General features: G+C 39.8%; 2 protein-coding genes and 1 pseudogene across 4 annotated transcripts; 2 read left to right on the top strand and 1 right to left on the bottom strand.

Moving 5' to 3' along the window:
* Positions 1 to 25,210: 25,210 nt before the first annotated feature.
* On the top strand, positions 25,211 to 41,779 carry sfrp1a (secreted frizzled-related protein 1a). The gene is made up of 3 exons (XM_015006548.2): positions 25,211 to 25,894; positions 30,223 to 30,303; positions 40,609 to 41,779. Exons 1-3 carry the CDS (start codon positions 25,384 to 25,386, stop codon positions 40,932 to 40,934), a joined length of 918 nt encoding a protein of 305 aa, XP_014862034.1. The 5' UTR covers positions 25,211 to 25,383; the 3' UTR covers positions 40,935 to 41,779.
* A 17,601-nt stretch (positions 41,780 to 59,380) lies between these two features.
* zmat4a (zinc finger, matrin-type 4a) lies at positions 59,381 to 141,269 on the top strand. 3 transcript variants are annotated; one of them, XM_015006545.2, is made up of 7 exons: positions 59,381 to 59,591; positions 77,243 to 77,344; positions 90,044 to 90,133; positions 105,417 to 105,573; positions 116,597 to 116,818; positions 127,629 to 127,725; positions 140,658 to 141,269. In XM_015006545.2, exons 1-7 carry the CDS (start codon positions 59,505 to 59,507, stop codon positions 140,683 to 140,685), a joined length of 783 nt encoding a protein of 260 aa, XP_014862031.1. In that variant the 5' UTR covers positions 59,381 to 59,504; the 3' UTR covers positions 140,686 to 141,269. The 3 variants fall into 3 exon arrangements, with proteins under 3 accessions (XP_014862031.1, XP_014862032.1, XP_014862033.1); XM_015006546.2 differs by lacking the exon at positions 59,381 to 59,591 and adding an exon at positions 69,268 to 69,500; XM_015006547.2 differs by lacking the exon at positions 59,381 to 59,591 and adding an exon at positions 69,557 to 69,861.
* LOC148157752 (uncharacterized) lies at positions 129,769 to 130,695 on the bottom strand (annotated as a pseudogene).
* Positions 141,270 to 144,179: the final 2,910 nt, after the last annotated feature.

Below are 144,179 nucleotides of genomic sequence, written 5' to 3'. Positions count from 1 at the left end.
GATGGTTGTTTGATGGTTGATCCACCGTCATTTGTCGTCTTCAACCAAAAATCAACCATTAATCAGACTTTGGCATTTCAGTGATCAGATTTCAACCACAAAACAACGTTGATTCAATGTCACAGTTTCAACGGTTTGATTGGATGATTGTTTGATGGTTGATCCACCGTCATTTGTCGACTTCAACCAAAAATCAACGATTCTAACTATTTTTCAACGTTGATTTAACATCATGTGCTATCTGGGTGTCTTAGTATGGCTTAGGTCGTATTTGACAGATAGGTCTTTCTGTGTTGACATAGATGATTTTAGATCATCGCCTGCTCCTTTATTGTGTGGAGTACCGCAGGGCTCGATACTTGGACCTCTTTTGTTTTCTTTATATTTGCTTCCCCTTGGGTCAATATTTAGGAAACACAACATTGCTTTTCATTGCTATGCGGATGACACACAAATTTATGTGCCTCTTAATCGTAAGGGAGTCAATACAGTACCGATTTTAATGGAGTGCCTTGATGACATAAAAACTTGGATGGCTCTGAACTTCTTGAATTTTAATGAAAGAAAGATGGAAGTTATTATTTTTGACCCTGGTACTACCTGCAAGTCTACTCCTGTGGACTTGGGTCCGCTATCACATTACGTAAAGCCATTTGTTACAAATTTGGGTTTTGTAATGGACGCAAATTTTAAGTTGGACAAGCAAATCAGTGCCGTTGTGAAAACGAGCTTTTTCCATTTGAGGCGGCTTGCAAAGATTAGGAATATTGTATCAGTGGAGCACTTTGAAATATTAATCCATGCGTTTATTACAACACGACTGGATTACTGTAATTCCTTATATGTGGGTGTTAGCCAGTCTTCCTTGTCCCGTCTTCAGCTGGTCCAGAATGCGGCTGCTCGGCTCTTAACTGGATCGCGGAAGAGAGAACATGTTACCCCGATTTTATACTCTCTGCACTGGCTGCCGGTACATTTTAGAGTGCATTTTAAGATTCTTTTATTTCTATTTAAATCTTTAAATGGCCTTGCTCCCTCCTATCTCTCTGAGCTGCTACATATACACTGTCCTCCTCGAGCTCTTAGATCAGTGAGCCAAATGAACCTGGAGGTGCCGAGGACTTCGAGGAGGCAGAGAGGAGACAGGGCGTTTGCTGTTGCAGCTCCCAAACTTTGGAATTCTTTACCTATGTCGGTAAAACAGGCCTCTTCTTTAGCAATTTTTAAATCTGCTCTTAAGACTTACCTTTTTCGGTTGGCCTTTGATTCAGTTTGAGCTGCTGCTTTCCTGTATTTATCTGGGTATGTTTATGTATTGTATAGGGTGTTTTAAGTCACTGTATTGTTGGTTATAGTGTGTTTTAATTTTGATTTTTATTTGATTAATCTTGTGATTGTACAGCACTTTGGTCAGTGGTACTGTTTTAAAGTGCTATATAAATAAACTTGCCTTGCCTTGCCTTGCCTTGCCTTGCCTTCTTTTCCATAAGAGTCAGAAGTTAAAATAAGCTATAGATAAACATAACAACATTTGTTTTTTTAGCACCTCTCAAGACACCCAAGGACACTTTGCAAAACAAAACAATACAACAATGCACTAAAACTGAAAACAGATGCAGAAGAGGAAAAAACGAATAAACAAAGATGACAATGGAAAGGCCAGCTTGAACAGATGTGTTCTGAGATGAGATTTCCAGAGAGTTCCAGAGCTGGGGATCAGAGAGAGAGAAAAGGTCAATGAGGAGAAACGGTTTCGTCACTGTTCAGTTTGAGTTTATTTCCACTAAACAGGAAGTGAGGAGGAAGGGTGAACATGTGGGGTATGGTAAAGCAGGATAAGGAGAGATGGGTGAAACTGGCAAAGCAACGGAAAATGATATGGAATTTACAGAAAATATTGCCAACAAGAAGAAGGTAAGCAATAAAAAGAAGAGGACCCAGGAAGGAACCTTGGGGTATACCTGAACTGACTTGGGAAAGAGTGACATGAAAGATTTGAGTTGGAGTATCATCAAACATTTAAAATGGGCAGTATTCTATAAAAATAACTCTTTGGAGCTTTATATCATGTAATGATGAAATTCCCTAATCAAAAACATCCCTGGCGTGTTGCCTTGATTCTTTCATGCATGTTCGAGAAGTCCTTTAATCTCCCATGGCAACCATTCAGCTGTGCAAACGCCTTGGTGGATCTAGCTCCGCCCTTCAAGGCACAGCTCCTCCTCTGAGCTGCAGTTTCCAAATTTCCAAGCTTCTCCCCCACAGAGCAGCCCTCCCCTCAAAAACCTTACTCAGCTCCTTCAGACTGGCCAGTAGCAATTAGCAAACAGCTGGTGGAACTGCACAACTGCTCAGTGATGTATTGACCAATCAAACACTTTCAGGAAACATCTAAATCTTGAAATGTGTTGTAAAGAGGATGGGGAACCAATGGAAGTGTATTCCATGACCGTGATCGGAGTGAGAAAACTTTGATGATTTGTTCAGAAGTCTGACAGCAGGGTTTCTACAACCTCCAGACGGTCCAATGATGTTTTGTTAAGACAGGTGAAGAATGAGCTACAAAATGCATAACACTCATTTACTTGTTTAGCTTTAAGCTATGGATTATTATAACTAGATCACAAAAACGTATACGTCAAACAATTCATCTGCATTCAAATAGATTCAAAGTCAAATGTGATTCAAAAATGTTACATAGATGTAGACTGAAGTTCTTCAGCTTATAAGTGCCTCACGTCTTCATTACCAACAGACTATTTACACTCTTTATTGTTTCAGCATAGCAAATGTCAAGAGAACACAAAGAATCACCAATTAAGTCCCATCAAAGAAACATAAAAAGTTTAACTAAGACAATTAAATCACCATCGTTAAGGTCTCAATCAACAGAGATACACATTTTTTAATATAGTTTTTACACTTGCTTATTTGTAGGTTGTATATCTTCTGCCTTTCCTTAAACAATTTCAGAATGTTTATTAGGGAGTATGTTATTTTTATGGTAATGGTAAAACCACGTACAATGACCCAGGGATCAGCCGGCCTCCAGCCCCCAGAACAAACTGACGGCTCTGAGCAGGACCGGATGGCAGGGAGCAGCAAGAAAAGAGGGTGAAGGGGTTGGGGGTGGTTGTAAGAGGCTCGTTTATATCCATGTGAAACGAGCCCAAACAAAGGCTCCCTGTTTTTAGGCCCGGACAACCCCCCACATCTCCAACCAAGATAAATAAATAAATACAAATGGAAAGGAAACCAAATACGCCCACTGAAAAGGCTCATAAGAGAGTGACTGACAGACAGCTGGAGACAAATTGTTACATTATCTTTGGAGGGGGACGGAGGGGAGCGCGATGCCCAAAAGTAATGACGAGCAGAAGTGAAGCGGAAGGGGTCAGGGGCCACAGTATGTGTCTGACCCTAAGCTTTAAGCCACCATTGGAGCAGAAAAAGTGACATGAAGTGGGACAGATTTTCCTGGTTTGGCCACCTAAAGAAAGACACAAAATGTCTTAGGGTTCTTTTAAAGAAGTTCCCCCCCCCCATTTCTATGAACATGTTTCATCACAAAATAAATCTTCGTTGCTCAGCTGCGAAATGCTGACTGGACATTTCTCCTGCAGCTACTCTCTCATGTTTGACTTAATTGCTTTTCAGCCCTCGGCGGCCTGGCCTTGCTCTGACTGACAGAGCTGGAAGCCACAGGGAAGGTAAAGTTATTTTGACAGTCAGCCGAGGAGACAAGGTTGATCTGACCCATGCTCACCCAGCTGGGTTTCCCATGGTGTGGAAGGGGCTGGGAACTCAACTGTTAGCTCCATTTGTCCCCACATCTCTGTCTCTGCGGCTCCGGCGCCACGAGTGAATGACTCTTTGAACCTTCCACCAACACTCTTAAACTTTAGCTACAAACGATAAAGAACTAACTAATTATATATATATATATATATATATATATATATATATATATATATATATATATATATATATATATATATATTAAATACATGTTTTATGAGTTTTTTATTTATTTTTTTTCATGGAAGAATTGCAAGGCAAAGCAACTTTATTAGGATAGCACCTTTCAGCCAGAAACAAGTCAAAGTGTTTATATAAAGACGTTAAAGACAACATGCAAAGAGAAAAAAAATGCATCAAACAGATTAAAATTAGACAGATTAAGTTTGAACAGGTTTATTATTATTATTAGTGATAATAATAATAATAATAATAATAATAATAATAATAATAATAATAATAAGTAAATAAATAAATAAAAATGACAATTTTTAAGAGTAGGCAACAGCAAATAAAAAGGTTTTCAACCTTGTTTTAAATATACTCAGGGTGGGAGCAGTCTTACAGTGAACAGGAAGCTTATTCCAGAATGTTGGTACATAAAATCTGAAAGCTGCTTCATCGTGTTTGGTTCTAACTCTTGGAATGATGATTTGATTCTGATAATCTTAAAGGTCTCAGTGGTACATAGAATATAGGGTTGAAGATGATCAGAAATCTAGTAAATGCTTTATAAACCTTTAATAAAATTTTGAATTCTATTCTTTGAGCAACAGGAAGTCAGTGCAAGGATCTCAGAACTGGACTGATATGCTGATCTATTTTTGTTTTTTTAAGGACTCTCGCAGAGGCATTCTGGAGAAGATAAAACTGTGTGTGACACACACACACACACACACACACAAGGCAAAATCATGAAGGCATTATTATTGCCTTGATGCTAGCCAGAGTGTGTGGTAATCACTGGCAACAAATTCACTAAAGACCTGTAATCATTGCATCAACTTTCAAAACCAGTCAGGTCTTCTGGTTCTGGTTTGCTCTGCATCCCCAGAACCAGAACCAAACATAGAGAAGCAGCATTCAGCTTCTATTCACAACAAATCTGGAACAAACTTCCAGAAAACTGCAAAACAGCCGAAATACTGACATCCTTTAAATTAAAGTTAAAAACTCAGCTGTTTGGAGTTGCCTTAGTAAGCAAGTGGAACATTAATCAACATATTTGATGTGTATTTGCTTGATGATTTTGATTACGGCATTTGACAAAATGTAATGCTTATTGCTCGTTTTGTAATTGGTGACTGCATGATGTTTTTATGATGCAAAAGACTTTGAATTGCCTTGTTGCTGAAATGTGCTGCACAAATAACCTTGACTTGACTTGAAAGGCAAAGGTGACCTTTCACTCTCTGCCCTATTAAGGATCCTGAAGTCCCACTAAACAAGCTCTCATCACGGGTTCACAGCAGTAAGGACACTCCACGAAACTTGAACTGTGAACCTTCATCAGAAGATTTACTTCACATCCCAAGAGGCTGAGTCAGGTTTAAAATATGATCTACTTGGTTCAGAGTTTGATCATGCACACCATCAGTTTTTGCACCAGGTTTGCACATTGACAATGTAAAGACTGACATGCAGTCCTACCTTCTCCAGCACACTACATCTAATGTGATTTTGCTGGAGAAAGTGAGTATAGCATGCTTAAATGAAAAGTAATGACAAGAAAAGAAAAAATAGTCTACCCTAACCCCTAACACTAACCCTCCACCCCAGTGACTCTTCAGTACCCGCTAACAAAAACCTGACCAAACCTGACCAAAGCATACATTCAAAGGTCTGGTAAAATCACAATTGTTAAGATTTAGAAAAATTTGTACCAAAAATGAAGATTTCATAATGGCAGTAAAAATACTTTTTAAATCCCTTAAAAGTAGGGGTTATTCTAGAACCTTTCTGAGGAATTGTTTTAAAACATTTCATGAAAAAGTGAGAAAAACAAAAAAAGAAATCATTCCAATCATTATAAAATACTCTAGAATAAATAAAAATGTCTCCTATTTTTTAAAAAACAATTACAAGGAATTAATTGAAAAACAAGAACTATTAAAAAAGTTTCAGACCATTACAGCGTATAGAAGGGGTAAAAATCTTAAAGACATCCTGGTTAGAGCTAAACTCCAAAATATTCAAGAACCAAAACAAAAAGTACTAAAAGGTTTTTTTAAAAACATTAATTTTGTTAAAAATCAGAAAAATCATAAAATATTTAAAATTAACCAGAAGTTTGATCCTCTATCTAAAAATTGCATTTACATCATTATTTGTTCAAAATGCGGAAAACAATACATTGGTGAAACTAAAAATGCCCTAGCAACAAGAATTTAGCAACATAAATATAACATTATACACAAAAAAGAAACAGAGACTGAATTGGTTAAACATTTTACTGACCACAATTGGAGTTCATTGACGATATCAGGAATTCAAAGCAATATTTCATGGACGGATGTTGAAAGAAAGAAATGGGAGAGACATTGGATTTACTGGTTAGAAACAAAAAGCCCAAATGGGTTAAATAAAAAATAAAAACCTTTAAATGAAATGTACTGATTTTCATATCTTAATCTTAATCTTTCCATTTCTAACAACATTCTTTTTCTCTTTTAACCTTTACCTTGGTATTTTTTCTAATCCTAAGAACCTTAACCTTTGACCTTTCCTAAATCTGACCACCTCTTTCCTTTTAACCTTAAACCTTTGACCTTTCCTAAACCTAACCACCTCTTTCCTCTTAACCTTAACCTTTGACCTTTCCTAAACCTAACCACCTCTTTCCTTTTAACCTTAACCTTTGACCTTTCCTAAACCTAACCACCTCTTTCCTCTTAACCTTAACCTTTGACCTTTCCTAAACATAACCACCTCTTACCCTCTTAACCTTAACCTTTGACCTTTCCTAAACCTAACCACCTCTTACCCTCTTAACCTTAACCTTTGACCTTTCCTAAACCTAACCACCTCTTTCCTCTATTAACCTTTTTCCTCTCTTTTCTTTTCTTTCTACTTAAATTGAAATCCCTCCTAATACCTATATTCATTTCTACATTTCTTTTATAAGGAAATATATATTACAAATTCATCTTATGTTATTTAATTAAGTTAAAAATATTTCTAAAATTAAAACCTATTAAAGTAAGAACAATTAATACTTACAGAGAACTGGGATTACAAACTGACAGAAACACGAAGTACAACGTGGAGGGTGGAGTCCAGAAGGGGAGGAGTCTATAAATACAACTGAGCACCACTCATTTTGATTAAGCATTCTGAAGCCTGAACAGTGGACAGTAGAACTTTAACTTTAACTTAAATTATTGTGCCTACGCCTGAGGAAGACTTAAATAAGTTGAAACGTCGCGATTTATAGGCACTTACTTCATTCTTTATTGGATATAAAAAAAAAAATTTCCCTCCCTTTCACTCTTACTTAAAAATCTATCCCCTTTTCTTCTTTCCTTTCTCCTTTTTTCCTTTCAATTCTTACACTTTTTTAAAAAATTCATATAAAAACAACAAAAAAACAATAAAAATCAAAAAATACAAAAGATAAAAAAACAAAAATATTAAAAAAAAAAGAAGAACATAAATACATAAATTAACTTATCATTCATATAACTAACTATAAAAACATTTATGGACTAAGTAATAAAGCTGACTGGACAGAACAAAAAAGAGATGTGGCAACAAGAGGAATGGCAAACACAAGGACGCAGGGGAAGACAGAGAATACGTCACTAAGCACAAAACACATGGGGGAGTGGAACGAGAGGTAGGATGGACCGTGCAGCTCCTGTCTTTAGGCAGGCTCAACCCTCTTTCCCTAACCCTAACCCTCCACCCCAGTGACTCTTCAGTACCCGCTAACAAAAACCTGACCAGGCCTTTACTAGCACATTGCTGGCCACCTGATCTACTGTCCGACATTAGAGAGATGAGGTCTGAGATGGGGCTTTTAAAAGACCTGTGAGCTGAGGTGTTGCAAATCAAGAGACCATGCAAAAGTCTACTGCCATGACAGGAGCATACCAGCAGAGGACCTGAGGACCATTATCCAGTGCAGACTGGGTAGTGGTCCATGCCTCAATCATCGTACCAGCTTGACCCATCTGCCCAACCACTACTACCCTCAATGCCCCCACGCAGTTCTTCAGGGTTACTATCCAATGCCTAGACTGGCACCAAAGAGAGGTACTGCACATTTCCAGCATCGCCTTGCACCTCGGTGGTACTATATGCCCCGCCTGCAACCAAAGTGTTATTCTTGTATTCAGACAAGTGATGATTTCTGCCAGCACTGTTTCAGATGTGGGAGCAGTGACAATTTTAGGGCAGGCTGTAAAGCACAGAGGCCAATGAAACCAATGATTAGCCAGTTAAATTAGAAGGGGTCACTCCAACAGGATATGGTGTGAACAGTGATACTGACAGGTTCCAGTGTTGTTATGGTTGTACTATGCAAAGTAAAAATCACAGTTTAAAATGTTGTTCAGTGTGTAAAGGTGCCTTTTACTGCTCTTAAAACTACCAGGGGGCACATTGGTCCATGCGTAAAACCAAAAGTAAGCCCTGGACCTCTGGTAGTACTCATAGGGGTATGATAGGGTAAGAAGTTCTCTGAGAGACCAGTCAACACTGTAATGGAAAATTTTAGAATGCGCCCCTCACCCCATTTGTGCTTTATATTGTGCCTGCATGATCTCATCATGAGATTGATCTCCTGCTCTCCTATAGACTTCCACAGTGTCATGTAACAGCAGGGAATGTCTGTGATCCAGGAGACAATCTGGGTGATACTTCCCCGGTCAGAATTGAGACTGCATTTCATGCATTAAGTAACAATCCCCATTCCTTTCAATAGACAACCATCTGGGTTGGGCTCCACAGAATCCCTGGTACATAACAATTAGGGATTCACACCTATTGTCCAATCAAGTCTCTCTTCTCTGACCAGAACCTATAAAAGGAAGCCAGTTCTACTGTTGGTCAGAGCAGACCTGAGAGACCCATTTGACTCTGTATTTCTGTTCTCACCTTGCAAGTTTTTAATACATTTCTTATTTTCTTCTCATCCAGACTCTTGTTAAAGCAATTTTTTCCATGACAACAGAAAAATCTGTGAAAAAGACAAAACACTTTGTGTCAGGCAATTAGTCTGTCTAATTAGACTAATTTCCTCTTTATGCATCACAGGCTTGAAGCACTTTGGGACTCTGGTTCACAGGTTTGCACCACATATGAGTCATGGAATGACACAAACTTCCCTGAGGTGCCACTGAACAATGTGGGAGCTTACTGGCCCGAACGAAGCCCTCCATCGTGCTACAGCAATGCCGTATGTGGGGCGGGTTGAGGTATCATTTAAGTTTACAACCAATGATTCAGAGTTACTCATAACTGTTTTAGTGCTTAAAGGTAACCAGCAGCAGTGTCTAATTATTGGGTTTAACATTATTGAGCACTTGGTTTTGGAACGTATGAACGATGCGACTAACTCAGGTGGAAAAGAGAAATTTCTGAGAGAAGTGAAATTAGCTTTTTCAGCTCTTAGCAGAAACGGCAAGGCCCTGGCCTTTATACAAGCGGTTTGTGAGGGACTAACACAGGAGTACAATGTGAAAACAACAAATAGGAATGACTGTGACTGTGCCTCGATGGAGTTCAGGGTTTACTGAATGTAGGGTGTAATTGCTACACTAAATACACTGATGTTTGAGTTATGTTAAAATCTACAGTGGCCAGATGGCCTAGAGCACAGGTGTCAAACTCCAGTCCTCGAGGGCCGGTGTCCTGCAACTTTTAGATGTGCCTCTGCTGCACCACACCTGAATAGAATAATTAGGTCATTAGCAGGACTCTGGTGAACTTACCTACACAAGGAGGAGGTAATTAAGCCATTTCATTCCAGTGTTTTGTACCTGTGGTACATCTAAAAACTGCAGGACACCGGCCCTCGAGGACTGGAGTTTGACACCCCTGGCCTAGAGTTTTGTGGCACATTGATTTCAGTGAAAGTTCAATTTCCAAAATTAATGTTGGTGTACAAAATCCTACCAACCAAGACATTTTACCATCTGGGAGATTACTGGTACTGTGCAGTCGGCTGAGTCTGTTCACTGCTGTCAATAAGAGCCACACACAGGATGGACCCCCATCAGTGAGACCCTCCTGTTAACCTTCCTCTTCTGGATGAAAACAAGACATGGATTGTTCAGTGGATACAAAGAGAAAAATCAGTGTCCTTTTCAAAAACAAATGTGGGTGTTAATGTTAGCAATATGAGCAAAATACAGCAAATTTAGGATTAGGGTTAGTAACCCTAACCCCATTACAGCAAAACAACATGGATTTGAGCGATTTCACTCTTTAGGAGTGTGTGAAGGACTTACAAATGAATATTTTGTTAAAAGGCGCAGAATCAGTTTTGAAGACATACCTCTCCTGTACCAAAGCCAGTGTACAGGATTCAGAAGAAGAATCTGGAGGTTTTTCATTGCTAGTTTCACTGCAAACATCAGAGGAGACTTGACCACAACTGTCGCCAACAGTAATGAGGAACAGACAGTATAATGGAAAAGCTCACTACCTGGGGTAGAACTGAACTACACATTAACTGGTTAGCGAGCAACTTGCCAGTGGAAAAGCACCTTTACAGGAATTTATAGTAGAAGGATGGATGGAAAAGTTCACTTCCTCCTGCTCGTCTCCTGATGTCTGTGTAAGAAAGAAAGACGGTTTGCAGCGTTTATGTATTGATAACAGGGAACTGAACTGCAAAACACCCAGATAGACACCCCATACCCCAGCTGCAGGATATGATGGAGATCCTGGGAGGGAAACACTATCTTCTTGCTACTGGACCAGGGTAAGGCACACCACCAGAGGTTTGTGTCCGAAGAGAAAAGACATCTGACCACCTTTGTGACCTCCTGGGGCCTTTACAAATGGATTGGTATACCATTCTGCCTTATGAATGCACCTGCTGCATTCAAGCAATGCATGCAGCAATGCCTGGAAGGATTACGGGATGATATATGTTCAACAAGACTTTTGAGGGCCATGTTGAGTATGTCAGGAAGCTGTTGCAATCCCTAAGAGACCATGGAATTAAGCTCAAACCAAGAAAATGTGACTTTTTCAAACCAAAAAAGTCACAGATATCTACTGTTGGTAGATATCTTGAGATATCTTTGCAGAATTATTTCTGCTGGGGCAAGTGAAAATCAACACGGCAGACAGAGCAGAAGTCCCATATCTGAGGAACAAGCAGCTATGTACTGTTAGTGAGCTTAGAGCAACTCTTTGACTGTTAAGCCACTATAAGGCAATTGATCAAAGACCTTCTCATGGGAAAATCAGACAGAACAACAATTTGTCCTCAGTTACCCCCATTCAGTGGAGTGATGTGCATCAATCAGTTCAAATTGTATGAAATTGATTAAGGCATCATTAAAGGCTTTAATCAGTTCAGGACCAATTTGAAATATAAACTTTTATATTGAATTTTGGATTTGTACATGCAATTCTGGAGAAGTCAGTTCCTCACCAAATGTCACTGGCGTATTTTGTGCAAGTGCATTCATACTCTATATTTTCAAAGGAGGGTTTATTATATTATAAGGTTCTGTTTAAACTACACAACACCACTGCTGGGCTGGCAAAAACAAAAATGAGCCAAGCATCATTGACAGTTGCAACAGATGTCAACAATCTCCAGGCAACTACACCCACATGTTTTGGTCGTGTCCAAACCTCTCTAATTCTTGGAGCCAAGTATGGAGCGCTCCTACGTGGGTGCAAACCCTTGCTAAGCTCTGCTTGGTGCCACATCTTCTGAATTTTCTAAGCTCCCATCAATAAAAGGCAGAGTACTTGTCTTTACAACCCTTTTAGCCAGGCGTCTCATTCTGTTTTAAATGGAAACACGCTCCCTCACATAAAAATTGGCTGAGGGAAGTTTTGACTCATATCGAACTTGAAGAGATCAGATGCTCTCTTGCGGGTTCTTTCAAAACATCCAGCAAGCTCTGATAACCTTTCTTAGTGTGGTCAGACAGAACAGCTGTCCATTCAGAAAGCAAGCAGATGATGCCCAGGCCACACACTCTTTTGGCTTTCCTCCACTCCGCCCTATTTTTTTCTTTCTTTCCCTAAAAGAAGGGATATAGTACAACACAAGCTCTGTATAGATTGCCAACAACTGTTCTGCCAACTGTTTAGACTGGTATTAGTAGAATTATTAGTTATTAAAGGGGCAGTACTATGTACAATAAACTTTTTGGAGATTTACATCATGTTATAATGCTATTCCCTCTTCAAATACGTACCTGACGTGTTGTTTTGATGCATGTTTGAGAAATCTTTTAATCTCCCATGGCAACCATTCAGCAGTACAAAATGCTGACTGGGACTGAGCTCCACCTTCAAGGATGAAGCTCCTCCTCAGAGCTGCAGCAACCAAGCTTCCGCCTCTCAGAGCAGCGATCCCCCGGTGACTCCTCCATTCAGTTCCTGCAGACTAGCAAGCAGCAATTAGCAAACGCCTGGTGGAACTGTGTATCAGCTGAGCCCATTATAGGAGCTACTTCTTCATGCTACGCTGGTAAAAACTTTCATAAAGGGTTAATAGAGGAGCCATGTTGCAATGACTTCCTGAAGGTGGAGTTTCAGGAAGAGCAGCGGTTTTTAAAGAGACACAGGCCCAATTGCAAGGTGTTAAATTACAAAGTAAACTTTCTTTGGTAACACTTTATTTGAAGGGGGGTGAATAAGACTGTCGTGACTCTTTCATAAACATGACATAAAACCTGTCATGAACATGAATAAGTCTTCATGAATATTTATGACTGTTGTCATAAAGCGTCATTCGGTAAATTATGACACTTTTAATACAAAGTTGACATTATTCAAAATGTCTTTGTTATGACAACTTGACATTAACCAAGAAATCATTATTGTTTAAACTTTACCTTTAATAACATAAAGTTACCTCATTTTTAAAGTGTAATCAGTAATACTTTTATAACAAATTTATAACAGTAATGATTTAGAGTTTAGAGTTGCTTATGGCTAAATTGCGGGGTTTGATGTCTTTGATGTTTTTAATGTTTTTATCTTTACTTTTCATCTAGCTATTAATTTCTTTTTATTTGTCTGTCACACTGTCTAATATTGTTTATCTTTTTTAATCTTTTTCAAAATGTCTCTCTTTCTCACTGTTTAATCAATGTCACATGCCGTTTTTATTTTAATTATGTAAAGCACTTTGAAATGCCTTGCTGCTGAAATGTGCTATAAAGATTGATTGATTGATTGATTGATTGATGTGAAGTAAGTATCATAAAGACAAATGTTAAAGTGGTGGAGAAAACGTCCAGTTGTGAACAACTGATGAACTCTGGTCAGCATGCTTTCCTGATTAACTGCAGTGAGTTCCTGGTAAAGCTACTCTGGGGTCAGTTGCGAAAACAAAGCAGAAATGAAGCTGGAAGGTTTCCTATTTGGTTGTCCTTAGACAATAGTGCATTTGGTTCATTTCCCTTGAGCTATGGGCAGCAGCTAATAATGAAATGCAACACCGTAAGCACTCACTAAACACACGGCAAATACCCTGAGGTCGGCATGAGCCCTTGCTCAAATGCTGCGTGGAGTGGACGTATGCTTTGTCCAGTTTGATCCAAATTGACATATTTGGATCATGTTACTTACATTCTGATAGTTTTCCTTGAATTGTTTGCCTGTTGTGAGCTGGAGCATTGCAGTAATGACGCAGGATTGTTTTTGTATTTGAAAAGCTGTTGGCTGTTCTGTGGTTGCAGTATGGGCAGTTTTACATTTCTTAGGTGGGAGCGAGAATGAGGAAGGAAAAAAAAGGCCCCACACGTTCAAGTGTTTGGGTAGGAAACAGAGTGCTGGTAGCTGCAGAGTTTGTGCGAGTTGAAGGGAGGCCGTGCAGCTGGGTTTGTTTATTGGCCACATTACATTTAAAGCCTTTCCTTCGAGGTGAAGGAGGGAATGCAATCGATCGTGTGATAAATGGCTCCGTTATTGGGAGAGTGGAGGACATTTGCCTTTTGCTGTCACTAGGGCTCATTAATTGTAATGTTTATGCATGTTAATGTTAACCAAAAAGAAAAAAGAAAAGCCTGCTTTGTGTCAGGTCGACGTCATGTATTTGTCACGTTGGGAAGTTAGCCTATCTCGCAGGCAGCGGTTACAGACACGCAGAGTTTGTTGAACAGAAAAAGTGAATCTGGAGATTGTCGGCTGTGGGGGAGGAGACCTGAACAGGATCTGCATTGGAAGAAATGCGAGTCATTAATAATTGCAGATAAGGGGAGAGCAGAATGTTTGAGGAGCAATAAGGCGAGGGAGATCTTTCTGTAAGTGAAGAGGAGGAGATCCGGGAAGGAAGGAAGTGTATCTGCAGGTGTTGAGGTTGGCTGGTTGATGGTGATGTACGTTCGCTGATTTTCTACTGGAGCAGATGAAGGTCACCGCTGAACAGAAACCACAGGCAGACATTATCTGGTGAAGTAGCAGTAGAGAAGAGTGACAAGGAATCTAACGCTCGATTCCAAAATATATGCGACTTGTATGAGATCTCATGTGTGAACGAAAGATCACCTAAAAGTGTCCCTCCAGCTTCCGCATCTCAGGATGCAGGATAGTGACGTTTGTCGAGGATCAATGATTTTCATGTTGGGTAGATGTGATCTGGCCACACAAACTGTGGTCACATTTAAAAGATCAGATTGAATTTAGGATCACATATCCAAATGGCCTGGGTCGCATTTGTAAAAATCCAATCTGTGTTGTTTAGACTGTCATGAAAAGATCAGATACAGGCAAAAAAAAAAAAAAAAATCAGACAAACATAGCTTTAGCCAATGAACAAAGTCCAGGAAACCAGGAGTAATCCTTTGGGGATGAACGGACACTCTGGTGCCTTAGGAAAGAGCCACCCTTCTAAATAATGCTCCTTGATGGGGCTTGATGGGCATTAGCTAGGAGCAGCACCTGCCAGCCTCACCCTGGAAAAGAAGAAAAATGAGGAAACAAAGCAGTACAGCAGCACACAACTCTGAATAGAACAGAATTGGGCAGAGCCCGAGCATCTGGTGTGAGCTTGAATGAGTCGGATGTTACAGGTTCCTTCTTGCTCAGTGGAAAGCTGTTAAATAGGCCCTTAAAGGAAGATTGCTACTCATCTGCTGGAAATAACAGGATGGAAAAGTTTCATTGAGCATGTAAAAATAAACTTCAGTGAAATCCGTTTGGAACTATGCCACCGCACTAAGAGTGAATTATACTTCATCCTCTCTGAGATGTCGTTTCACACATCAGTCTGCACAAAAAGACGACTAGCTTGTTAAGTTGTTAGTAATTTACTACGCCAAAAATATATATGCTTATCATAGCACTGGATCTCTTTTCCTTGCCATATAGGAGATAACATACACTAAAAGCCCTTTCTGGTAATGGAGGTAGTGGCTGCAGGTGGATCAGACCGGGAACCAGTCTGTAGCAATGCTAACAGGCCGGCATCTGTTGCTAATCATTATTTATAGAAACATCAACCAGGGACAATTTTCCAGCTAAATCCAGCTGTAAACTCTTAAAACAGGTTTATTAATTAAACCTCCACTCCACCAATTCTCTGTACAACATAACCTGCTGAGGGTAGTCCACTCAATGGAGTACAGGCTTTCAATACGGCTGAAAAACCACAACATCGTCGTGCAAAAACTGTTTAGCAAAAAACGTGAGCTTTTTCTAAATTGCCATGTTTCCATTAGGCAAATTTATATTCAGAATTTCAATTTGCGTAATCTTATGGCTAATGGAAATGCAGACATAGCTCTATGTTTTCGCAGGATTTTTTATTGTGTTAAAAATCTCTTTTTACTTTTGAAATTTTCTTTCTAAAACAGCCAAAACTCAGGTTTTAGGGTGATTTAATCTGAGCCCAGAAAACGTGGAACATCAACAGAATTGTGCAGTCGTTCTCCGCAAAACTGATGTATTGTTTTCTTCCTGCCTTGTCCAGTTTCAGGTTACTCTTGTGGTTGCTGTGGGGAGCTGAGCTGAATGACAATGGTTTTCCAAGGCTCTGTGGAGCCGGAGTGGCTATTTTGATTATTGTGGCCTGATAGCTTTCCATGCAATGAAGTTTGAGATCTCCTGAGTCACACACATACGCACTCACACGCACACATAACACACACATTCAATGGAAAATTTTTAATCCCTGATGATTACTCATTCAGCTTTCCACAAAAAACATTTTTAAAAACAAAGGTTACGCATCTGAAAACATCTTCATTTTAATTTCCCTCTACATTTACAGCTTCAGTAAGGCAGACTATATAAAAACAAATAGATTTATTGCAAGAATTTTTCCACAGCATTATAAATATGTGTGTGTCTATTTTAAAATGACAAGATAATATTAATCCAATGGGGTTGGGAACTGGTCCGGGTTGTAACCCGACTCTCACCCAATGACTGTTGGAGATGGACACCAGCCCTCTAAAGTTAGGACGATATGGATAAAAAATTAATCTAATGAGTAGGACTGAAATCTTGCATAATTGTCACAAAAATCACTTGGAGCCAAATCTGACTTTAAAGGAGTGCCGTTATGTACTTTCCAGATAGGAGTGGGCCTGTCACCGGAGCTACTAAAGACTAAAATATCACCTCAACACAACACATGTTGCAGCAGCACCAACATCTACAACGCAAATGTCAGCTTCTACAGTCCACATTTCTAACGAAAGCATTTTTTAAAGGGCTGCTATTTTGTAAGTCAAGGAACATCATTTTTTAGATCAAGTTACCTTTAGTTGTTGTAAAAGTACTGCACATATCAAATTTGACTTTTCAACGTTACGCCTTGAAATTGGACATCTGTCTTTTTAAGAAGCTCCTATTCTTTCCGACACTCTGCCTTCAGCACGTGTCATCACAACAATGCTTCTCCATTCTGCTGCTTACAACCGTTTTTAAGAGCACTGGACTGAGAAGTCTCCTACAATGAGCTCAGAAGAACAGTTCCACCATCTGTTTGCTAATTGCTGCTGGCTAGTCTGAAGGAGCTGAGAGAGGGAGCTGTATGGAAAAGGCAGCTCTTGGTAAGATCAAGCGCTTGGTAACCCTGAATGGTTGCCACGGGAGATTGAAGAATTCCTCAAACATGCATGGAGGAATTAAAGCAACAATCCAGGTATGTTTTTTTTTATAAAGGAATATTAAAACCTGACATAAAACTAAAAAAATCTCTAAAAAAGTTGCTCCAGAAAAGGCGGAAAGGCTTTCTTTTCCTCTCTCTCTTTTCAAATCCTGTAGTGATAAATTAACTTTTTCATAACTCTTTCATGACGACGATGCAACTGTGTCCCTAAACAAAATGGAATGCTTTACATCACATGTTCTGTTACCAAAACTCTACATCAAACAAAGGATTACCGAATTCAGTCTGACACATGAAGATTTAGAAGCCAATGAAGCAAGAAATCAACCTTTAAAATTTGGTATGTAGTTTTAGTGCTTTTGCTTGTTTAAATGTTCTCAATGCTTCATTGTTTTCTCAATTAACACAGAGATGGTAAAGGATCTGGAGATGCAATTTGTCATGAGCAACACTGAAACAACAACTGAAAACAATAAACAAGATTGATGAGACAATTTCGGGGCTGAGAATCACACACTTGTATCCTGGAATGTAGCCCATCAGCCATGATGCAGCAATTATAATTTTTCCATGACAACCTCGGTCAGAGTCTGATCACGGAAAGTTGAGTCAAGTCCAGAAAGAAGCAGATTAGGACAGTCTGTTCCTCAATAAACTGATCTCAGACGGCCTTATATAGGTTGCCAGTGTTCTCTTAGCTGTAGCATCAGAGAAAAATACAGATGCTAAATGATGTTGATTTTTTTACGTTAACATGAACTTAAGATTTTTTCTTCCATCATGTCGTTTTTCCTGATATATTTTAAGAGCTCTTTTGAGAAGTCAGGCTCTGATGAATGTTGATTGCTTAGACAGTGCTTTTTCACAGCAGGTGCTTCATCTCTAACATATGGAAGAGAATGAGGGCCACTGAAAAAAATACAATTTTTCTCAGAATTGATTTTTTTCCCCTCTGAATTCTGACCTTGTTTTTCAAAATTCTGATTTCCCCCCCTTCAAAATTCTGACTTCTGAGAAAGAAGTCAGAATTCTTCTTCTTTTTTTTTGTCAGTGGTCCTGATCCTCTGAACATCCTGAAGTGAAGTTACCCCCCCTACCTTCTTCAAATCAGACAAAATTGGTGTCAAACGTTTCTGCTACGTTTGACAAGAAAATTTGCTGCACAAACCAGCACAAACGGAGTCGAGTTGATTGACACCCATTTTGTCTGATTTTAAGGAGGTGGAGAGGCTGGTTGACCTTTGATGACCTCTAGAAACATTCCCTTATATCTTTAAAATGATAGTGGCACAAATGAAAATTTTTGCTGCACAAACCAGCACAAACATAGCACAAACGTTTGACACCAATTTTGTCTGATTTGAAGATGGTGGGTGGGCCAACTTCACTAGAAACACATATCTAACTTCTAGTGAAAAGTCAAACTCCTGCTGAAGAACAGACTGGGGGCAGTGAAATTCAGCCCAGGGTCTTAGTTTAAAAAGGTCTTTTATCCGAGCCATAAATTTAAAAAATACAGCTTCATGGTATAAAAACACATTTTTTAAACAATTAAGACTAATGTGTTTGTGTATTTGATGACAAAATTAAAAGTAAAAATCAGTCAGCAACGGTTTATTAATCAAGCAGCTTATAAAAAAAAATCAAATATTAGGGAAAAAAAAGGAACTCCCATCAGCAGAGGATGCAGAACATTCAATCAGGTTAAAATTCAACTACAGATCTATCAGGAGACACGAGTAAATGTGTTAGAATGAAAATTAATAATTTTTTAGACTTTCTTCAAATGTTCAAAAAAACCGATGTTTTGACCACAATTCTTTGCTCCTAAGAGGTTAACGTAATCTGAAAGAGACAATAATACACACTTTACCTCCACCTGGCTCTTTCTTGCACCCACTCCTCCTTCATCCTCCTCTTCCTCACTCCTGCTGACATTCTCCTGTCCCTCTTTCACAACTCTGCCAGCTATTGAACAGCAACAATGATCAACTTTATTGCTCTTTTGGTCAGAATTTATCGTGTTGCACCCCAAAAACAATGTAACAATCAACTTAAGAAAAGCAGATTATATATATATATATATATATATATATATATATATATATATATATATTTATTTTTTACTGTTTTTTTTTTTAAAAAGCAATGTTGTCTATTAATGAAAAAAAAAAACACTTGTCTAGTCTGTGTATTCAGATTGTCATAAGGTGTGGTTTGGTGGTGGTGAGGATTGACGCTGAGACCCAGGTATGGTGAAGATGATATGTTTAATAATAATGATGCTCGTAACAGTCCAATACAGGCAGCACAGCAGAGAATAAAGCTAGCGCTCAACACCGGTAGCAACTGTACAAAACAAAGACTGACATGATGAGCTAATGCCAGCACAGGACTTCACAGTTCAACTGTGCTGACAGACATCAGACATTAGACAAGGACCCGACCAGAGACAGAGACAACAGGTGGGACTAAATACACACAGGGGTAATCAAGGGAACGAGGCACACCTGGGAAACAATCAACGGGGAAGACTCAGACTCACAGGAAGGAAACTGAACACAAAAAACTCCAAAAATAAACACACAGAAACACGATCATGACACATATATTGTCTTTTCTGCGTTGAAAACAGACTGTCTCCTAAAATGTTTCTGTTTGTGATAAGGGACATGCAGGCCTTCTTTCTCACAAGCCACATGGATTCACTTTAATTGATCAGGCAGATTAATTATTTATGCATCTATGGTCTAACACTGCTGCTCAGCTACCTTTAACGTTCTGTGTGCCCTGAACACACAAACACAGTACATACCAAGCCTGAGACAGGATGACAGAGTCATGTCAAACTGACAGCCTGCTGTAGTCCTGCTGATTGGTCATCATTACCAACCATCACGGAAAGTATCTGCTAATTCTGCACATTTGCTGCGCCCTGCACTAACTTTTTCTTTGTTTTCTCCCAACGTTTTTCAGTCCCACCCATCTCTTTCTTTTCTTATGGTATGTTGGCTAATTTAACACACTCCTCTTTATTCCTTCCTTTTACACATTGGGTGGCCGCTCATATCTCCCTTTAGTACAGGAGGTATTGGACTGACCACGTCTGGAGGGTCGAATCAGAAATGCCCATGGATTTTGCCAGTGTTGAATTAACACCCAAAAGTGTCTATATGTGTCCAAGTCAGCTGGTGTTAAATTCAGCAATACAGAGTGTCACATTAACATTTACAATGGTGCTGGTGTTAAAACATATTAAAAGTAACACCAGCAGAGTGTTGATCACAAAACATAATGTGGTGTTAAAAAAGTAAATAATTGACCCCACAAGGTGTCAACATCAATCAAATCCAGTGGAAAATATTCAAAACAATACACAGAAATGGAAAGTTTAACTTTTCTTAAACACATTTCAGTATTATTGACCAATGTTAATTTAACAAAAAATGGGTGTCAATCTTTCAAAAGTGCTACTTTAACACCTGCTGACGTGGACTCGTATAGACACTTTTGGGTGTTAATTCAACACTGGCATTTTTACTGTGATAAAGAAACATTAGCAAAGTAAATGTTACCAGTACTATCCAATTTTGAACATAGATAACAACAAAATTAGTAGACCGTTTGTTAACAAGCTCTACGTGATATATTGATAGCGAGTCATCTTCTGGCTAACTTTACCTGCACCAACAGCTTTACTCAACTCATTCGGTTAGCTTGGGGGGGGGAACTGTGTGAAGTTCTTTGCGGTTTGCTGGTTTCCTGCCGTGTTTCTAACACACACCTGAGTAGCAGCAGCACAGCAGCAGCAGGCCTCCTTCACTGCAGCACAGGTGGAAAACGGCGCGAGGGCCTTAGCGCTCATGTTCCCTTTAAGTGCGGCTCAGAAAAACACGTTACAACATGTTAACAAATTAAGCAGTTGTAGCGGCTGAAAGGAGGCAGAGGGCATCGGAAAATATGGTAGCCTGTGCTGCATCAAATCGAGATAGGACTAGGAGAAAGTGGGCCACTCTGAGGTAAAAATGAAAGAAACGCAAGTCCGGCGCCTGGGGGGCAGGCTGACTCTGTGGGCGGGCAATGTCCGCCCATGCCAACGGGCCTGGATTTTATGTTTGAGGTTAAAAATGAAAAAAAAAAAAAGAAAAAAAAAAAAAAAAAAAAGAAAAAATATATATATATATAATTCGAACATCCCGATGGCTGACCCGACCCCTTGGTGGGCCATGCAGGAATCTGTCCTCCCAGGGGCCCAACAGTGTTAATATTTAGTCTCCCTATTGTTCGCCATAAGCTTTTAAGGCACCGGGGTTTAGAGGCTGAATGTTGTAGTGACATGCACGCTCCGATACTCATCTGCTTTTGCTTGCAAAATCCATTTTTCTCCCACTTCGCGTTCCTCCTCCTATTTATTTGGCTCCGTGGGTCTTTTGGCTGAACGCTCTCCCGGTGGGAGAGCCTCTCAACCAGATAGGACGCTTCCTCTTACAGCTGAGCGAAGCCAGGTTCTTGTCTGAAGGGAGAAAAAGAAAAAAAAAACTCTGATCTACACGTTTTTTTCTTCGTCTTCTTTGCTTTAGCAACCAGATGCACAAACAGTTGTTGAGTGCCATCAGCCCATTAGGCAGTGTGTGTAGCGTTTCCAAAAACACAAGCATCCTTGTTAAAACATCACTCTTATTTTGATATGTTAATTGATGACTTGGTCTTCTCTTTTTTGTTGTTGTTGTTTGTTTTTTTCTTTTTATCATATCATCACTTTGGTATGCAGATTTTTGCTCAGAGCTCTAAGTAATTTTCTCATTTAGCTGATGAGCGTCGCCAGGTTATATTTTTGGATCTGATGTGATTATAGCTTATCGGTGATTTACGGCGTTCCTCTGACATTTACGAACTTCGCTCCAACTTTTGCACTCAGCAGCACATTACAGTCACTAACTGATTACAGCGCCATCTGTCACCTTCCCTCCACGCACCGCGATGCGTTAAGCATTCCACGTCTCGCTCCAGAGTATTTTCTGCTGGCTGCAGTTAACGATGTAGGAAAAGAAAAATAAGAAAAAGATTGTCTAGGTGAGTGGTGTCTCTGCAGAGGAGTCAGCTAGAAAACACATTTATCTGATAAACAAGATGGGCTAAAGCTGTTACTCAGCGTTGCCTTCCAGCTGCTTCAGAGCGTGGAGTTAAGTGGAGAAATTTGCATCATTATCAAGGGATAGTTAGGAACACCTCGAATTATAAAGTTTGCTCTTTTCTAATTGGAGGAATTTCACATTAATGGTTTGTCGCACAGCGAAGAAAGACTGACATGATCTCTCTGGGGGCCTCAGCAAATTGTCTTTCGGCAGCAGGGTTTCATTTGGGTAATTACAAAAACACTTAGATGTGAGTTGCTCGCAAACAGTTTTACTGCCTCTTGTTTAGAACTGTGTAAGATATGACTAAGAACTTAGAAACCAGAAGAACAGCACATATTGTTCATGGTGTGAGTGAGGCCTCAATTAGTGCTTTCAAGACTTTGTTTGAAAGTTATTTAAAGTGGCAGTATTAGGTTAAATCCACGTTTTGGTTTGTTTTTTAGCTATAACTACATCATGTTAAAGTGATATTCCCTCATTAAAAAAAAAAAAAAAACATCGGAGTGTTTGTTTTGTTTCTTTTATGTTTGAGAAATTCTTTTATCTCCCGTGGCAACCATTCAGATGTGCAACGCTCCCCCAAACCGAGCTTCTGCGTTACAGAACAGCCCTGCCCTGTGACTGCCACGCTTAGCTCCTGCAAACTAGCAGCAGCAGCTAGCAATTTCCACAGCAAGTCTTCTGTGAAATGGTGAACTCTCTTCAGAATCAGGTGTCTGATGTAAATGAGATCTTGGATCTTGTACAATGAGGCAACCTGCATGAAAAAAGGTCAACTAAAGAAGATTGCCGACTCACTCTACGTCATTCCCATCTGAAATGCAGCAGCAACACGTAGATGAAAAGATCGATTTATCAAACTGCAGGTTAAGTTATCTACAGTTGCTTTCAGAAGTATTCACACTACTGTGAATACCACAGTTTTCAGATTTTTATTTGCATAAAATGTAGAAAATCGTGTATCTGTCAGGGTTGCAGATATAAGTTGGACCCAGTAGCAAATAATAGCTCAGAGAAAGATGTGCATTGACATATATATATATATATATATATATATATATATATATATATATATATATAGAGAGAGAGAGAGAGAGAGAGAGAGAGAGAGAGAGAGAGAGAGAGAGAGAGAGAGAGCGAGCTGCAGCAGCAGACCAGGCTGATTAACGAACAGGCTGCAGTTATGAGGAAAGAGAGCAGGAGAGAAAGAGCCTGGCACACACGGGCGAGTGAGGTAGAGTAAACACAAACAGAAATCAAATCCAACGAGGACAAAAAGCTAAACAGAGTCGAACTAAAATGACTAAAGCAGACTGAACTAAAGTGGAACAGACATAAGGCTGATCTGATCAAAATAAACAACAAAGGCAAACACAGACAAGAAATAATCCCAACCATGAACACAGAACAGACCAAGGTTCTGACAGCGATATCGTCACAGTCACTTTGCGGTGGTCTGTTACACAAAACCCCAATGAAATACTTTGATATTTCTGATTGTAATGTGAGGAAATGTCAGAGTTCTTCACTATCTAGACGGGTTTAGAATAATATGGAAAAAACACTGTAATATGGAAAATAATATAATATGAAAAATAATAATATGGAAAAACAACATCCATCCATCCATTTCTTCACAGTTTGCTTTTTCTGCAGGTCCTAGTGTATATACAACTTGTTAAATAGGTGCTGGGACTTTAATTTGTTCATTTCTAGTTACACCGACTTTAACGCGATAAATATTTCAACCCAATTAATAACTTTTTTTTTTCAATTTTTAAATACAAACAAAAGTCCTGAGCCATGCAGAACCTTTATGTCACAGTCTGGAAGTATGATTGGAACCCCTAGTTGGAAAAACCTTTGGTCGTGTCCTTAGACTTTATGTAAGAGCTGAAAAAATAAAACTGGTAAGAAGTGATGAGAAGTTTAAGGAACAGCTAAAGTGTTCCAAGGTGACCAGGTCACCTGTGGTTGGAAGCAAACACTAGACTGACCCCTGAACACATCATCCCCACCATGAGACAAGAAGGCAGCAGCATCATGGAGTGCTGGTGTTCCTCAGAGCTGATGATGGTCAGATAAACGGAACAAAACACACACAAAAAAAAAAAAAAAAATCACTGTAGACCCACAAAGAACTCTAATAAACTTAAGTGTTCAGAATAAAACCTGCCTAAACAAAATTGTAACAGAGGCAAACAAAATAAGTGGGACAGCCCAGCCTCCCTGTAATGAGATTTTTATTTGTCATATTAGACTCTCTTCAGACAACCCTTTAAATAAAGAGCTCCAGCTCTGTAAGAGTTAAATTATCACCAATTCTGATAAGAACCAAATAGACTCTGCATAGTGTTTATTTAACTCTACATAATTTGCTGTGTGGGATTAAAAGCAACAGATGAAAGAACTCCTTTATACCCACAGGAATCAGGTCCCTGCATTTGTGAGTTATGATTTCTTTCTCTTTTTTTTATTTCTAACATTTCTTACATTGTCTATGTATTTTTATGTCATTTAATATGTTTTGAAATTTCCCTGAATTGTCTGGTCAGACAGGGCTGAATTCATGTATTGGAGTGGTATAGTCAAAGTCCAATCCAGAGTCAAATCTAATTGCGAGTCTACAGTAGAACCTAAAACCTGCTGTTTGAGATGCTCTCCTTCCAGTCTGACTGAGGTCGAACAATCTTCGAGAACTGGGAATGGTTTCTAAACGTGCGAAGCCGGTGCATCCTGCAAAAGACTCGCAGCTGTAATTGCGACAAGAAGAGGGCTTTGAAATAAATGAGTAGTATGATTTGTAAAACCTTTAAAACCACGTATTAATTTTCTCCCTTTAAGCATCAACAGCACCGAAAATGGAAGCGCACGGCAGGACCTCAGTGGAGGGGGGTAAACAAGCTCCTGTGTTTTACTCTGGGGGTAATTAAAACCTTTGACTGACAGCAGAGAAGCAAAAGGCGCAGACGCGCTGTGATTGGTCGGGGGCAGCGCTTTACAATCCTCTCTTGTTTCCACCCTCAGCGCACGCTGGGGCTTCAGCTCGTCCAACTTTCTCTGAAGCCGGACCCAGACGCACAGAGTGGCAGAGCAAAGTTGAAGAGCCTTCCTCCGCACTCGCCTTCCGAGTCTCCTGATAAAGTGAACGCCGCGGGTAGGACTTGAAAACAAAACAACAACAAAAACATGAAGTCCGTTTCTGCTCTCTGGAGAACGATCGGGATGGTCGTGACGGTGGCGTTCATGTCGGCGTGCAGAGCATCGGAGTTTGAGTACGTGAGTTGGAAGATGGAGAGCGCGGGGCCCATCTACGGCAAGACCCCCCAGTGCGTGGGGATCCCGGAGGACCTGCGGCTCTGCCACGGCGTGGGCTACACCACGATGCTGCTGCCCAACCTGCTGGAGCACGAAACGATGGCGGAGGTGAAGCAGCAGGCCAGCAGCTGGGTGCCGCTGGTGCACAAGAGGTGCCACACGAGCACGCAGATCTTCCTCTGCTCGCTCTTCGCACCCGTGTGCCTGGATCGCCCCATCTACCCGTGTCGGAAGCTGTGCGAGGCGGTGCGGGACGGCTGCACCCCGATCATGGAGGCGTTCGGCTACCCGTGGCCGGAGATGCTCACCTGCGACAAGTTTCCCGAACATGACGTGTGCATTGCCATGACGCCCAACGTCACTGAGACCGTCGAGACTACAGGTAACGACACGTCCCGACACTCCCGATAGTAATAATAATTATAATAATTCATTAATTAAAAAGCAGATTATTACTAGTAGTTTTGATGTGGATGTAATATCATATTCTTCTTAAAAGTAATGGCGCATGATTCTTTTTTTTTTTTTTTTGCCTAAGTCGTTTTTTGACAAAAAGGTGACGACATGGAAGGTTAGTTCTTCACGTCGGTGATGGCTGGAGATGATAACTAAGTTGTACATATTCATAAATTAATCAATAAATTATTTATACGAGTTCCAAAAAATGGAAAAAAACATAACCAGTTAACAACTATTTCCGTCATTTCTTTTATTACAAGATAATAATAATAATAATAATAATAATAATAATAATAATAATAATAATTAAAAAAAACTATATATAGAGCTAACATAGACGTTTAATTTTAAGTTGAATTCTTCGCATATATTTTTAGTTAAAGGAGGTTCAGTATTATATGATATTTGCAAATTAATCAATACTTTTGATAAAAATAGATTTCTGCTGTCATGACGACAGATACAAACTATTTCAACTCCTACGAATTAAGAGAAGTTAGAGTTTTTCATCATTCACCTGCACATTCATCAACATCATCCCTCAGTAGGTCTGAAAGGAAGTACAACAGAGCATTACTTTAATATCTGCTGCTGTGGAAACATAAATAATGAGAAAACAATAAAAAAGAGGCAATTTTTCTTTTGGATCTTCAGTCCGAAATGTTAATACTGTTTGGATGAGGTATTGGGTTTTACAAACTTCCGCTCTAAATCAGTCAATAAAACTGTTGTCTAGAAAGTTGATTTAAAGTTGTACAAGTAAATACCTCTCTGTTAATTCTGTTATTAATGCTGCATGAATCTTTGATCATTTGTCAAGGAATCAGTGAGTTTTCCATTGTAAATTCTACAATTTTACTGCAGTCTGGATGAAGACTGAATTTCACTCACAGAAACAAAGGCTGCAAGTTAGTTCATACTTCAGACATCAACTAGAAACCTCCAGCTAACGTCACTTCTACAGAAACACATTGAAAAACAACAATAATGAGGAGAAACAGCTAAAATGTGCTATCACAATACTATGATGCTTAGATCCATCCTCTATAATGCTTTTTAGATGTTTAAATTTAATAAGCAGTTTTTATGTTTGTAAAATAATCAGGAATTTTTTTAATGTCCCAAATTCTTTATGTTGTAGCAGAAATACAGCAGAACCGTGTATATTCACTCAGAGGCGCCTTAAAAATGGGAATATACTGACATATGTCTGGCTTTATTTTCATGTTCTGTATAATAAAACAATGTAGGATTTTGCTCTCCAAAAAAAAAAAAAATAAATAAATAAATTAGGTACCAAACTTAAGCTTCTTACCTGATATAGAAAACAAATCCCAGGGACTTTTGCTGTTGTGCAAAAGTCAACACCCTTCTAACCCTCGTAACACTCTTAAATGGGCTTGGGAATGTTGTTTTAGGGGTAACGGTGTATTTGCACATGCAAATCCCACACAAAGAAACCAAATAGAACCTTTTGGAAGAGAAAACTGAGCTGTGAAAAGCCAAATCTGCTCCCATTTAACCTCCTCCATCCCCCCCTTCGCCCAAAGAACTGCTAAAACTAAAGGTGAATAGTTTATTTTCCTTATAATCGGCTACCTAAGCACTCCCTTTAGTGTGAATGCAAGCTGCCTGCTGTTGACTTTGAATGATCACGAAATATTGGAGGGGGTGGGGGAGGTGGGGGAGGAACTCCAGATGGTAGCGATTATTTTAAGGTGTTTGCCGAGTTTTGGAGGACAATGCTGGGAGGTAGTCCAGCTGCAACGAAAAAGCCAGTACCTGCATACATTAATGCTCGTTGTCTGACAAACACATTAAATCTGATGAGGGATGAAAAGCTGAAAGACAGTCGGGTGGGAATAATGCGAGCCGCAATCTAGGCTGCAGGCGGATTCCAGCGGCGCTGCCGAGGACGCATTCCACCGTCACTTCATGCACCCTGTCAGAATCAGATGGGTTAGCTCAGGTTGTCCAGGACAAAACTATATGTTGTAAAACAAAACAAACAAACAAACAAAAAACCCACAAACAAACAAAACACAGTTTCTTAAAGGATCAAGCTTGGACCGGTTCTAAATACTTGAGGTTTGGGAGGTGGGTTGCTGTGCCAGCAGCGTCGGCGCTGGGCATTTTAACGAAGTGCACAGAGGAGGGAGTGGAGAAAGCACAACCAACTCATTCACTTTAAGCACTACACTGTGTGACCTTCCATCATCACATCATCAACTTACTTTTACTGCCACCTGGAGGTGTAAATGAAGTTTTCAGAGACGTTTTTTATTATTTTATTTTACTGAACACATTAGGCTTAAATACATAACTTAGACAGAGCTCAGGGCAGTATAATATTTCTGTGTGCGTGTGTGTGTGTGTGTGTGTGTGTGCATGTGCATGTGTGTGTGTGTTAACATTTAACAGTTTTTTGGGGTGGGTGGAGTACCTACTCCTAGAGTGGCATAGAGGGACTTAGAGGGATTTTTGGTAAAAGTTTGCATTTGCAGGTTGAGGTTGGGGACCACACAAGCTCTTCCCTCCCCAGACACCACCTGCTGTCACTTGTCAACTTGAAGAATAAAGTAAGGCAGTGATTTCACTCAAGCTTCTTAAAGGGGCAGTATTATTATTATTATTATTATTATTATTATTATTATTATTATTATTATTAGCTTTACATCATGTTGTATTGTTATTCCCCCATTAAAAGCATACCTGGAGTGTTGCCTTGATTCTTTCGTCCTTGTTTGAGAAATCCTTGAGTCTCCCATGGCAACCGTTGAGCTGTGACAAACACTTGGTGAGGCCGAGCGCCACCGTTTCAGAGCAGCCCTCCCCTGCGACTTCCCCAGTCAATTCCTTCAGACTAGCCAGCAGCAATTAGCAAACACCTGGTTGAACTGAATATCTGCTGAGCTCATTATATGAGCTGCTTCTCAGTGCATTGCTGGTAGAAACACTGGTGACGGGTTAAGAGAGGAGCCATATTGTGACAACTTTCTGAAGGCAGGATTTCAGAAAGATGAAGAGTTTCTTCAAGCTCAGAGGTCCAATTTCAAGGTGTTAAATTATGAAGTCACGCTTCTTTTAAGTCATATTTCATATAACATTTTTATAACAACTGAAGGTAACAGTTATTTGATTGACCTATATAAATGCATAATACTGCCCCTTTAAAGCTAATCAACTAAATTTTTTTGTGTGTTTTCTGTTATCAGTAATGGTTCAGAAAGGGCCAGTATCTAATGCTGAGGCGGATAAAGACAACAGATGCAGACTGATCTTCTTGGCTGTACTGAATGTTAGCAGAGGTTTCCATGCAGTAGTCTGGTGTTAATGGATTTAAAGAGTACAGACAAACAAAACATCCAGTGACTCTGAAAACAGAGTTTACTTTGCACCAAACACTTTGCGCCTTGGGTGTCACTTTCACAAGCCTACGTTAAACATGTGTAACTGACATCTGGCAGCTAAAAGAGGCTATTAGTTTCCACCTTACCTGCCCCTATCTTTTGATTGATCTGAGTCAACACTGAGACACTAGTATCTGTTAAAGGTCAGTGCTGCAGGATTCCACAAACAGGGGGGAAAAAAAAAAGAAAAAGGTCCAACTTCGGAAAAGTAGGCTCAGCTGTTTGGCATAAAGCTTTCGTTTGCAGTATTATAAAAATTAAACTGTGGTAGTAAAGTATTTGCAGATATGCCTCCAGACAGAACTTTTTGGCTAAACCTATGTTGGCTTTCCTTGTTGTTCTCCATGAGCTAGCATTTCTTGGAACGTCCGACCATTCCAGTAAGCTGTAACTGAATATCAATACTATTTCTTCTTTTTTTATGCATTTCTCAGATCTTTGTAGTTGTTTTCCACATAGAACAATGTTACCGTTGAGCAGGCTCATTGTGAAAGCTGCGTACAAAGTGAAGAGGAGAGTGTTTACTGCCGCACTTAGTTACAGCTGGCTATAAAAACGGAGTACATTCTTCTCTGAGGTCAGGTCGCCAGGACATGTGAAGCTAAAGAAAAAAGTTGAGTGACATCAAGAACAAGACGAGATGTTTGCAGAGAGAGAGAGAGAGAGAGAGAGAGAGAGAGAGAGAGAGAGAGAGACGTGGAAGTCAGGAATCCAAAAAGCACAGAAGTTTTAGTTCTTTCAGATGGGTTATGCTAATTTGTGACTAATCAATTTCTGACATGTCACCAGCTTTATTCATTATATTTCCATTTATTTTTATTTTTTTTGTTTTTCTTCCCAGGCTCTTCTGCCATCTGTCCTCCATGTGACAATGAAATGAAAACAGACACCATGTTGGAGCACATGTGTGCCAGCGAGTTTGGTAAGCGTCCCGCAGACATTCACTAAAGACGTCCTTCTCCACCTTGGCAAGGATTAACTGGTTCAGTTGGTTTTATTTAGATTATTTCTCTGATCAGGGGAAATTGCGCAAATATTCCAAGTGAAGCTTTCAACGCATATGGATGCAGACGTGTGTTCAGGCCTTGGTGGAGGACGAGGTCATTTGACTAATGAATTGGGGTCGTTGGAGTCTTTATGTGGCAGTAGTAAAGCTGGATGTTTGCTCTGCCGTCTGGGCCGGTTCGTGTTACAGGTGAACTTTTCCATATGGTGGACAGTCAGCTGTGACAAACTGTACAGAATGTTAAAAATGACGAGAAGTAATCTCCTGAAAACACTGAATTCAGTAGTTATTTCCAAATGTTTTGACATTTTTCTTACTGTGGTGTGTTTTACGAGTCCTAATTACAAAAGGACTTTGTTAGCCAATAAAAAGCTAATGAGTAAGATGGAAAAACATGTACCAGGGCGACACTTTTTTACTAGAAATTTACGCAAAAGTTCATAAAATTCCTGAACAGGATCCTTATCGACCTGGTGATTTTGCCCTTTCTGTTGGGTTCTTTTTTTTCTCTCTCTTCTTAAAATTTTCTGTCTTAAAACATTTTAAGAATTTTTTTCTTAAGATGTTTGTCTTGTAAAAGTTTGTTGAAACATTGGTTGCTAATTCTTAGACTGTGCTTGGAAAGAATTACTTTTATTCATCCACGATATTTAAGCGGCATATTTAATCCGGTGATGCTATTTTCCAACTTAGCCAAAATGTTTGGGTAACTTGATTGGTCAAGTAAAACAAAGAAAGGAACACAAATGCAAAATTTCAAAAGTAACATCTTAACATTGTTACTTGCAGTATATTTCTGTATTAAACCTGCATTATGTAAATTTTATAAAAAAATATACATATATATATTTTACATATTTGTTGAAACAGTCACTATGTTGCGACATCATAATATGAGACATATAATCTGAGAAAAAAAATCAAGCTCCTCTGCCGTCTGCCAGTGCTAACTGAGCAGAACCATGCTCACTAGCCCCCCTTTGTCCTCTGCTACGCTGCAGCTAGCTTAGCCTGTTGTGAACTATTTAGCAGTTAGCAATGCCACCAACAACAAATGAAAACTATGACGACTGCTACTTTAAAGGGATAATCCAGATATTTTTGAAGAGAAGTTCAGTGAATTCATCATCAGTAATAGCTCTTTTACACAAAGTAAACAAGTGTCATACTGCAGTAAGATTTTACAAAAGTGAAGAAATCCTAAGCAGAGGAAAGTTTACAGGAAGTCAAACCGATCCCCTCTTAGCTGATCAAAGTGATTCAGCCACTCGGACTGAAAATATACATATCGTTCCAATACTCTGCAGCGAAGCCCGGAATTATTTGTTCCCATGACAGATGGCGATTTGAAGCGCCCTTTTGATTGGAAGTAATATTAATGTTTTGAAGTTGAGCAACCAGACAAGATGTTCCAACCTCCAAGACAAAAGATTTATAACAAAAGACAAATGGCCAAAAATACCAGATGAATCAACCAAAGAACTGTCTAGAAATTTCTAAGAATGGTTTAGTTTCTGTAATGTCATCGAAGGCCTTCCCATTAATCTTTAAAAACAGCATAAAGAGTTTTTGACCTGCAATTTGTTTTGATAAAGCGTAATGGAATGTTTTTTTTTCTTCTATTATACATCCTCTATATTTTCTTCTGGAAAATATGTACACTATCAGAAAAAATTGTATTCATCAAAAATTATAGAATATCTCAATCTATCAGCAGAATAAATAATATGTATTTAAGCAGACATTTAATCCATGTATTTTCAAAAAAGAAAAAGGTCTCTCGAGGTCTCGAGCAGCTTTGTTTTGCTATCTAACCTCTGTTTGTTGAGTCTGCCTCCTGTCAGTCTGTCCTAACGCTTGCACAGGATTTTTGCATCTTTTGCATCTTGTCAGTTTCGTAGTTGTCCGGGTTCTGTTGTTTGGTAATTCTCCCTACACGCACATCCATCTGATGAGGTCGTCTGATCCAGGCTGGGCCAGTGTTTGTTTGCATAGTAATGGGGAGATTGTTCTGCTGAGGAACGTGCATCCTAACGTTGGTCTTTTGTGAAAGCGTAGATGACTGATACCAGACAGTGAAGTGTCATGTCCCATGGATCCAGTTTGAATTGTGTTTAAATGGCTAACTTCAGATAAAATAAGGACTCCACCTGAGCAGCTGTGAGTCTGTCACCTCTCAACTGACTTCTTCCGTTTTCTACAAAAACTGAACTTTTCACCAAACCTTATCTGAAAAACATCAAACCTTTTGCTGTTAAACTTCTATTCATACTTAATTGTAGTTTCAACATTTCGAGGGTTTATTCAAAACCACCTACATACGCTATTGGTCACTTTGTAGTTAGTAAAAAAGGGACAGAAAAATCTGCCCATTGTTACTGAGGGAGGTTTGTGAGATGTCTAGCAGAGTGTTTTCGGTCCGACTCGAATGGAAAATGTCCAATAAACAACAAACCCAAAAAGCAAGCGAGGAAAGAACATAGTTGGCTGCAGTGGGTATTTATAGCCCACTGCAGCCACTCAGCTGCAGTGGGTTTCAGCGACTGGTAACCCAGTCGCTGAAACCCACTGGTAATCCAATGGGTTTCAGGAAGTTCAGCAGAAATATTTAAAATGTTACACCTTGCATGTACCTGCACATTGAAATGCTTATGTCAAACCAAACAAATCCAAAGAAAAAGTCAAAGTACAAACAAACTACAGCTGCAGAGTTCACCGTTGCTGCCTGTGGTGAACCGAAAACACCCACTGGGACTGCATCTCGAGGGGACGCCAACGATACATGCGAGCGGCGTACATGAGACACACAAGCGTCTGGTGTTTTACTTGCTAGTGGAGCCTGGAGCCGTGGCATCCTGAGACCCTGGTGCCATGCCGAGCGAGCGGCCCGCCCGGACGCACATTGGAACCAGACTTTCCAGCGGTTCTCCAGAGGAGTTTAAGGTTACGTTTGTTTTAACGAACTGCCTCGGTGTTTATGTTGCGGTGATGGGACTCGCCTTTTTTTTCTTTCTTTTTTCTGTGTGTCCTCATTTGCCAGGAGAGCGGGGTGAGTGGTGGAGAGGTTGGTGGGGGAGGGAGAGGGGCATTTTTGGCTCGTTTCATGTCGGTTGAAGACAAATGTTGTTTTGCTTGCTTGCAATAAGTCCCCTAACCAGCTGACAAGTGAGGATACACAGGCAAATTCACTGTCAGACTGAAGATGATACACCGCTTTAAGTGAACGTGTGGGCAACAGGGGGAGGAGGGGTCATCATTTCTGCAAAGCATCAGATTTTTGCCTTAAGCTCAATTTAACTTCATTAAGACCAAAAAAAGAGAGAGACACGAGAAGAATATACATAAAAAATGTTTTTGTATATTTCTTTTTCTTCCAAAAGAGTTAAGTTTCAGTCCAAAGAGAAAACTGCAGCTATAAATACACCGCGGGATACCTGAGGCCAAACATGGGTTAGTGTCTTGTCTTTGAATAGAAAAGAAAACACAGTGGTGGAAAAAGCCTGGCTCTAATCATGAAACACTTTATCCCCCCCAACAAAAGATAAGGCCATCATCCGGATTCCATTCTGCTGGTTTCAACTTGACTCTACAGTGTTCAGTGGGTAAAAAGTGTGTTTTTAGGATCCAGGGGGTTTTCTGCATCCCGGTTACGGATGTGTTTGCCTGATCTTTGTAGTCGAGGGGGAAAACGCAAAAGCAGATATGATAGATGGACAGGATGTTGCTCCTCGTCCCCGTTGGACGGCCGGGAAAACGGCAGGGAGGGTCGAGAAACGAATCAGCAACTCGCACCAGAGTCTCTAGTAAGCGGCACGGACCAATCGTGTGTAAAATATTCACGACCTGGCAGCGAGGGAGTATGTTTTTTTTCTTTTTTTTTGGCTCTCTTTAAACCTTATTTACTGGAAGTCGGGAAAGATGTGTTCTTCTTAGCTGAGGTAAATGTCAAGTAGGATGCTGCTGTTCTCTTCACACTTCCAAGAAATTGCGCAATTGTCTTTTCCCAGCAGAGTGACACAGATCTAAAGCAAAGAGTCAATTAGTCTGGTGAATTTTATTTTTTTTTTTACTTACTTTAGGGCTGCAGTTCTTGTTGAGTTGATGAAGAGGTTACAGGTTTTGGAAGTTATTGTTTTGCAGATAGGCAATCACTGAGTTTTCTGACATCTCTTTATAATTTCTCTCTGAACAGACGCATGTGTTTTGTTGAACGGCCAATAAAACAAACAAAAAGAAGTTCATATCGTAACAGACAGGTGATCAATATTAATAGAATATATGTCAGATAGAATTTCTTTAATTCCAGTAATTTCCTGAAGCAAACAACTTCAGAATGGCTAGTGCCTTAAATTGCTCGGCTGAGCATGTCAAGACAAAATGAAGCTGGAAACTCTACAAGCTTCAACTTCTAAATTGAACCTTTGCTAAAATGTAGCTCTTGTTTTTACATCTGTAGACATTGGGAATGCAGCAGAGAGAAAGGGCTTGTTGAAATCTAGTGAGAGCCTAACCTACTTTACAAGCTGAACTTGTAGCCTTGCAACATGTGAACTCGTCTTTCACTGCAAACAGTGATTTGGGCAAACATGTCTGGAGGCTAGCAGGTCTTGATTTAGAGTTATCAGGGTCAACAATCCATCAGTTTTTACTCCTGCTGCTCTGTCTACAGTTTCCTTTTGAATATATGGTGCCATGAAAAAGTAGCCTACTTGACCTCTTGATTTTTTTTTTTTTTTTTTTTTAGCAATTTGGATGTGAACATGCCTGTGTAAAATGGATCTTTGTCCTGCTACAAAACCCAAGCACAGCTGAGCTTAAGGTTCTACCAATTACACTCAGTCATCCAAGTCCTGAAGCAGTAAAACCTAATGCATTATGGTCCACTCTACTCTCTGTGACTGGACAGCATGAATGAAATAAATCTGGTAGTTGCTCCGGCCTCCAGAGGTTAGAGGTCTCTCCAGAGGTCTGGATGCAGCCCAGATTTTTGTGACAGCTTGGACAGTGTATGTCAGTTGGACATCACGGTTTTACACAGAGATCCAGCCTTTTGTTTACATAAAACCAGTGACTGGGGTTTATCAGACCAGCAGCTTTGGAAACCAGGTCTCAGAGTGAAACTTTTCTGGAACATCCCACTGTGGAGGCGTGAAGCACTCCGCAGGTTTGGAATCGGACATGCACAGGACGCACAGATATAGGGTTTACTTTACGCATCGGCAGGTAACAACAAACACAGCGACGCTTAGCGATGTGCTGCGTTGTGCTACTTAACCTGTTCACGTTAGAACAATTTCTGATAAGAAAAAATATATGTGTTATCTGAGCAAAGAGACATGTTATTGTTTACGATGCGATGAAAACTGGCGGGGTGGAGGCTAAGGGTCAAAGGTGCATGTGCGTTCATACACATGCTAAAATCACAGTGCCATGTAGCGGCTTGGCATGACAACTACGGCTGACTCCAGGTGTGTTAGTGTTGCTGTCTAGACGTGGATCATTTAGTAAGTGGGTCTATTATGTTATTTGAGAAGCTGAACTAAACATATGTCATTAGTCAATTCATGATTTAATAAGGCCATATTCCCATCATGGCTTTGTTAGGGTCGGTCTTTTCCAGTAGCTCCTCTGCTGACGTGATTCTTTTTCAGATTCCTCCAGTTGTGTTACTTCAGTGGTTACATTTTGATTTGGTTTTGAATCCACTGAGCTTGGAATAATGTGACCGAAGTTCAGCTAGCATAGTGCCAATGTAGATTATGCTAGCTGGCGACCCCCCACATTGTCTTCATCGAAATGTCAGCTTTGGCTGGATTTTTGGGAACCAGCCCCTTGTCCTACGCTTTGCTTCGTCCAGAAGGTCTGGACTCTTGGCTGTTGAAAAATGTTTGCCGAGGCATGGACTCTATTGAAGTTAGCAATTGTTACCCAGTTCCTATTATTTGACTGGAAATAGCTTGAGCAGAAAACAACCATCCTCTACTGCGAAGAGAGATTGCTGTTAATGTTCATTCAATATTTGGAAGCAACCCCTTCTTCTGTTCGCTGATTGGCCAATGGATTCCTTTCTATTGGAGGAATCTAAGTCAATGAGAGGAAGCTCAGACTGTGAAACGAGATTTTAGCAAGGCAATGGCCAGGCTAGGGAACAGATGAACTATCACTGTTCTTGACAGCACTTGTTTTTGACAGTTTTCAGGTCGAGTTGCATTTCTGATCCTGGGTCTTTCGTAGTTTCTGATGCAGACGACACAGAGCAGCCACTTCATGCTGCCTGCTTCGTGGTTCCATCGGATTTTGTAGTTTTGTTCTTTGGCATCTGGTTTGGATCTTGTCTATTTATTCATTTGCTACTGAGTAGCTAGTTAAAGATACTGAGTAGCTTTAACTACTGAGTAATTAAGGCTACCCATAGATGGCCGTATTTAACTACCCGATGGTTAAAGCTGAGTGGCTTTAACTACAGAGTAGTTAAAGCCACTCAGCTTTAACTCAGCAATTTTCCTCCAAAATGGACCCGTGGTGGATTTTGTGCCACTGACACTGGGCTTTTGGAGGAATAGCAGAGTCCGTTTCAAAGAAATGACCAGATGTCACTGTTCCTATGTGATCCTGCTGAAAAGATCAGGTCCCTCTGACAACACCAAGGGCAAAGAAAGTTCAAACTTCAGGAGATTATAGGTGCTGGAAGACTTATCTAGATGAACGTCTTGCAGGTATTGGCCAGGATGTCTCCATCGTGGCTCACTAATTATGAATGCTGTCCAGTTTGATTCCATAGAACACTAAGCCCTTTCACGGCGAGGGGGATAAATCTTTTAATCCCTTACATGCGCACCGTTAATACAGTGGACGGAAAGAGAAGCACTTTATTACTTTAATTAGCGATGGAAGACACAAGTGGAAAAGGAGATTTCAGGAAGTCAAAAGGGATGTAGTGTTTTAAAACTGGGGAAAAATAAAAAGACCTGTTTAATTTTTAACTGCTTCAGTTCTTTGCTGGAGGCAGACAATTATTCTTACTTATCTGTTTTATTTGCACTGTACGTCAAAGTCAGATGTTTTTGTTTTTTTCCAGCCGTAGCACTGTGACTTGGTCTTGTGTCCTCAGGGTGTGTGTGGGGTTTACTGTGCACCTGGAAAGTATTCACAGCTCTTCACTTTTTCCACATTTTGTTATGCTGCAGCATGATTCCATATTGTATGAAATGAATCTCTTTCCACAAAACCTTTTTTTTCTACACAGCAATACCTTGTTATGAAAATATGGAAAAAAAATGTTGAGTGTTTAGCAAATTTATTAAAAACATAAAACCAAGATATCACAGTTATGTGAGCCTTCCCAGCTGTTGTTTAATACCTTGTCGGTCCACCTGTGGCAGCAGTTCCAGCATCAGGTCTTTTTGAACATGAAGCCTCCAGCTCAGCTCACCGACCTTTAGGCAGTTTGCTCCGTTCTTCTCTGCAGTTTTTTTCCACCTCCATCAGGTTGGATGGGATTGATCAGATCTCTCCAGAGATGTTCAGTCAGATCCCAGTGCAGAGTCTCGGTCTCTCCAGGACTCACACGGTGGTTCTGGAGCCTTTGAGATCTGGGCCATGTGCTTTGGGTCGTTGTCCTGCTGGAAAATGAACCAACACCCAGACTGAGGTGAAGATGCTCTGCAGCATGTTTTCATCAGGATCTTTGTACATTTCTACATTCACATCTTCCTCTATCCTGACTGATCTGTCAGTTCCTCCTGCTGCAAAGATTCCTCTTAACGTGACGCCTGGTGTTTTTTTTTAATTTATTTTCTCTGCAAAGACGTCAGCCAATTAATTGCAGGCCCTGGTCAAGTGCCGTTCAGATGCCACAGACACAGCAGGCTTTGGAAACCTGTCATCACCAAGGCACAAGCATTGCTGATGTTTGAGTAAAGGATTTACTCAAAGAATGTTTCTCTCTCACGTTTCAGTGTCAAAAAGCTTCAGAGTCCGTCTTTGTAGATTTCACAGTGAACTTGGATTCAGGTTTTTCTACCATTCATTTTCTGTCCTTTTTCATTTGTTCCCCTGATATTTCTTCCCACTAGCCGCCATTTTGATTGCAGTAATGAAGTGTGAGATTTTCAGATGGGTTGTTATCTAGCAACTCATTTACTGAGGCTACAGGATAAAGGGGAGATGGAAGAGTAAAGTTGATTTAAACGTTTTATAGTCGTATCTCTTTGGTTGAGGAGATCAGCAGAAAATGTGTTTTTAATGATAACAGTCAAATTGTCATAGAGTGTGTGCAGAGTGTGTCCTCGGTTGTGTGTTTCCTCTTTAGCGCGTTGAGTCAAACCAAAGTTTTGAAGTGTATCACAGTGTTTTTGCACCTCTGTTTTGGGGGTTAACTTGGATGTTGAACATCTAAACAGTCATGATCAATACAACTCACAGACAGAATCACTGAACTCATTTATTACACATCTGTTTTTTCTGCACTGCCCTGATATACTGTGTTAAAAATAGTGTGTCATTTTGTGTTCAGGTCAGTACACACGCTCATTATGTAAAAATTTTTTTTAAAGTTGTCCTCCTCAGCTGCATGTCCCTTGGATCCATACTATTTCTATTTCTGATAACTACACAGTGTTTTTTGTTGTAATTTTGTATAGTTTATCATTACAGTTATTTTTTAAACTTGTTTTTTATGTATTTTCAACACATTTGGAAGTTTTGTGTCTCACTGCTCCCATATAGCCATGCTTTTGTTAACAGCATAAGATGGATATTATGCTCAGTAATAAAATCATAATTAAGACAGATTTTTCTGATAAGGATCTGATTTTCAGTAAACGTAGTTAATTCACCTGGTGGTAGAAATCATTTTTCGGTTTGCTTTAGATGGAATAAATGTGAGGTTTGATTTCAGACCCACTTGATTTTTCTCAGCTGTGGTTTTTCTCTCACAGGGATTCTGCTGTATTTTCTACTGTATCTGGGTTACAACAGATGCAGAACTGATGCCTGGTTCCTTTCCACATCAATATATCAGACATCCAGTTAGGATGTGAGGATATAGTATTTGTTGTTTAATACTTGGTCAGGATGTTCGTGTCTTTCTTCGTCACTCATTCATTTTCTTCCAGTGAAGTTTAGAAAGGGTGAGCCAGGAGATGGAGCACCAGTGGCTCAGTTACCAGGTGGTTTCCTAGGAGACAGCGTCTTATCTGGTTGTTGTGGAACAGCATGCTCCTGGTGTAAAGTTGGTATCAGCCGTGGTGTTGATGTGGGAATCTTTGTTTGGCTCATCTGTCTACGTCGGTGTTTAATGTGTTCTGCTGGTTCATGGATTCCCGTTTCTGATTCACAGAGAAAAAGGTGGTTGATGTGATTCATTCTGGTCCAGATTTATTGAGACAGAAGCCGTCTGGTTTGAAGATGGAAGATTCTGTGACTGTCGCCAGAGTTTACTGATGCACTAAGTGTGTCTCTCATCTTCACGTTGAATTGTTGGGAACGGTCCACTGATAAAGACTTTGGTTTTAAGATTTCTGATTATGTTCACCAGACGACTGAGATTGTACGAATTTTGAAATTTTGTTTAGCACCATCATTCCCTTCAGAATGGATTATAAGATTCAAAATTTTTGCATAATTATTACAAATTTTTAGTACTTTATATGCTATATTAAACACCATGTAATTCAGTGTGTAAACTAAATATTTAGCTTGCTAACAAAATTTAGTTTGGAGTAAAAACATTTTTAGCAATCTTAACATTTAGTTTGGAGCTAAATATTTAGTTGGCAAACTAGATATTTAGTTAGAAAGTGTGACATTGTGAAAATCTGACCTTGAGAAATGAACCTCAGATTTTTCTGTGACAGGCTAAATAACCCAAATTGTTGTTTAGTTTTGACTGTTTAAGTTTTAACTTTACAGACATCACCCTATATGAACGACCATGCAAAAAAAATCTATCTATCTATAGATATATATATATATATATTTAGATATCTATATATATATATATATATATATATATATATAGAGAGAGAGAGAGAGAGAGAGAGAGAGAGATAGATATATATGATTTCAGCAGGAAATTTCAGAATTTTCTCTATTTTCCTGCGTATTAAACACTAACATGATGCCTTATGCGGTAGGGATATGCTTAGACAATATATTTTTCCCCCTCACATTTGAATTTAAAGTAATCTATGTTTTTGTCTCGATGTGTCTCCACCACAGCTATTAAGGCCAAGATAAAGGAGGTGAAACGAGAAAACACGGACCGCAAGGTGATCCTGCAAAAAAAAAAGAAGTTGATAAAACAAGGGAACCTGAAGAAGAAAGACCTAAAAAAGCTGGTGTTGTTCTTGAAGAACGGCGCGGACTGCCCCTGCCAACAGCTGGACAACATAGCGAACCAGTATCTAATCATGTTCCGGAAGGTGGATAAGCAGTACCTCCTCACAGGCATCCACAAGTGGGACAAGTCCAACATGGAGTTCAAAAAGGCCATGAAGACACTGAAAACCCACCGATGTCCTGAATTCACCAACGTCTTTAAATAGTACATCCGCAGCCCCCGAATCCGGTTGAATTGCATTCTACATTCGAACTGGCAAAAGCAACACCAAACTTTGCTTTCTGTTGTCCTGTTTATATTCCTACATATCTCTGTATTTTTCACACTTATTCTTCAGAATGTCCACAGTTCGGTTTAGGATAAACTTGGTGAATGACAACAAAAGATGAGTTTCCTGTGTGCCCTTCAGGTCAAGGGGAAAGACTGTCGAGTCGGAGGTTGGGTTGGTTTTTCTGACCAAACGCTTGTATTTCTAAGAGTTAGATTAATTCTGCTTACAAGTTTTCTTTGGTAAATATAAAGTTATGTCAATTGTATTTTGATGCATTTACCTGAAAGTAGCAATCATTATATAATTGTTGCTATGGATAGGCCTTGCTAGCATGTTCCTGCTTCAATATGCTAACGCCGGCTAGCGAATGAAAATAGGCAAGAAAAACTATTCTTGAGTCTAGAGAACTTAATGACTTAACCTTTATGTGTGCTTGAGCTTCGACAGTGACAAAAAGTATGAAATATTACTTCTGTATGATAAATACGTGTCAAGCTGAGTGATACACAGTTAGCATTAAGGAAATGCTTTTTGTTGGATTTTATGATGCACATTGCAAAGTCTTTAGTATTGGTTCATTTGTTTTTCTGTGTGTTTAAAATGCTAAATCTGGCACAGTGTATCTAAACTTGGTGTTTACGTCTGTTCTGCTTTGACATTTCTAGTCCATTTTAGCACAATTTCTTTTTTCATATTTGAATGTCAGTATTGCTTATTACATATACTGTACATATAAATTTGACATAAAATATGAAAAAATAAAACAGTGTCACAAAGTATTAATTTACTGTATAATGCTGACTTGTTCTGTGGTCATGTGAAAATGTTTGCACTGTTTCAATTTTTCACATGTGGTCGTAGAAAACATAAGCTAACATGTGTTCAGTGGAAAACTGGAGGTTTCTTCTTTTTTAAAGATGTTGTTTTAGGCTCTAGTGGATTTTATTGAGCAGGGAACAGACAGGAAATCAGGAGAGAGAGAAGGGCTAGATATCCAGCAGATGACCAGAGGCAAGGAATCAAATCCAGGAGAACTGCATGAAGGACTACAGCCTCTGCACATGGTGCGAACGCTCTACCAGCAGAGCCACCCAACGCTCCAGAGCCGGCGCTTTCTAAGCAAACTCTCAAAACCCTCAAAATGGTTTTGGCCACAGTACCAAAACGATGAATTTAGAAACAAAGTGTTAGTTTACATTTTGTCCATCGCTGATGTCAGTTGCACACACATATCTTGTTAGTGAACATTTTGCTTTGAACATTTTCAAGATGTAAAAAGCATTAGCTTTTCTAGCTTGACTAATAAGTACAATGTGAGCAGAACTCATTGTTTTCCCAATTTGTCACTTGGAACAGCACCAACTGAAAACTGATACTTTCAGTGTAAATACAACAAAACACAAATCCAAGGTGTTCAGTTTGGATGAAGGATGTGGAACGGCCCTAACACATTTCAAAGTGATGGTTCAAACACATTTTCCATGAGTACAGTGAATTCTTTTCCCCCTAATCAAATGCAGAGGATTAATAGTACTTGCTAACATCTGAGGTGTCATCCAGGATGTATTACTGTTCAATATTATCTCTGCTGCTTGGACTTTGAGCTGTTAGCATGTTATGACAGAAATGAGTCGGTCACACAACAGCAGTCTTTAACTTTTTATCTGACATGTACCTGCACAGATGTTAGGCATACCCAAAGTTCTGACTGCATCGGATTTACCATCGCAGTTTTACGGTTTTATTTCTTTTCTTAAATCCCCACAGATAAAGGCAATATTGACTTCTAAATGATTAGCAATATAATAAATATGAGGTTCTCTTTTTGAAGCAGCAACTTAAAAACCTCATAAGATAAAATAATCAATGTGTTGAACCTCTAGCCCAGTGACAACTGACTACAGGAGGCTACTGTGAAAACTACTAATCCCACGGTGCACTGCTTTAACTTACTTTCAGTTTCAACAGGAAGAGAAGGAGTTTTGCTGCATCAAAACCAAAAATCTGGTTACAAAACTGAGCAGCAGAAGGAAGTACGGTAGTCGTGTATTTCCCTTGTTGCTCAGGAGGGAAACATCAGAGAGGCCAGCATGCAGCCTTTCCTCCTGCTGGCAGAGAGAAGGTCCTCTTCATGTCCCAGGAGCTCTGGATCCAAAATATACAGGTGACTGTACCGCATTTGCCCCAACTGAAGAAATACACCTTCATTCTGGTTTTATTGTGAATTCTGCAGAAGGAACCTTGTAATTACAGGTTTCCCAAGACTGCCATCAACAAACTGACTCCAGCCGCTTGCCAAATGGCTAAGCTCACCTCATCCATCAGAACAGAGTTCACAGTAGATTGTGTTCTGGGCAGAGATAACAGCACAGTCTGGACAACAAATCCCAATTGTTAATATTTAAAGTGCTGTGTAAATAGTATTCAACAGCTATAACAATAAAACCTGTTTAAGTTAGAAAAATAAAACAATGTTTACCTGGCTTAAGCTGCTATAAGCAGTATCATCATGTCTGGTGGAGAGACCAGACTCAGAACTACAGGAAGGTCCAAACGGGTCAGACGCTTTTACATTACTGCCCTTCCTCTGAAGGTTTTCTCAACTTTTCAGCGCCACCTTTATGTTTTGTAGTTTCCTATCACTGCTCCATCTTCCCGGGTAACCTGAACTTATTTTGAGCAAACTTTTAATAAGTCAGGGAGTGTTCCATGGAGGAATGAGATGATGACGGCTGGCTAAAAGCAAAGCAAACAGCTGCTTAGGCCCCCAAAACCTTCAGGGGACCCAATGAATGATTGAACTTTAACACAGACCACAGCTCTAATAGTCTCATAAAGAGGATGCTCAGGGTTGTCCATAATTTTGTTGATTTTATGAAGAATCCTCCCTTGTATCATCATCTCCAGAGATTCCACAATCGTTCCCCAGAACAGAACCAACCAAAAGTCTGAGGCTATGAAATTGCTACCCAACATATGACAATAGAAGAGATGGCACTCTTGCATCTTGTTGCAAATACTGGAGGAACTAAGCTTCTTCTTGTAGACGTTTCATTGTCAAGGCTCGATTCCAGTCAGTCATTTAGGTGAACATTGAGGTATTTACATTCCTCAACCAACTCCACTCCTTCTCCCATGATGGAAGTAGGGTTCCTTTTAAATTCCACACTCATCACCTCCTACAATCATAAACTAGATCCAAGTAGCGACAGACACTTTTTTTTTATTTACATTTTTAAAAGGCAAGTCATGTGTGAGAAGCAGTTATCTTCAGGCTTATGCCTGAATATGTTTGACATCTTGAAATCATCTCCTCAACCGTGCGATCTCTTATCTGTCGCAGCCCACATTTGGGCCTTTACATGTGACGTGTGACCCTGTTAGAACGCAGCAGAGAAAGGCCGGCGCAGACAGCTGCTGCTGCTTTGATGGATTTATCAAACGGAGTTGTTTGTAACGAACAATTTCACGCTGTTTTGAAAGAACAAGCCATGAGGTTGCCAGATCTCTGCACCAGAAAATCTCTCGAGCGTGATGCATCTTACCTCCATTTCTTGGACGATATATCACCATCTTTCTGTTTGGATTTGCTGCTTCACACACTGTTGGCGTCTTGGTATGTTGCCTGTAAATTCTAATCCAGAGATGAGCATCATTAACCGTTCCTAGCAATATTTCCCTAAGGGGGACTGAATTGAGAGTCTTATTTAAAGGAAATGTTTTCATAAAGTCAATTTTGATGGGCAGACTCAACAAGTTTCTCTTTTTTAAGACTGTTTCATTTGAATCATGTAATGTGTGCAACCATCTAAAGCAAAGCAAAAACACACGTTTAAAAAAAAAAAAAAACATAAAACCAGCTTGACAATAAAAAAGCCTGTTAAAAACCAGGAGGTATCAAACAGACCCACATTTTGCCCATCTGGTTCCAGTAATGGCTTCACCATTGGAAAATATATCTCAGATGTGGATTTTACTTTTTAATCGTTACTTTAACTTCCTTTAAAGGAGCCCCAGAAAATTCAGGGCATCTGTGCAATTAAGAGGTGATGTGAGAGATAGCATCCTGTTGCCCTCTTTGTTTCACGGAAAACCTCAGACTGCTGGTGAACCTACTGATTTTACTGGTTCCAAATCACTTACTAACATAAGATTTAGTTATCTTTGAAATTATTTAGTTTTTTTCAATAAACACATTTTGAGATTGGGCAACAGAAGCTAGAAGGTTAGACACTTTCAGTGTCTGACTAATTCAATTTATGCTTTATGTACCAATTTTCTGCTGCACTTGCAGAGCTGGGCTATTATTATAAGGATTCCCTGTCCTTATTCCTGACATCAACCTGGGGACCCAAGCAAAGTGTTTGCTGTTCTTTTTTTAGATCACCAGAAGTGAAGTCCCTTGGATACTTGCTCCAAGAGTCTATTGTATTCTCTTGGCCTATTGCATTCAATAGACCAAGAGTAATTCAAAAATGCTTCATTTATTCCAAAGGGAAATTAAATGGCGTCATAATTCATGTCATCCTAGTATCTTCTAAGAATGGTTGTGTGCAAGAAGGATCTCTGGCAGCGGAGAGTCTCGGACTGAAGCTGACTGACTGAAGCCTGCTGTTGTATGACTGTGATGATATGCTAATTGCTCAGTTTTCAGGTAGCAAAGACAATATTCCACATATTCTGGTAGACACTATCAATCGGTGGCAGCTCTGCTAATCCACTTCTTTAAATCTCTGTCGTAAGGGTAGAAAGCCGGGTAGAGAGATGTTGGAATCTGGGATGTGACCATCGTCCAGTATGATTGATGGAAGAGAAGAGATTGACATGCAAGGAATCTGGGCCATGATCAGGCCGTTCTCACTACCAAGAGGTAGGATGGTAAGAGAGGACACCTGGTCACCATGACAACACTGAAGGAATTACAAGCAGCAGTTGACTGCAGACAACAACTGTTGCTAAGGTTCCTCTCCAGGCAGACCTTTATGGAAGAAATGAGAAAACCACTGTAGAGGAAAAGTCGTATCAAGGTTTGTGTTGGAGACTCAGGGGTCAAATGGAAGAAAGCTCTTTGGCCCGAAGAGACCAAAATGGAGCTTTTTGACCATCAGCAAGGCATTATGTTTGGACATCACCGAACACAAATCATCACCATAACCACTGGAGATGGCTCTTGGAACCAGACCTTGGAAGGAACGTAAAAGGAATTTGGCAAAATTAAGAAAAATTGTGGACAATATTTCCATCTGCGAGAAAACTACGGCTTCCGGCACTGACATGGCTTAGAAACAACAAGGTGGATGTTCTGGAGTGGCCCAGTCAAAGCCTAAACCTTAGTCCCATAGCAATCCCCGTGAAACATGACAGAACTGAAACAGTTTAGCAGGAAGAATGGAGGAAAACCTCAGAGTCCGGATGAGAAGCCTGATCCACTGGACTCCCTGCTGGGACGACTTCTTCTGAATACTGACCTGGATTTATGCAACCACTTATTTTAAAAATGTTAAATGTTTTAATTGAATTATCATTATGTTGTACGAATCTGTTTTCACTTTGACATTAAAGGGGAGGTATCGTATTTTCCAGGCACACAGTGCCATTTTATGGCACAATTAACTATAATTCATTTGTTACTATAAAAAGGCTGCATATATCAAATACAACTTAAAAGAAATGTAACTTCACAATTTAACACCTTGAAATTGGGCCTCAGTCTGTCCAACACTCCACCTTCAGCAATTCATCACAACAATTCTCTGCCATTAATGGTGCGTTCACATGTTTAGATTGTCAGGTGTGTCTGGTTTACATTCAGAGTTTTATGTGGAGGTGAGTTGAAGGCTCTAGCGCAGAGCGATTCGAAGCGTTTGGAGCATTTTGACGCATCCAATGCTTCCAATGCTTCCGACAAATAGGCTGGCAACGGGAAAAAAAAAAAAACTGCTGGAGAGATTTTGACGCATCTGATGCTCCCTCAACACACTTTCAATGTAAACCAGACAAACCTGACATGTCAAATGCTAGGTGTAGAACAAAATGTCAAGTGTCTGCATTCAAAGTGCACATGCATCGAACTTGAAGCGTCAGACATGTTTCTGACACACATAATGCGTTTGTTGTGAACGCACAATAAGCCCTTTACAACATTCAAGGGTGTTGGACTGAGGAGTAGTTTATATGATAAGGTGTTTGCTAATTGCTGCTGCCGCTAGTCTGAAGGAGCTGAGGGGAGGAGCAGTGTGGAAAAGGCAACTCTTGGTGACATCAGGCATTCTGCCCAACTGAATGGTTGCCACGGGAGATTACAGGATTCCTCAAACATGCGTGAAATTATCAAGGCAACACTTTTCATCAAAAATGAGGGAGTAACACTATAACATGATGTAAAGCTAAAAAAAAAAGTCCATTTTACATAATACTCCCCCATCCTACTTTTAAAAGCTTCAAAATGAAGTTCAAATTATTTTAATAAAGAATCATTATGATTATTAGTTCCCCCTTTTCTGGCTTTAAAGGCCTAGAAGTTAGTTTTTTAAGTGTAGTTATCTCTTTCACCAGATCCAAACTGTTATTTTTATAAGTTTTGAGGTTTTTAAAAGTGAGGCCCCTCTGATGATCTCAGACCAGGCTGTAAAATCATCTTTGGAGTGTAATAATATATTTATGTAGAGTTTTATGGTGCTCTGTCACAAACCAGTGCTTTAAATGATAACTTCAGTCACGTCGTGCATGGAGGCTCAGTCAACCGTTTGCCATCACAGATCAGTACCGTATTCACAAGTCACATTTACATGTCAGAATGAAATAATTTCCTGAAGCAGCATGATGTTTAATGTGCCTCTTTAACACAAACTGGGCTGACCTTTGACATTTCAAAAGAACACCACTGGCTTTACCTAAGCTTCCTCTGTGTGTGTGTGTCGCCGCATAAATTTTGTCTTTGAAATCCAGAAGTGTGTTTTTCCCTCTGTGGTTGACTCTCTGCCACAGAGCTCTTAGTTAATGTTTCTGGCTTGTCTGCAGGATTGAGGAGGAATGAGTCGGCAAAAGGGATTACAGACCATATCGCTGTGGAATTCTAAGTTCGTAGTAAAATATGGCACATTGTTCCCATTAATCTCGTTTTTTTCTTTTTTTGTCTTTTTTTAGCCGAACTTCAGGCAGTTTGATCTTGGTAGTAGCACTTAAAGCATACAATTATGACATGAACAGTCATCAAAATCCAGACAGCAGTTAAAGCAAAACAGAGGAGCAATTGCACTTGTGTTCACAGATGTACACAAGGGGCCAAGAGGAGGTGTGAGAGAAGGAGGAGGACCATTTTCCTGACACATACTACATTGTGGGGACCCACTGCTCCTTGTGGGGACCGAAGCCTGGTCCCCACAAGGTACCACAATTCACACCTTAGATTCAGGACTAAGGTGTGAATTGAGTTTTGGGTAGGGTTAGGGTTAGATCTGTAAGGGGTAGGGTTAGGATAAGGGGTTTAGAGTGTAGAAATGAATGGAAGTCAATGGAAAATCCCCACAAAGATAGCCACGCAAACGTGTGTGTGTTTAGCGTGGGCCACATGTGGGCAGCAGCCACATGTTTCTGAATAATAGCCATTAGTTTTAAGAGGGTGATATCATCGTAGGTGCGTTGCTGTTCCAGTAACCATATTCGCCAGATTCTGGATCAGATCCCCCCGGCTTTAGTAATTCCTGCATAGCTTGATCCTTACTCCTCACTAAAGGAGGTTAGCAGTTACCAGGCAGTGATCAGAGAGCATTTGGTTTTAGCATAATCAGAGAAGTCCAAACATCATATCAGGAATTCTGCAGCATTAAAAAGGCATAACTTTCTGCATGTAGTCCTGAGCTACTTGCGCCAACATGGCGGTTCACTTGTGGGTGACCATCAGCTGTGTGTGACCAGCCAAACAACATAGAACTGCGGTGTGAAAAATGAGGATTTATTATTGTTTTAAAACCAATAAAGACCTGTCAAAAAAGAAAAAAAAACCACAGAGGGGTAATCAAATCACGCTCCGAATCAGAAACAGCTGCTTCTACTTTGGAGACTTAAAATGTTTTGATTGGCTGATTCTTTAAGACAATTGTCTGTTGTTGCGGTGGCTTGCGAAACTGTTCACTCACAGTGAACAGTGAACTATGTTTGATGGCGTGGAAGAAATGTTCTTTTCTCTGTCTCTTTAAAAGTCCAAAAAGTGCTCATGCATATTCAGTGTGGCCTTTTTTTTCTTTTTTTTAAATCTGAGACCGCTCAGTCAGATCCATCAAAACCAATTTACCATCAGAAGTCACCTTGTCAGTAAATACAGTAGACCTGTGTTTAATTGTAATCCAGCTGCTCTGTGAAGGCCTCACAGGTTTGTTCTCTAATAAACCTGTGAGGCCTTTAACTGATGGTAAGGACTTTAAAATACTTTGGTCAGTTTATAAATTACTGAACGTCTTAGCATCACGATAAATTTGAGATCTGCTGTTGTTGTATCAGCCTTCCAGACCTCTCAGGTCTTCTGGTTCTGGTTCTGCTCTGCATCCCCAGAACCAGAACCAAACACAGAGAAGCAGGATTAAGCTTTTATGCGCCGTTAATTTGGAATAAAGTTCTAGGAAACTCCTCCCCCTGCCTCAGCAGCTGACGAAAATCTCTTCAGCATTGCAGGATTTGTCTTCAGACCAAGAAGAGCGAGACTGGATTTACGCAGCTTTGAAAAACAACTCCTTCTGAAGATGAACAAACACATTTACAGCTCCAGTTGACTACTCTGCTCCATACCAGTTAAAAGACAAGTTCAGTTTGTCTATACAGTATAATTCTCTAACGTTTATCGTAGTTCTGCATTGGAGAGAGATGGGAAGACTTTCATTGTCTGATTCCAATTTTAAAAGAGTTTATTTTGTCATTGAATATTCCTCCCAATAAATGTTTTGGAAATTCTAACCACTTTCTGTTACTCTATACTTTTACTTCTAGTATGTTTTACATGGTAAATTTACTCTTGATATTTAAGTGCGGTAAATGTCAAATGCGTTCAAACTTAAATGTCAAATAATCAGAACAGAAATGTTTAGCTGTTGCTCAACGCCGCGTTCTCAGGTTTCTGAAGCCAAAATTCTCAGGTGAATTTCATCAGTTCTGCTCACAGAAACAAACAGTTCTTACTCAGAAAATTATTTGGAAAAAAAGGAGGGGTAAACCCAGTCTGAATTGCTGTTTTCTTTTCTCTCTCTTTTTTGTTTTTATTTTTTATTTTGTTTTACCATCACTTAAAATGAGTTTACTCAGTCCTCAGCTTGAACATTTCATTCTCGGTGAAAGATGTTCCAAGCCTTATGGATCCATAAAAAAGGTGGAGTGGAATGATTTGCGACGTGTGTAAAGGTACGTACAGAGAGAGATGTCAAAAGTTTGAGTATTGAATATTTCAGTCAACAGAAAACAAAAAAACACTGCAAATTAAAACTTTGTCAGCATTATCCTCTTTAATAAAGACTATCAGCAAGCACCTTTACTAAAATTCAATTCAGTTTATACATAGTACTATTTCACAACAGTCTCAAAGCACTTTATAAAAAATATATATTTTAATTCACTCACACTTATATTCCAACTGATCCAAGTTATCAATTATTAATTTTTCACCTAAAAGAGCAACTCTTTGCTTTATATCAAAGGGATCTTGGTGCCTTAATGCAGAGTTTGACAAAAAAAAAAAAAACTATAAGAAAATAATAGATTATATTACAATTCAAATAGTCCTCCAAAAGTTACAGGCTCTCACAGATTGAGAGCTGGCACACACAGCCTTAAGGTCAAGATCCTGTTCCCATCCAACACAGCAGGATGTGTTTAGGCTGAGGCCCAATCAGCTACGATATGAGCAGTGTGTGCAGCAAAGCAATTACAGCTGAAACCAGAGCCAGCTAATAAAGATTTGGATGGAAGCACAAAAGAAAAATTTCAACCATGTGCTCCGTAATGGAAGTCCAAAGCTCCATCTGGGCCTTTCAGTTCCTTTCTGTAGAAGAGCTCTTGATGCAGTGTAGCTCACCGCAAATTTGGGCTTGTAGCAAACAGATGGCAAACTAAAAATATCAATGATGATGATGGACATATTTCGTCGGTCTATTGCGTAATAGTAGTTTGAGTCTAGCTACGTAGATATTTTCCTCATAACTGGGTCAGAAAAGTTTTTATGCACAAGAAGTGGAACAGCTTGGAAGCAAAGGCCCAGTGTTCATAGATGGACTGAGAACTCAGATCTGATGAAGCTCAGCATTTAAGGAAACTTCCCTAGAATTATATTTTCTTGCATCAAAAGGAAAGATCCACGCAACGTACGGCACAATAAACCCAGGTCCCTATAAAGATCAAGGGCACACAGAGGCAAACTGAGCTCTGCCTCAAAAAGAAAATATGTGTTTTAGAAGTGGTGTAGCTTTGATTACAAGGCATCATAGAAAGAATTAGGAAATATGTCTTTCTACATCAAAGATGTGGCTCTTGGCCCACCACATCTTAAAATCAAAGGCTGTTTTAGACTCCTGCACAAAGTCAGAGTGGAAGGTTTGCTTTTTTTTAATTATACAAAAGTTACTACAATTAGAAAAAATAGAGGCAAGAATCAATGGAGTTTGCACAAATACCTGGCTGACAAAGGTATCACTCAACAGACACTACAGGGCCCCAGCGCTAATCCCAGTGGCCGTACACTTTGGCTACACCAGTAACACTGTCATGGTGGGAATTACACAGGACACCTCCTGGCCTGCTATGGAGCAGTGCTGCCAGCAGGCACTGCTGTCACGGTTGCCTGGAGACGGACGCCATGCACCTTGGTGCTCTCAACATCTGCACCCGTGGATGCTTGTTCAACAACTGAGGATGGATGTGAGGCAAATTTTTAAAAGACACAAAGAATCAGGAGAGAGAAACAGAGCAGGGGATCCAAGAATCAATGTCACTGTTCTTCATAGCAACTTTTTTTTTACCTTCTATGACCTCCATTGTTGAGTATCTGATCACAGTCTGGTCTACCTCCAGTGTGTGGAGGCTGTGTGGGTCCATCCACACATTCAGAAGGAGGTGGACATGTGAGACCACTAAAGCCCTGGTGGACTGCTTCGGTTGCACAGACTGAAATACACAGTTAGGGGCTCCTGGTGATGATGGTGGAGAAGATGCAGTTTAGTTTACTTCATTACTTGAAGTAAACTAAATGATTTGAGTAAAACTGATTCAAATTTGTCAAGTTAAACCAACTTCATAAATTAAGTTGGTCAAACTTAATTGAATTACTTGTTACCAATTGAACCAACTTAACCAATTGAAGTTAAGTTGGTTCAACAGTGACACGGTGCAGACTTCTCCCCACCAACACCAGCAGTTTCCAAACAGCGGTCTCATGTAATCAAAGCGTAAAACTAAGCTACATAATAAACAGTCATTTTTGTGCACAGTTACACACCAGCTGCATATCTACAGATAAATGAAGATGCTCAGTGTTATTTACCACCTTTACAGGTTTCATTTACTCTCCAAGTTTACTCTCATTTGAAATGCCACAGTTCTCAATTGTTCTGTGTTATAACACAGAACAATTGGTTAAATTAGGTTTATCCAAGCCTAATTTAACCTCCTATGTCTATCTACATACAGTTTCCACCTGTGAACTTGTGAATTTGAAGTTCATGTCTGGAATTAAAATCAAGGAACTTTGCATCCACAAGAAGGGTAAAGAAATCTCAATGTTTTGAGATGTGTTCAGGGTGAGTTATTTTGGCCTGGTTTGTGTGTGCAGACAAGGAAGTTGTTTCTGGTGTAACCTGTTATGCACCAAAAGAACATCCCTGACAGAAACTGTTTTTGCCTGGGATGATTTTTGCAAAGAGCTCTGTGTGGATCTGACCCAAATGTAAAAGTCATATACTGTTTTTGTCCAGGATGTGTGGGGTCTGTAAAATTCTTAGTTGCCTCCCTCCTGACCATAGAGCTGTAAAGGTCCTGGATGGAGGGAAAGTCGGCCCTGACGATTGTCTCTGAGGCTCGCAGTGTTTTGTGGCAGACTACTGTCAGGCTTCCTGAGATGCAGTCATTTCTGTGTTCTGATAAAACTTTCTGTAAGTCTTCACTTTTTCACTTTTGAGATTTACTGTCTACTGAAAACTCCCTAGTCATTATGTTGTTTTAAAATAATAATGATGGATGGAAAAATTACAGCTTCATAGGGATTTTCCATCAATGACAATACGGTGCCGCTTTAGTTTTCCTGGCTCTGTTCCCGTTGGAAAAATCAGATTTACAAAAGCTTCATATGTTATCTGAAAAGGCTTGATGTCTCCACACTACTCTTTACGTACGTACTCTTTAGACAAAGATTGGTTCTGAAAGTTTCAGTGCAGTTAAGTTTGCACTTGTCACTTTTTTAAGCATCCCAGATTCTTAATGCCGTTCCAAAGGTTAGGGGGTTGAATAGGGTAACTGAACTCATCATTTGAAAACTTCTTTTTGTGTGTTCTCACATTATTATTGACTGATATAAAAGACAAGAAACCACTGATATGAACAGAGTCTCTTTTTAAAGTCAAATTGGAAGAATTTCTAGAGCACTGCAAATCAAATATGATTATTGTAATGATATTAACGTTGCCTGTAAATTTTATTGATGCTTGTTTTCCTTCTTTTACTTCAACATCAAGACATAGTGACAGTTTCAATAAATATGAAGCATATAAGTGGCAATAGAAGCATATGAGATATCTCCAAATCCCTGAACTGTTCAGATAAATCAAATTATATTAAATTATTATTATTATTATTATTATTATTATTATTATTATTATTATTATTATTATTATTATTATTATTATTAAAATTATTATTATCTACCAGGTTTGCTATATGGCAGGACTCTGGTATCTTACTAAATATATCCTCTCCTACTACTTTAACTTGTAGGAATGGTATGATAACTTTTTAAACCTTGAGATCAGTAACCAGCCCACACTGCCATTGAGCACAGCACAACAGTTTTCTGGTGCACAGGAGGAAAAATTGCTTGAGAAATCTATCAGAGCGCAGAATCGTCGACATGTTTTTGTCGGGCCAATGGTTAGGCATCAACAAAAGAAATTCTAAACGTCAAAGGCATTCATGATTACATTTCTGTTTTGGTCCAGAAAACCTAACAAGTGTGAGCTCACCCAACTCTAATTTCAAAATACCATGGTAGAGATTAAGCTATATCAACACGCTTTTCTGAATAACCCCCGTGAAAACACCCTATGAGACAGAATACATATCGCCTGCGCACCTAGCATTACAGAAAATATGGATCTCTTCCGTTTTAATCCGTTCTGTTTGCTCATCACCGCCGCTGACTCTCCCAGCCCATGGAAGAGAACCTGGGGCTGTTGGCACCTCGTGATAAACCTATCAAGCCCGGGCACAGCTGTTGACATTGGTTTGTTCACAACATGTCTGATGACTCGAGCCTTTGAGATTGCTTTGATTAAGTAAACTTTGAAATCACAAGCTCCTGGGGAAACACATAAATTTAGATGTAAGAACAATATTTCACTTGAAGGATTTTTCCAGCTCTGTTTATACAGCTCTCTTAAGTGAGGAAGATCCCCTGAGGGCGTCGTTTTCATGTGTGCACATGCTTACACACTTATTAAGTGGAAATCGTGCCTCGGCTACTCTTCTTTGCACTTACCTCTAAGTGCACTGTGTGGTCTAACAGTCATGGTATTGTACTGCGTTTCTCAAACTGTTGTCTTCATGGCAGTAATCAAAAGCAGGGACAGCACTTCGTGTTCTTTGGAAAACTCCTGATATTAGTACTTTGTCATCAGCAAATTTCTGTTACATGAGGCCCACCTGAAAGTCAGTAATTGTTCTCTGCTCGACTCTGGATGCTGGCTTTCTTCAGTTCCTGTATTTGACCAGTTTGTTTATCACCACTGATTGGATGCTGGTAATTATGGCAGCGGCCACACATTGCTGACAAACTCTGAAAATGAGAATGACAAAAGGTTCCCAAAAATAAAAACGACATCTTCAGGAAGGTTCACGACAAGGGTGGCGATTTATGTTTCTGCTGGAGGGAGCTCACCGGCTAATCAACCACCGCTGGAGTCCAGGCGACCGCTTCCCAATAATCGGAAAATAAACACCAGGTGATACACTTGAACTGCTCTGTTTGGTAGATGAGCTTTTGTCAACTGGTTGCCATGGCAAAAGGTGTGTGTGTGGTGACCCCGACAGGAGAGCAAGGGAAAAAAACTGGAAGATTCTGAGCAGCTTTGAGTTGTACTTCACCCGTTTTTCGGCATTATTTTCACTTTGGTGCGGCACACTACAGCCGCTGTCATTTCTGAAAGTAACAATAAACAATATAAACTTGAATAATTGCCTTGTTTGTTCATTCATCTCAAAAGCATTGGCAATTCTCTCAGCTTTAATTTAAGCCACATTTAAAAGAAATCGGATAACAAATAAGGATCCCAGGAACATTTTTGAGACAAATTCACCCACAATCCACATTCCGCTTCGGTACACTACAGGTTTGCTCCATTACTGGATGTCAGTGGCCTGTTGCACATAGTTGATTGTAACATACTGAATGATGAACAGGAAAAATGACTGTAATTGTCTGGTGTTGTGATAAACTGATTTACTTATCCCATCTTGGCAGATTTTAACTACTACATCAAACATAGATCATACTGGGGGGTTCCTCAAAGTTCTGTTGTTGAACCACATATGGAGGAAAGCAAAGGCTCTTCACATTGCTTACATTTTGGCAGGTAAGGCAGTCAGCTTGGGACTAACACTATATAAGATCTCTTATATAGGTTAGCACTCATCGACAGCTTACTGACGGAACTGAGAGCGTTGCGCAACACAAATAATTATCCAGGCAGAACACAATGCGCTAAATAATGAAACATAATTTCATAAACCCTGGAGGTAGATGATTTGCAAAAAGACATTTTGATAACAGGCCACTCTAATCATTGGATTAATGGTTATGGCCCTACTGTGAACATCTGTGTTGCAGTAGAAAGTTGCAGATCCTGGAGAAAGTTTAAAATTAAATGGTGGAACATGAAAACTCAACAGGCAAACTCCCTGCCAGGATTCAGACATAAGGCCCTCTTACTGCAAAGATATATTGATAACTTCAGCACTGCTGGTATTTACTCAAATCAAATACAATCTGAAAAATAACAAATTTACTCTGGACAATTTTTGAATTGCAATAAGTTTTTAAGTTTCTATAATAGAAAGGAGGGTTCTGTAGTTGAGAGGATGGTTCTTACCTTCATGTTTTATAGCCAAGTGATGGTCCCGACAGTTTAAAACAGCATAATCGACAAGAACTTAAATCCCTTCTGACTCTTTTGTTTGGCTTCTCTCTAAACATCACAAGGAAGAGTTTGTTTTAAACTCAAAAAGAAAAAAAAAATTCTGGCTGTGCTCCATATTGCAACAAATGACTATATTAAGAAGATGTTAGGAAATGTGAAACTTGGCAACGAAATAAAAGCAAAGATCTGAGATGGATGGGTGTTTTTAAACGCTGGTGATGTGATTTTAATTCCAACGTTATGCTCAGATGCTTTCTTTGTGGATTTTGGCGAATGTTTATCTTAATTAAAACATCTCCAGAAGCACACAGCCAACTTTAAATAAACTCTAGTTGTCAAAACATTCACCACATTCCTAGACTTAATCCCATTTCTAATTTCAACATGAGCTGCTTCAATAAAGAAACATTAGGATCCAAACCATTGTTTTTAAACACAGTTTTTATGCACCATAGGATGGGGTGTAATACAGAGATGATCTACTTTTGCACAATCAGCGCTATCATTTCTTCTTATTATTATCATTTTTTTAGAAGTTAACATGTGGCTCACTTTCACATGGCTCTCACATGGTGGCTTCAGTTCACTATTCAACTCAAAAAGCCTTGAAAAAGTTTCACTGGCAGAACATGAGAAAATGTCTTCTTTGTCTTGTTTTTTAACTAAGCAAAAATTTTAGCTTTGTCTAATTTCAAATGAACTAAGATATTTGCACTAAAAACTAGATAAAAATACTTGGTAAGATTTTGCATTTTTGCAGTGTAAATATGTGTTATTTTGTTAAGTTAGTCAAAAGAAAAGTCAGGTATATATAATATTCATGTTTTATAGCTAATGGTTGTAAATACTTTCTGCTGGGTTTTCAAGAGGAATTTCATGTGGTTTGCTCCATTTTTGCTGGTTCTTTTCAGATTTGCAAAAGTTCATTCAAGTTAATTTACAACAACTTCAAGAAAAATAAAAGTTAATGATAAAACAAAGGTATCTGCTTATGAGACACATTTTTTAAGAAGAGTTATTGTTCTTACAAGTTTTTTAATTTTTCAATAGAAGCAACATATTTGTTAAGTTTCTTCATAATGATTTCATGAGGGGATTTTTTTTCACTCCTTTTTATAATATATTAAATTTTTTCTAGGATTATAGCAAACAAACAGCACCTGTAGCCCTATATGTGGGCCCACTGACTGATTACAAGAACCTAGACACCAGTGATGCTAATTAGTGTGCTTTATTTTATTTTATGTGCTTTAGTTTTTCCATACAAACTTGAAGAGAATCTCGTCCAGATCAGAACATAGCGCTTTGCTGACCTCTAGTGATGAAAGAACATATGACGCTCTTAACAGTCGTCCTGCTTTGCCTAACTCTACCATAAATACTTAAGTTCCTAGCTAACCATCTGTTAAATGTATTTTTAATAGATTCACAAACAGGTGTACAATTATAAACTACACCTGTAAACTTATGTTCTTTAAAGATTTTAATACCTAGCTAAGTTCGCAAATTTTACGGGTAAATTTCAGTAACAGCTGTCACTTAAAAGAGAAGGAGTTCAGGGTTTGTTTAGATTAAGTTTCAATCCTGTAGTGCTCTGCAAACCTTAACTTGAATAATTAACCTTAGACAGATGAATATGCTTTGCAAAATACTTTTCCTTAACATTTATTTCTTTGCAATTAATTATCACACTGAATAAAACACATAACATACACATAGCAACGGTTAAAGCCTCTCGCCCATTAACCGCTGAGATCCACCCATCCATTGTCCAACATGCTGAGATCCCTTGTGAGGTCGTCAGGGGATAAGTGTGTTGGATAATGGATGGGTGGATGGATGATTGATATATTTAAGGCCAATTTAGAGTATTTTGTTAAATTAAAGACCTTTTGAATACTTAATTTTAGATTTGAAGCCTTTTCAAGACTTTTTAAGGATTTGCTGACATTTCTGTCTTCTGGAATGAAATGCTCACAAGGTATCTCTGCAATAATTTATGTCCTTTGATCATAAATTGTAAATGGATTCACATTCTTCGTAAAATGATCCTGCACTACAAGTATCTGTTCCCTTTTGAGGTGAGGGCAGTTCAGTGATGTCTGTACATACAAAGTGGGAAGGTCTGTGTGCCTCTATGGACTGGAAGGAGGTTCTGCTCTGAGGAACAAGTTTTCAAGCTTTACATGTATGGCACAAGGTACAAAACCATTTAATATCAGATGTCACAGTTGGTCAAAAGCACATAGATAACGTGTTTCTAAGCATGCAGTCGGCACTATAATGACCTGAAGATGGGTCACAAAGTAAACTATTAGAATTAAGAGTTGGAAACTGTCGCCATGGCTTTTTTCCCTCTATTATGTACAGATCTAGGTCTCCCTAAATTCCCCGTAGGTGTGAGTGTGTGTGTGTGCATGTTTTTTATCCTGTGTGTCTCTGTGTTGCCCTGCGACAGACTGGCGACCTGTACAGAGTGTACCCTACCTCTCGCCCGAAACTTTTGCTGGAGATAGGCACCAGCACCCCTCCTGACCCCGCTAGGGACAAGAGTGTATAGAAAATGGATGGATGTTCAGATCCAAATCAATACAAACATGACTTGGTCATTTCAATGTAACTTTAGCAACTTCTTGGTTCCCTTGCACTCATTTGTTCTTTGAGTCTATTTTATAAATGTATTTATTAGTTTTGTCAATAAATACATATAATTAGTCTAAAGACAAATTTGAAACTAATTCAAAATGAAAAGTTGCGAAAATACTGATAATTGCTCACTAATTTTGAAAGTTTTTTAGCAGCTCGAAGTATGTGTGTTTTTTTAGCCCACATATTCTGCCATTCATGTTAAATGATATTTGTGTATCTCAGCAGATAATCTGCGATGTTTGACCTGCAACAAATTAGCATTCTGTGTGAAAGGTGTGTGCAGGTGATATTTCAGTAATGTGGGGAGCAGCAGGAACTTCCTGCCGCCTGGCCCGAGCTGAACTATCACGGCCAATGGCGGCGCAGCGGGGGCGGAGACAGCCGGCACATTATAGATACTCCAGCGTAGTATCGCGGCCAGCAACAGACGAGTCTCCAACTCAGTCTGCCGCACCTCAGCATCCTCTGGTTCATGGAGTGTACACTTTCCATCCAAGTGCAACAACTGCTGGGGGTCTTCCCGACGCACTACTACGAGGGCTACAGCGTGGAGTTACAGGTACCTTCATTCTGCACCCGCTCGCGCCTGCCTTCTTTTCCCTGACACGGGGGGAAAAAGTAAATGAGTGTGAGTTTGAAGATGCTGTCTTGCAGAGGATGAAAGGCACAGCTGTTGGTGCTGCATGCTGATTTTGTGAGCATCCCTGATTGTTGCTGCGCGCGCTTCTTCTAGGAGCCGAAACGAAGCGGCGCGCGAAGCCCCGCGGCTCTAATGGTGAGGGGCAGTTAAAAAGTAAGCTAACCCTCCCAGAAGGGTCCGGGGGATGCCCCCCTTTAACGGGTTCTCTGCTGCGGACAGGACAGAGGCAGTCTGTGTTCACCGGTCTGAAGCGCTACCCGCTCTCTTTTAAACCTTCAAGTCAGAATTCCCGCGACAGTCTATCAGAGTAACGTTAATTTCTCTCCCCGTGGCAGCCCCCATTGCCTTGTCAGAAAATAATAAGAAAGCAAGAACGTGAGGATCAACTCCCCATCCTGCGCGTGCTTCCCCAGGTTGCTCTGCATGCTGCAGAATGGCCCCACTCTTCTCTGAAGGTGACATTTAAGGCAGAGGGAGAAGGGGAGTGGGCGAACCTTCTGTGTCACGATTTCATTTAAAACCACAGAATAGACTGAATGGATTATTGAGATATGATGAATGTTTTTTTTTTCGGTTTTTCTGCTCCACCTGCAGGAGGTCAGAAGGTACTTTTTTTGCCTCCAGTGTTCTTTAAACTGATTTAGTTTGAGATAATGTTAAGTTCTCTACAGACAACAGCAGTGTAAATTAAGCCAAACTGGCACATTTCTAACTAATGTATCAGAAATGCAGTGATGAAAAGATTTTATGGTCAATTTCTGATGACCAATTTTGTAAAGCTTTGATCTGCCAATTTGGTAGATGAAATTATAATGGGATGATAACATTAGGTAAAAATTTCATGGTTTTGCAGTATCACGGTATTATGATTACAGTATGAATATGTTTCTGGTGCAAAAGTAGTTGTGCCTTGAAGTTCGAATAGGAGTGGGTGATATAGGTAAGTTTTATCAATATTTTGTGGTACTATTGTGATAGTGGTGATAAGAACTATTTATTGCTTCTTTTAATAGCTGGCAGATCATAGTCTCTCAAACACAAATGCTACTTTTGAAGAACATTCCCATTTATAATTGCTTCTTTGGGACCCCAGTCTCATAAAGAAGGTTGATTTATACTATTAAGCTGCACTTATTAACGACATCTAATCATATTTTCTATTGTGTAGATATACATTACTGCTTTCATTGAACAAACAGTGGAGAAAATAGTAAAAATAACAAAACTAACAATAAGGGAAGTTTTTTTAAGCATCCTTAATTGGAATTTGTCATGATAAGGGTAAGTCAAAATTATTATCATTATAAGAACTTTAGCCTGATAGATGATAATACAATAAATCCCTACCATTAAGTCAGAAAGGAAAAAACCTATATAGGAGTTTTGTAATTGTAGGTTATTGAAAATCTTTTAGAAATGCAAAACAATAGTTGCACCACTTCAAAGTCTTGAGTACAAGTACAGAGACTGTATTCTTTGAGGGATTTTGATACTGCAGCTGCATGTGACTGATGGAATTTAACTTGTACTTTATATCTGACCAGACAAAAAAAAAAAAAGAAGAAAGAAAACAAAACACTTATACCATTGCAGAAACAGCATGATGGAGAAATTTAGTGGTTTTAAAACCGTGACCTTTGTATACCTTGAAACCGATAACTTACTCACGGTACAAATGGCAAAAGAACAATAAAATAGCCCAAGTGCTTCTGTCATCACCAAAAATGTCTCTCTCTGGCTGTACAAGACTGGGCTCGGTAGGTCAATACTAGATTTGCACAAATCTGGTTTTGGAAAAGAAAATTCTCGATAGGTTATCTGTGACAATGTGCCTGATTCATAGGGACATATCTATTCAGTCTAATTTTATGTGTTCTGCACAATATGCTTTATTATTTAATTCACATTATATTTAGAGTTACTAATTGCACTGGCTGAACAAATTAACATGTTGTTTTTCCATGTTTGACCAAGCTTGTGAAGTATTGGTGTATTTAAATGTGCTGTACTAGTGCAGTTATCAAATCCATTTGTAATTCAGTTCAAGTACGTCTTCAGTAACTGTTAGATATATTTTGTCTGTGCTAATGGCAATCAATTCAGTTGCACAGTGTGATTGCTGTTCAACTGAATTAAATTGTTTGTCTTTGTAACAGCCCTCCCCCTCCCCCAGACCAAATCCCTAGGGGCAACACTGTTCAAAGGGAAAGGTCTGCTCAGTCAGGTCACCTGTCGGTTCCTCTGTGCAGGTCTGTCCGTTGATTCCTCGGCTGATTTTCTTTTCAGTTTAAAAACCAACAATAGCAGAATAGATAAAGGTCATTAGTTTGCATTTCAGACATATAACATCTGCTAATTTCCATTTGCAGTTGCCGTTTGGATAATTTCTCTCTCTCACAGCAACATTAAAACGTAGAACATGTTTAGTGCGGAGCTCACTCCTCTTTGAAGCTAAATTCAGGCTGTTGTGTTTTCTTTTTAAATGCACAGAGTTTTCTACTGCCAGTGTGTGGAAGCAACCCAGTTAAGATGTTGTCTTGACTAAACAGCCACTTTTGGGGTGGAATTCAAAAATATATTTTTCCATCTAAATCTGCTGCAGTGTCATTATATATTATTGCCATAATATATAATTTTAGTATTCTTTAATTGTTTTAAACTATTATAATGTATTGAGTTCTGCTCCAGGACAAGGGATTTTAAAGAAACCAGCCACCTACTACAATGTTTAAAATAAAAAATATTCAGCAAACACCAGGAAAATATACATTGTTGTGCTCACATGACCCAGGTTAGTTTAGTAAGATATTTGAAAAATATCTGACTAGTTTAGTCAGAAAAATATCTGACTAAACTATTTTGGGTATATTTTATTCAAATGTTGTGCTTTATCCATAGGACCTGTTTTGTCCCTATTCTCAAGAATCACTGAACTTTAATCAGTCAAACCGATTTGCTCAGGAATAAATTAAATACTTTAGTGAGCCAAAAATGTTACAACTAGATACTACCTGACTTATTAATATATGTGTTTAACTTCCACTCATAGGGAAAAACTAGTGGGAGTTTTTAAAATGATGTGTCAAGAGTTAGGGGTTGTCTTGCAATAGGCCGAACCTGGAGCTCCCAGCTGTTAATGCAGCAGGAGGAGACATCTCTGAAATTGCAATATTGAGAGCAATATTGCAATTAGATGATGTATTGATGAACCAAGCAGATATTTGAGATTTATATATCTACATTCTTGCTTAAAAATATAAGTGTAATACAGCAAAAATAATTTTGCCGCTCTACACAGCCATTGTCCCAGTTTGGACCTAAATTGAGTCATGGGATATGGTGGACCACAAAGGATATACGGGACCCATCCCTCACATCAGGGGAAAAGAAGGACACATTTTTAGGTTGCATTTAGAGGAGTCTTTGAATAGTCTATATGCCACGAGTAGTGGTGATGGACTTCCATTTAATCTTAAACCACATTGATTTTTTCTGCATCCTTCTCTTCCTTCATCTGTGGTTGTAGTCTTCTTTGCGTCTCTTTTTTTGTTTGCTGCATTTTATTTGTGGTTGTAGTCTTTTCTGTTTGTGTCTAAAAAAGGGAAATATGTGTCTGATTACATGTCTCGAAATGGAATTCAGACAGCACTTCCAGGATTTTTCTGTCATTGAAAAAGAAACCAAGCTGTTCACAACTCGTTTCTTGGTGGATCCCAAAGAAGTGGAAGATAATCTGCAATTAGAACTCATTGAAACCCAGTGTGATGATTCTCTGAAGAATCAACATCAGCACCTTTCCCTCCCTGAGTTCTACCGGGGCTTGGAAAAGGAAAAGTTTCCTCTGATGAGACGCCACGTGAAAAAAATGATCAGTCTATTTGGCTCAACATACATATGTGAGCAAATATTTTCGCTGTTAACACTGAACAAAAGCAGAAAGAGAACCAAAATGACCGACTGCCATCTCCATAATGTCCTTTGCATCTCAACCACTAAGTTGACTCCAGACCTGCCAGTCCAAAGTGCAGCAGCACTGTTCCCACTGAGTGCAATGTCGTTCCCACTTTAGGTGAGTAAAAAATATATTCTACAGTACCTTTGAGTTAATGCATGTGCAAGTACACATGCTTCAAATATCAATAAAACGCATCAATTCTGTCACTATCCTGCTTTTGCACACCACTTTCTTATATGCGTTTTTCTTGTTAACACACAGAGTACAAAGTCAGCTGATTTCATCTGATGCAGATGTGCTACTTGACCAAGTGACATCTGTCTGGATTTTTGGCACAAGTGGCGTCGGATCAGCACCGCAGCTGGATGGCCCGATTTACATACCTAGCGCAGCTGATACTCACCAGAATAATTTAATAAAATTATATGCACTCCTGTTATTAAGTGCAGTTCAGTCTGTTAATGTTTCAAACGAACGTTAACTTAAATAACAAGCTTAAAATGTACCCATCCCATTTTCCCCTTTATTGTTTTTACTCTGTACTGTAAATCTTCTAAGAAGAAATCTGAGGCTGCTGAGAAATAGCTACCAAAGTTTTTCTGAATAAACCGATAAAGATCAATTTATGGAAAGCTGTCTTTAATTATATTCAGCAATATAAAATATTGACTACTTTTAATTTATTTTTCTAACTTACACTGAAGTTAAGGCTATATATCTAATTTCTAGTAAGTGGCCCAGCCCCTCCTATATTTTTATGTATGTGGCCCTCAATGAAAAAAGTTTGGACACCCCTAATCTAAAGGATGAAAATCAGAAACTTCTGCTAATGTGATCAACTCATAGTCACTTGTTTTGTTTACTGCATAAGCATTACAATTATCATCAAAGTACGCTACATTTATATGAACAACTTCACCAGATAAAGGCTCATTTCTGTGATCTGCTCTCAATGGCAGAATGAAACCAGTTGTGTAGATTTGGCTGTACACATCAACACTGTAAGACAGTTATATGGTAGTTGTTAAAGAAATGTTAGTTTCTAGAGCTAACCTCAAGTGTCTCGACCAGATCTGAGATTTTTTCAGTGATCCCACACTAACTACATTATGTGTTAAAACCTGTGACTTCATACTCCTCAGTGATCTGTGGTGCTTTGTTTGTGAGAAGTGATTTTAAAGGCTGACTGTCTACCCTATTAGTATGGGCTGTAGAGGATAAATAATAGTTGTTGCTATATCATCACAATAATCTTAAAGAACCTAAAAACTGTGGAGAAAAAGTGAATGAAGATTATGATTAAACTATTAAACTTTTCAACCAGTAAAATTACAAATAAATGGCAATGACACTGATTCCCTCTGAAAATTAGCTACTTTAAAAATAATCAATGCTGATCTTAAATCAACGTGAGAATCGACGTGGTTTTTTTTTATTTGGCTCTTCAACCAAATCTTCCACCAGTGGCTTTCCAATTGACAGGAATACATGGAATCTATCTAAGTCCTTAATTTCCACACTGGTTTCAACTTCAGTGTACTCCAAAAAAAATCACAATTATACTTCAATAGCCTGTCCAGAAAACAGCCAGAATCTGGGCAAGAATCTGTTAAATGAGATTCTTGGTAATTTTGGAAGTCTCTTTTTCATTTTGAAATGTTGTTAAAAAGACTCTTGACAGATTCTTGATTGTCAAATGAGAACTGAAAGCAGAAATACACAAAACAATACAATTAGAATATTTTTGTAGACCATATACATGCAAAAAATGCTCATGTTTGTTGGGAGTTTTAATTTAAACACTAATATAATCCAAAATTTCACACACGGTTAACTAAATTTGTTGATTACAGCTGTTATACAGAAAACTAGTTTTACTTGAGCTCTACTTCGATTGTGATTAATCAGCAAATGGATTTTATGCATGCTAACAAGTTATGTGTCTAATATGTAACCTTGTTTTTAGCCTAAAAGATTAGTAAATCTCACAGCCTGTTAGCTTGAGTATTTAAAGTGGTAGCATAATAAGCGGCATTTTTTTGTGTACAGTGCTCACCTTTGTACAGTACCTGCTGAATGTTGCTTTCCAGGGAGATCTAAAGACCACAATACACTTGCAAATGCCACTCAAAGAATTATCAAGGTGCTTAGGAATATTTAGGAGTTGTTACATCCACCAAGGTCACAACATATTTGAGGACACGAGACAATAATGAGGGTTCAACTAAATATTTTATTCTTAAACTCTCTGGAACTTTGGTTTTCTTGGTTCAGCTGCTTCTGATTTTCTGTGAAGAAATAGAGTTAAAGGCCCTCAGTTTTCCGTGTCCCAAAAAAAAGAAAAACAAAAGTAGTAACAGAAAGTTGGACCTGGTGAGCCGATCAAACAGAAAACGGTACAGTAGGGGGGCAACCTTGTACAGGGCCGTCGAAGCCCCTACTAGTACAGACTACAGCAAAAAAGAACCTAATTCAAAAGAAAGATCAAAACCAGGACAACTGGTCCCACCAGGCCAAAATCACAACGAAAAAGCAAACAAACAAAGGCTAACAGAAACACCGCATGGCAGGCTGGAAACGTCAGCTGTGGCCCACAGCGACTAGACGAGCGTGCACCGTGTCAAGACACTTCCCCTGTGGTGATGGAGCGAGTGGAAGGGCGGAGATCCCAACATGCCGAAACCCAGCCTATTTATAGGCGGACCAACAGCGCCACAAATTAACGTAATCAAATAACCAAAAATAATAAATTATCCAAACTCCAAAACATATTAACAAGAGGTCATTCAACTAAAGTCTATAAGAAAGCAAAGAAAAAATAAACAAAAATCATAATGTGCCCGAAGCACATAACAGAGTATAATGACTTTTGAGTATCAGACTAGTTAAGAATATGATGCCCTCAGTAATGGGCATCATATTCAAATTGAATGTGGAACATTCTTTCAACTCTACATTTTCTAGCATTCCAGTGTTTAGTAAGGCTTATACAAAATCAATATTAATTTCTCCAGCCTGATGTCATTAACTACAGAACTACTTTCATAAATCAACTTTTCCCATTTAAAAACACCATCTCTTGACAGGTGCAGAAAAGGGGATTAAATCAGAATAAAATAAAAGCACTTTTACGTCTTACCATTCTATGACGGTGGACATATTTTATTAGACAAAACTGAACAACACACTCCTATGTTGGATCTTTTGTAAGTTACTACAGCTTTTTGTTGAGATATGATGCCTTACTAACTCAATTTTTTTAGTCAAACAGATGTTTATTGAATGTACTGCCTTTAAATCTGTATTAACACAGCATAAAAGGACAAGCGTTGCAGTTGTTTATTGTAATAATCCTGGTAAGCACTGACTATGCCTCCACTGCATCACTGCACACTCATGTTAGCATAATGCTAAAGTTGCGATTACTTCTATGGTTTTTATCACCTGCTGAGTTTAACCAGAGTTCAGCATAAGGACGCTCCCTAACGGCAAACCTCTGACTTAATGTATGACTTCTGTTTTACAATATTAGTTATCTTGACAGTTTTTCCTGGCGTTCTAACACTTGTAGCAAAATATCACTTATGTAATATAAAAAGAAACACAGCGTTGGGGACCTGTTACATAATTTATCAGCTTTATGATTCACTATAAACAACTTATTAGGTCTTTATTTAGTTATTTATTATCTGTAATATTGTAAATAGGCCTACAACTACAGCAAATGATTGTAAGACAACAACCACCTGTCATTTTAGACTTGCTTAAGCTAACCTGAATATTTACAACTCTCCTGTTGATACACTGACATAACTTACCTACCTTACAGTCACTTTGAAAAGCTTTTCTTCATCTCTTCAATACCTTTATTCATCTCTCTCTTCCATTTTCTGTTTTGTGCCCGTAGAGCTTTTTTTCTTCTGCCACTCCCATATTTAGCTCCCTGTTGTCACTTGCACTACGACAAATTGAAAAGAAAAGAAAAAAAGTTCCTGAGTGTTTGAGAAGGGACACATGTCCAAGCGACCTGTGTGAGAGGGGAGGTGAAGTCTTATCAGTGCTTTACTGTCAAAGTGAAATTTGTTATCTAAAAAAATAATGAAAATTAATTTAAAATACGTACACCAAATAAGTGCATTTAATATTCACCCCATTTTATCTTGACATTAAATATTTTTTTGTCAAGAATTTTGATCATGAAAGATTTGTAAAAGGTCCAACACATGAGGGGATGAATAGTTTTTTATAATAGCTATTTACGTTTAGCTATTGTAAATAGCTATACGTTGCTTCACCAGAGAATGTCACCTGTTCTCACATCGGTGGACAGTTTTATGTGACACTGACTTATGCTTAGATACTTTCTCTTTCTATCAACTCTCAGCAGGAAAGTTTTTCACAAAATACCAAGTAAACAGCCTTTGAAAAAAAGCTTCTTCATCAACTTGTTCCTTCATTGTCTTGGATTTTCTTGAACCCTGAAGTCATCTGTTTCTATTTCTGAAATCCTTCAAACGCAGGGCTAAGCACTTCACTGGTTTGTCTACTGTCTCTAATTTGGAACGCCTATAAATAAGTCTTTAAAGCCCAGCGCTTCTATGTCATTAATAATTGTTTGCTTTGGTTGTGTTGAAGTCGCTCGGCTTCTTTGTTGCTTTGCATTTTCTTATTGCACTTGTTTCAGTCTCATCCTCTCGTATGGAGTGGGCTGTGACAGGTCTTTGGGTTTATATAAATAGCGCAGTCTGTGACAAAGGGCTCCAGTAATTTTACTTGAGCATATTTATTTTCAAAGAGCCCACAGTTTGCTCTAAATATAACATTTAAACAAAGCAGGAGCTTTGTTGGACTCATGAAAGGTCGTCGAGTCTGTCACAGCAGCAGAATGTCAAATACTCTTCAGAAATACCAGACTTGTCTCAGATCTGCTAAACTACTGCTTTCTATAGAAGAAAAGGACAAAGCTTCCAAAAAGAGAGCTATATTCTCACTGACAGCAGTGGGAAAAAAAAAGAAACAAAGGCAGCTTTAGATCACAATAGAGTCAACCCTGCGGCTGGTAAATCATCCCAACTGAATGACCCATGTTTTATTGTAGAGACAGGAGGATGGGCATTTTTTGCATTATTTATCAATTATTGTGAAAAATCTCTGATTATGATAAGGATCTTTGATTTATTGTTGTCTCGCCAAATTTCAGTGTTTGATGGTAAATAAAAATAGAAAATTGACTGCATTGTTGAAGATGTTATTTTTGCTATTTTCTCCACTGATAGTTTCACAAGCACATATATCGGTAAATTTGGAAAATATGATTTAATGCAGTTACTTAGTGCAGCAGTGATATAACTCACACCTCTCTAAGTAAGTGCTGTCCTAAAGAAGCCTGTTGTAAATGGAAATGCTTTTTAAGAACAATATTTGTGTTTGTAGTGCTAAGACTAATGTGCCATGCACTTACAGCCAAACAGTTACCCCAAAAAATAAGTAATTAATATTTGTTTAATCATAATGTTTATCAATATCACAGTATCGCCACAAAAATCCATGTCGCCCACCCCTTTGTTGCATTAACAAAATAATTTGTAGCGGATTGGGCACCAAAAATTGTTCCAGCTTAGGGGCCAACATCCTTGTAAATCCAGCCCTGGTCAGTACTTGTCAAATAGAGGCATGGTGGGGTGCGGGAAGCAGAACTTTATTATTTTCTTTATTCATGCTTGACTGCTAAACAAGCCTCCCGCCACCAGGTGGCAGCAGAGTTCAAATTAATCAACTGACGGCCTGTTCAAGCTAGTAGAAGCAGCAGCCTACACAGGCAGACAGAACTGAGGTGGATGAAGTTTTGTGATGGTGCAAAGAAAAATGTCTTTGTGAGTACTGTTTGTGCATGGCTTTAAATGACATCAGCTTTTTATTATTATTTTTATTTGTTATAAAAAAAAAAACAATATACATGTAAAAGAATGTGCTCCGATGGAACCCTCTGTGACTTAGAAGAGTAGCACAACGCGCTCCTGCTCCTCCATGATTGTGAAGCATCATGGCATGGAAATGCGTCTCTTCCAGGAGACTATGAATGGAGCTAACTGGAGCGCAGTCCTGGAAGAAAACAGACTGGGATCAATGCTCACTTTCTGGTGGGCGAAATGCCCGGAACATTCACTCAAAGCTACAACTGAAGAGTGGATCAGACTAATGGGCCACATGTGGGCCGCTGATGACCTTTGAACCGTGAGTTTGGAGTAAAAGAGCAAATTCCTTTACTTTGTTATAGGTGCATGAAATACGACACGTCTTTTATTTGGAAGGCCAATATTTCTTTCATTACATCACTGGTGCAGTTTTGTGCCTGAGGAAATGTGTTGAACGGCTTTCAGGATATTAGCTCTTTGCACTCAGAAATGTCAGCAAACATTAAATTTAAAAAAACATTGACACAGATTTCAGAGGTTTAATAAGGCATTGAGTTCTAAATGTATCTTTGCTGAAATCGACCGCAGAGCTCTGTGCTTGCTGTGTGAAGGACATTGAGAGGACATTGAGCGGTGTTCAAGGATTTCAGTTTCAACTTTCCGAGAATTTTGCAAGATATGGTAAACCATTTCAACTTGTCACTGAAGTCTGCAGCGCTGATTAGCTCTGACAAAATAAAAGGCACAGTTGCAAATGTGTGTTACTCTCTGTCCTCCTTAACAAGGTTTAGATTTATGTGTTAAGTGTGGCCTAATCAAAGCTCACGCCTAGGTCTGTTCAAACAGTGGATTTGAACAGCTGGTGTGGACGTACCTGAAAAGACATGCAGCTGTTACTGTAATGAAAGACGGTTTGAAGTATTTAAGTCTTAGCTGAATGTCAATGCACAGATTTTGGTTTGAGAAAAAAAAAAAAAAAAAAAAAAAAAAAATATATATATATCAGCAATACCAAATCCTCATGGAATAAATTAAAGTTTGTAATAAATTGTGAATTTATTTATTTTTTTTGCTATTTCCTTTAACTCTGCCCCGGCTTAAGCGTAACTAAAGTTGAGGAAGTTTGTAGAATGAAAGTGTGAATTTGTTTCATCAGCAGATGTGTAGATGCAGGTCAAGCCACACTCCATGTGAACGGGCCATTTAGCATCTACCGCATGGTAACTGCTCACTGCTCTGACCTCAGGGCATGTCATTCCAGCTCTACTTACCACGGCCTACACAAAGCTCAGATCAGGACAACGGGGGTATAAAGTGCAATCTCTCTGCTGTGCTATTGAGCTGCCACACTCACCCGGTTTGCTTAATTTCCCCCCCTGGGAGCAATATTTGACTGACTCTTTGGCCCCAAAGCACCAGCTGCACAATTTGCTGATAATGATAGAAGTCAGAGGTACGGTGAGCCGTATGGGTCACAGAGAGCACACAGCTGCTCCCATCTTTCTACGCCGTCTGCAACTTCAACGTTCTCCTTCCCATAACAGTTTTCTTTAGTGATCTGGACCAATTTCAGGTGTTTTACTAAGGACTAGACCTGTCGCAATAAATAATAAATCAATTAATTAATGAAGAAAGAAGTAAGAGTAAGAGAATCATAAAAATAACTGAACAGATTATTAGCAAGTGAGTAAAAACAGGAATTAGATTTGTAAAAGTTGTTGATCTGAGCCTGCTTGTGTGAATTTGATCCTCTGAGCAGCAGAACAGAATCGATCACCTTGGCTGTCTGAAGTTAAGAAAGTAAATACTGGGCAGGCTGGTGTGAGTCCAGCTTGTCTGCATGGGCACCAGTCCAGCTTGGAGGCTCAACTCTCTCCCTGATGAATTACAGCTGACCTTTCACTGCTGTAACATCTGCTGGTCAGTGGCCGCTGCGACCTCCCTCTCATCTCGCTGCTCCCTGCGGTTCCAGCAGCCTCCGCTCAGCCTCTGCTTGTTTGCTAGTTTGTCGTCATCGTCGCAGACGGATGTTAAACAGAGTTGGCTGTGTGAGAAACAAGTTAGCCTTCTGCTAATTCCAGCGTCAAATCAAGGTGGGCTTCAGCCTCAGCGTCCCCCCAACCCCGCCCTCCATCAGCCACGTGTTGTTTCTCCTTCAAGCGGCGACATGGCGCTTCGCTGAGATTGCCTGACTGGATTTCTGCTGACAACAGCTGCTCTGATCACATATTGATGATCAGGTTGTGTAAACCCGCCCCCCCGCCCGTGACCTCCCTGTTGGCTTGTGATTGCTTCCCCTTATCCGATTACTCTTAGTGAAAATGAATATTTTTTTCATTTCGGAGAGAGTCAGCCTTTTGTAATTTTAACAGTGGTTTTGAAACGGAAATCCATTAGCTTAATGAATTGATTGCCAAGGAGAGGCACATGTTAATTTACTGAGCTGGATCTGGTCTTTAGAGCGCCGTGCTTCCCACTCATTTGAACTCACACTGCAAATTCTGTCATACTATTGATGGAACCTCACAGTCCTGGACACACTCTGCTGTTAGACGTTGTTAAAGGGGCGGTATTATGTGTTTTACAGACACCTAGTGCCATTTTATAGCGCATTCAACTAACTACGTTACGTTCAGTTGTTATAAAACTACTGTATATGTCAAAGAGTTTCTTATAGTATTTATATGTATGTACTGAAAGAAATTTGACCACAACTCGACACCTTAAAATTGGCTTTTGTCTCTGTAAGAAGCTCCAAGTTATTCCTATTCTCCACTTTGATCACATCATCACATGATGTAGAGCTAAAAAAAAGAGTCAATTTTCATCATATCCCTCCTTTAATAAATGTGTTTTTGTTTTTATGTAGAACAATTTGCTGAATGCCAGGCTAATGCTAGGTAACATGTTATCAGTGTTTTGATATTACTTGTTGACTCGTCATTTGCAGACAAATTTAACAGGAAACATTGTTCTGCTGATTGACATTCTTTGCTTTATTTGAATGTTATCCTAGTAAAGGTATGAAAATGGAATCAGTTCAAAACCTAGTAAATAAACCTAAGATTTACAGGGCAAATATGCTGCTTTAAAACTTTAGCTCTGGATAATAACTTGAGAGAAGAGTGTTGTTGTTTACATGCTGCTGCGGATTTTGCCTCTGATGCCATGGAGTTTCGGGTGATTAATCATTCATTTTGAGCATCTGTGTGCCCGTGCAAAAACAGGCAGCAGGTCCGCTGCTGGCATGAGCTGACTAGGATTTTTAAGGCTCTAATTTGTGCAGTTTGTCTACTGAGAGTAAAAGAGGAAACTACACCACTATCAACTGATTGCATGACTGAAGAGAAAAGCAGCATTACTGATTTAGGTATTTATTTATTCTTTTTGAGCAATTGCTCTGTTGAGTTTCTGAAAAGCTTTAGTGAGTTTGGTTGTTTCCTCTGAGCTACAGGACACTCAGAACATGCAGCATCAACTGAGGGACAGAATGCTGCTGTAAGTTAATTCTGAGTGTCTCATGCCTTGAAAAGTATTCAAGCCTTTGGATGTTTTTCCCTTTTAAATGCATTTACAAACCAGTCGTGATCAACAAAAGTACATGTCAATGTCAGCCTGAAAACTTACTTCTACCAATGCTAATGTTAGCATTGGATATGCTGGCAGCCAGCATGCCTAGGCTGTAAACTTATATTAATCATTCACTGGTTACCATTTGTGAAATGATACTAACCATATACGAGTTAGTTTCTGTGGTAACATTTTTATGAAATTTCTCAACTTCTTCTCTTTGTAAGCTTTACGGAACTCCAGGCTGCTTGTATTCATATCAACATAAAACTTTAAGCTGAGAGACAGAGCACTGTTGAACTTTCAAGGTCTTTATCAGCATTTTTGTTGCCTTTAGCTGCACACCTGAAACAACACACTTCCTCAAACGTGCACACACACACACACACACACACACACACACACACTTGCATCACATTCCAACGACTTGGCATGTGCAGATGCTGGCCTGCCCACGGCGACAGCATATGACCAAGTAGACTGCGGTGCGTGCCGAAGTCCAGCCTATTGTCCGAGGCGTGCGTGCCCAAGAAGATAAATATGTAATGTACTCTGATTACTTTGCTCTTTCTGTGGTGTTCATTCATACTGCATGAAGGAGTCCAGCGCTGTACAACTCTATATGTCATCAAAAATCAATTAGACTTTGGCTTGTGAAAACTAAAACTGACTCCAGCTCCTTTTCTTGGACTGCAAACAAAAGAACTGGGTGACAGAAAGTTAACAACCCGCAGTTGCAAAAAATTGCAAATATTTCCCTCATTGTCCCATCAGGGATTTGGTAAAAAGTGAGATAATCTAGACCCTTTGTGTAACTTCATAGAACAGTCATACTTTACATTAGAAAGACCACAAAACTCATCATGGGCTTTACATCCTGCATTGGCATGTTGATATATTATCACAACCAAAGTTTAAGTTTTGGGACTTTCTTTTTAAATTTTACATTAGAATAAATCCTCATATGATGACTTGCTCTTGGTTTTGATTCTTTGTAATATTCCTAATGATCTACAGCTTGTAAAATGAGCATTGAATACGTCAACAGTTTTCTCAGTTTTAGTATGTAAATGATTCACGACATGTCAACAACTCCACAGATACAAAGAATTCAAAGCAAAATAGTTCACTAATGTAGTTATTGGTACAGAAGTGGAATGAAACAGGGAATAAGTATTGAACATACCAAAGGAAATGTAGTAAAGACTTTGTGGAAACTGCTTAATTTGTAAGAAAATCTTCAAATAGACACTAGTCAGGTGTAATTTTGACCCATTCTGCCAAGCTGTCTTCAAATCTTCACAGGTTCTGGGGTTTCATTCTATGCACTCTGAAAACCAATTAAGAGTTTTCTTTGCTGTTAACTAAAATTCACATTTGTTTCAACTTCAGTCTCTTGTGAAGAAAATACATCTCCCTCTTCATCCTGCCTCCAGTTTTATTCAGCTTCTATTTTTCCTCCAAACATGATGTGTCCAATGACACCCAAAGAGTCCTGATTCGGGATCTGATTATCAGCATTTATACTGGACAGTCCAAAACCTTTGCTGTCAACTTTAAATAAGCCTCAATGTGCTTTTTCTTCAGCAGTGGAGTCTTGTGCAGGGAAGCCATTGCAACTGAGCGATCGGTTATTGTTTGAATGGGAAAAACTGTCTGGTATTTCCATATCTTTTTGGTCCTCCAAGGCTATTTTATCAACTGTATTGATCATTGTTATGACTCTTTTTTTCAGAAATCCTAAATGGGTTTGTGGCCCTGACCAGTTATACCGAAATTAGTCTCCAATAACACTCACTGGAACATTCAGCAGTTTTGAAATACAGTATGTTTTGCAACAGTAACATTTTTGTGAAGGTTCCTTTTGCTTTTACTAATCATGCCAATCTTGGCAATACTTTGATTGTAGCAAAGCATTTTATAGGTTTTCACTGTGAAAACTGGGAATATCCTAAACCAGTTTAAGAAGCTCTGAAGCAGATGCTAATTTTGATGTTGTTGGCAGCTAACAGTTAGCAGTTCTCATAGTGCTTACAAATAATTTGTCACTCTGTCACTGTTTCTTTGCCAACCAAGTACCTATAATTAAAAGTAAAAACGGTTTTAAAACTTTTCATATTTTTGTGAGTAATTGTCAGCCAAGCCTGAGGAACAGCTTTTATTAATTGCCTCTGTCAACACAACCGGGTAAATAAATGACTCCTTCTTTTCTCAGGGTTTCCTCTAGAAGTTTTGCTAAGCCTGGTGAAAGAGGAGCTAAACATCCACTGTGTTTCTGAGTTAAAAAATGCTTAAAGTTGACAGGAAATTTGAAAATATGACTAGGTAATTATGTGTTTTTTGGAAGACATTATTAACAATACAACACCAAGTGCAAGGTATTAAAAAGGCAAACATAAAACACACATTTTTTCCACTTCAGTTGTTTCATATTAATTAAAGTATGAATCAAAACTGTTTGATTCTTTATACGTGTCTTGTCACTTTATTTGCTGAAGTTGTTAGTGTGTAGACCAGTGAAGACAAGCCGTCTTTACCCGATGTGGTACTTTAAAAGCCTGGTGGCCCACCAGGCTTTTAAAGTTGATGTCTTATTTCAAAATAAGAGACTAAACCAGCAATGAGGTGTAAGCAAAGCACACACCTTAATGTGCAAAGCTCATATATATCTTACATTTATTTAGCCATTAATAACTAATTGCTGGACAGCAACAAGTTTTGACTTTTCTAAAACCTTTACAAGAATTTATTTTTCCATCTTAAATTTGTTACACCCTTTATCATCATCAGTTAATCACATACATGTCATTTCTGTAGAACAAATAGAAAGGCCTAATAATATGCTTAAGGAAATGTTAATGAGCAAGTTGTGGGTTTGTGAGGAGAAGTTGGAGGACGACTTAAAATAACACAATTTGCTTGCCGGTCTTATTTGCATTCAAAGACATTAATGAAAGTTTGCTTCAAAATACATATAGTCAGTTCTCATGTCTCCTGCTTCTCATAATGAAGTCGTGCCCAGAGATAGTGATTGGGTTCAGCCTGACTGCATCCAAATATGAAATGTGAGCCCCTGATAGAAGCCTGACTAAATTAATAATTGCAATAAGAGAGGGCCCAGCTGTAAAGCTGAACGCTCTGTGGTGCGCCTTATATTTTTGTGTAACGCTTAGACCAAAGTTCCATCATATATTTTAATGGATTTCCAGGAAAACCTGCCAGCCTGATCTGCTGTAGTAATTTATTTATCATTGTGAAATAGAAGTTTAGTGTTGAGTCCGAAATAGGATGTTTGGCACAGGATGGTTTTTCTGGCCGAGTGCTTTCCAAGGCTGCTCAGCATCCAGTCCTGACGCTAAATGCTTCAGGTGATAAAATATTGATTAGGGACAATGGAAGTATGAGATGTGATGCTGTCGGCTTACCTGAGAAGGCAAACAAACGCATATCAGGACCCCCTGCAGTTTGGAGTTGGAGTTGAAGATGCCATACACCTGCTTCCACAAACCCACTGTCATCTGGACAAAGCAGGCAGCTCTGTGAGGATCATGTTGATTTCTCCAGTGCATTTAATGAAATTTAGGCTGATTTACTTTGACACAGGTGGAGGCCTCAGCACTCACCTGGATCTATGACTACCTCACAAGCAGTCTACGGTTTGTGAGACTGAAGGACTGTGTGTCTAACTAGGTGGTCAGCACCAGCAAACACTTTAATGCCATAGCAGAATTTGATACTATAAGAAAATTCATTCTGCCACATGAAAATGACTGGACACACCAGTGAGCCCCTCTCCAGGCTGTTTTCTGACTGATTCAAGCATCCGCATCTGCAGGAAATCTCTAGCAGTTTGGTGAATGCACTTCCAAAAATCTAAGGAAAAACAAACCTGGAACAGTGAACACATAACGTTAAACATTTGCTCTTGTGCTGGACGTGGGCCAAGCAAAAACCTCCCCAACATGCACACATCAACGCCATGAAGCTTTGTGATTTAGAGAAATCAACTGTTCTTATTTGAGTTCTATAACTACTGAAGTGAGATTAAAACTCTTGACTGCACACTGCAGAGGAATTAGTATGTTAACTGTGATTCTGATCTCCATTCCTGCGTTTGTCTTTCTTTCCAGATGAAGTCTACAGAGGTGGACCAAGGGCTATTCACAGACAGCTACTGCAAAGTGTGCAGCGCTCAGCTCATCTCCGAGTCCCAGAGGGTGGCCCATTATGAGGTGAAGATGGCCTCCAAGATTACATCATCCCAGTCTGTTACACTTCACTGCTGTTGTGGGGATAATTAATTCTCAGGATCATGCTGTTGTGCTCCTGCCTCCAGAGAGACCAGGCTGATGTATCCACCTGAACCCTGCAGCTGGCAGGAAACACACCTACCTTTGACTTTTTAGCTCCCTCTTTGATGCCAATTTTGTTACTAAGTAGTAACTGCGGCACAAAAGAGTCTGAAATACTTAAAAGTGTTTTTGCTACATTGTAGGGCTGGGTGATAAATCAATTTTATTGATCAGTCATGTTTCTGGTCACGTTTAAAATTAAATCATTAAACTTTAATTTTATTTTATTTAATTTTTACCAATGCACTCCTTGTGTTTCCGTAGCTCAGAGTCAAGTTAGCACACCCAAGGTCCACCGTTTTGTGTGACAGCCATGTTTTACAGCTTCTGCTTATTTGGACTTTGAATTCACTGCAGAAACACTAAATCTCACTAAGTGGTTTTGGTTTTGTTTCTAGTGCAGCTGTCTTAGTACACTTGACATACAGGTAACTTTTCAGAAAGACATAGGAGCTTGTTTTAAGTAGATAATTTGTTAATAATAATGAAAAAGATTATTTCACATATTACAAGACATTTTCCCATGTTATAAGTGAAATTGTCTGGCAAAAGAACATATATTTTAATCAGTATTAAGGAATTATTGACTTAAAGCAAGTGCCAATATCTGGCTGAAAAGTTACTTGTAAGTTAGTTTGATCTTATGTCAAGTGTACTAAGATATTATGCTATAGAAAATCTTACAAAATCACATTCTCTCTCCTATTTCCTGTCTGCGTGTTATTCATTAAAATGCCACTAGAGAACAAAACAATCTAACATAAGCATTTAAAGTTCTAAAAAGTGAGATGCTTGTGCTTTCAGAACTTTTGGTGACATTAATTGTCGACATTTATGGTGTTACTGCCATAAAATTAGTTTTATTCCTGTCTGACCCATTTCAGTGGTTTTATTTCTACCCGTATGTCCCTTCAGAATGGCTTTTCTACCATTAAGCTGTATGAGCAATTCACATAGCAAGCATATTTCATTGAAAACAACATTAAAAGCAACATTAGTAAACTGCTCAGTGGTCGAGCAGGCGCACCATATTTTAGGATGTAGCGCTCGGTGCAGCTATCCTGGTACGATTCCCGGTCGTGGGCTATTTACTGCACGTCTTCTTCTTCTGCTTCTTCTCTCTCTTCCGTTCTTCTTGTCAAGCTCCTAACAATAAACAAAACCTAACAGTCCCACAAAATTCTACTAAAAAAAAAAAATTTAACCCTTGTGTGTGTGAGGCAAACGTAGAGGACTATGGAAAATGATACAAGTTTTACGTGTGTGGGGTCGGTTGGACCCCATTTCTACATACAAGGGTTAATAGCATGAATCACACTTCTATATCTGTCATTAAGCCTGGCATGGAACGAGTCTCTTTACTGCACAGCTTCTAAATGTGCAGTAAAGCTGCTGCTTTGGTTGCTTCCTCTCTGCATGTTTCCTGTCAGGATGTGAACCGCTGCGCCGCTGCAGTAGTGCAGATGTTGCCTCGCCGACCGTCACAGCAGGCCAGGAGAGCTGCGGGTGTGACTGCAGGCCTGCAGCAGCTGGACAGCTGCGCTAACACGACATGGAAAAAGCCACGCGAACACAACTGACCTGGCAGGAAGAAAACTATAATGTTAGGCTGGTTCTTGGTAATGAGAGCTATGGACTTTTTTGGACATTTCAAAAGTTTGCACAACTTTGAGTTAACTTTTTCTTCTTAAATGTTATTCTAAAAGTCTTAACAGGGCAAACCTTGTGTGTGTGGAAGGCTTTTCATTTCCTCAGAACATTGCTACGAGGCACAAAGACTTGGGCGTACCGATGCAAATCAAATATTAATTTTGTTCTTATGTGATGAATGCTGAGTACAACACTGAGGCTGTAGCCTCCTGGAGATGCAACGTGTTTTGGTTGTTCTTTTAGAGCAGTAAGGGTCTGATGCGTCACAGTGACGACAGGAGAACCAAATTATTAAACCCCATTTACGAAACAGGACTGACTGTGAAAGCTACTCTATTTTCCGAGCCTCAGTTGCTCACAGGGTTAGCTGTCTTACAATCTGAAAAGTTGCAGACTTACTTCCAGCTTTCCTTGACACACGTCAATGTGTGTGAATATATGTACATTACAGCAAAACCAGGAACAAGTCATCAAAACACAGAGAAAATGTATAAAAACCACCAATATCTGAGAAAATAGTCATTTCTGTTGTTTTTAACAAAATAAACTAGTCATGAACAATCCACCCCTTAAACAGCAGTTTGAGGAGTTTTAAAATGGTAAACTTTGTATTCTAATTCAGCTTTTTCACACAGTAAACTGGAGCCAGCAGCCTATTGAGTTTCCGTGGTTTGGGCCCACAGCTGATTAACATACCGGCTTTTATTGGCCAGTCACAAGCTTTTCTTATTGATTTCACCCAAATACATTTAAAAGGAACGTATGGTTACTTAATTCTGAGTTTCCATTTAGAAGTGAGCTGAAGCTGAAGAATGCTTTGGACTCAAAGTGGAAAAGCTGGAAGCAACATGTCTGACGCCATCATCGCAACAACATCTGAAGAAGATTTGGGACGCTGTCGTTCAGCCGCAAACTTTCTCCAGAGTTCATTTACAACGTGCAGGTGGATTGTTTAGCATCAGAAAGAGAGTGACAGGACATGAGAATGTTTGGACGTCTTGAAGCTAACAGACGTATCGTCCTTACTTTGAAGAAATATTCTGGTGGAAACACTCCTGGACTACTTATATGATATTATTACTTATATAATTGGAGGCATTGAAGTTTGCAGGAATACTTTTCAGTTTCTAATGGGTGAGTTTTTATTTTCAGAGCACGATTACGACACATAGCGCTAAATAATTTCAAACCTATTTCTGTGCTTTAGAGAATGTACTAAGAAGAGTTCAGGTAAAATATATTTTGAGTTTGTCTCTCGTTTCATCAGTGATAGTCAAGGGTAGGAGGGATTGATGAAGCATTCCTCTGTCCCTATAGTGTCAGTCTTCTCTGTAGTTTTCCAGTCTGTGTAGCTGAAATCCTGTTCAGAGTGGCATGTCTAGATGTTTCGGTGGGATCGCAGATTTAAATGGACCGTCTGATCTTGCATGCAGCCTTCATCTCGTTCGACAACAAAAAAACATATCAAAGAGCTGCCAAGACGCAGGTGAGATGAGGCGGCTTTCTCTCCAGAGGACGATTAGGTCATGACGTTGTGGAAAATCTGGATAAATGCCAAGAATGCCTTTCAATCAACAGTTTGGTCGCCTCAGGTCTTCCTCTCTGCTCTTCAGATGAAACATTTTTTACAGACAAGCTGTCTGACACACACTCCTGTGAAGATCTCCTATCTAGTCAGAATACCTTTGAATTTTAAACTTAAAGCAGCATTTGAATGACAGTCAACTGGAAAATGTAATTGATCTTGAGCCCTCTCTCTCAACCACATCAGAGCTGAAATTCCCCGTGTGGAGGTGATCAGAGCAGCCTCTGCCTCACAGTTCAAAGAATCATAGATGGTGGCAAGTTATGCATCCGTCTCTTTGCGTGTGGACGAGACAGGATGAGCACTGCACTGGCTCATGGACGGCATGGGAGCTTTTCCTTTCTTTCTCACTATGGCCTCCTTGTCTGAAGGAAAACTGGAGTGGTAAGCAAGCAGAGAATGTTTTTCCTGATTTCCTGTCCAAGCATTGCTAATTTGCTGACAGTCTACGTACATGTAACACTACCAGATTTTTTTAGGTGGCTTTTAAAGTCTTTTTAAAGTAAGTATACATTTTGTAACTCTTCCACAGTCTTATGAGATGGTGTCATTTGGGCGCCTTGTAAGCGGTCAGCCAGGGTCGCACTGACCCCTTGTGTGCTTCTGGCTTTCCCTCTGTCCAACCGTGACATCTGCCACGCTCCTCCTGAGCATCGCACTAAGACTGCGGGTGGGTTAAGAATAACTTGAAGAGTTTTTTCCACTATGGATAAACTAGCTTAATACACTCAGGTCTTGACTTAGACTTGGGTTAGGTGGTCTTGACTACAATACAAATCTGCAATATATTTATTCTAAGTTCTTAAACATTTTTTTCATTGTGGAGAACATCATCCATTTGATTTACTTTGTGGATCAGTTTTTCAGTTGCCTGACTGCTCCAACAGTGGCACCTTATTGTACTTCACTGATATGATTCTTTTCACATGAAGGAGAATAAGGATTTTCTGGTACCATGGAAGAAGCTTCAGCCTTTGTGACAAAAACAATCATGTTCAGCGCTGTAGGGGACATGGGCATTTAGCGTTTGGTTGACTTGTGCGGGTTTTGACTGCTGTGCCCTTTGTCCACTTTGTATTTTCACTAATTGGTTTCCATTATCTTGAAAGCATTTGAAAAGAACTTTCCTTTTAAACATTTGTTGTGGTTTTTCGTCTGTGCTGCTCACTGTAGAGCTCTTGTCTCGGTTAATTGGCAGATGAAAAAGAGGCCTGTAATATATTTGACTTTCATATTTACCCCACCACTGCCCCCACTGAGGTTTCTAGGGATTGAATGCTTTTGCTGATACACATTCAAACAAAAATTGCTTGATTGAGCTGCCGTATTGTTGAAATGTGATGTTGGATTCATAGTACAAGAAAAAAAGATGTTGTTTTGCTGCAGCACAGGTTGCATTGTGTCAGAGTGAAGATGTCTGAAGAGGCCTGAGCCATGAATTTAATCTGTCAGATGACTGACAGAACATTATATGGTAGAACAATTGTGCAATATTACAATTCTATAATAGCTCTTGGCAGAGGGAAGTTTGTTTAGCTCAATTCATTGCATGAAAAGTGGAACTTTTGTAACTGTGGCCAAATTAAGGCATGCAGGGTTACACAAACCTGCATAATAATGAGCCAGAGTGACCAATGGTGAAAAAATGTATCGTTGTACCATGGATACTTTTTATATGGATTCAGACTGAGTCAATCAAAGGTGACGTCGTGCTTGTGAAATTCAAGTTCCAGTTGAAATCATTGCCACCCAAATTATTCCCACCACCACCAAACAGACAACCCCAAATGATTTGCTAACATCAGTTTCTGAAACGTGAACACCACTTCCTGGAGGCAGCTTTTAACTGTTGGGAATTGTCGATATCCGTGGATGTTCACAGGCTTGGAAATCTGGATTTTTGTCCTACATCTGGTGAAACAGCTGTGGGACAACAGCAGTGACTGAAGGTCTGCATGTTCTATTTATGTTTGAGACTTGTTTAAGTCAAGTTGTCAGACTTAATGTTAAAGTCACTTTTAATAACATTCGTATATCCAGCTGCATTTTGGGTACAGGGTAGAAAAAAAACAAGTGGTGATGAGTCTCTGACCACTAACCGTTCCATGACTTTCCAAAGCCAAAAACCGATTCTGGCTCGGCTAATTCGGATGCATCCAATGTGTGTTATTGATGAGAATTGATGTGCATTAAATGTTGCCTTGCAGCATTCATGATGGGTTTTCTCCCTAAACCCATTTGTCACTGGTTCATCAGATCCCTAAACATTAAAACGGTTTTACTTTAACATAGGTTGACCATTGTGGAGACGCCGTTCAGTTCAGGGGCCTGACTTTGAGAAATCAGCTTTAACACACCTTTCCACTTCAGTCCATTTAGGACAACATGAAGAGTGGGTGTAATTTCTGGCTTGTTTTGTTTTTGGAAGAGCAGTATGCATTTTTAAATCAGTACCAACTTGCTGATTTTCCTAGTGCTACAGTGTTGTCTGGATCTTTTAAAATAGCACTGCATAGGGAGTTGGACTGCCTCTGTTTAAGATTTGTCACTGCAAAAAGATTGAAAACAAGTAAAAGCATTCTTATAGGTTTCTACTGTATGTTTGAAGTAAAATTAAAAAAAAACTCAAATTCCAAGTTGCAGTAATTAACAGGAAGATCCCTGAAGTCAAAATTCTGAGAGGATAAGGCAGCTCATCAACTAAACTTTAAAATCCAGTTTGGCAGCCATGTGTGTTTAAACACACTGATAGCAGCAGTAGAAGAAGACTGTTTAGTGGGACTGTCTGGCTCAGTTGGTGGTTCTGGTCCTAGACATGGTTGGTCTGGGTTCCATTCCTTCTGCTCATGTCTTCCCCCTCTCTCTCCACCCTGCTTCCTGTTCCTTAAAGGCCACAACAGCCAAAACAAGAAAACTGTTTGGTCGTATCTCATTAAATATTGGACATAAATGCATTCATGTAGTTCATAAAGGTTAGTGGCCATCTGTGAACCTCGTTGTGAAACCTCTCCAGTACCTTTCACCATAACAGTGAGACTGACAACACAATTTTTTCTTATATCCAGAAGAAATCATATTTTGAATAAAGTGCTAAAACCCTGGTAAAATGAACCCTAAACTCCATTACTATGCTTGGTGTCATGAACAACATCTCTTCTCTCCGTCTCTATGCAAGTCGTTGCTGAACCCTGTACCGGACGGAATCTTGTTGCTTTAACATTCAGTAGAAATATTCCAGAAATGGGATCAGAAGAAGACCAAAGGAGATAATATCTGTCTGTTTCCACTAATATAGTTGTGATACCCTGGTGGGCATCTCATCACTCACCTGTCCCCCTGACTCCAGCAGCTGCGGCTGTTTTTGATTACTGTGAGACCTCAGTGTGTCATATAATATGAGTGAGCACTACAATATGAACCTACTGGGAATCCAGTAGGTCTTTCATCTTATGGAAAACGGGCTTATGGTTCCCTGGGAACCCTAGCGATGCCAAAGCTGTGAGGCTTGATTCACTGGGGCTTTGCTAAATTATTTTGAAAAGTTTTAATTTGACTGGCTCAGCTGAATATAGATCTGTGGTGCCAAAGACAGTTCAACGGAGAGTAAGTTTGAGAAAGGTCAAATTTAAATGGCAGAGATGAGCCGAGTATAGAAATGACATCGGTTTAAAATATAGTATTCACTTAACAGCATGGCATTTAGGAAGTCTGAAGGTCAGCAAGTTGGCTGAAAAAACTTAAGGATGACTTTATAGCCACAGCAGTTATACTGTCATATGCTGCAAATTAAAAGAATAACTAACATTATTGTGTTTGAGTACTGCTAAGATTGTTTTCAGACTAAACTTTGAATTTGTCCTTTGCTCCACATAGGAGTGAACGATAAGGACTGGGATTATTCCAATATTTTGCACTACTATTCTAATAACGATAAAAATGATAATGATAATGATAATGATAATGATTTCTTCTTTTTTATGGCTCAGCATTCGAGGTGCCAAGTTTTTGATCCTTCTGTAACGCCACATACTTACAGAAGTGTGGTATCACTAAGCTGCACATAGAGACATTATTCATACTTTTGGATTTATTGTTATTTTTTGATGCTCTCATTGGGGAAAAAAGATGAGAAATAGTAAAAAAAATGAAAAACAATTTTAGTCAGTTTTTTTTACATTAACTGAAATTTGTGATGATAAATCAGAATTCTTATAGTGAACTTTAATTTTTCACAATAAACGATAGATGTTATGATAGCATTTCCATTAAGTGAATTTATTGTCGTACTTTAAATGTTTGCCGTTTTATGGCTAATGGAAACACAGAGTTATGTGGCACAGCTAGCTGCTTATTGCCTTCCTTCAGCGGCTCGAGTTCATCCACACCCTGGACCTGTAGAAATGCTTCTGATTGTCACAAGGGGTATACAATGGCAACACTGCCATGTTACAAAAGTTTTAAACAACTAGCAGCATCTCCTGTTTCTGATTCTCAGCCATCAGTTACCTGCCACAGCAGAGGGGAGGAGCTAAGAGTCTCTCTTATCAATCTTTATGTTGACATGAATCTTTTTGACAACCTTTATAGACCCAATCCAAAAGCGCTTCTGTTTCAACTAATTTTTAAACCTGCATGTTCACAAAGTGGTTCCGAAATGGTGTCGGCATTAAGCTCTCATTTTAAGAAAATACGGATACTCAGGTGTTTAAACTGCTCTTACTATTTTTCACTTGCTTTAGAGGCAACTGGATGGAAATATTAGCTATTTGTAGCGCTGATGAAAAAAAGTTCTTCTGGAACAAAATGAGGCAGAACCGTAACGATGCCGATCGAAAATCAAAGAGAAGGTCTGTACGAGCGCGTTAGGAGTAATCTGTGGAGGACACGCTCAGCTATTCTGCTTTGCTTTTACTTGGTTTCCTCAGGAATTAGTCTGTGTGCTAAGCGATAAAAAGCACAAGTAGAAGGTGATAAAGCTGGCCCAGAACCTTTTGCCAGAATGAAAAGTGGCCTGACACTTCCTGTTTAAGCAGAAACAGCACTGCAGAGCTGCTTGGTCCTCTTTATACGGTTCACCCTAATGCAGTGGCACTTACAGTGCAAACACTGGAGAGAAGGAGAGGTTATTAACAGAAAGAGTCCTGAGAGATCAGCTAGTAGGTGGCCTTTAGAGGGAAGAAAAAAAAAAAACAAGTGAGAAAGAATAGTGAAACCATACTGTCCTCTTGAAATATGATTAAACAGAAGGAAAACGGCAAAAAATCTCTGTGACAGAGCAACAATTAGTCCGTGAAGCATGTCTTATTAAAGGAGTTTGACATTCACATTCCACTCACACTTAGGTTTCTATGCTCTCAGGCAGGATTTTCATGTGAACACTTCACCAAATGTGCTTCCAGCCACGTGAGGCACAAATTTAAAACCACAAGTTAGTTCCTCAACATTGTGAGCATCATGTTAAAACTTTGGTATCGTGTGAAAACTGTTGCTGTGCTGTAACAGGGAAAAAAACGCAGAACATGGTAAACATACAGAGAAACTGATGGTTTCAGAAAATAAACAAGTTATCAGGCATTACAGTATAACAACTTCATTTAAGTTAAGTTTGCTTTAACCAGCTCTCTTGACCCTAATATGTCTTTATAATTTGCATTACTTCAAGTTCTGGGCTGGAAGAGCATTTTAAAGTAAATGGTTGTTTTTAACGACATTAGAAACTTCCGTCCCAGTTTGTCAGCAGACTGATCTCTCATACAGAGAGATTTAGGAAAACTATAACAATAAAACTCGCTGGATGTTGTCCAGCTAACGCACAGGAATGGATCCGCCTCTGGGACTTGCACTGAATCGTTCTAAATGTCATCATTAAATGAGTACATTGAATAACAGTGAACATCCTTACTGGGATTTATTGCTGCAACTTTATAATTGCATTGCTGGTCAGACTCTGTAGAGTCAGTTGTAAGGAAGAATTTTTTTATTTTTGTCATCAAATTTTTTATTATCCTTTGTATTTCAGTACAGATACTCATATTTACCTTCCAGCAGAGTTTCCCAGCCCTGGTCCTTAAGGCTCACTGCCCTGCATTTTTCAGGTGTTTCCTCTTCAGCCCAGGTGATTTCAACTGACTGGTGTTTGTTGAACTGCAGTCAGCTGAATCAGACGTGGTAAAGCAGGGAGACGTATAAAACCTGCAGGGTGGTGTGCCTGGAGGACCAGGGTTGGGAAACACTGCCTTACAGAAGCAAACAAACAAGAATGCACACAAAATTAAAAACAAGAATAACATGGGAAAAGAAAAAAAACAGAATCAGGATTAGAATCATAACCCCTGGATCCTATAGCTTGAGAGCCCTTTCACATGAGGAAAAGATGTTGATGATGACTTTCATGGCCCCCGGGTCTGAAAAGGGTGGGGCAGAAGACAGCCGCTGTTAAAAGAAAACCATAAGAAGTCCAACATGACTTCTGGCTAACTGCAAACATGTGGAAGGAGATTTGGCCTGACCACCATGTTCAGGTGTTGGAACGGCCCAGTCAAACTCCAGACCCAAACCCAATCCACAATCTGCAGCAAGTTATTCAAAACGGTCTCTGTGTGATCTGACCGAACTTGTTTCAGTCACAGGATGAGCTCAGCTGGTAGATGACAGTAAAATCAGGAGCAGCTTAGTAAGCTATGCTTGTACAAAGACTCAACAGGTGTTAACATCTTTTATCCTCAAAAATTAAATCCAGTTTAGTTCATGATGCAGTGGTGCAGCTATTAAATTCTACATTTTATAGATCTGGTTTCAGATCTATATAAATAGATTCACAGCTGAGAACTGGCGCAGGCTGTTGCAGGCGACTACTGAACAGGAAGAAATGTCCAGCATGGGTTGAGTTCTTGGACCAGAAGCGCCTCTGAGCAGCTCTTAAAGATTATTTATACTCTTGAGGAGCAGATTTTACATCCGACTGGGATGAGTCTGTTTAAAAAACAAGCCTAGGTCGTTTGGCATCGAACAGCCCGGCCCTTTAGCAGGGGGTTGTCTGGAATCACATTATCTGTGATCTGCTCACTGATGTGGTAGTAATGCGATATGGATTTTTTCTTCAGTCCTGATTATCTTCTCTGTGCACAATAGCCACCCTCACATTCCAGCAATCCTGAAGAGGAACTGCTCCAAAACTTTTCAGACTTCCTATTAGTAATTACAGCCTGTGTCTGTCTCATCTGATGAATTTGATGGACTGATGTGTGAATGAATTATGGAGATGTTTACACCATTAAATGGCAGGAGTACAACCAGATGACCACAGTATTATGGACAGATCACTGGAATGCATGCAGAGACTTTTCCATAAACCTTGACTCCTACTAATAAGGGCACATTTTCTTTGTTTTTCTCCAGTCTTGGTCAACTGATATCAACTGATATAAGAGACATCGTCAGCCAGGCCTTTGCCGTCGTAAAACACTTTGTTCTATTCAGATCTTGCTTACAGCACAGTCTGGGTTTTTTCCCATTGAAGTGAATTCCTCCAGTGGAATTTCAACCGGGCCAATCAGCAAACTGAAGGGGACGTTGTGAACGATGATGTCACTTTTTATTTTTGGAATTGTAGTCTGCTTGTAGTTTTAGCAACGTCAGCGGAGGAGGTGAACGAAGCCGTTCAGTCTGTGTTGGCCACGCTTCCAATGTGAAATTAACAAACAACAATCTTGTTCAACTCTGCGCTTCTCTCTTCACAGTGGAGGATGGTTGTTTACAATGCAGGCGATTTCTGGTAAGCTTCATAGTGTCGAACTGGTGCACGAGCAAACGTTAGCGATTGGGTAAAATTACAAATTTTGAGAGAGGTGATTGCTTACTACAGGAACCAATCACCTCTCAGTAGACGAGAGCCCAAACCCTCTGGACGAAGCAAAGCGTAGAGCCAGGCTGACCTTTACCAGGCTCAGTCTGGGCTAAAGCTAGCCAAAACTTTAGTGGTAAAATTCCAGGAAACATTCCATAGGAATTAACAAAGATTTGTGGGAATTGGTGGGACTAAAGTAAAATTTTAAAATACTAAAGCTTGACTGTTTTTTTTTTTGTTTGTTTGTTTTGTTTTGTTTTGGGGTTTTTTGAGCACAACTTTGACCAAAACAACTAAATTTCTTGCAGGTGCCGTTCAGTTCTTCAAAAGCCACAGTGGTGATCATTTGTTGTCTAGACTGCCATTGTGACACATGTAACATTTGGAGATAATCACAGAATTAAAGTGCAGTTGCTTCATGTGTCTGTGTCATACCTAAGCAATTTTCTTATAGTACCCAAAAATGAATTAACTTTGTTTTATGTAAAGGCGTAGCGTAGTTGTCACACTGAAGGAGTAAATGTTCCAACCAAAGACGTTTCCTTTTAAATGAAAGATTTTTTTCTGAGAGAGCGAAAAGAGCAATACGGCACTTTCTTCAGTTTTAATTGCGTTTAGATGAGATCAGATCATTTGAGTGACGAGGCATAATCCATCTGTCAACATTGGGAAGTTTTCTGTTTAAGTATCAAAACCCTCATTAATTGTTTACTATCTCACTATTGCTCAAGTTGCCTTCATAGCCAAGCATCTTTAAACATTTAAACTGAGGTAAAAATATGCAGATCCTTGGCTTTGTGTTGATTTTTAGTTTTCAGAGAACTATGCAATAATACTGCGGATATTTAGCATTTTATGACGAACAGTGGGAGAAGGCAATACGCCCATGGCACAAGAGCCGAGTCAAAACTCCCACAGTGACGGTGTCAGGTTTCCATATGCACATTTTTATCGAGTTAAAAAGAAGCAGTGGAATAGTTTCCTTAAAAATTCATTACAGTAACTTTTTTTCATTTTGCACAAACTGAAAGAAACTTTTTTTCTTCTGTACACTAGTGTTCTGTTTTTTACTGAAGAAGTGTGTTTTTTTCTGCATTAGTGTGAAGTTCATAACGTGCAATAGAATTTCTAAACATAATGTAATATTATAGTAATACAGCATGACACTGCTCAGAGCAAAACACAGAATTAGACTGACTAGATCTGCCATTATGGATTGGGCACATTGTCACCAATATCTGATCCAAAAAATGTTCCCGATATTGGGACTAATACAGATTTTAATATTGAATCAGTGCATCTCCAGTTCACAGTTTAGGTCAAAGTAAAAATCTCTTAAGTCTGTGTGTGTCGGTGTGTGTCTGCCATCAATTCGGCCGCTTCATGTCTCAGGGTTGACCCGTGATTACATCAGACAGTCAAGCATTTTGTGTCATCTTGCAAAAGTAACACACATTGAACGTAACTGATATTAATTTGAATTTTTCCTGCCTTTCAGAGTCGGAAACACGCCAACAAAGTGCGGCTGTATTACATGCTACATCCTGTGGATGGAGGCTGCCCGGCTAAGAAGCTCAGAACAGACAACGTGAGTCCTTATGGTTAAATCTCTTCTTTCTTCTTCAGCTGTGTTTCCCCATAGCCTCTGTAATCACTTGCAACATGCACACATGGAGTCAGGGCTGTGGGAAACATTCACTGTGATCGGTAATTATCCACCGCGTGTGTCAGAACAGCAGACGGATAAATGACAACAGTTTCTACCCCAGTGAGCAACGGGTGGCAGGGGACGCCAAACTTTCATTTAAACCAGACACGTTGTTTGGGATTCAGCGTGCAAACCGTCCGCGTCACACGATGCGTCTGACAAGCACAAAAGTTCTGCTGCTGAACGAGTTTGTCCCAGTTAGGGGAAAATGGAGAGGCGCTGTGATAAGATTCCACGTTGGCGTGATGATGGAAGGCACTCTCTGGATTTCACTCTAAGTGTCGGAGTGATGATAAAGCTCAGGGGAAGAGACGGAGGTTTGTGCTGCAGTGATCGGGACGCTGCCAGCTATCAGTGGAGAAATCAGGGTTTGCGATCCAGATAAGGATGCATCAAGGGACACTAATGCTCTCTCCTGACTCCTGCTGCCTCAGCTCATCATCTGGTTCTGCTGTTGTTTCTGTTTGCCTCTCCATTCTCACTTCATCCCTTCACTCCGCTCCGCTCTGCTCCGCCTGTCTGTCTTTCTTCGTTCTAATTTCCTTTCCTGCCCTCTGTTCCCTCTGTCACACGCCTACGATCACATCTTTTCTCCCGCCTTCCTCCTCCTTCCATCTACGGATAGTTTTCAGCTTTATTTTTTTTTCAACCCTAGTTTTAATCAATTAATGATCACTGTCATAAATCTTTATCTGACATTTTGTCATCTATTTCCCTCTCCTTTGTGTTTTCTCTGAGTGTCATTTCTTTTGTTAGCCATTTTTGCTTCCCATTCGTTCCTTTTAAGGTTTCATTTTTAGGTCAATTACATTTGTTTGTCCATTCTTTTTCATCTGCTCTGTTTCTCTCTTATGCTGTTTCTTTTTATGCTGTGAGTTATTTCTTCTTCAGCTTCATGTATCTTTCTTTTTCATTTTTTTGCAATTACTTTTATCATCTTGTTGAGTTTCCAGTAAATCTTTATTCTTTTTTTTTTTCTTGCTTTTACCCATGGCTTTTTCCCCACTCTCTTTTCACTTCTTTTATTTTCCATCTCTCCCTTTTATGCCAGCGTTTATGTTTTGCTTTTATTTCATCTCTATCCCGATCTTATATGGACAGATTGCTATTCTGTTCATATTTTAATAATTAGCTCCAGGTAGAAAGCTGGCTGATATGGCGAAGAGGAGAATGGTAGATGTATTATGTGAGGAAGGGCAGCGAGGTTTAAGCTGTTTTACTGTAGTGTAGATAGGATAGGATAAGGCTAACTATATTGTGGATCAATAATCTGGCCGATTACTGATTATCAATCTTTAAGAAGTCTGACCTGCCAATCCCAGTTTTGGCTAATACTGATTTTTTTTTTTTTTTTTTTTTTTCTGAAACATTGCTGACTGTAGCAATAAAGTCGATGAGTTAGTAAGTAGTAGTTATTGTTGACTGCATGATCTGGTGGGCGGGGCCAACATTCAAACCTCTCTCAGAGGAGAGCAGACAGTCGTTGATCTTTACACCTTTTTCGAGGTTCATAAGATCATTTGATAATATCGGCTTCACATGGGAGTATCGGCCAATCATTGATCTCCCTAAATCAAGGAAATTTGGGTCAATTTACGGGCTGGCTGTAATGCAGGAAGAGATTCTGGAAAGATCTTGATCGAGTAGAAAGTGGTGATGAGACCAGATCTGAATGGACATGTTGGTGAAGGAAACAGCTCCTTATGAGTGTGTGTTGTTTGTCCTGTCTGTCTCTGTGTTGCCATGCGACAGACTGGCAACCTGTCCCGGGTGACCCCGCCTCTCGCCTGAAATGTCTCGCTGGAAACAGGGACCAGCAACCCTTCTGATCCCACTAGGGCAGGGGTGGGCAATCCTGGTCCTCGAGGGCCAGTGTCCTGCAACTCTTAGATGTCTGCTTGGTCCAACACACATGAATCCAGTAGCTGAATCACCTCCTAAGTGCAGTCTGGTTCTCAAGAGTCCTGCTAATGACCTCATTATTTGACTCAGGTGTTGAAGTAGAGATACATCTAAAAGTTGCAGGACCTCGAGGCCTGGAGGTGCCCACCTCTGCACTAGGTGGGCACCTGCACTTGTGGGTGGATGGATCCATCCATCCACCCACAAGGGTGGGTGGATGGATGGATGGTTGGTTCAATGGTTCAATATTAGGAACATGGATAATGTAAAATAGACCATTTCATAAGGTTTGATAGAAATTTCATAATTATATAAACATCTTGTGCCTTTTTGTTTATAACAAATCAAACATAGTTATGACTAAAAGGGTTTCTGCATGTGTCAATACATAATGTAAAGACCAAAGTGTAAGGATTTGGTTGTTTCTGTGTGTTTATTTAGATTTCTGTGTTCTGTGGCTCTCAGTGTTGTCCCGTCTAACCCTTGATTAGTTACACCTGTTCCTTGTTTCCCTTGATTGTCTCCCTGTGTATTTAAACCCACCTGTGTTCCTTGTTCTTTGTTGGGTCCTCGTCTAGTTGTCCTGTAGCTTGTTTCATCAAACTGTGTACAGTGGAGAAATGAATGAAGAATATTTAAGCTTTTAGTTTAAGCCTTATAAACTAAACTTATTACAGCTTTGGATTCACTGTGTTATCCTGTGGAAGGACTTAGAGTAAATGTTCTTGACAAATAAATTAAAGTGCAACGGAAAACTCAGCTAATAAGATTTAGTCACTGACATTCAAGTGTGTCTTGTTTATACCTGAGGATGTATTTTATTGCAGAGGTTAGACTACAAATACCCGATTGATCTGTTGTACTTTACATGCCTGCGGATAGTGCTTGGCCCAGACTGAAGCCACAGAGGCAGCGCTGACAGTTTTATCCATAAAGACAATATTCGTGCACCAAATTACAAGAACATGACGGATGAAGAAATACAAGGTTATGATGGACCTGGGACTTTTCCAGAATGAATGGATGGATGATCTGGGTAGTTCTTAAACTAAACTAATAAAAAATCTGCTTTTACATACAATGCTACTGAACACCATGCATTTTCTTTTTGATAGAAGGGCGGTTAATTGTGGAAGAGCTGCATTGAAATTAGATTTGATGGCTGGATCTGTGCCTTAGATTTGGTCAATATTTCAAACTATCTTGAGACTGAACTCGCTTATCCTTTTTTCCGGCTAAGAATGCTTAAACGCTTAACGCTTAAAGACTTTTTAGGCTGGCCAATGAAACTTCTCTCCCTCTTCCAGATTTCACTAAATGTAACACAGAAGCTGTTGGAGGTGCTGATGTTCTTAGCAGCACTTGTCCACAAATATAAATCATTCTCAACGCATCTCTGAAAGCTCGACTACAAGTTATTCCTGCGGTTCACGTAGAGCTGCGCAACCAGAGCTAACGTGATGGGGTTTAAACTAATACTTTGATCAAAAACTCTGGAAATAATCTTAATTCCTCACAAGGGGTTGATGTAGATATCCATACAGGTCGGCCTGTGTCCAGTTTGATTGAAAGGAGACGCGTTTGATCTGCTTAAAGGTAAACTTAAGACCTCCAGCTCCTGCAGTGCATGAGGCAACATGCAGAGGCGCCAGCGGTGCGATTGGTCCAGCTTTAAATCCATAAACAATAAACCTATCTTTTATAAACGTATCTTTTAGGAATACATCTGCTCCTCCAGTGAAACGCTCAGAGCAACAGAGATGCTTGCAATCCGGCTTTATAAAAATAAAAAATTTCCTGCGCAACCAGGTTTGACCTGGACAAATAGGTTTGACCCCCAAATCCACCCAACAGCTAAAAAGAGATGCTATTTTGTCTAGCAATGTAGAAGATGGACGTACAACCAGGGGGCCATTACTCAACAGCTGTAAGGAATCCGTCTCACATGTTGTACAAGTGCTTGCACTGTACAATTCCCTATCTGTACTGCCACCACAAGAGTCGAGCCAGACCAACACAGATTCCAATAAACATATCTCAGTCTTTTCCTGTGTCTGGTGACAGATTTCTCTCCCTCAGCTCCATCAGGACTGGAGAGATCTCTTGTGGAGAAATGTGTTTTCCTGGTTGGTGGACAGCTGAGTGGATGAGACTTGCACAGCACGGGATCGATGAAGCCACTAAAAACACCTTTTCCGGAGCGAGACACCTCCTGGTTACGCTCAGGTTTAGGACGGATTGAAAAGTGGCATTCACCCAACTGTTTTGAAGGTCGTTGGAGAACTTAAAGAAGTTCTACTCTGTCTTCCATGACAGTTTGTCCTTGCTGTGCGGCCTTTGTACTCGCTACATTCAGGATGTCTGAACCAGCTCGCTGCTCCAAATGGTTAACGTTCCCATCCGGGTCGGTTATCCCTTTTGGAACAGTGGAAAAACTGTCCTCAATGACTTTGCTCTCGGTTTTAGAGAGCTACCCTATTTGGGGTAGTCTTGTCTTTGGGAACAGTCACAAACGCGCCACTGGTTGGGGTTTCAGAGATGTTTGTTAATTGAGCTTCCCCATTCAAGGAACATTTAAGCTCAAAAAGAACAGAAACTTTACAATTTAGAGACGATTTTTTTTGGCAGACTGATGGCTGTGACGTCTCTGACTCTGTTTCCCTCTGAGACACGTTCCCTGTCTGGAGAACTCGGTTATTCAAAGACACGGGTATATTTGCCTTTTAGCGACGACTTCTCTGGCAAAGCCAGAGATGAAATTGATGAAGCCAAAACTAAAGCAAAACCTTGAGCTGTGATGTCAGCCTTAGAAAGATCTTCCCCAGCTGGGTCCGTTTTTGTCTTTGGGAATGATTGAAAAATCATTTCCCACGACTGTCCTCTCACACCTAAGATCGTCTTGTACCGTCGTGACTCTAAAACCAGTGACATTGCTTTGACTGGCAACTCTCTGACTTACAAGACAAACTTCCCCAGCCGGGTCAGTTTGTTCAGTCGGTATGCTCGTCCTTGGTACTGTCTTGTAAAGTCTCAGCTGAACCAAATTCTGTGGTTCCGCAGACATCCGTCGCTTGTTTGAAGCAAATCTCTGCAGCCTGGTCAGTTTGTTCTTTGGGAACAGATGAAAATTATTTCCCAGAGCTGCGCTCATACAAATCCTTTCTAAGAAAGTAGTGGTCAAACACTTTCTTCATTTCTGTGGTCACCGCATATCCAAGCCCAAAGCCGCGCGGGAGAAAGAAAGGGACTAGCGCCTTGTAAAAACTAAACATCCTTAAGAAACAAAGTCAAATCTCCACAAACTGTCTGGATTCTAAATGCTTCAGTGTGTTGAGATTCTAGCATTGAAAGCCTCAGAATTTCTTTGATCTACTGTGATGTACATTAGGTCATCTATGACCTCATCAATGAGCTCACTGCAGTTCTGTGGCATGTCTTACTTCTGATCGTTGCTATGGAAACGATCAGATCAGTTCTGCATGACTCAAACTATAGACAAAATAATGACTAAATATTTAAATATATTTTATTTAACATGAAAAGATTAACAATATATCAATTTAAAAATGTCACCATCTCATTTGGATTTGGCAGAACGAGGAAAAGTTTTGACCAAACCAGTGTGAGCCTTGCATGTTGGTTTTCTCCTTGTTTCTTTATTTGTGTGTGTTTTTTTTTCAGTGTCACAGTAAATCACTGTTGGGTCTATGGGCCGACCTTAGGCCCCTCGTAAAAGGGCACATCGTCATGATGGAAGAGAGCTACACTTAAACTACACAGATGTGATGCGACCAGGCTGTGCTTAAAAGGTGGCACAATCTAAAAATATACTCAGCAGCTGTGCCTCCAGACACTGGGAGTGTGTCTGACCTGGCACAGCCCTACATATGGACCCATTGGTCTAATGGCATCTGACAACTGGACACGCTGCCGGTTATGCTAGTCGCTTTGATAACCTGCTCTCATGTTGAGCGGGGGATGGGCGGGAGTCGGGTAGCATGTTCTTGATTAGAGAAAAGTAGCTCGACGTGTTCCAGTGTAGGGTTCCAGTTCGTCGTGTTTTCTATCAAACTGATTAGATTTGGCTAGATAAGATCAATCTTAAGATCAACAGTATCAAAAATGGAGCTTTTAACTGCAAACCCCAGTTTTGTGGCTTTATTTTAACACTCTGGTGTCTGTGTTCACATTCTACTTAATCTGCAGAGTAATGAAGTTCAGACAGATATGGATGGTTGCATAAGAATTGCACTACAACTTTATTTTCCTTGATACTGCAAAAAAAAAAAAAGGGAAAAAAAGCTCAGAGGTTGAAGAAGGCGATAAGATTTTGGTTCATAAAAGATTTAGAAATGCAGTTTTGATGTGATTCACAAAGCATACAAGCCCTGAGGGATAATTGCAGTTGTAGATTAGATTGCCAATTAAATTAGGGGATAAATTTATTGCAGGAAATCAATATGTTGCTGACAGTTTTGCCAATTCAGTTGTCAGATACTAGTCAGAGCAGTTATGCTGCTTACAGCTTGTTTGCTAGAGTTCGTCACACTGCCACAGACATGTATCAAAGATTACTTAGATTTCTTCCTTTAGATTTTTTTTAATGTTTTTCTTTAATGCTTCAAATTACACTGGGTTACAAAACAGTTGGAAGTTGTCTGTGTTTTTTCACCTGAACTAAGACTATTTTCCACTGCTGAATCCAAAAGTGACATCCATTTTTCTCAATCAGGTCAGGTTTTTATTCTAATTTGATTTAGAGAAATCTGATCTTCTGACTAAATAAATTTATTTTCTGTGACATTATAAGTTCATACTTTTGTCTGGTAAAGGCCTTTCAGCTTCTCTTCCCCTCTCCGCCCCCCAGAAGAAAAAAAATAAAAGCAAAGTCCAAAAGTGAAAATAAAACAGAAATGGGATGGAAAAACTCCAGGATAAATAGTGTGTGTGTTGCATTTTTTGGCACATTTCAGCCAGCAGCAGTAAATCCCATATGCATATTCATGTGTGCAGACTTGTGTAGTTGATCTGGTGGTTCTGGTGTTTGCCTGCCAGTTTATTCAGCTGCCAGTTCTGATTAAATCAGGCCGTCAGCGTCACTGCAGGATCTTGACGGAGCTATCGCACTCGAGATGGCACAGTCGTCTGCCCCGGCTCCGCTGAACAAGAAGTGATTGTGGTCCTGCGCTTCATTGCCTCAATCCCACCTTGAGCAATATCCAGCAGATTGCACTCTCAGTGCACACACACACACACACACAAGCGCGCACACATGCGGCATATTTCATATAACACATTAAATCAAAGGCATGACCAAAAAGCACCAGAGCATTAAAAAAAAAAAAAAACCCAAAGATCTGTCTAGATTTCAGTTCTCTCTCATCCAGAAGGCCGAAGCATCCTTCTTCTTTTCCAGGACCAGATCTGTGAAATAATAAATCCAGCAATAAGGATATGATTTTGACACAATAACAAGCCATGATGTCGCATATAGTACTCAGAATTCAACTATTTACAGTAGGAGAAATAAATTCATGAAAATATAACTTAATTTTGTCTCCAAATGTTCAAAAATAAGGATTTCTATTTAATTAGAATATAATTAAAGGATACGAAATGAGCTACAGATGGCCAGCCAAAGAATAAACTGCTTACAGATGCAATACACGTCTATAATGCTGCAGAAGAGAGTTGTAGACATTGTGTAGCTTACTGTCTTCCATGTTTCATTTCGTCAAAGAATGTTTTTGGTTTTTAAAATAATTCTTACAGACATGAGTTTAAATTTTAATGAGTTTAAATTTACAAAAACAAGGATTTTACATATTTCTTTAAACTGTCAGTCTGACCTGACATTTTGTGTGACACACATGATCTGTAAATAACTCCAGCTTCCTGTGGTTCTACAACCACCTACAGAAATACACCACTTGGTCAGAAAACCAATCAGGGCCAGGAGGAGGGTCTTAGTGCTGCTAATCACCCTCGTGCTGCCACGAATGCTAAGGCTAGTTAGCATGGCCACCAATGATGGCAGATAAACAGTTTTCCTGGAACGGTACATTGTTCCTCCGGTATTGGCACACTGAGTAGCACATACACAAGACTGACAGCTCTAAGAACTTTCTTGTGGCTCTGAAAAAGCAAGACACCTCCTCAGTTCTGCTGGTATCATATTAAATATGTTTCCTCAGCTGGAACCGACTAAAAGATAGACTTAGGAAAGTGAAATACGGTTTCACCTTCATAATTTCGTGTTTCAGTCCCTGTCGCCGTGAAACATATGCCTCACTCTTCAATTTGTCTTCCCTAAGTGCTTCCACCTTTCATTGCAGAGCAGTTTTGTGTGAATTGTTGCTCCTAGTATCTATCAAAGGTTCGTGATTTGGCTAAAGCCTCTCTCTCTGGGAGCAGGGGTCAACATAAAGAAGGACCCCAGGCGTGCAAATCTGAGGCCAGTGGAGCACTTCATAGTGAAAAGTGTTGCCATATGCAGCCGGAAACTGGATGTGTGTGAGATCACACAGCGTAAATGTTGAATAATTGAAAATCATAGAAATGTACACTCCCTGAGAGCCGCAGTGCAGTTTTCTCGGGAAGAAGAAAAAAAAAATAAAGACATGATTGTTTGAGACTGGAATTGGTTCATTTAGAAATATCAAAGCACCTTGAAAAATGGGTCATCAGCAGGTGTCTTACCAAGAACTGCCTCTTGAACAAGACAAGAATGTAACTTCATCCTTTGACTCTGAAACATTATTCATGGTGGGTTACATTTATGTTACGTTGTTTGCAAAACTATTCGTATAGGTCCACATTTTGTCATGTTACAGGCCCAGACGTAACGAGGTAAGCCAACATCGTAGGACAGAACTGTGAAAAGTAAAGTAACAAAGGACATCTGCGTCTTTGACACCAACTCATGAAGTCTGAGATATACTTGGTGTTTTCAGTCAGTACCATTTGCCAGAACACACTTATGAAAGAGACTCATAGTCTCAAGGAGCTTTTATTTTATAAAGGTTGATAGTAAACACATGTATGTATTTTGTGTTATAGTTTGAGAACTCTGTCTCCAAAAACCAAGGAGTTCGATATGCTGAAGCAAAACAGATTTACAGGGATCCCCGGTCTCCTCTTTTCCTGCCCCATTAACTGCATATAAACGATGAAATAAAATGATTGCACTTAAATGATGAATCAACTTTGGCCTCATAACTTCCTCCTGACCTGCTTGTGCAGAATCTTGAATCAGAGCTTTGATGTCGAATTATGAGTGCCACCTTGGCCAAAGTTTTGAATTCAGGGAACATTTCTGCAACAGTTGGTACATATATGATGATGAATCTCAAGAGATTTTTCTGCATAAATGAAGAATTATTAATAATAAAAGACTCTCTGGACGAGGGGTTACCTGATCCTCACTTAAACTCCTCCACTGGTTCTCCTGGCCATAACTCTGCAATGCACTGACGGCTCATGGATGGGGAGACGGATTTAGTCCAGGTCAGAGAGGATGATGAAGTAGAGAGTAAACGTTAGTTTCCCTGATCACAGAATTCTGAGGAACTGGAGGGACTGAACAATATTAACAGTAGTTAATCATTACTGATTTTCACTCAAAGCAGTGATGAACAAAGAGGGCCTGTGGACTCTTTGTAGAAATGCATCCATCCCTCCTTACACAAAGAAAAGGGCTGGTGTTAAATGTGATTGGCCGGTGTCAGTGGGCTGCCGATCTAATGGTTTTGTGTAAATAAAATGTTTGGATTGTTGGTCCCAAACCTGTTGACGTACTGGGAAAATGTCTGGTATGCCTGATGGCCAATCGGCCCATGAGCAGAGCAGCAGTGATGATCAGTTAGACTCCACTTAATGTGTTTTATTTTGTTTTTGTGGTTTGCCTTGGTGCCTTCAAAGCATCCAGAGGTCTGAGTCTCAGTAAGGTCCAGGCTACTTGTATAGTTTTGAAGACATAAAAAATTTTTTGGCATAAAGTTGGTTGCAAATAAAAAAATTTAAAAAATTGTCCTGGCAAGGAAAAGCAGCCACTGCCAAAAGGCTGACAAAACACAAGCCATCCATCATGCTTAAGCTAATGAGGAAAAGTGTCATTCATTGGTGGCCTTGCATGTTTCTATTAAAATTTAAAAACGTACATTAACATTTTTCCGCAGCTTTTTGAACGATTGCACATTAATCCAAAGAGACCAACCAGGATGTATTCCCTCCTGCTGTTGGTTTGGCCTGCAGGTTTAATATGAAGGTCACTTTACTGTGTGTGCGCTGCAGCAGCTGTGGGGTATAGTGTCTGCTTAGTGTTGCCTTCATGCTTCGCTTGGCAGGAAAACACTGGATTATCCACAGCTATGTTGGGAGCCAGTCTTTTTTTTTTTTTTTTTTAAATCTTGTCCTGTCCTATTTCTTCTCTGTGCACCTCGGGGGACATGCGCACGAGTAGCTGGAGCTCCCCGGCCTCCTGATTTAGCCCAGACATTATCCTGCACCGAGCCAGGTTGGGCCCGGCCAGATTCTGACTGGCCGTCACCCGGGGGATCGGTGCAGCGCTCAGATTAGCTACAAGGAATAAAACGCTGGAATCCCCCAGCGGTGGGGAGAAGGGGGGGGAGTGGAGGGAGGGGTGGAGGTTTGCCACCATTTGTGAAGCGGTGGCAAAAACAAACGGCACCAGCCCGGTGCAGTGAGACGTCACACACCGCATCTTTGTTATGGCGCAAACACGAGCGAGGCCAGGGACGCGAGGTCTCACTTCCGCTCAGATGAGAATGTGCTGCTCGGCGCTGACAGCAAAGAGAATCTACTGCCTGCAAATCAAAAAGATTATTTTATTATGCCTCATGTGAATAGAAAGAAGCCCAACCCCCCTCAGCCTCCCCCGCCCCTCCCCTCCACCTTCTCCCTTCCTGTCTCCATTAGTTACATATTCTATGAAGTGTGGCAGAGACCTATATTGTACCAGTGCAAAATTCTGTTATTTCTCATTGTGGAGCCGAGATTTCGCTACAAACGGCAGCCGAGGCAGAGTGTGTGTTTGGTTTGTGATGACTCATGAGGTTCTGGGGAAACAAATGGAGAAGCAAGATATATATATATTTTTTTTTCCTGCGACGCCTTCTGCTCAAAAGTCCAATGCAGCTGAGACTCTGTCTGCCTGAGACGCTGCGACTGTCAGGCTGGGAACACACACCTACACCACTCCATTAATTACATTCCTCTGCAATTAGTGCCTCGTTTATACAGCTTTAATTAAGCATGAAATTATGGATCCCGCCTGTTTGAGGTTAGCATCTCATCTCCTGTTGCGAATGCTACTGTGAAATCCTTCGCATAAAATGGAGTTCTGCGCCTGATGCGTCCCTGGTGGCTGAAGAAACAGAGGCTCCGGAGAGTTTCTACATGAGAATTAGTAAAGGACAAGACCAAGGGCAGGAGGAGGGGTTCTGTGTGTGTGTGTGTGTGTGTGTGCGTGCGTGTGTGTGTGTGTGTGTGTGTGTGTGTGTGTATCAGAATGACTCACAGCACGGAAGAGCTTTTCTGTTATCACACTCTGTGGGGGGAATAGCTGCGGTTTTCTCCTTGTGGACATTGGAGTTGTTTGCAATGTTGCAGCTCACAACACGCAGAGTTTCAGTAAAACACTGAGAGTGAAAATTCAGAAAGAGTCGAACTTTAGCTACTTGGATAGTCTATTAACCCTGCAATAGATCCGTTGTGTTTTTGAATCAAGACTTTTCCATGACTGACAGTGGAAAACCGATTTAAAGTGTTCCTGGTTCCACAGCAATTCAGAGGGAAAGACGTAACCAGGAGCTGCTAATCAACTGTTTCATTAGTTCACTGGTCTAGAGCATACAGGGTTGTTTTAGCGCAAAGTTAAGAAGGAACGATGACATTTTCCTTCTTCAAAGGAAAATTGTGGTTAGCATGAGAATAAGTTACATTAATTGCCAGATATCAGTGCAGGGATACCTTGCAGAAGAAGTGTGAAAGCTCTCATTGGCTATAATCAACCTCGTGAATGTGCTGCTCCCTCTAATGGCAGAAAAACAAACTCACTGTTACAGGAAAACAGTTTCACCAGTGGCTATGCTAACTAACCTTAGCATTCATGATAGGCTAAGCTGATAGGGAAAAACTGTATCACAGCGGAGAGCAAAGGGGGAAGTGGCACGTACATGTGAATGATTGACAGTGCTAAGACCCGCCTCCTGGCTCTGATTGGTTGTTCCTAATTAGCACTTAGAGAAAGCAGAAGCACTTTTTTTTCACCATTATCTGTCTCTTATTATACTATCATGACATAGTGACAGTTTCAACAAATCAAATATGTTTTTGTAACAGTTATGTTCAGCAGCTTTAAGTCTGGCAGCGTTGAAGTTTCTGAACATTTCTGTTCTGTGGGATAAAACAAAATCTAAATTTGAATGTGTGTAAATAATGTTAGATTTTCTGTATTGAATCACCTAAATAACAGCTTATTTATCCAGCTCATCTATCAACTGGATGTTTGCTCTCTTCAGTTCAGAACCTCCCACACAATGAATCTAGATTCCTCTGAGGGGAAGCTTTTATGTTTGAACCAAACACTACTCTTCTATCACATAAAAACCGCTCCACTGTGAAGTGTAGCGTACCTTTTTTTTTTTTTTTAAGAAAAAAATGAGACTTAAAGTGATTTCACCTGCCTCTCTAAGCGAGTGTATCATTACCTAAATCATTAATTAGCGTAATTACCCTCCAGCTTGAGTGTGATGCGAAATAGATGCTTTCACGTCGCATAAAATTAAACGTTGATCCATGGGTCACATGACCTTCAGCCGCTACTACGGTATTCCTAACGGTGTGGAAAACAGGGACTCTGTCTGCTGCTTTGAACAACCTGAAAATGTTACCTGGGTTCACCTGATCACACATGAGAGCTTTCATAGGAGCAGAGGAGTAAAATGATTCATGGTTGATTCACGTCTCGATCCCTGTTTTTTTTTTTTTTTTTTTTTTTTGGAGGGGGGGGTTCGAAGCAAACGCAACCCAGTTATTATAAATGATTCAATGATTCTCTCCACATTTACATGGTTGGTTTGTTGGCTTGACTGTTTTTGTGTGTTTCTAAAAAGGCTTCGGTTACTCCAGGCGCCGCGTATCGCAAGAAGAAACTCTCCTCATTCTCGAAGGTTCCGAGTTTTAGTCGCCGCTGTTGTTCCGACACATCCATCCATTAACACCGAGTCTCTTGAGGTTAATTTTTCCCCTACGACGGTTGTTGGGTTGCTGTTACTTCTTGTAAAATATGCAAATAATAGCAGTGGGAAGAAAACAAGTAAAAAAAAAAACAAAAACGTTTTGAAGTCTTTATGGAAATTTCAGGGGATGGAAGTAACCGCTACAAGCTCTGGCTTCCTGTTTTAATGCTGATTTAATCATCAGTGAAGCTTCGTGTGTGAGACGAGACACGAAAGGCTGCTCCATCCATGCATAAAGAAATGTATTTTTAAAAACCAACAACAGAGGAACATGACAAGTAACCATCGTGATTTAAAAAATAAAGTCTTAAACACAAAAAAATATAAATAATTGAGCTTTTCTCTGAAAAATGACAGTGGTGTCCTTTTTGGTGTACTAGGAACTTTAGCTCTGTGTTTTTTCTGATCAACAGTCTGTTTTTTGATCTCTGCTTATTTTTGCATGCAGTTACTTCACAGTGACGTTTAATGGGGATGCACTGATCCACATTTTTTTACTTTGATTCAGATATCTGATTAGTATCAGGCAGTACCAATCCAATTTAGAAAATAGTCCTGATTTTATTTTTTAATGGTGTTTTTAAACAGACATAATTTTACTAAAATATTAATGTGTCTGATAACTTTGCACCAATACGGCACACTTAAATACATCAATAGTTTCACAAACTTGGTCGGGCAAGTAAAAACAACACAACTGCAATCTGTTCAATCAGTCGGTGCAATTAGAAGTAAAACAGCCGATGTGAAAGAAATGATAAAGAAACTGAAACTGAAAAACAATGGGTTGACCACGTTGGCTAAACATGTAGAATAAACTACAAAAAAAACCTTTCAAATGGTTCAGAAAGTGCAATTAGGAATTCAAAATAAAATGTAAAATATTAAACCAAGATGTCACTCAGAGACAAATCATAGAATTAGACTGAATGCAACTGATGCTAGAATTAAAAAAATAAAATATTGGGACCATTACAGATATTAATATTGGAGTGGTGCATCTCTACTGAACTGCAAATCAGTTTTTGAGTCATCTCAAAAACTGACGGAAAATATCAGATAAAACAGTGAATTTCTCCCCCCTGAACAGCCTGGTGAGTGATGACCAATCCCTTCATTTTCGCTTTTTGTGTTTCTCTGAAGAACAGAGAGGAAAAAGTTCCACCGTATCGACTAATGCCGAGAACACAAGAGTCCTTCTGCTGGCCGGGGGAAGGTGATGGAGTGCTGCTGAAAGTAATTGAGTACTGCTGAAATCCCAGATTGGATCCTTTGAGAGAAGAGAGGAAGGACTGAAGTGCTTAACAGCTCTGCGGAGTCGGTGCCAGCTGGCAGCATTTGCATTCTGGCTCTTTTCCAGCATTTTTAATGAAAATGTGAAACAAAGAAAAAAAAAGTCCCGGTTTACATTTGCTTTCTTAATTAATTTGGATACTGTCTAAATTGACAGGGAGTGTGGATAGATGTGTTAACAATGACTGCAACAATGATGGATGCATATGTTAACAATTAATTATAAAACACTTAATGAATACATTTCACAAAATAAATAAATCTACAGTACCCCGTATTAATTCTAACTGCATTCATGTGGAGTTTATTTTTTCCAGCTGCTCAATGCACTATGTTGAAAAAGTTTCAACACGTTGGAGAAACGAACTGGTTAAGACGTGGTCAGAGGTACAACAATATTGTGATTTGTTATGATCTTCATTTTTCTTTCTGCTATACTTTATGACCTATAAGGATTTTCCTATTGCATATAAAACAGAATAACATTTCTCAGAAGATATCAAAACCCACAGCAATTAATGAGGTGAAGAAGCAAACCAGATTGCACTCATTGCCTCTCCTGTAGAGACAGTCTCAGTCTGATGATGGGTGGGGAAACGGGCTCCATGGCAACGTCTATCTCCCAAAACTGGTACCTGGTTTTGTTTGAAGTTTGGGTTCATGCCTCATCCATCAGATAATGTTGGCTCCTTTCTTTTCCTTTGCAGGGCAGCGATGAGAGCGACGTGGACAAGAACAAGTGCTGCACGTTGTGCAACATGTCCTTCACCTCAGCAGTGGTGGCACAGTCTCACTACCAGGGTAAAATCCACGCCAAGAGGCTCAAACTGCTGCTGGGAGAACAGCCTGCCATCACAACCAAAGGTATGTTCTATGGTAAAAATGCTCCGAGTATAAATAATGGAGGAGCTGTGTTGTCCAAAAGTTCATCCATCCATGCAATTTTAATGTAGCTGTTCCATGTTCTCCATTTACATAGAAAATGGACAATGTCCATTTGTCATAAACCACTGAAAGGTGCAGTTACCTGTCTCGTATTGTGATTGCATATATTACTATTAATCTGGGCTTCTATGTCAGCTTTAAGCAAATAGTCCTAGCTTATGTGTGGATCAACTAACTGCTGACAGCGACGCTGAGAGGAGGAAATTTCTCTCTCAAGAGGTGTGGTTGACCCTGTTGCTAGGTGTGGTTGACCCTGTTGCTAGGTGTGGTTGACCCTGTTGCTAGATGTGGTTGACCCTGTTGCTAGATGTGGTTGACCCTGTTGCTAGGTGTGGTTGACCCTGTTGCTAGGTGTGGTTGACCCTGTTGCTAGGTGTGGTTGACCCTGTTGCTAGGTGTGGTTGACCCTGTTGCTAGGTGTGGTTGACCCTGTTGCTAGATGGGACTGTGGTTGGTGTAAACACAAAACAAAATAAGAAAAAAAAAATCCTATATTTGATTAATGCATCATACAGTCTAGACTGGATTAAAAAGTGTCGCGATGAAGAAGTTATTTATAGTTGAATATATTATCATACAGCATTGAAAATATATGCTGTATATTATCACAGTATATATAAGATATGCTCAGGTTATAACAGAAAATAGGATTAGCTACCATAGCTACACGGATGATACCCAGCTCTACATCATGATGTCACCAGGTGACTCTGAACCCATCTACTCACTGAATAGATACTTAGAACAGATAAATGAGTGGATGAGACAAAACTTTCTTCAGCTGAACAGAAACAAAACTGAAGTTATCTTTGGACGTAAAGAGGAGCGAACTAGAGTCAATGTGCAGCTTCAGTTATTACAACTGAAAACCAGCGATCAGCCCGAAACCTGGGAGTAGTGATGGACTCTGACCTGAACCTTCAGAGCCACATTAAGACAGTCACAAAGTCGGCCTTCTATCACCTGAAGAACATCTCCAGGATTAGAGGACTGATGTCTCAGCGTGATCTAGAGAAACTCATCCATGCGTTTATCTTTAGCCGCATTGATTACTGCAACAGCGTCTTCACAGGTCTGACTAATAAATCAATCAAACAGCTGCAGCTGATCCAGAACGCTGCTGCTCGCATTTTCACTAAAACCAGGAAGATAGAGCACATAACACCAGTTTTAAAGTCCCTTCACTGGCTCCCTGTAGCTCAAAGAATAGACTTTGAAATACTGTTGTTAGTTTATAAATCACTGAACGGTTTAGCACCACAATACATTAAAGATCTGTTATTGCTGTACCAACCGTCTAGACCCCTCAGATCTTCTGGTTCTGGTCTGCTTTGCATACCCAGAACCAGAACCAAACGAGGAGAAGCAGCATTCAGTTTCTATGCACCACGGATTTGGAACAAACTTCCAGAAAACTGTAAAACAGCTGAAACACTGGGCGCCTCAACTTAAAACCCACCTGTTTAGAGTTGCTTATGGTTAAATTAGGATTAGAGTGTGGGTTTTGATGTCTTCAATGTATTTGATGTTTTTTTTTTTATGTTTTTATCTTTTCTTTTTATCTTTTTATTACTTTCTTTTCATTTCTCTTTCTCACATGCTGTTTTTATTTTAATTATGTAAAGCACTTTGAAATGCCTTGATGCTGAAATGTCCTATACAAATAAAATTTGATTTGATGATTTGATATGCTAATTGTCTTATTGTCACAATAAGACAATAATTATTGTGTTTTGTCACGGCTTTTTGCAATGCAAGTCACTTTACTACATCATCTGTTTGATATTAATGTGGACACTCAGCAGTCAGTAATTCACTGTGATTCTTGCTGGTGTTGTTGGAACATATCATGTTGTCAGTCTATTAGTTCACCACTTTACTTCTGAAATGATGGGGAAACATTCATTATTGCCCAACATCTGGCTAAGGATCTGCTTTCCTCAAATCACTGAGTGAATTACTCCATTTTTATCACACACACACACACACCCACACTCTCACTGCACAGGGTTTTCTTATGTTGTAAATGTGTTTTTACTGTCTGTTATGTTTCTCTTAGTTCTGTTTTTATATTTAGTTTTCTTACTTTGTGTGTAAATTCCCATCTGTCACTTGCTGCTGCTGCCCACTGAAGAGAACAAAGGTTGTAGGGATCTTCTGGTTTTTCCTCGGGGTGACTGAAGGCTGGCATAATCGTGATCCACTAACAGCTGCTCACCTTTAATCTTCTTACAAATCGGCAGCTGTGGAAATAATGAGCAAAGGTCACGGGGCGTGAGGGCTTCAACACGAAGCCAGAAACTCTGCAAACATTTTACTGTCAAATTGGTGTGAAAGGCAGTCACACACACACACATACACACACAGCAGTGTTTATGTGCAGAGTTTGGCCGTGAGCTTTATTTGTTTACAAGCGCTTCCTGGCTCTCTGCTTGACCGGGTCATTTATATGCACTCCACAGCTCCGTGTTTTTACTTTTTGCTCTCGGCGCAGCTGAGGCGCTGTGCGGACCGATAGGGCGGTGCGCATTGATGGTGGTGTTTATCTGAGCTCATGCATTGTTCAGCCGTCCTAAATGTGTTCATTTATTTCTGTGGTAAGACTGAATCTAATTAACAGAGCACCAAAGTCTTGGTCAAAAACAAGGAGGAGACAAATTTTTTGCTCTTATTGCACAACCGCTGTAGAATTTTCACTTCAAAGTGAAGCACAAGATAAAAACAAACAAACAAACAAAACGCTGTATCTTTAGACCAGAAGAGGCTACTGTATGCTTGCTTTTTTTCTTTTAAAGAAAGAAGCACATTAAGAAATGCATTCCTAAATGAAACCATGCAGAAATTCCTAGCCGGTGTTTTCTCGGGTCATGTGCTGCGTTCACAGCCTGCCGTTAGTTCACCTGTGGGCTCTGTTCATTTTCATCCCGGGGCTCTGCATCGATCTCTCGGCTTCTCTTTAAATCTACTCGGCAGCTTGAAATATTTATGCTCTCAGGCAGTGATTGAACCAGAAGTTGATGCAGAAACAGGGGGTTTGCTGTTTTTTCTCGTTGCAGAGTTTGTGTTGAATTAATTTATCTGGTACTATAGGGCCAAACTGTCCTGAATTTTGCATGTTCCTATGCATATTGAGAGGGTTGAGAAAACTGGAATGAAACCACAGTTTGAAACTTTGATTTATTCTTTCAAACTGGTCTTTCTTTGCCGTGAGAGAAGTGTGTAACCGTCACGTCCTACACAGCTAATATTAAGAACCTGACATTATGCTTGTAAATATTTCGTAGCTGCCATGATAGTTCTTGTCAAGCTGATGTTTGCTTTAGGAGTTACTGTTAAGTTATTAGCATGATCCCTTTCAGTAAAACTACATCTGTTTGTGAGTGTTATCAATAGTTTATTTGTATAACACGTTTCAGAAACAAGGCAGTTCAAAGTGCTTAAAAGTGCATTAAAAACACAAAAATACAAGGCTCTGTGGTGGCGCATTGGTAGGAGCCTGAGTTCTTGGCGCGATTGTCACAAGTTCGATTCCTGGTTTGATGACCTTCGCTGCATGTCTTCTCTCTCATTGCCCACTTTCCTGTCTGACCACTCTCAAATAAAAGCCACTAGTGCTGACAAAACCTTTAGAAAAAAGCATACAAAATAATAAAAGACTCCATACAGTAAACCAGGAAACATTACATTTTAAGTGCATCAAAATGTTGGTCAATGTTTTATTTCTCTTATTTTATTTGTGATGACATCAGAGGAGTAGTTATCGTCCTGCCTTGTGTTGACAGTCGACAAATACTCATCAGACAACACTAGGATACCTGAGTGTCAAAGAAACTGAACAAATTTAAAGGGGCGGTATTATCTAAAATTGATTAAAAAAAAATTTAGCTTTCATTATGTTATATTTCGTCATCAGAAACATACTTTTACTGCCTTAATTCTTTCATGCATTTTTGAGAAATCCTATAATCTCCCATGGCAACCATTCAGCCGCGCAAAATGCCTGGGTGGACATAGCTCCGCCTTTCAGACGCAGCTCCTCCTCTCAGGCTATATCTGTTAGAAAGCAAATGAGGACAATATGATTCCTGTGTACACGTCAACCTGAACTGCATAACCAAGATATTTCTGATATGCTCTATTGGGAAAAAAAACAAAAAAAAAAACGGCCAGTATTCTGTGAACCATATGTAGAGGTCTGCTGTAATGCATATATTTATAGAAAGCAAAACAAATGCCTGCTGAGACATAACAGAGATGTTGTAGAGTGGGGGTTCTCCAATCCAGGCCTCAAGGGAACGTGTCCTGCAACTTTTAGATGCGTCTCTGCTTCAACACACGAGTCAAATAATGAGGTACCCAGCAGGACCCTGGAGAACTTGACTAGATACTGAGGAGGTAATTAAATCATTTTATTCAGGTGTGTAGGGACACATCATAAGTTGAGGACCGGATTTGAAGACCCCTGCTGAGCCTAAGGCAGACGTCAACATCAGGTTTCTCTGTTCTCATTGATGAAATATGCCAGAAACACACCAGGATTCTCCCATTTTAGCATTGCAAATGTTCAGGTATGCAGCACATTGTTGTGTTTCCTAGAGTTAGAGTGGCTCTGAATGCTGTGTGATGATGTAGTGCTCTGACAGCACACTATGCTCTTTGCTCTCCCTGCCATGTGTCAGTGACAGACACAGTCATTAAGGATGCCATCTGTGGTCAATGGTTCAGAACAGGAGAAGCACCAGCTCAGCCAAAAAAAAGGGGGGTTGGTTCAGTCATCCATTGAGCTGACACCCTACTACCGGGGCCTCTCCCCACAAACAAATATGAAAAACGAGGGAAAAACTTTTACGCTTGCAAGTGTTTTTCACTTTTTCTCGCCAGGGTTTCTACAGCCTTGAATGTGACATCTGCAGTGTCCACCACCGTCACCATTAAGTACAAAGTTTAACATCTATTTAATGATTTTACCCCATTACGAAGCCATATACACAGTTATTTTTTACCGTCAGAAACAAAAGGCTTTAAGGTTTTATCAGTAAAATGTTAAATGTGTTGCTCTTTGTTAATGGAAACTAAAACAACTGCAGCCTCCTGGACAGAGCTGGTTTTATGCTCTGAAACTGTTAATCAAAGCTCTGCTGTTGTTCAGGCACCCAGACACGTCCTGGTGGATAAATCCAACACACCTGGAGCTCTGGGATATTGATTACTACATAAACAACGTCAGCAGGTAGTCCTGTTGATCTGGTCTTTTGGGTCCAACTCTTCCTGCCAGCTGGCACCAAAAACACAATCCCACACATTTTAAATACTCTTATAATGGACACTACCAATGGTTTAGTTAAAGCCTTGCTGGATGCCAGTGAGATAAAAGCAGCTCCGGAACTTAGACTATTCTACATAACATCAGCCACATGAATGTATATAAATGTTACTTTCACTTTTATTTTTAATGTCATTACTCTGTAGGGAACCAGGGAACTCAACACAGCCACTGTTGTGTTGAGTGTAGGGATGGGAATTGATGAGTTTATCGACACCGCTTCCATTATTGATTCTCATTGAGAAATAAACTCTTTAATTCAAAATATGCACCATGTTGTATTTGATTCAAACAAAATTAAAGCTTCCTTAAATCATAACACTCCCACTTTCTGATGCTCAGTAGGACTTCGATCAGGACTTGTAGAAGGCCAGTTCAGACCTGTCCAATCTTTTGCTCTTAGCCATTGTTTGTTTCCAGCTGTGTGTTGGGTCATTAACCTGTTAGAAGACGTAAGTGAGACCAGTTTCTAATGACAAGCAGCACATTTCTCTCCAGAATGCCTTGATGGTCTTGAGCTTTCATGGTACCCTGGACAGATTTAAGACACAATGTGCCAGATGAAGCAAAGCAGCCCCAGAATGAAAATATGTTTCACAACAGGGACAGTGTGCGCACGTATGTGTGTGTTTTTTTCTTGGTAGGCTACATTTTTGAATATGTGAACACTGAGTTGATGTGACTTGCTAAAAAGCTTCAGTTGGTCTCATCTCCCAAAGGACTTTCTCCTAGAAGCTTTGTAACTTGTCAGTATGCATAGTGGCAAATTCCACTCTCACTTTTTTATGATTTGCTTTCAACAGCAGTGTTCTCCTTTACCTCAGACAAACAACAAATGGTGCAATCTGAACTGACGTGCCTCAGAGTTCACCTTTCATTTGTTATGGAGGTTGTTCTGCCTCTTTGGTTGCCATTCGTGTTCTTTTCAATTTGTCATCAAATTAGGGGGGGGTGTTTGTTGGGTGCTTCTTTGAAGGCTGGAGCTATAACAACGTCAGTTTTTTGTTTTCATACAGCCATCAGGAGCCATTTAGTAATATTAACCATGACGAAAGACTATGTCCAAATCCAAATTTATGTAATGCAGCAAATAGAGATTTCCAATTAACCTTGTCAAACGTCTTCTCTGCAGCTAATAAAACAATTAAACTGGATTTATTTTGGGGCGTTGCTGTAGTTTATTAGATTGATTAGTCTGGGTTTTTTTTATATTTATAGGACATTTACGTATGCATGGTGTGACGCTTGAACTCAATATTGATTAGGCCAAACTGGACCTCAGTAACTCCAGGGCTTGCTATATTATGATTGATTGATTGATTGATTGATTTATTTAATAGTATTTACATACCATCATAGTCTAGGATTAGATTGGCAAACACCCTCTGAAGGCACCTCTGTTCCTCTGGGTTGCCCCTCCATCTGGTAGCATAATAAACTGCAGCTTCCCCTTGCTGTTGTTTAAACATGTAGTATAAAGTGGCCAGGGACTTCTGATCCATAGTTTAATGCAGCCGGTGCAGTGTTGAGCTAAAACCATCTGCTTCTGGGGTGGGGAGCAGTCCTGCATTCTGAATGGAGCTGGACCCTCCCTGAAGGCTCGGCGGGTCGCTACAACAGCACAGCTCTAATGACAAGCATCATGTTTTCATTTCTTCCATGTCTTGATGGGCTGTCAGGTTTTGTCTATGACTCTAGACGGTCATCTTCCAGACACATCTCATATTAATTAAGAGCCTTCATCTTCACACCCAAGTGTGAGAAACTGCAGGTTAGAAACAAACTGTTGCAATAGACAAGTAGAGTTGACTGGGAATACTTCTGATTTAAAATGGTGATACTTACTTGGGGATTTGCATAAGTAATTTCTTCCAAGTAACGTTTCAAGCAATTTAGGTCAGAGTTTATGTCAATTATTATTTGTGCGACTTAATTCTACCTGGAGTTTTAAACTCTAGTTGGCATCTCTGTATTTATTCATTCTTTTCTTTATGACTGTTTTACTCTGAGTTGGATCAGGACTTTAATGGCTATGAGGTCAACTTAATCAAATGACCTCAGATGGACCTTTCTAGAACTCTGAGCGATGACTAATGGAGGAGAGGGGATCGCTTTTTTTCACACCTTCATTTAAAAACTAGATTTTATGTTTTGGCTTTGACAAAAAGCAAAATGAGTTCCCTCTGACTCCTTACAGAGGAAAGCTGTTGTCCAGAGGTGGCTGGATCCTCTTCAGATTTTCTGCTACACACTATAAGCTAAAATAAGCTTTTGGAAAACACTTTTACAGAACACACACCTGTTTGGTAGCAGACTTCAGTGTTTTCATCATTATCCTGTAAAGCATAGGTGCTGAATTGAGGTTCCATTGTAAAAACACTTGAAATATGAACAATCCTTACAGCTGCTTACAGGAGTATTGAGACAGAGACAGTTACCATCCACAGGTAATGAAAAGGATGACTGTTATATTCCACTTTAATGCTAGAAGACAGAACCCCTGAATTTGCTGGTTTTGTGCCGTTATTTTCAACACTGTTAGGCCAATATCACATTTATTTGCTTAGATAGCTTCACCTTTACTTCACCTTACCTATTAAATATAAATAATGATGTAATAGTGGCAGTAGAGACCTACAAGACTGCCAGTCAGTGACTCTTTAAGATGGACTGGTGGGTGTGTCGGAGCCGGTGCTGGGAAAAGGTTGAATGGATATATTAGTTATTTGAAAAACTATCCTCTAATGTAATTGTTATTATCCTGGGTTGGGTCATATGAAAGCCCCTCGGTGTGCAACCAGGTGCAGGCGATGCAGACAGGACGATTCAGTTCAATGCATCAGTTTTTTAAGATATAGTAGGACGTTCTGAGAAAACTGTGGACTTTGAGTTTGAACAAGCACGCCTGACGGCTCCTCCCTCACGGAGGCAGTCCAGAACCTGGAACATCAGGGTGTTTCTCCGCCATCAGCACTTCTGCAGCACACCGGCAACCGGGTGTGAGCAGTGCATGCACAAGCATGATTGACACTGCTAAGACATTCCTCCTGGCTCTGATTTGTTGTTTCTGATCAAGACTGGTGTATTTCCGCAAGTCACAGTAGGATCACTGGGGGGAGCTGGGAATGATTCATTTAATTAATTTTTTTTAACAGATTACCTGTCATTTTATACTCATTCTCCAAAAATGAGCCCTCATAGAGGGATAATATGAGTGCTGTTGGAGGTAAACCTGTTTTACATGAACAACTTCCAAATCATCCATTTTGAGTGAGAGCGGCGCTTCACATTCAGGCCAAGTTACAAAAATTTGGAGGTGAACATCCAGGCGCTGCAACAGGAAGTGAGGTCAAAGCACAAAGGTGCTATTAGTGCGCCCCTCCCCCCCACTCCCCTCTCACACCCGGTTTAAACTGTAAATCTACCTTAAAATAGCTTCAGCTAAAGCCTGGCTGTCTGCCAGAATTATAATACATCTGTAGTTACAGAATTATCTCAAGACTGCAGAATTCATGGTTAATAACTTTCTGTACGACTGCAAATCCAATCATGGCAATTGCCAACAACGGCCTTGCAAAATATGTGCATTGTTTTACATCCACTGAACTGAAATTAGTTGTTGATGATGTGCAGCATCGTTCAAAGTTTGCTTATAAAACGAGAAGCTATAATTATGAGACATAAAGCATGGTTACACATCACGCTGTTGACTTCAGTAACTGTTTATGTTCTGTGATGGATTCAGTAAATATTTCCCTCCCTGTGAGTTCAGAAGAGCAGGATGTCTGTATTGTTTTCATCTGTCATCCCAGGCTGCCAGATAACTGCCAGCATGTTGCTGTTCATGATGCGTCTCATCTACAAGAGTCGTTTAAAGACTGTTGATTTCATAATACCTGAGCTAAATTGCCATGCTTTCTGGACAAGGCATTAAAGCTGCTCACTGAACCGACAGGAGGGTCTAAATGTGGTCTGACGTTGCATTAGTTATTTGAAGAGGTCGTCCTACAGCCGCCGAGCCTCGGATGAGAGCTGTGCAGAACCGAGCGCCTGCTGCTGTGGAGGGAAGCTTCAGCCACGTGCTGACAGCTAAGGTTCCTCACAGACTGCTTTTTTTTTTCCACTGGATTTGCCATTTTGAAATGTTGACTGGTGTAATGGTACGTAATGGGACAGCACTAAATGTTGACTTAGGGTAAGCTGAGCGCTGGAGTGTTAAAACCGATTAAGCTGATAGTGCCATTTTGTATCAGGAGCCCAGGGCGGTGTTTGGGGTTAACGCCGTCATCCATGCGTGAAAGTACAAACGGCCCCGCCTTGAGAAGAACGGGCTATTTCCTCCGTTTGCCAAGGAGAATTTAGCTTCTCCTCTTCAGGCATCTAATGAAGATAACAGCTTGTTATTCTGAGGGCTCCAATCAGGGCCGCGGCCGCCGTTTCAGCGTTGCAGATCAGAGCTTGTTAAATCCTTTGCGTTGTTCCCTTTCTGCTTGCTAAGGCAAACTTGTGTTTTCACCCCTGATGGCTGGCTGTGTTCTTGTATTTTTAGAAAACTCGGAAGCATAAGTTGCTGTAAGGCAGCTTGTAGCTCAGCTTCTTATTTAGTGTGTTGATGTTTTGGTAGATATTTTAGAGCAGTGGGATCCACAAATCCAGACCTCCAGGAGCACAGAGGACTCGAACCACTTTGCATCCCAGGAAGCAATGTGTGGATGGTCCATGGATGTCTAAGTTTAAAATGGTATATGGTGTAAACAGGATGATGTGGTTTTTTTGTTTTACATCATTTTTATCCATCAAGATGGATAAAATGTCTCTGTCTGTCTGTCATGAATGTATTTTATACTATTCTCAGTTTTTGGCCATAAAATAGTTTTTTCTGAAATTTTTTTTAGTGAAATCACAATTGAAAAACTATGAAAGACATTCAAACTGAATCGAATGGAGTTGTTGGCATATTGTTTTTTGACCCTATAATTGTTTTTTCAGTTTACGTCTAAGATTTGATTATTTGTCAGATTATTATGCATCTGCCTTTCATTTTTTGTGGGGGAAAAAAATCAATGCTCTTATATTACAAACATCACAGAAATGACACAATTATAAAACTTAATCTCATATTATGCTTCACCTACCAAGGGATGCATGACGGATGAAGATAATCTTGGGTTTTTCTGGCTGTCTGACTAATTTGGTTAAGAATTATCTGACCGCCTCGTAGAAGATTGGAATGACCAGATGGTCACATGATCATTACATAAAAGTAACGTTCCTGGTCGTGTTGCAGCAGGACACTGTGAACTCCACACCATTATTGCACAGGGACTTTTCAGAATGAGATCCATGAAAGGAGTTGCTGTTCAATGAAATTCAACTTTGTTTGCTTTTGATGAAACCTCTGCAACGAACGTTCTACAAAACACCAGCATGCATGGCAAAATAGGAAACAATAGACCTAACATACAGACCTAAATCAGCCTGAGATTGATGCGTCGATAAATAAGATTTACCTGTAGCCTCACTGCAGGTAAAGCCTTTTCTTTAAACTTGCTGACCAAATTGCAGACGTTTGAGGAGAGTTTATCATCACGTTTGTTTCTTTCCTGGTTTTCCTATCAGAGGCATCCCACAGTCCTGTAAAGAACTCCCCAGAAACTTCTCCCATGATGTCACCGCGACAGCGCCGTGACTCAGACCGATACTGCCAGCTATGCAACGCCTGGTTCAACAACCCCGGCATGGCTCAGCAGCATTACGACGGGAAGAAGCACAAGAAGAACGCCACTAGAGCCGATCTGCTGGAGCAGCTGGGGCAGACCCTGGACATGGGGGAAATGAAAGGTACGGACGCCTCTCCAAATTCTTAAATACGAGTACAAAAACGGTTCAGGGTCACACACTAGAAAAACTTCAATTTAAGGTCCATGATCCCACAGAAATGCTGCCAAACAAATCTACATACCTGTGTATGAAAAAAAAGATGTATATTTCTTTGTCCAACTTTTCCTCTCAGTGCACAGACACAGATTTTAGTTTTGCAAGTCACAAAATATAAAAGTGCTTCTCCATGAGGAATAAGGATCAAGTGACAGAGTAACCAGGTTCTTTTTTCAGAGGTTTTGCTCCAAAGATGACAACTTCTGTCCCGTCAGAATTAAAACGAAGAAGGTTTAGTGTCATTAAGGTTTTTCTATCTTCAAGAGATGCCTGATAAATCGATTTATCAGATTTTATGGATGGATATGGTGGAGAACCATCAGCATAACGGTGGAAGTTTATCCCATGTTGTCTGATGGTTTTTCATGTTGCAAATATAAATAAAGAATTGGTCCAAGCGTAGAGTCCTGTGGTACTTAACAAGTAACCCTGGAGTATGAAGACGATTTATTATTTATATGAACAACCTGGAATCTGTCTCACATATCATCATCAATGTAACCCACATTGTTTTCAGGACATCGTCTTCCTAAAGAAAAGCAAAGTTATTACCATCGTACACTCAGGTTATTCCATTTTCAAATGATTTTTTTTTTTTTTATGCTTTGCCCATAATCTCGTAAATCTAAAAAACTGCATAGGCTTCATCATACTAAAAAAAATCCATAGTTATTCCATTCGTAGGTTTTACCTTCTCAACCCTTATTACATTTTTGATTACTAAAATGGTTGTAAATACAATCTTTTCCCATATGGATTCTACTCTCTAGCAGAAAATCTTCAGGCGCTCTGGAGTTCTGCAGTTTCTAAAATACAGCAACGGCTGTTCTTTAAACTAAATTATATCTGAGAACCTGTAACTGCTTCAAGTCTTGCTGATTGGCCAAACGTTTGCTCCAAACATGCAGATCCGCATAGTTTTACATTTGTGCCCGGCTAATTTCCACCTCATCTGTTTTCCATTTCGCTGTTAAGGAAGGCGTTTTTATAAATATTAATGATCCATCTAATCAGACACCATATAGAAAGCTAACCAGCATAACATGTCGCATGTGGCTCATCAGGTTGTGCTTCAAGCTGGGAGTCATAAATTACCATCAAATCAATTCCTCCACTGAAAACATGTTGGCTGTGTGATCCAGAAGGGCCCATAAACCTGGAGCCCGTCTCACTGTAAATCTGAACTCTGACTTGTGCTGCGACTGTCAGTGGGACTTCTTGGACTTCCACCAGCCTGACAGGCTATTGCTGTTTTACAAGGGAGGAACAGAATTGCCCTTGTTGCCTGTCTCCTGGTCACTGTGCGTCAATAAGAGTTTCACAAAATCATTTATGCCGGTGAAGGATGAGAGGAGAGCAGGAACTGCTCTAAACCGATCAGGCTCACGCTCATTAGTTAAGACTTGGTTAGTTTGTACAGTATCCTGTCTGTGAATCTTCAGCTTCCTGACTAACTGGCAGTAACAGGTGAGGGGTCTTCCTCCTATCCTGGTCCCCCAGGGGCCTGTTCTCTCCCCATTCCTTTTCGCTCATAAATGACTGCAGCTCAGATTAACCTTCTTTGAAACTCCTGCCGTACAGAAGACACCACTGCAATTGGTCTCATCTACAAACAATAGCTGCGTTTCAAAATTGCGGAAAATGATATTCTGAAAATAAATTTGCTTGATAGAAATGTGGCAGTTAAAAAAAAAAAACTTTTTGCATTAGGATGAGGAGGTTTTTCAGCTGTATCAAAATAGATGTAATTCACAAAACTGCAATGGAAACATTTTGCGCATCACACCAGTCACATGATCAACAGCCGGATGTTACTACTGATGAAAACGAAGAAGAAGAATATGACAGGAAGTGGTAGAAGGATGACGGTTTGCTTTAGTTTTTTTCAGTCAGTGTGCAGCTGGCTCCTCCAGATCTCTCACAGCATCACAGTTCATGCATCACAGTTCATAAAAAGTTGAGTCATTTGAATCCACAGCTTTTCTGTTAAATCACACTGCAATTTCCCCAAATCACTGCATAAGTCGCCTCTTTCAAGAATGAGGGGTTTGTCTCTCCAACAACTGAATAATGTCTGCTCTGATTGGCCATGGCGGCATTATGAATATATTTCATGTATCTGTTTGCATCCATTGCTGCCGTGATTTTTAATGACTCATCACGTGAACAAGCTTATTCATGTGATTTTAATTTAATTTCTAAAAACTGAGACACCTGCATCAGTTCTGCTCATTTCTCTCTGCCTTGCTCAGCTACATAGATGTCCTCCTGGACCAGCTACACCAGGTGTGGGCAATTACTTTTCCAGAGGGCCCACATTAAAAACGTCAGCACCTTAATTTGATTAATTAATAATTTTAACACTGTCTCAATTTTTGTGCACGCAAAAGTCCTGAGTCAGAGCGTTGAATTCACGTGTTTCTAATATGCCTGTAAATCTGATGCAGAAGCAACATCAGCCAGCAGCAATAGAGGAACAATGTGCTTCTCTTGGGTTATATTTTTGCTTCAATAAAGAATCTGATGGGACACGGGAAAAGGCTACAGCGTCCAAAATGTAAAAAAAAAAAAAAAAAACAGTTCTTCTACCACCTCTCTACTTTCCTTCCTACCGTACTTCCTTCGATGTTCTCTGTTGACTCTTGAACGAGTTAAAATAAAAACAACTCATAGAGGTAGCCTAATTTTGCCGTATTTAGTTGATATCGCTGTAAAAATGGTCATAAGGTGCTGCACATCGGTTTGCGCGCCATGATGACATAGTCATATAAATTATATGGCATGAATCCAGTGATTTGATCAAATCGCCAAACATGTCAGGGAGGAGAGGGGATTATTTGCTATTTCCAAGTTTTGTAAATACAGCTGTCTAGCAGCCTCGACTTGGTGTGCGACTGGAACAAGTCGGAAGCCAAGACGATGCTGGCAAAAGCAACTTGACAAAACCATCAACATGAGGTCACTGCAAAGGCTGCACAGTACACTCTTGTCAGAAACCTGCAGAAAGTCCAACAGCCTACACAGATAAACGGCTCCTTTGTAAAGAATAAAAGGTTGTTGAATCGTTTGGTTATCTGAGCTGGAAGCTGAACCCCCAGACGGCCTTTTCATCGAGCCCACGACCCGCCCGCCACTTTCCCGTCTTTGTCTTTCTTCTCCATCTCCTGTTTCTCCTGCCATCAACTTTCTGCTCGGCAGCACCGCGGCGCTAAACTCCGTCTTTATGGAAGCTGATGCATATTTCATCCTATGGCAACATTCGGTGTCAGATTGCACATTTCCTCTGCTATCTGAGAGGCGTGTGAGGACAGCAGCGGGGTATCAGAGAAAGCGTACGGCCGAGCAGAACGCCAACGAGAGAGGAGCGAAAAATGGGAAGAGATGGAAGGGAAGAATGATGAGTGCACTGAGTGCATGATGGGAAAGAGATTTTCTTCATCCAACATTCCCTCCTTCGTCCCTTCTCGGTGCTGTCTGCCGGACTTAGCACGCTGCGGCTAATTCTCCTCTCCACATGCAGACGCTGCTGATTTTTCCTGATGGGGATGATTTGCCTCTTCAGTCCTAATCAGCGGACTGCAGAAACACATCTTACCAAGTGTTTTTGTCTTACACACGATCATAATCCCGTTTGACATCACTCTGATGTATAAAACTGAGTCTGGTCTGGATATTCAGATATTATCTTTTCTACTTTGAACACAGACTTTCTCCTAAAATACTTTCTTTTGAAATGCAGAATAGTGTGCGTTTCTCTGGTCAGCCAGTTTGGATAAAGCAGATCATGTGTTTTATGTGTGTGGTGTAACATTGCTGACAGGCTGCCTTTAATGTTCTGTGTGCCCAGAACACGTCCAACAACACAAACATGCTACCTGCCAAGTCTGGGACAGGATGACAGAGCCGTGTTGGCAGACCTGCTGCTGTGGTCCTGCTTGGTCCCATGTTGGCACTGACCTTGGCCCCGTCACCATGGAAACTCTGTTAACTCTGTTCCATCCTGCACTAACTTTTTCTTTGCTTTCTCCACACACTTAGAATACTGATGGACAAAATCTGTGGAATGGATGACCTTTATGCTCGGTCAGGTTCTAGTTATCCTTCCCAATCGCCCCAACACGTGAACACAAATCCAGTTTCGTCATTGAACATTAAAACAGAGACAGATTTTATTCCAAAGTTTATTCAGAAATCACTTCATCCCAACACGGCAACATCTTCAAACAAATGGTTTATTTGGTGTAATGTCACAATAAATATGATTTCACTTGAGACATAATGTCGTTTTGGTTGGGAGGAATATTGATGTTGAAAACAAAAAGGGTTGAAAAAACAATGACTGGTGCAAAGTTATTTTATGTTTTTGTCACAATTCAGTGTCAAGCAGTTAAAAATATTGCATCTGACTTCAAAATTGGACGCCTGGTTTGACATGACAATTACGTCGAGTCTGAAGGCATCATAAGAGCACTTCCTGTAAAACATGGCCTCATCATTGTGATGCTATATTTTTAACACCTTAGCATCTTTTTAGTGATGTGTATAGTTATCTCAGTCAGTATCACCTGTGGAGAATGTAGAACAGTATTTTAAGCCAGCAATTAACAAAAGGCTTATTTCCAAGTCAGTCATGTTCCATATCTGACACATTAAAAATGAACAATTTCAGTCTCTCTGTTTCTCTTTCCCCGTGTAACTCAGTAACAACGCCTGTTCTGGGGAATGTTCTTTCAACTTGGCTTGTACGCAGCATTACTGGATGGAGAAATACACAATGTTTTTGCCCCCCAAGTATGTTTGTTTATTGGACACAGACAACATGAATGTTTCCGTATAGTTTGACTGATGGGGAGTTTCAAATGCAGAGTTTCTCATATCTGCATTTGTTTTTAAAAGTAGCTATGAAACAGCTCGTGTACTTAATGTGGCCTTTTATTGTCACACGTTCATCTTCCATCAAAATGCTTTTGCAGCCTATAATCTTTTCCATAAACCTGCTGTAGAGGAATACCCCAATATTTTATACCAGAAGGGATCCCATTGTACTATTTTTTTAATAATGAAAGTCAGACATTGTTCAGTGACCACACATGGTGTGTGGACATTGAGCTGACTTTGTTTTCATAAATTCCTAAAGTTTTCAAAGCTGTTTTGTCTCAGACCTTTTAGCCTCTGTCAGTATTCTTGCAAAACAAATAAAAATAATAATAGGGCATTTTACACTAACCTGTGTTTTGTTTTTTGTTTTTTTGTTTTTTTTTTCAAATATCTTTAGACTTATGGTTATTTGACCACATTTTCAGCAATGAAAAAAAAAATCAAAAAGTAGAAATGAGTAGCAAAACTTCAAAAAAATACCCAAAATTTTCTGCTATATTTTCTTAATATACCTCCGTCAGGATCCCAGACTGAGAGTTAGTTTTGGGTTTTGGTATTATTTCTGTTCCTTACTTCTTTATGTTATTTCCTTTTTTCAACTTTGTTGATGTTTAGACTTCAGATGTGTACTGTTACTTCTGCTGAAGTTTCGAGTTACCACGGCGACAAAATTGACTATTTTTCAGGATTTGCATATGTACCTAGAAACACATCTTAACTTTTTGTTTGTAGTTCAGAAGTGTAAGAAGGCGTCATTTGTTCAGGATTTTTCACCTCGTTCTCACAAACGCAGATTTGGCTCTGCTGTCCTGCATTTCGGTCAGGTTGTAGCCACGAGGGTCTGCTTTCACAGAGTCTGCTCGGTTTTACTACAGTTTTCTGACAAACGCCTCACAGCTGTGGCTACAATGCCGCAGCGCGCCAAAAATCAGTGTGTGAATGTGTGAATTGGTGAGTGAATGAAGCTTTACAATTACGGGACATTTACCATAACTCAGCCTGACTCACAAATCTAAACTGGCCTCTTGACAACATTAAAGACCAGAGTCATTACACACCGTCTGAACCCTATCAGCCGTGTCATCATGGATCAGTGTCCTAGCAACTATACCGTCCCTCGGTGTTTTGTACTTTCTCAGGTGGTTGTGAACTGAAGAGTGTTTCCTCATTTTATCCGTTCTCTCTCTTGAGGCAGCTGAGGTCAGTCCTCACTCTGCCAAACATCCCAGCAGACGTGCCGGGTTCCTTCTAGCCCATCACAGCTGTTAATTGGAGACGCGGTCGTGGCAGACATGATTTAGCGCTCTGTTTTTCACCTTCTCAGAGCTGCCGTCGAAGCTCACAAGTTGCAGTTATCAAGCTGTTGCTCACGGCCGTGCTTTATATTCAGCGCTCCCTGTGACAATAAAAATAGATCTATAGCCTCCGTGGCAGACTCGGAGATGGGGAAATTGCACTGAGCTTATCAAGGTCCTCTTTCTAAAGAAAGAAAGGATGACGGCTTTTCAATCTGACTCTCGATTCAGAGATGCTCCCGGCTAATGCTCGACCGCTTCGGGATATTTAATCTTTGCTTTCTGCACAAATTCAGAGACCGGTCATATCTGGGATTTGACGAGTGCGACCGTTTTATTTCTTCAAGGGGATGAAAACACTTTTGAGCGATGATTTCATCATGGAAGTCCATTTCATGCTATACGGTCTACTTTAAAACATCTCCCTCTTGTGATTCAGCCAAACGCATTGCTTGGTCCACATTGGGATTTAGTGTCCGTCCTTTCAGCCGGGGCGCCCTTTCAGCCGGGGCGCCCCGCTGCAGCCGTGGCAGGAGCGGGTTCAGCTTCCAGCCTGTGAATGGGCCAGATGGCAGCTGGCTCATTTAGCATGAGGTTCGGCCCAACAACACCTTTAGAAACAGTCCACCAGGAGGAGTGCACTGTTGATCAGTCACACTGCCAACGCGCTCCCTGCAAACCGCTAACTTAATAGCTCTCAATTAACTGAGCGAAAACAAGATAGTCAGGCTGTTGCAGCTTAAATAAGGATTCTTAACCTAGCAACCCCATATACAGCTGAAACATCCAGACCTCATCAGGAACGAGCTGGAAGATCCTAAGAAGCAAAGTTATAGAATAAACATAGCAATAAAACATTGTATTTATGGTTTGTTCAAGTAACACAAAGTGATTTTAACTGTGTAACAAGTTCAGTTATAGGTATTGCTGTCAGTTGATTTAAAAAATTAATCTGATTTATCACACTAGTCATGATTAATCACTACACTTAATTTTGTAAGTTTGAAATATAAATATGCCATTTTCAGAAAATGTGTAAAAAATATATTTTGTCTCAAACAAAACGTGTCGGAAGATTCTCTTTTTTCAGATTTTCTTGTTTACAAAGGTTTAAAATAAGTCACCTGCGAAGGTCAAATGCAACATATTCACGTTATATACACTTTGGTTTTGACCAAACTTCTGTCGCTGTTTTTTTTTTTTAAGTGAAATTAGTCGCAGGTCACACCACTCTGACTCTCCTCACTCATCTTTTCCCTCCTTTGTGTGTCTGTATTATCCACCGATGGCCTTCCTTACAGAGACTAGCAACACGACTCAAGTTTAAACATCTTCTGTGGTTCGTTGCTCCCCTGGTGACGAGCTGCTGTGAACAAGGTGACCCTCTGCTGGACAGAGGCTTTCAGGTCAAAATAATAGTCTGATCAACCTACATTGAAGTCCTCTAATCTTTTAGAGACTGGGAGGACGACTTAAAAAAAATAATTAAGAAGCATCTGGAGAACAGCTACAGTGTGGAAAACCTTAGCATAGGAGGTTATTACAAGAGTTATGTGTGATTGATGTACAAAACTAGCTTTATGTGCAAAGCGTGTGTGTGAGAGAAGATTGCCATTATAATACTAGTGAAAAATTGCTTTGCTGAATGATTAATCATTGATAGATAACCAAATAGAACATCTCTAGCAGCGTTTCTTTAACATTCACTTCAAGATGACAACCCAGCTAGCAAGCAAATGTTCAAACGTTGTCTGAACGTTCACTCCAAACATTCGCTCATTATGGGAAAATTTATGTTTGCTGGAATTTTACATATTCACTTTCAATGTCTTTAGAACCTGTATGGCAGCCAATACTTTTAACAAAATATCTATTTTTGTCTTCTTAGAAAGTCTGCATCTGTGAATGTTGTCTGAAAGTCTGTATGCGACGTTTCTGAGCATAACTGTGACACCTGATCCAACACAGGTGGGGTCATTTGAGAGGTCAGGCCTGGTTAGGGTTACACAGTAATACTGTTACTAAAATGAATGGAAATCCATTTTTAAAAATTGTTAAAATGATTAGAAAAACAAACGTGTGTGTGCGTCAGCTGAAATAACCACAACAGGATTTCAAGATTTTGATTTCAAGATGTATTGTGATCTTATACAGTTTTAACATGCTTTTTTTTGTTTTTGCAGTTTATAGTCGGGCTACTTTCTTTCCAAACTTTAGCTCAAGATTAAATAAAGATGGAACACATCAGAACAAATTTGTTTCCACATTCATCAGCTCCACAATCTGTTCCAGTTTTCATATAGAAAAAAAAAGAGAAATTCCATCCTAATCCATATAAATGACACCAGCGAGCCCATTTTTCTTCCCCTGCGTTCCCCTCCTGAGCTGCATCTCCATTTCACAAATCAACAAACGAGTTTCCAGTGACTCATCGGCGCCGCCCCAGAGGGTAGGAAGTAAAGGTGATGGAGGGGAGAGCCCACCAAGGCCCCGGGACCGCCGGCGCTCCATTGCTCATGCAGCACGTCGTCATACGGCAGCGGCTACAGGTGGATGGCACTGACTGATTTCTGGAGCTGCTGTGTAACATTTCATCCTTTGGAAAAGAGTCTGAAAAGCGGCTCGAAGCGCTCGCCCATGCTACCTGCTGCAAAACGTTTGTGACATCTGCTGACTGCGTGGGGCGCAGACGGTGAAAGCTTATCGGCGGGGGGAATTGCTGCTGCTCTCTCCGGGGGAAATATTGCCCTCTATCAAAATGTTAGAGGGAAAACAGCTGACACTGCTGACTCAGAAGAAAACTGCTACTAGATGCAGATTTCCACCCTCTCCTTCCAAAACGTTGAAAGAATAAAGGAGAGAGGAAAAAAAAAAAAGCCCCTCCTTTCTAAATTTCAGCAGCTCAATCTCCGGTGACACATGATTCTGTAAACGTTTTATCAGACGCAGGAGGATATGGAAATGTGACTCAATGAGAGCACAGTGACATTTATTTTCTCTCGGCCTTTCGCTGGGAGCCACGCGAATGGGGAAGCTAACTTAATTTTGAGAGCAAGGCAATCAAGTGGGCCATTATTCATGCCGCAATAAGATTAGTGCAACACGACAGCGATTACGCGGGCTGCTCGCAATTCGCAGCAACACTCGACACATCTGAAATCGCAGTGAAAAGGCTGCTGGTGTGTGATTGAATTAAGAGGAAATTAGCAACTTATTAGCATTTCTGGACGCCAATAATGCTGACAGATCCAGGTTCGTTTGAATTGTGGTCAGGCTTGAAGTTCCTGTTACTGATAAAGCTCAATCACAGATTTTGTTTGTTTGCTTTGCGTAAATAAACCAAATTTAATAAAGGTAAAGTAGACCAAAGTTTTTTATTATTACATTCTTATCCAAGCTTATGAGGAGTCGAGTCGATGTCCCCAGAGGACTTTAACCATTTTAAAACGGCTTCAGCTGGAAGTCAAAGTTTAATTTTATTAACCCTTTAGCTGTTGTCTTGCTTTTGTTGAGTGGCTACGCAGGAAATGGAGGACGGAGGTCGTGTGCCAACAAAGATCTTCCTGTATGAAACACATGCTGAGAAAAGAACCTACAGAGAAAATGTTTGAGGCACAGCAGAAACTCTGGATACAATTTTCATTTGTTGGAGTTTAAAAAGTGGGGAAACTAGCAGAGGTTTGACTTTAGGAAAAAAAAAACTACTTCCATTTTAACGTAGGTTTTCTTTGCCGTAGGGCATTTTGCCCTTGACCCAACATAATGCCTATAAATGTTGTAAATCTATGTTTCCATTAACCATAAAACTGCACAAATGGGAATTACAAAGATAATTTACTGAATGGAAACACAGTAAAAACAACTTTCTTTTCACTAGGATTAATTAGGTGGGTTTTTTTCAGCCGTACTGAAATGGATGTATTGCAAAGTTGCAACGGAAACACTCTTTTCACACCATGAGTCATGTGATCAACAGCCGGTTGTTACTACTGGTAACTACAACAAAGACGACAGGAAGTAGGAACAGAGTTTGCTTTTCTGGTCAGAGTTTGAACAAAAAAGCACACCTCTGCAAACGAGTTGGACTTTCTTGGCAAACAAACCAGAGTTCTGTTAAAGTGGTTTAAACGTGGCAACCTAAAAGTCTACATCCAAATATTTCTGTGCTGAGAAACAAAACCGAATGCTGTCAGATGAAACTGTGAAATGCAATTTCCGGGAGTCTTCAATCCGCTGTAGGTGCCACTCTAATAGATTTTTTCCACTCCATCACCAGCAGCCTGCGATCATGAAAAAGACACTGCAAGTCCACCTGCAAGATGAAAATACATTTGCATAAATCAATCATCCGTTTTTTGGGGGGGGGTTTTACCCCCTTGCAGAATTGCTTTTCTGGTTCGGGTGGCTTGTCCGTATACCGTGCAATAGAGTGAAAATCATATTCCCACATCATGATTTAAGACGTGTCAGTCCGGTGTAATGAAGGCTGAGAAGTGTGTTTCCTGAATTGATTCATTCCGTGTGTTTGTGTTTGGTTGCAGGCCTGAAGCGGAGCTACACCTGTGAAGTGTGCGGCGTCACGCTCAACTCGGTGGCGCAGTACCACTCGCACCTGCAGGGCTCCAAGCACCAAAACAAGTGAGTGCGTCACGCGGCCGCCGTTCTCCGCCGCCGACACGCGGCGAGGAGCTAGAAGCCTCCGCACTCCATCCACACCAACATGTGTTGTCTTTGCTTTCATCTGCTTCCCATGCGTTTCAAACGCGGCACACTGCGGCGCATGCATAAATGATGAGAATATTGTAATGAGCTGCACAGCCCCAACAGGAATTTCAGATGGACTCATTTTGCTTTAATTGAGCATGTTTTTCTTTCTCATGCTGGAGCTAACTGGTGGCTGTGACACACACACAGGAGACGAGCTCCAGCTGAGAGTCAACAAGTTTTTACACGTCGGTCACAGCAAGCAAGCAGTTCACTGAATCTCAGTTTCTGCTAGACTGCTGTCAAGACATGAGCTAAAAAAAAAAATAAAAAAAATAAAAAAAGAAAGGAAAAGAAATTGGCAAAGATCTGCATCTGTGCTTGTACGTCCAATAAATTATACAGTATTAATCATCTAGTTCTCTTGTGAACAGACTGAAGGAAACACTGGCTTCCTGGTACATTCAACTAAAAACAAAAACAAAAAAAGCTTAGTTTAATAAGAGCAAGTATCAAATGCTGCAAACTCGCTTCACAAAACAGAAGTGCTCCAGACCGCTAGGGGGCGTCTATCATGGTAAAAACCAGCACACCCAGGGTCTGGACCCACTGATATTGAGAAATGATTGCTTCCTGTAGGCATGCAAAGTTTAAATTTTGTCTGATTGTTAATGTGCCAGTTTGACGGTATGAAGCTTACCAGAAGTTACCTTCTGTAAACAACCATCCTCCACTGCATAGAGAGAAGCGCAGAGTTGAAAAAGTTGGCTGTTGATGTTAGTTCAATATTTGGAAAAGTGACCAACACTGAATGGCTCCGTGCAGTTCCTCCACTGCCATTGCTAAAACTACAGGCAGTCTAAAACGCACAACAACAAACACTGCAACCTCTTCTTTTCTCTGATTGGCCTGATAGAAATTCTGCTGGACACAATCTAAGTACCTGTACCTTTTACCACACTTAACAGAGGAGCCAGTCAGCAGCAGCTCTAATCCCGATACCAGTATAACCTCTCTCCTGTTCCAGTGAAAAAGGTGAGCAACATTGTGTTCAGTGATGAGCTAGTTGGCATCATTCCAGGGAGTGATGGGGTTTTGTCTCACTTTGCCCTTTTTAGAATTACACAACAAAAAAATATTTATTACTGACAGAAATTCAAACAATCTTTGTAAAATAAAAAAAAAACAGACTCCCCTCTGGACTGAAGCCAGTCCAGACAGTCCTACCTTAGCTTGCATTTAAATTACAGATATCTATTCCCACATAGATATCTATGCAGTTATAGATAACTATGCAGTTATCTATAACTGCATTATTATTTATGCTGCACTTGTCTATAAGCCACACTTTCGGGGATTTTTGTGATGGGCACTTTTTCCATAAGCTAAATGACACTAACTGAAAATTATTTTAACAGACTTTTAAACAGTTACATTCAGTAAACAGTCAAGTATGAAACAGCCAATTGAAGCCAATAGGACTTCATCACATCTGCAAAAAGAAATCCTTTTTGCAGACGCGATCCTAAGGCCACCAAAATGGATCCCATCAACACCTTGACGGCTCCTAGAAATTTGTGACAAAGGGCAACTCTCACCGGATATTACTCTTTTTATGTTTCTCCAATCCGAACGGTTTGCAAATTCAACTTTTTCAGAAATTACTGCTACCTTTTTTGAGGACAATTTACATTTACAATCACCCCAATTTACCTGATTTTGGAAATTTGGGGGGAACCGGAGCACCCAGAGGAAACCCCCACTAACACAAGAAGAACATGCAAACGTCCACGGAAAGAGGAGCTTGGTTAAGAACTAAAATCTCTTTTCTGTGAAGATGCCGCCCATTTTTTTGTCTTAAACATGAGATGTGTTTTGAGGTCTTGAAACGGTTCAGAACTTACCTGGACACTTTTTGCTAGTTGTTTGTTTTAGAGGTTTTCTTGCTTCTCTTCAGTTTTTGTTGCTTCTTGAGGCTCAAAGTGTGTCACATCGTTTTCCACACTGAAGATGTTTCTTCAGAGACGCCTCCAATGGTTCAGGATCTTGGCTTTCCCTTTTCTCTGACAGAGTTTCCACATACAGGTCTGTCACTTCCATGGCTTCGGGATCAAGGATACTTGAATCTCTCAGCATCTCGTTTACGAAGTCATTTAGCTCCTTGGGAGATTCATCAGGAAATTCAATATTCTCTAATAGATGTTCCAGATCCATGGACGCAGGGTCATAAATGGTTTTTACAGGGATAGTGTAGTTTTCCCCGTTTGGTTCTTGATGCCTGGCCACTTTTCTTCTTGGAGGTCCTAGTTCATCTCTGTCTTGGAGCTCCGTTTTCAGATTTTCCAGCTCTGTTTTATAATTAACCTCACAGCTACAGTACCGTTGTTGGAGGACAGTGAGTTGCTTTTGGAGACTGTCCTTCTCGGCTCCAAGTTCACTGATAATCTTTTGGTCCCTCATCATTTTCAGTGAGTGAGCTTTCATCTCTTTATCTACCTCCTGCTTAAATATTTCTGCTTGCTGTCTTTAAGCAGAAACATCTCCTTCATATGTAATTTTAAGTTCCTGGTAAGAAACTTTAGCCTGCTCCAGTTCACTTTGGAGATGTTTTAAGGTCTCTGTGGATTGCTGCTGCAGGAAAGAGAACTCTAGTGCCATTTTCTGATGCAGATTGTTCTTTTCAGCTCTAAGTGCATTGATAAGATGATGGTCATTCTTGGCTCTTTCCAAATTAGCTTCTTTCTCACAATTCACCTCATTCTGATAAACTTCTGCTTTCTCTCACAGGGCAGAAACATCTGCTTCATTCCTCCTGTTTAATTCTTGGTATGAAATCTTATACAGCACCAGCTCACTCTGCAGATGGTTCTCTGTTTCCTGCAGGCAGGCAATCTCCTTGGACATTTTTTCTTGGAGATCGTCCTTCTCAGCTCTCAGGTTTTCTGCAGCAGCCTTTACGTCTTGTGTTTTTTGTCGCTGTGCACCCTGGAAGCGATTATAGCTCGTCTGAGAGACTCTGAATCAGAAAACTCTTCTCCTGTCAGTAGTTCTCTCTTCATCTCCTTGAGTCTTTTCTGCCCTTGTAACTCGACTTTTGTATTCTCCAGTTCTCTTTGCACGTAGACTAGCTTTTGGTTCTCCTCAAACCATCTTGCTCTCTCCTTTTCCAAAAGAGAGCCAAGTCTCTGGATCTCTCTCTGTAACTCAACGGGAGGCGTTCTGTTCTCAGTCCAGCCTTGCAGATTCTGTCCAGCTCTCCATGCTCCATGCTGGGGTCTCATCTCACCGTTGGAGGAATGTGGCCTTTGGTTCGACATGTTGGACAAAACAATGTTTGTTAAAATCCGTTTTGATCAGTAAACGATCTCAATGTTCAACTTTGAAAGAGCTTTGCAAACGTCTGAACTTGTCAGTAGTACAGCAAGCAATGACAAGAATGTAGAAGTTTGTTACATACATACAGAGCTGATGACATCACAAGCAGGACTCTAGTTGTGACATCACAGAGTTTCCCTTCATCTTTGGAATGATGATGTGAGTGTTTGAGAACTCTACCACACTGACCAACCAACCTCCCCCATCATCCTCCTCCTCACCTTCCTACCCCCCATGTTGGAATTGGGATGGGTTATATAGTGTTAGGGTGGCTCTGATTTATTCTTTCTGTAGATTTTTGTTCATGGTTATTTTTTGTTGAGGCATTGCATCTTAGGACAGTTGTCCCCTCTCGTTTTGGATGACATACAGTTGGAAGTTTTTTGCTCTTTCTCTTTTAGTTTTGGGCAGTTGGTATGATGTGTATCCATGGCAATACTTTTTTAGGTTTATTTTTACGACCGGGAGACGCTAATCATTATTTCAAAAGCTCAAATAGTGAACTAACTACTGCCACCTGTACTACAACCACAAATCTCATGAGACTTGAAAAGAAGGTTTTGTTCATGCAGAGCAGAGAAAATGTCTTCCACAGTTTGTAATGGGTAAGAATCATATCCCCAAACCCAACATCTTTCTGCCCAGCTTTCAAACCAAACAGCCAGAGAGATATTTACAAGGGAGCAGCAGTAGAGGCAGATGAGATTGATTTACCACTTCATTACAACAACTTATGGTCTCATCCAAGACTTGTGATCGTGGGATATTGTGTCTGCAATCGGGATATTGAAGTGTTAGCATGTCATGACAGCAACACTGTCTTTAGAAGAATGATTGATACTGGAGATGATCCTTCCTGCCCACAGCAACAACATCCACCAACTCTTTGAAGATACTTGGTGGCTATTACAACATTTAATTTCCATTTAAATGTTGCAGATGCATATTGGATCACTAGCAATACAAATATTTTTCTAATTCTGACATGTATCAAGTAGTTATCAGTAAATTCTGCTACACATTTCTGCAGTCAGAGGAATATGGGAAAAGTTTAAAAAGAGTGGCACATTGATGTCTTCAAGTCTCCTTATTAGCTCATTTATCAGCTATTTAGCAGAGAGTCAGGCAATAGGTGTGGAGGGAGCTCTATAAGACAGACAGGCTGCACAATGATGCTTAGTAAGTTGTCTTTCAAACATCCAGCTGGTGTCAAAGGGCGTGATAAAAGCTGATGAGAATTTTCTGCTTTGTGTTCGGCCAAAGAGATCATTTTACACTGATAAGCAACTTAGAATAAGTGATGGCAGCTCATGACTTAGGAAAAACTTACAAACAAGAGTAATAATTATCATTTTTGGAGCGTATTATATTACGCAGATCATATTAGCTTAGCATAAAGATCTTGAAATGTAATGTGTCATCATGATTGTCCTTGTTTGGACCTGTGATGTTTATCTGTTCATTGAACCCTGAAGAGCAAATATTCAGTATAGTGAGTCAAAGTGGGCATGTTTATAGCAACCTCGTCAGAAACTACTAGTTACCGTTGGTTACACTGTCTCTGTTGGTTTATGGAGAGACGTGTTTTTTAAAGGGGCCCAATTTAATTTTTTGTCATGGGGCCCAAGATTCCTGGCGGCGCCTTTTGACCAGGCTAGGTAATATTATCTTTGTAAATATTCTGTTCAAAATTATTTTAAAAGGTTGCGCATTTGAGGGAAAAATAAGCATGAAATATTATGCACCATTTCTTTGTTTGCATTGTTCATCCAGTTAAATCATGATATCCTGTCTGAATCTGGCCCCTTTGATTTGGCGATCAATCAAATTGCTGTTGTTTTATTTTTTCAGCATTTTCCATTTTGTTTCTATTATTTCCTGTGGTTCCAGCATTTCTCTGTTGCACTTGTTTTTTTTTTTTTTTTTCTGTGTGTGTGTGTTTTGGAGTTTGCATCATTCTTGTGTTTTTGCAGCAGGTTTTGTCATTTGCTGTCGACCACCGTAAAATTCACACGGAAAACATCAGCCTGGTTTTTACTCTTAGCTAATTTTCCTCTGCAGTGGCCACTTGGCCTTAAGCAGCTTCAGCAGGAGGACTTTGCAGGGGGACGTTGAGCTGGTCCAGGGCAGCAGGTGTGAATGTCCAGGATTTAATTGTCTCAGCTGGCTGTTTTCTTGCTGCTACCCTCCAATGAAATCCTGGCATCAGGAGATGTGACAATCATTTAACAGACTCCATGGTTTAGCCACGGGTGTCTGCTGCACTTTGTCAGAGTCATTGGATCTCTATCCAGGGTCACCGTGGGTAACTTTCATGCCCTCGCACACCACATTGTTAGTGCTCAGAGTTTTGAATGAATATCTGCTGCCACATGAATCCTAACTGGTTGGATTTCATAAACATTTTCCACAATTTAATTGATAATCAAATTAGTTGATAATCAAACCTACACTTCTCTGCCCAGAGATAAATACAGACAACTAACCTCAAATGTAAGAATTTATTAACAAAAATATGTCCAACCTTACAGCTAAAATATTTCAATGAAATACCTAAGCTAGTTACACTCAACTAAACTGCAGCATAAAAGCAACAGAGTAATGAAAACTAAAAAACTACTGTAAGGAATAAATAAGACTAAATCAAGTTACCAATAAAATGATGTTATGATATCAGGTCAGTATGAACTGTGAATGTTTAAAAACTAGTTTCATTTTGAGGAAATTAGAATGAGGTCAAAATAACTTTCAATTAATTGTAATTGGGTTACAACAGACAAATTATTTAGATGCAATATAAGAACTGTGAGTATGTTTGTTTAAAACCAAGATTTGTAGTGAAGAATTTAGTTTGGGGCCAAATTAGCTTTAAGCTAATTAGATTAGCTCAAGACTTAATTAAGAATAACAGTTGGTTGACAGTCTTGTTTATCTGGAAACAACTATTTTCAAACTACCTCGTCGGGGGTTTATTATTAGATGAGGAGCACTAACTTTAGCAGTGACCACTTCAAAAGATGAAGAAAGCTGAAGAAATAATTGAAAATAACCAATAAGACTTGATTAAAACGAAATCAATTGTAGTACAAATTGTAGTACAAACTGCGGCGTTGCAAATATCTGTTTTTACTTTGACACTTGTTAAAACCTGCGTGTTAATTTAGTTAAAATCATGTTCATGTTAATATTTAGGCAAAATTCCAAAATAATCTTGAACGAGACTCAGTGATTCTTAAAAAGAAACCAAATGTTCATGATCCAGATAGAGTTGCTTTGAAATGTTGATTCCTCTGAGCTGGCTGACTGTAACAGGCGCAGGCTGGATATGTTCAGAGGTAAACAGAAACAACAAGCAGTGGGCAGAAAGTGTGCAGCTCTGTAGTATCTCTGGTTGGGTAACCGCTGCACATGACATGGGGAAGCAGTGAGAACGCTGCTGCAGCTGTCAGAGCGCAACGGGACAGATTTAACCTGCCTGCGTCTATTTCACATTGATACCATGTTCTCCTGGCGGAGCGGAGGACAGTGTGAGTCAGAGCACAGCAACCTGCATGGAGGCATGTCATCTACTGAGTCACACCATCATATTGAATTAAAAAGGCAATGGAACTCAGACACGCTGTCTTATGGGGTATATTTAGCCATGCGGTGGTAAAACAGATGGCAGGATTGGTTAGTCAGCCCAACGCTCTGGCCCAAAATGAAAAATCCAATTTTTGCTGGTTTCATGTAAAAATTCCATATAAGGCATTTTTACTGACAAAGGGAGGAAATCCAAATGCTTCTCTGCTGTAGCGCCTCCACCTGGTTCAGATCCGCCACAGCGTTTGTAGTAGCGCTATCTGCACTAGTATTGTGTGATTGACAGCTGACCGCATTCACTGACTGCCCCGTAATTTACATCATGGCAGACTCCAAACAACATGTGTCATGTAGTTTAGCAGTGGATCAGCGAACATGTCGTCTGCTACCAGAGAGCTGCTCAGTCTGGAGGAGCAGAGCCGGGAACACACACACATCAAGTTCTGGAGCAATGATGGTGGTTTAGCAGACCTATAAGCAGCTCGTCTCTATGAAGGAGAATTAGGCCCACTGAAAAATACAAAATAAAAATTCAGACGTTTTGGGTTTCCTCTCTACAGGTCTCTCACAAAAGTTTGACATTTTGGCCCATTCCTTCAGACTGAACTGAGTTAGGTTTGCTGTTAAAGACTTTCTTCTGCCCATTCCCATCCACACAGTTCACAGTAAATGGACTGAACTTATATAGAGCTTTTCCAGTCATATGGACTGCTCAAAGCACAGTACACTAGCACCACATTCACCTATCCACACTTACAAACGTGTACATTAATACACATTACATAGTTCGGTAGACAACTTGTGTTTTGAGGAGCCCATGGCAGCACTGACATGAAGCTGGAGTTGAACCCACAACCTTCCGATCACAAAGACGTTTCTTCTCTTCCCTAAGAGCCGCAGTCGCCCATCCCGTGTTCAGAATTATTATTTTTTTGTCTCTTTATACTATACTTTGTCTCATACTGTGAGATATGTCTCCTGTACTGTAAATGTTTATTACAACAGACGGATGTCCTGTCAGAGGAGTTAGCCTGTAGCTATATTCATATTTCAATAAAGCAAACTCTTAGACATCTTCTGGGAGTTGGCTATAAAGTGGACAGATCTATGTAGCAGGGATCAGGACAGTGAAGATGAATAGGCAAATAAATTACCAAAATGTTTGACGTTTATTGACTAAATAAGCTTCAAAAATGTATATGTGTAAAGATCTACAGCGTTTTTTTATTAGAAGCATATTGATCAGGATGAAGCCAGGCACTGGTTAGTGATCGCATATTGCATAATGTGCCACATTGTTACGTGATCATTGTTTTAAAAAGAGGACTTTGTGATATTAGGCACAAAATGTAAAAATGTTCCTTCACAACGTAACTATTAAAAACACTGTAAAGACACAAAAATCGTATCTAGTTAGTCCTAGTTAGTTATCTGGTTAGTTTCTAGTGCAAATACACCTGAAATAAGATGAAACTAACTTACAAGTAACTTTTCAGCTTGTTTTAAGTAAATAATTCCTTAAAATTGATGAAAAGGAGTTGATTCCACTGGCAAATAATTTAATTTGCAAAAAGGCATGTTATAAATGAAATAATCTGCCAGTACTTTGTTTTATCAATATTAAAAAAATATTGACCTAAGACAAGCTTTGTCTCATTTCAGGTGTACTAAGATACTTGGTGAGATTTTGTGTTTTTGCGGTGAAATGCATTCAAGGATTCTATGGCCTTTTGTCTATGAAAACAACTGTAATTTGTGCTGGCGAACTCCACAGGAAGTAGTATTTAACAAAACTTTCCAAAAGTGACAAAATGTTGCAAAGAAAAACCAGATCAGAAATCTTAGATCCAGAAACCTCAATAAAAAAAAATCAGTTACAAAGATTAACCAAAAACCACTGAATAATACCCATCAATCCTGTCTACGCCCTTATAAGGGGCCTGGTGCCCAACTGTAGTAGTGATGGAGTGAGAGGTGGGACACACCCTGGACAGGTCCCAGGTCCATCACAGGTCAGCACAGAATAAACAAGCATTCACACACACACACACACGCACACAAAGACAGCTTAGAGATTTGTGGATTTATATTTCCAGTCCTCTGCATGCGCAGGCAGGTCTGTCGCAATAAGCAACAAATCAATTGATGGCATAATTAATTAAAACAAGCTCAATAATTTCCATTTGCATGAGTTATCATTTTTCTCTTGTCCCTTTCTCCCTGGATGACAAAAGTCTTCAGTCTTTCGTGACATTTTTATCGAATGATAATTTTTAATCGAAAAGATAATTTATTTATCTTTGAGAATGTGTTCTTGTGTTATTACGCCACTACAATGATATGACTTGAAAATGGTCTCAAAATAACAATATTATCGTTTATCAAAATAACTTTTGGAACAATTTATCGTCCAGTACAATTGTTATTGTGACGGGCCTGTGAGGGGGTTCGGACCCTGTTCACAGGTGATAGATGATATCCAGTTGGAAGGGAGAGAGAACAAAGTGAATATTTGATTGCCCTCCAGGGAAGAATAGAGAGAATGAAATGAATGAGAGCTGCTGTCTCATCTAGCAGCCGGCCTCAGGGAGACGTTCACCAGGAGAATGAGAGGCGAAAAAAAAAGGATACAAAGGAGGTGAACTTACAGGGACTTACCCCACTTGGATGTTGACAGTGGGTTGCTCCATGGTCAACTGTGTTTCTGACTGATCTTTCTGAGCACCGGGGAATTAATTAGAGGCTTGATGACAGAGGGAAGTGAGGCAGAATAATAAAAATCATGACAGTCTGTCCGCATACTACCTCCAGTGTTCTCTGTCCTTCCCAAGCTGTGGTGATTATTGGCAGTATCACACATACACACACGCACATGCGCACACACACACCCATGAGCAATTAACGGCTGTACAGTTTAAAGAGATAAACCTGGGCAGAGCTGGTGTAGAAAATTAAATTGAATCTGGTAATTATGGATGGAAGTAGGTGGGGCTTATGAATAAAACCAACATTTTGAAAAAAATAAACTATAAAATCACAAAGGTTCGTCCTATAAAGCTCAGATTTTCAGGATATATTCCTTAAGTCATACATGGTAAATTTGAGGCCCGGGGGTCAAATCTGTTCCGCTGCAGCTTTTGAAAGAACCTCCAAAAAACAAAGAAACGCTTAAAGAAGCAGTATTATATGTAAAATAGACCTTTTTGACATTATCATCATGTTTTAATGTTATTCCCTCATCAAAAACAAACTTGAAGTATTGCCTTTATTCTTCCATGCATGTTTGAGAAATCCTTTAGTCTCCTGTGGCAAACATTCAGCTGTACAAAACACCTGGGTGGACCTAACTCCGCCTTCAAGGACGAAGTTCCTCCTCAGAGCTGCAGTTTCCAAGCTGCTGAACTCCCACTTCTCACAGAGCGGTCCTGCAGTTTGACTCCCCAACTCAGCTCCTTCAGACTAGCCAGCAGCAATTAGTAAACACCTAGTGGAACTGAACATCTACAGAGCTCATTATAAGAGCTACTGCTCAGTGAAACGCTGGTTAAAACACTTTTAAAGGGTTAATAGAGGAGCCATGCTGTGATGACTTTCTGAAGGAGGAGTTTCAAAAAAGGGCAGCAGTTTTTAAAGAGACAGAGATCCAATTCCAAGATGTTACATTACAAATACAAATTTCTTTTAAGTCATATTTGATGTGTGCAGCATTGTTATATCAACTGACTGTAACATAGCTACTTGATTGTGCTATAAAATGATCCTATCTGCCTGGAAAACTCATAATGCTGCTCCTCCACCACCAAAATCACCTGATGAAAAATCGTCTTTCAAAATAAAAATGTTCTATAGTACCTGAACGTTTCCTCAGTCGTTTATGAGCAGCCGTAAAGTTGGGTGGGACAGCTTGTTTTCTTTTGTTCTCCTTGTTTTAAAGCTTTTGCACAGTGAATCCTTTCATGTGAATCTTCTCTCCGCTCCCACACTGTACGGCGAAATTGTTTAGGACAGGTGACTTTTCCAACATCGACAATCAGCTGGAACGCAGCTGGAGCGGGCGCGGCCATTTATCAGGAAGAGGGAATTAACTTCAAAGGGATTTGAAGACGTCTGTGTAGAATGAAGGCTCCGGGATGAATTATGCATGAAAACGCCTCACCAGAATAATATGCTGACACAATTTGTCACACACCACCAGAATGCATAAGTCGCAGAGTTAAGGGGGAGGAGCAGGCCGGGGGGACTGAGGCAGTCAAGTTGCATCGTCGCTCTGGGCCAGTGGTAGTTGAACAACTGTGTAATCTACACCGTGAGAATAAGTTTAGAGTCATTTTCTCATTTTCATACAACAAATTAGAACTTTTTTGATACATTGTGCTTCATTTAAAATGTGCTTCATTTTTTTTACCTGTGTAATCCTGAAGTGCTTCGAGGCTGGATGTGAGGTGTGTGTCGCCCCCATGCACCTCTAAAAGCCTGCCCTGCTGTCGGCGTGGGGAGGATGCACATTTGAGAGCTGACAGTTTAATGGAGCAGAAAACAAACAGCAGCAAAGATTTTTAGACTCCCAACATTTAAAAAAGAAAAAGCTTTTCCAGTGTAATATGAATTCTTTAACCCATAAAACCTGGAAGAGCCTCTCCATACATGTGAAGTTGCGCATGTCAATTCAGGCTTTAATGCGTTACATCCAAAGTGGTTATTTAGTGTTTTATTAATGCTTATGAATAATATCAAGATCTGGTTATTGTTAGGAAAGCACTGATCCACTTTTTCACTTCTAAGTACGATACCGATCCAAACAGAAGACCAGCTGCATTGATTAAAATGGTTCTGGTTTTTACACATAACTGTTCTGAATTACACATTTATTTGATAACTCTGTATCAATAAAGGACACTGAAATACACCAACAACTTCACAAGCTTGGTCAATCATGTAAAAACAACTTGAATTTGTTCCCTCAGTGCAATTAGGAGAAGATCAGCCAGTGTAAAATAAATCAACTGAAACTGGCAAAACCAATTGGTTGACTACTTTGGTCAAACATGTCGAAATAAATTGCTACAAACTTTTCAGATGGTTCACAAAGTGCCATTAAGAATTCTAAATATAATGTAAAATATATAATAAAGCACCAGGCTCAATAGATCTGCCCATATCGATTCAACACATTGTCATGGATACCTGATCTAGATTTGGGGTTTTTTTTCAATATCGGGACCGATACAGGTATTAATATCATATCAGTGCATCTCCAGTTATTGTCTTACGTCTTGAATTTGTGTTGATACAAAGCAGAAATAAAGAAGCTGTTTTTATTGGTTATTTCATTTCAGTTTAGCAAATTCCATCCATGACAACCAGAACCAAGTTCAAATTCAATCATGTAGAAATCAGTCCGATCCACATTCATTTAAAATCAATTATCATTTTTCCTTCTTTTTTTTACTAATACTTATTGTTTTGATTAATTTAGGGTCACACAGATATTTTGAGTAGAAGTGGGAAAGACTGGCAAAATTCAGACTAATGATCAGGCAAATAACAGCAAAGTTTGTCATAGAAACTTTTTTTTTCTGCAAGGGAAGAAACAAAAACAGAAATTGCAGATTTACAGCAAACCTAATGTCCAGGTGTCATCAGATCTGAGTCACTCAGATTCAAACATACACAGAGCTTTACTGTAAAATACAGCAGCTGCAGAGACGATCCAGGAGGACAGAGATCAACATGTCTCCCAGAATGCATTGCATCTGTTGCTCATTAAAATATTGCAATGATCAGTTAAATTGAAGCTTTTGTGTACATATATGTTATAAATTGCAAACGTATCAAACCGTTTCTGTGCGGCACATTGCTGCCGCTGTGACGCTAACGAGGCTTCGTCTCTGTCTGTTTTTCCCCGACAGTCTGAAGAATCAGATATGTGTCCAGTGAGCGTGGGACGCTGATGAAAACACCAACTCCTGGATTGATGTCAGACAAGCTGTGGTCAGCTTGCCCTGCTTTCTCTGCTTCTGTCCTGCTCATTCAGCCGCCTTATCATCATTTCAGTTTTTTTTTTTGTATTATTTTACTTTTCTCTCTCTTTCTCTTTCTTCTCGCTCTGAGTATTTCGGCTGCCCAGACCAAGGAGAGTTATAAAGGAGTGTTTTTTTATTACTATTATTATTATTATTATTACTATTATTTGGAGCAACTTTCGCATGACCATCTCCACTATCAAAACAAAAGGAAGAGCTTCGGCTTCTGTCCGCATCACCAGGCTGCTCCGACGCTCTGTTGGAAACTCTGTTAGTTTGTTTACTTTTCCGTCTTTCAGTCTGAAAGAAAGCATCCGGGAGGATCTTTTGCTCAACAGCTTTTCTAAACATGCATGGACAAAGCTCTACTTTTTTTCAGTAGAATATCAAATACTTTATGCTGAGCTTTGAACTGAGGAAATGAGGGTTTGTTTGCTTCTACTTGAAAGAAATTGAACATTTTTAATTATACATTCAATATTAAATACGGCTTCACCACTGACTTTTTTTTTCTCCACACACACAACAACTTTTACTGGATACAGTGCTTTCTTGTCGTAGCTCTAAACCCTTTTGCAGCTTGAGATAGGTTGATAGCAATAATAACACTGCTCGAACTCTCACTATTTTGTAAAGTGTATCTGTCTGTTTACTATGCTAAGCGAAAATAGCTTTTTTTTTTGCAAGATGATTAGTCTGATTATAAATCCCAGCATCTGTTCTTTTGTTTTGCTGCTTTTGTTGGAGGATCAATCTGCTAAACGAAGGATCCACAAATATTGGAGTTTTGAGGGAAAATTCTAGATTTACAACAACTTTCATATAAAGGTGAACAAAGTGAGAATATTAACCACTCGATCAGAATCCTAACACCGGGAAAGAGAAACAAAAAGCATCACCATTTTTGTTGGTTGCAAGCAGAGCTTTGAAATGCAAAAAGGAGAAAAATGATTAATAGACCAAAACAAATGGAGTAAGAGATGCACTGAAATATTAATTTAAATGTGGAGGATTATGAAATATTGACTTTTTTTAGCTTTATATTATGTTTTAATGTCATTCTCTCATCAAACCATACATGGAGTGTTGCTTTGACTGGTTCATGCATGTTTGAGAAATCTTCGAGTCTCCCGTGGCAACCATTTGGGGACGCCGTAACACCTCATTTGATGCACTCAAAATTTGCCCAACGTTCTACCCAAATCCCACTCTACATCCCTTGGAAGCTTGGAGGAGGAGCTTCATCTCAAAGGCGGAGCTTTGTCCACCTAGGTGTCTTGCACAGCTTAATGGTTGCCACGGTAGATTAAACATGCATGAAAGAAAAAAGGCAACACTCCAGGTATGTTCTCGCAAGAAAATAACAATTACATGATGTAAAGCTCACAAAAGTTGCTATTACATAACACTGCCCCTTTAAAGCCTCTGTTGACACTGAGATGTTTGTTAAAGAGAGTAAAGACATAACAATCCGATATTTGACACCAGCATTAAATCTGTCTGAGAAATACAGGAAGTGCCTCAATTGAGCATTTCCTGTATTATCTTATTATATAGACTTAAAACCACAGAACAATTATCTGTCAGATGAAATTTTATGAGAATCTGGTGTTTTGGAGCCTTGGTGGCAGTAACGGACTCTGCTTTTAACTTTTTGGTTTAATTTTCCATTCGGCTCACACCCTAAGCCTGGTAATGATTAATATCAGATCAGTGTATCGAAACCAAGATAAATGATGAACTTGGTCACTTTAAGTCCTTTTAATTCTTGCAAAAATATTTCTTATGATGTCTACCACGTGTTCTGCTCTGGGGGGATTTGTTTTGCTCTTTAAAGCAAAGTAAATAATGCTGGTGAAACGCTGTCAGTGCTGCAGGTTTGGGAAAGTCCCATTTGGACATCTGAATAGTGTTCATCTCAGGGAGGAGCACCCGTTTGCTTTAGGCTCACAAACGCTGCTGAGAGAGAGAAATGAAAAAAAGTCATTTGTACTGAAACCTCTCCCCTTTAAAGTTTTTCAGAATGTGTATATGGCAAAGACTCAACCATAACTGTCATGGTTTTGTAAAATAATATTGTTGTGGATTCCTGTATGGAAAATTTAGTCATAAAACATGCAGACATAAATATATATATACATAAAATCCTAAGCTTATGTAGCACTATTCTTTCTCAGATGTCATGTTAATAGACATATTAAAGCCAGTATTCAAATAATGAGGGTTTTAAGAGAACTATAAATGATAAATACACTGATGTTGTGGGTCAATTTAGGATATTATTGCTATCTGTTTACAGTAGAAGTCATTTTATTCACTGTCAGTTTCAGTGCTGATCAAAATGTAGCTTTGACTGTTGTCATACAAAGTGCTTTTTCTGAACAGACCTCTTTGAGTTTTGACGTCTGGAATCACTTGAACACAGAGCTGGACTGTTTTGTGGAGCGGGACTCGGAGCAAACAGCTGAGGAACTGCTGGCTGATGTCACATTTGCTGCAAGAGATCCCAACAGCGATGACTTTAGGACTGATTTTAATATGACCATTAAGATTTGCACGTGTGATTTGTTCTTGCGAGGTAGAAGGGGGGGGGGACTTGAATGATCTGCTTTGCTCATCTAGCATTGATAATTCTGTTGATCAGCCATGTTGTGTTCTTCACAGGTCGCCCAGGAATCATAAGCCCTGCCTCCCTTTGTGCGCCGAGTTTGTGTTTTGTTTCTGTCTGAGAAAAGAATAAAAAACACCTGCAACAACATTCATTCTGAGTAACTTGCAGTTATTTTGTGAAGCTGTTGTTTTTTGTTGAAGCATATGGCAAAGAAAAAATTATGGATTTTTTTTTTCAGAATATCAAGAAGAGCAATAAATTATGTTTATAATTTAAAACTATTGCAACAGTTATACTTCATTTACATCAGCAATAATCACACATTACAAAGTTTATATTCACTTCAAAATCACTGAAATAATCACAACTGTCTATATACTAATTCTGTTTATATGTAATCAATAAAGGGGACCTGTTACGCAACATTCACTTGCTGCAGTCTTGTTGGCAGGAGGCTCCATTTATGCTTTTCAAAGACGTACAGTTGTATAATTGTGCATTTGTTTGCAGCTGTTTTCTCATGCGAGTGTAAACATTGTGAGTTTGGGGGTGTGGTCAGCAGCAGCTCATTTGGATTTAAATAGACAGGAAACCATAAAACAGCTCATTCTGAAAGGAGCTGGAAATAGACAGAAATGACCAGAGTGAAATGTCATTATCCAACAATGACTTTGCACAAAAAGTATAATAAACATATTTTGTGAAGTTGGCAGACCATTCCTGACCTGTTCAAGGAAGCATAATAGGTCATCTTTAATATATCTTAAGTAAGGAATCAATGTAATTATGATCTTAAT

This window comes from Poecilia mexicana, unplaced genomic scaffold (genome assembly GCF_051168715.1).
Source record: "Poecilia mexicana isolate PSO_F unplaced genomic scaffold, ASM5116871v1 scaffold_9, whole genome shotgun sequence".
NCBI lineage: Eukaryota > Metazoa > Chordata > Actinopteri > Cyprinodontiformes > Poeciliidae > Poecilia > Poecilia mexicana.
Note: the sequence above shows the minus strand (reverse complement) of the source record. Positions and strands in the feature narration are given on the sequence as shown.

Bases quoted from the DNA above. Each gene is read 5' to 3' on its own strand.
- sfrp1a (XM_015006548.2), top strand. From the start codon at position 25,384: ATGAAGTCCGTTTCTGCTCTCTGGAGAACGATCGGGATGGTCGTGACG. The intron at 25,895-30,222 runs GTAACGACACGT...TTTTCTTCCCAG, and splicing joins TGAGACCGTCGAGACTACAG to GCTCTTCTGCCATCTGTCCT. The intron at 30,304-40,608 runs GTAAGCGTCCCG...TCTCCACCACAG, and splicing joins CATGTGTGCCAGCGAGTTTG to CTATTAAGGCCAAGATAAAG.
- zmat4a (XM_015006545.2), top strand. From the start codon at position 59,505: ATGGAGTGTACACTTTCCATCCAAGTGCAACAACTGCTGGGGGTCTTC. The intron at 59,592-77,242 runs GTACCTTCATTC...CTTTCTTTCCAG, and splicing joins GCTACAGCGTGGAGTTACAG to ATGAAGTCTACAGAGGTGGA. The intron at 116,819-127,628 runs GTACGGACGCCT...GTTTGGTTGCAG, and splicing joins GGACATGGGGGAAATGAAAG to GCCTGAAGCGGAGCTACACC.